General features: G+C 36.7%; 1 long non-coding RNA gene across 1 annotated transcript; it reads left to right on the top strand.

Annotated features, from left to right (window-relative positions):
• Positions 1-69,712: 69,712 nt before the first annotated feature.
• Positions 69,713-143,678, top strand: LOC131421852 (uncharacterized). Its single transcript, XR_009223959.1, has 3 exons — positions 69,713-69,812; positions 140,132-140,197; positions 143,523-143,678. It is a non-coding gene; the product is annotated as an uncharacterized LOC131421852 (long non-coding RNA).
• The last annotated feature ends 501 nt before the right edge of the window (positions 143,679-144,179 follow it).

Genomic DNA, 144,179 nt, shown 5'->3' with positions numbered 1-144,179 from the left:
TGCCACAAACATATCCATCACCTCCAAAAGTGTCTTCTCACCCTCTTTTTAAATTATTATTATTATCATTATAAGAACACTTTGCATAAGATCTACCCTCTTAGCAAATTTTCAAGTATATAATACAGTATTGTTAACTACAGGTTCTCTGCTGTACAGAGAGATCTACTGTACAGTAGATCTCTAGGACTTATTCATATTGTATAACTGAAACTTTGTACTCTTTGACAAATATCTCCTCATTTCTACCTACCCCCAGCCCCTGGCAATGACCATTCTATTCTGCTTCTATGACTATTTTAGATTCCTCATAGGGGTATCATGTGGTTTTGGCCTTCTGGGTCTGGCTTATTTCACTTAGTATAGTGTATTTCTTCAGGTTCATCTGTGTTGTCACAAATGACAGGATTTCCTTCTTTTCTTTTAAGTCTGAATAATATTCCATTGTATATTAGTGCCACATTTTCTTTATCCATTTGTCTGTTGATGGACATTTAGATTGCTTCCTTGTCTTGGTTATTGTGAATAATGTTACAATAAACATGGGAGTACAGATATCTCTTTGATCTCCTGATTGCAATTCCTTTGGGTATATATCCTGAAGTGGAGTTGTGTTTTCATTTTCATTTGTTTTGCAATATTTTCTAATTTCCTTTTGGAAATTTGACCCAATGGTTGCTCAAAAATGTATTGTTTAATTTCCATGTATTTGTGAATTTTTTTTCATTTTCCTTTTGTGATTTCTAGTTTCATTCTTTTGTGGTCAGAAAAGATACTTAGAATAATTTCAATCTTAAATTTGTTTAGGCTTGTTTTTTGTGACCTAGCATGTGGTCTATCCTGGAGAATGTTCTGTGTGCATTTGAAAAGAATGTTGGGTGGAATGTTCTGTATGTATCTGTTAGGTCCAAATAATCTATAGTGTTGTTCAAGTCTGCTGTTTCCCTATTGATTTTCTGTCTGGATGATCTACCCATTATTAAAAGTGGGTTATTGGAGTCTTCTACTGTTATTGTATTGCTATCTATTTTTCCCTTCAGATCATCAATGTTTGCTTTATATATTTAGGTGCTCTGATGTTTGGTACATATATATTATAATTGTTATATCTTCCTGTTGAATTTCTCATTATGTAATGACCAACCTTTGTCTCTTGTTACAGTTTTTGACTTAAAAGTCTATTTTGTCTGATACAAGTATAGCCACACCTGCTGTCTTTTGGTTATTATTTGCATAGAATATCTTTCCATCCATTCACTTTCAGCCTATGAGTGTCCTTAAATCTAAAGTGAATCTTGCAGACTCAATGTATATAGTTGTACATAGTTCAATCCTGTTTTTTTTAAAATTACTTCAACCACTCTAAATCTTTTGATTGGTGAGTTTAATATATTTACATTTAACGTAGTTATTGATAGGTAAGCACTTACCATTGCCATTTTTTTAATTGCTTTCAGTTTTGTAGTTCTTTTGTTCTTTTTTTCCTCTTTTGCTCTCTTTCTTTGTGATTTGATGATTTTTTTGTGGTGACATATTTTCTTCTCTCTTTATCTTTTTTGTATCTATTATAGGTTTTTTTCTTTGTGATTACCATGAGGCTTGCATAAAACCTCTTCTAGTTATAACAGTCTATTTTAAGCTGATAACAACTTCAACTGCCTACAAAAACTTTACACTTTTACTGTCCCCTAACACTTTGTTATTTATGTCAGAATTTATTTCTTTCTATATTGTGTATCCATAAAAAATTTTTGTGGATATAGTTATTCTTAATACCTTTGTCTTTTAACTTTTATACTAGGGTTAAAAGTGATTTATACAATACTGTTACAGTATTGCATTTTTCTCTATATTTATCTTTATTAGTGAAATTTATCTTTCATACACTTTAATGTTGCTGTTTAGTGTCCTTTCATTTCAACTTGAAGAGCTACCTTTAGCTTAGTAAGTCAGGTCTCACAGTGAAAAACTCCCTCGGTTTTTGTTTGGGACAGTCTATCTCTCCTTCATTTTTAAAGGACAGTTTGGCTGGATCTTCATTGGCATTTTATTTTTATATTGGCACTTTGAATATATTATTCCACTCTTTTGTGGCCTGCAGGATTTCTGCTGAAAAATCTGCTTGTAATTATATTGGGGTTCCCTGTATGTGACGAGTTACTTTTTTCTTGCTACTTTCAAAATTCTCTCTTTGTCTTTGATTTTTACAATTTAATTATATTGTGTCTTGTTGTAGACTTATTTAGATTCAAGATTTTTTGGAATCCTTTGGGCCTCATGAATATGGATGTCTATTTCCCTCCCCAGATTTGGGAAGTTTTCAGCCATTATTTCTTTAAATAAGCTTTCTCCCCCTTTGTCTTTCTCTTCTCCTTCTGGAACCTACATAATGTATATAGTGGTTCTCTTGATAGTATTCCATAACTCTGGCAGGCTTTCTTCACTATTTTTTATTCTTTTTTCTTTTTGTCTCTCTGTTGGATAATTTCAAATGACTTATTTTTGAGTTTGCTGATTCTTTCTTCTAAGTGATCAAGTCTGCTGTTGAAGCTTTCTATTGAATATTTCAGTTTAGTCATTGTATTCTTCAGCTTAAGAATTTCTGTTTCCTTCTTTTTTATAGTTGCTATGTCCTTGTTGAAATTCTTATTTTGTTAATATATTGATTTCCTAATTTCATTTAGTTTCTATTTGTGTTTTCTCTGTTCATGGAGCTTCTTTAAGATGATTACTTTGAATTCTTTGTCAGGCAGTTCAATTTCCATTTTTTTTGGCATCATTTACTAGAGCTTTATCTTGTTCCTTTGGCAGTTTTATGTTTCCCTGATTTTCTGTGATCCTTGCATCTTTGCATTGGTGTTTGCACATTTGAGGAAACACTCATCTCTTCTAGTCTTTGCAGACTGGCTTTGGCAGGGAAAGTCCTTCACCAGTCAGCCCAGCCAGAAATTCTGGACAGGCTGACTGGCAGAGTCCATGAGTGTGCGGGCCTGGTACCAGGGTCCATGGGCAGGCAGGCTTGAGGTTTGTATAACATAAAATGCACTAAATTCTATTTCCTTTTATTTTACTCCACTACTTGGCTTGGGGTCCCTTCCTGAGAGTATGAAGTATCCACATTTCCCTATGTAAAGGTGCTGGAAATGGTTAATCATTTACTTATTCTTAAATTATTTTTATTATGTAATATTTGATACATACAAGGGAATATATGCTATAAAGAGATTATCTACTCATACATGGGAAGAATAAAATGTATTGGTCTATTTTGATTCTAACCTCACACATGTTACTTCATGGAATTTCCTTATGTGCACATACAAATCTGAGTTCTAAGAATCAGACACATTAAAAGATAGATTTCATGAATCTTGGCTACTTTGACGCTAAAAAATTATAAAACAAAGCAAATAGGAATTTTGTGTATTACTGAATTCATTTATTTTTTTGAATGCAACAATTCTAGCTATCAAACTGTATGAGCAACTCATGATTTTTCTTGGCATCCAGCAGGCTTTTTTGGAATTCCTGTTTCTAAAGTGTTCTGAAAAATAGTCAGTGATCTCGTGTGCCAGTGGCATAAAGTATGTATTGGAATAGGTTTTTCCTTGAACCTATTTTAATAAAGTCTTCAAGAGACAAGTCCCTTGTGTTCCAGAAGAACTCATGTTACCGGATACATATCGAGGTTCTTTACCCACCACACAAGAGGCGCCAAATAAAACTAGAACGCCAGGCTTATTGCAAGGAAAGAGTTATTATTTCGGGTGACATCAGCCGGGAGACGAGAGCTCTCAAATTTGTCCGGTCTCTTCGAAAGATGGGAGGCAAGGGGTTTTAAAGGTTGTGAGGAATGTGGCTGCTTGTAGGGAGGGGGAGCCTGTGGCCTTGCTGGTCAGTGCTTTGCCACCAGCCTGCGTTGGCCTGGTGAGGCTGCTGGCAGGGAGGAGGAGGGCGAGATAAGGGAATCGCAGGTGGGTGTCCTTCAACTGTCTCCATCTCCCTGGTGGATAGTGGATTCCAGCGCCAGGAAGCCAAGGAGTTGAGGTCTGAGAAGCTTTAGATTCTTGATATCAGTTTCCCTGTAACAAACCTCAAGAACTGGTAATTAGCCAAAACATCAGTGTGAGCCCTGCTTGAGGCCACCTTGGCTCTTAACAATTAGTAACTTCTATCTGCCTTGTGAAGTTCAGGGATACAAAAAAACCAGTAGTTACATCTGAATGCAACTTAGAGAAGCAGGGAAAGAGGATGAGTGCTTTTGTTTTTAACCCCATATATTCTGGGTTTAATGTAGGGGAACTGATATCAGGACCAGTACCACTCACAGGAATATTTTGTTTTTTTTGTGTGATGATAAAATGAAGCACTGTCCCCTGTATGCTATAGGGAACAATAATACTCTGGTCATAAAATGTAGTTTTCCTTCATAGATACATTTTTTTTTAACTTTTTGTTGATTTTATTATACTTGTGTGTTATTTGTTGGGGATTTCTTTCTATGCCTATTTTTATACAATTAAAGCCTTACAAGAAAATTAATTCCAATATAGGCGACTTTAAAATATATTTTTATATTCTGTAACATTAGCAATTCTTTTATTGCAGAGTTACTCAAATCCAATTCAGTAACATAAATATTTCATCCAGATAACTGAAAAATGTCTGTGTTAATAAGATTGCCAATCTCACACTCTGGGGAAAAATATTGGTAATGTCTTTAGTCCACTGTTAACCTTAGTTGTTACTCAGGTGGGGCAATTTGCCTTTGGGCAAATCCTATAGCCCCATTAAGCTAAAGAATACAGAAGAAAGGGAAAAAAACCCATAAAATTTCTGGCTTCCATTTTTCCTTCTCTAACACTTTTGAACACCTAACTCTAATTATTAAATCTTTGGAGAAAAGGCCAATCCAGACGCAACTTCCTCAATTTTACAGTGAGAATAAAAGGGCCCTGAATACTATTAGGAAGTTTATCCATCTTCCAACTAATTGTTTTGCTTTGCTTTGTTTTAAATAGTATGTATATATTGTAGATATTAGGTAAATAAATGTTGATTGAATTTTGTGGGAGTTGAACTAATTTATTATGTTCTCCAGTTATTCTTAAAATTTTATGAGAAAAGAATTAGATATTTTCTTCTGTTGCTTCCTGAAGCAGCTTATCTTCCTGTAAGCCTTGGGACAACCACTTGAAGCTCACTGCTTTTGCTTCTTTACCATTTGTCTACAGTTGAGTCAAAACCTGACATTTCATCACTGCTTGCTGACTGGGTAAATTTGGGGACAGTCTGACTATTCATGGTTTCCTTAATTTCAAAAGTGTAATCTCTCTTTCTAGTCCATTAGTATCATCATTTAAAAAAATCAATCAGGTAAAATTAAGGTGAAATTTAAACATCGAAATCCGTGGACCATGTATTCCAAGATTTGCTTCCAAGTTTAAAAACTATATGCTTCACTTGGATCTGCTGGGGTTAATTATTTCATATGAATGTTCTCTATACTTCAGACAAGACATAGAACAGCTTGTTTTTCTTAGTATAGAACTTCATAAAGTTTTTGTTTCTCCAACAAGAAGGAAAGAGGTCATTAAAATTTTCATACTAAATTGGTTCAATTTAATTGATTGATATTGTTTACACCTTAACGTCTATCCTTGTTGTATTAATCATAAAGCTCTTATTAAACTCCACAAGAGAACAATATAAATTTTAATATTTATGTGAATCATGAACTTAATAAACAAGATTTCAGATTTTCTGCACTCAAGTAATCATTTCTTAATGTAAATAAATGATAAGCACTTCTATAGATCTTTTTTTTTTATAATTTTATTTATTTATTTATTTATTTCCCCCAAAGCCCCAGTAGGGAGTTGTATGTCATAGATGCACATCCTTCTAGTTGCTGTACGTGGGACGCGGCCTCAGCATGGCCGGAGAAGCGGTGCGTCGGTGCGCGCCCGGATCCGAACCCGGGCAGCGGAGCGCGTGCGCTTAACCGCTAAGCCATGGCGCCGGCCCAGCACTTCTATAGATCTTAAAGAGAAAAAGTCATTACAGAATCATCCCTGATATGAAGTTTTCAAAGCTGCTTTCCTAAAATATTTCCCACAGAAGGATCTTTCTTTCACATCCTAGGCTCACGTCAAACCAACATATTTTCCTTTTGGAATAAAGACAGGATTTCTTGGGAATTTGGGAGATAGTTATTAAGGTAAAAATATTGTTGATGTAGAGGAAACTATAAGCAACTTTACATAATTATATGAAGAATTAATGTTGCATTGAACTTTAACATTATGCACAAATTAGTTTGACTTTAAAAAAATATATAAATAATGGGAAGCAGTTGAGTGAAAACAGTCAAATTGACTGTGTATAGGCAGCTCTAACCTGAGGGGAAATTAAATGAGACACGTGTACAAAGGTTTACATTTTATGTAAAAAGAAGGAGAAGATTCCTCCCTTTTCAACACATAAACATGTTTGGCCCAGGACAAGGCGAGAGGATTACACTCTTGGTCCTTTTCCTCATAAACAAAGGTCTTGCTGTTTCACCTCTATAGCAATTCTCTAGGCTATTTTTTTACGATTTTTGAAATGTAAAAGAAAGATTTCTGATGTATCCTTGAAAGCAGGAGAACTGTTTTCCATCACAAGCATAGTATATTATCAATTTGGTGTGAAGCTTGGAGAAACTGAAGTGAGCACTTCTTAGTGCAGAGGAGAGCAAGTTCTCCTAAGTCTGCACAAATAAACACTGTTTCAACATTTAAAGAGCTGATCAGTAACTCATAAATCTTCAGGAAGTGTTTGAATCAGGAATGGGTGTTTCATCTTTGTGTTGTTACTTTAGCTGAATATGTTCAGAATAGTTCATGTTATTATCTCTGTATTCATCAAATCATTGTCCTTATGAAGCTCTCCTCTAATAGAAATCTCATTTTGTTTTTCTATTCAGTCAGATGAAGGCTCATCGCAGCTAATCAGTAAGTGACTATTGGCTATCTCTTCTATACCGGATGAACTCTAGGTATGATTCCTAAACAATACAATTTTAATGTGTAAGGGAGACAATACAGAAGATCCTGAAGAAATTGGCAAACATGTAAGATAATCTATGCAGGTTATGCAAGTTCTATCTATTTTTAAGAGTTATATTGTATAAATGTAATCATATGGTCCAAAACCTATTTATGTTCCAATAAATTACTTTTGTTTCATTATTGGGTGTGAGAAACTGGGAAGGGTAGTTTAAGTGCTGCAATAATGGAATTTTCAGGACACTTTAATGGTTTATGGGGACAACAAACAGATATTTGGAATTAGATTTGTCCCCCCAAACCTGAGATATAAATGTACTTAGGAAATTCAAGTATAACAAAGAATAATGAAAACTGGAACCCTACTGCTCAGGCCTTTATGTTCATGGACCAACATAAAAGGTTTTTTCTCATTTGTCCCTTTGTTAGTGAAAATTTTATCATGGATAAACATTTGATAAATTGGTGTTTGAAGTAATCCAGTATGGCTTTATAGACACAATGAGCTGAATTTCTCAAGCAAATTGGATTTTGGTAAACAGAGAAAGGATCAGAAGACATTTCAGGTCAGGGGACTGAAATGTTTGAAGAAATAGAATCCAGGAAGAATCCAGCACATTTATAGAACTATGATGAAGGTGGAACCGTTTAAGTAAAAATATGTATTTTTGATTAGTGGACTTGAGGGATCCTCAGCAAAATGCAGCCAGGATTATGGAAGACTTGGAAAACCAGACAGAGTCTAGGTGTGATGGATTCTTTGGATTATTTACACACTCCTATTGCAGTAAGGCATAGAGTCAAACATAAGATCATTATGATGACTTTAAATCCTTTAAAAGTTTATATTAATGACAGATTGGTGTATTTCATGATGGCTGTACTTTGATACTGTTCTAAAATTGGAGCTTCTTTTTTTCTAATCATTTAAAACACATAGAAACATGTTCTCCTTCTCTTCCTCCTTCTCCTCTTTCACCTCCTCCTTCTTATCCTCCTCTCCTATCTCTCTGTGTCTCTCTGTTTCTTTCTCTCTATCTACACACACACACACACACGTGTGTGTATACATACACATATATGGTAATCAATTAAACTTGACTGAATATAAGAAAATCAGTTGATTGCTTTTGCAGTGTTTCTTTTATTTTTCCTATGATACTGCAATTTTCCCCCTCACTCTTAAGTCCTGAAAGTGTTTTTGAATAATAGAACAATAACAAATCCCACTCTACATATTGGAAGATAGTGGAAGGAACTAATATGTATTAAGCAAAAACTACTTGATAATCACTGATCTGGATGCCTTCCATGCACACATCCATTTAATCTTCTAAGCAACCACAGTAAGGAAAGATTATCTCCATATTACAGATGAGAAAATTGAAAATCAAAGAGGTTAATCAACTTGCCCAAGAGCACACAGTAGGTAAATGTCAGAGGCCGGATTTGAGCCCAGGTCTGTCTGGCTCCAAAACCTTTGTTCCCTCCTCTGTACAACTCTTTACTCAAACAAAATCCTGCCACCACAGAGTCAGTGGTCTAGAAGATTAAAACTAAATTGGTCTTTTCAAGACCACGTCTATTTGAGATAATTCAGTGAAAGGTATGTTTTTCTTGAAGGGTGTGCTCTGAATTATGGACCATGAGACAGTCACTTATCGATTGCTTTAATGGGAAAAAAACCCAAAACAACTGATTAGGGTCTTTATTTGTTCATAAGAAGTCATAAGATAAGTCAGGAATCATGGATCTCGTGACTACTGTTGGTAGTCAACAGAGAAAATAAACTACAGGCAGTTTTCCTGATAATAAAAAGTGAAAGCAATGAATCTGGCAGAAAAAAAGTTAACAAAATAGTGTTGGCCCTTTTTTCTTTATGATTCTCTGCTATCCACATTCTTACTGCTAATTCTGTCTTGTTACCTGAATAGTGGAAGGTACAAACAGAGAATCACAGTCTAATCACATGCTAATCTTATAACATGGTACCCTGATCAGTGAATTTCCTGAACAATAAATGCTTCCCTCATCCACTTTGTCCCTGTGTATGTATCAGCCACACCTAACTACCTGATGGTTTATTAAGGAAAAGCAAAAGCTAAGCTTTTCACAGCTCTTTGGTTCTGTGCAGTAATTATCATTCTTGCCTCATTCACTTATCCCAATTACTTCCATTGCTTTTGTTAGAGAAATAATAGTAGCTAGCATTTGTTCAGCCCATACTCCATGCAAGGCCCTGCGTGAAGCACATTACAAGTGATGGCTTTCTTATTCCTCATACTTAACCCCATGAGGCCAGTTCTCTTCTCATCCCTGCTTTACAGATGTAGAAGCTGAGGCATGAGCTGGTTATGGAGCAGGGACTTGAATCCGGGCACTCTGACTACAGAGGCCAAACACTTAAGCCCTACATTGTACCACTCAATGTCAACAAGGAACTCAAACTATTCTGCCCCATTGTCGCTATTGGTAATATGTGGATAATATAGCCTAAATTTCAGAATTGTCAAGATTAAATTAGATAATTTATTAAGATGATTACTATTGTGCCTGACACAAAGCATTTTTTCAATAAATAGTAGTTGCTATTAATTATTATATATTTTATTTATTTATATATTAAGCTTAGTTGTGTATTAAATTTAAGTAAAATATGAAGTATGTATTATCATTATCTTCATTTTCATTGTAACATGACTATCTGTTTTTATTATAGGTACAGGACAGGATTTGTTTTCTTTTATTTTTGTGCTCGAGATGTGTATCATAGTGCTAGAACTTAGTAGCTAGTTACCATATATTTGTTGAACCAATTAGAAATGAAAAAATTGCTTAAGTAGTGCCATGTATGTTGAAAGCTAGCTTTGAAGTTACTTTATACTTTCCATATTACAACTAAACCTTTAATGGAAAAAAGAATGGAATGGAAGAATTTGATGCCCCTTAAAATTTCTTAACATGGGATATACCATGTGTTCTACAATAAGGGATGAAGAATGGTAAATTCGGATCATTAAAATAGCTGAGAAATGCTAAAAATTGATGAGTGTATAAAAATGTTCCTGGTGACGTTGTCTACAATAGATCTACCTAACAGTGCAACCTTCAGAAACTCACAGATATAAAGCCTAGATATTTATTTCACAGTGGTTGCAAAGAAAGATCTGTTTTGTCCAATTATGGCTTATACAGCAGTAATGTGTTTCCTGAGAGTAATGTAATTCAAGGAAGGTAATGGCAGACGATGGAATATATTTAAAAAACTCTGATATACTGGTAGCTTAACATTTAGTATATATAAATACAAATGCCAAATAACTGCAATATCATAACTACCTGGTAATAACATATATTACTGATAATTGTTTAAAGAAGTGACAGCCTTATCAACCTGTAGGGCTAGAGTGAAATCGGTGAAGAAGGTCTGGAGCCTATGGAAATAGATTGGTATGTTGGCTCAATATTGACGCTAGTAAGTAAATTCAAAACACCTGATTACTTTTTTTTTCTTTTCTGTTTTTTGTTCCCACATTCATCATCTCATTCAAGTGTGGAATTTCTCTTTAATTCATCCCCCTCTTCCATCTCATCACTTATGCATTTTCTTAATTCTCTTACTCTCTCCAGTGTTCTATAAGTGGAAATGGCATTTATTCATTTGTACAGTCATTTAACAAATATTATTGAGTGCCCACTAAGTGGATGGATTTTGGAATGAGATGTTCATGGTTTCAAATCCTAACTTTACCACATAGCAGCTGTCTGATATTTCTTTTCTATTTATCTATCAATTTCCTAATCTATGTAATGGATATGGTGATACCAAACCCCCAAGGTAGTTGTGAGAAATAAAATATTGCCACATGTGAAGAAGCCCATTTGCAATCAATCTTGGAAATAGGCAGAAAACACACAAATAAATAGAAATATAAGAACACATTCTATAAACTGTACAGCACAATACAGATATTTGCAGGAAAAGAAGTGGAGGCATCTACCCATTTTCCAGAGATGTGTGACATTTCCTACTCCAAACCGCTGTTGACAGTCTGGGTCAGAGAGTGCTCTAAGTAAGGAAGTGTGAACTCTAGGAAATAAAATTAAAGAATAAATTTGCTTGGGGGAAATTAAGGTATTTACAATAATCAGAGTATGTAAATCAAGACTTAGGGAAAGAGACATTGTGGAATCTGGTAAGGACAAGTCTCCTGTACAAGGTGAATAAGTGAACACAGCATTATAGTCAGTATAAAAGGTGTTCCTATGTTTTTATTTCTTAATCTCGTGATTCCTCTTGATTTAATTCAGTTAATCCAATTCATATTAATGGGGATTAGTGTGAAAGGTGGACTCCAACAGGATTACCATGGGGACATAAGGAGAAGGGTGGCTTTGTTTGTAAAGTACATGAAAAGTTCTAAGAATGAAAGAACTCAACAAATGCAAGAGATGATTATTGAACGTGATTATTATTTACCTTACATTGTTAAATCATATTCAGCGTCCATTTTAAAATGGACCTCACAGACACTTCTTTTGGAAAAATAATCATTACAAACATGCCTGACTCTCTGTCTCCCCTCCTCACCTCTCTGCCCTCTCTCCCTCCCTCTCAAATATTTTGGCATGTATAACAATCAATAATTTTACAAAGGTTATTTGGACAATTGTAGTACTTTGAACAAAATAGCATGATGTATACTCACCTTTCTTAAAAGTGAACTTTAAAGAATTTACTGAAACCCAGGAAATACACGTAGAGACTCCATTTCACAGCTAATGAACACATATTTATAGTTAAGCACATCTTTTAACGTGAATCCCTCTATTTTCCTAAAGGCACCAGAACCTGTCAAGAAGGGCCTACTAATAAATCCTTGATGCCTTGAAAGAATCTTGTATTTTTATTTCGTTTTTTTCAAAGCAGTGTTCAGACTGATCAGGAATATATGATTCATGCATCCTTGGCCTGCCTTGTTAACCAACAGAGACAGGGTCTTTGGATATGTAGAGAAAATAAACTGTTTAAGAACACATCATGGAGTAGACACCACAAAAAATAGAGTCAGGGGACAGGGGAGAAGATCGTAATTCTGCAACATGACTTTGGTTTTTATAGCTTCTAAGTGCAAGGACTGGTTTTTCTGAATGGTTTAGGCTTTTCAAAGAATGAAGTATAACAATTCTAGATGACCCTTAGCGAAAAACACCACAGACTAGATGTCCTGATCTGAACATGAAAGATACTGTCTTCAGACAGATAACAAGAACAAATTTTATTTAGAAGGATCTGGAAATATCAAAAGTGTGGAGGAAGGAGTAGGTATAAATTGCCCGCCTGCATAAAAGTCTGCATAAAATGAGGAGGAAGAGATACCGGGTCCACGGAAGCAGCGGAAGGCTGTGGTGTGAATCCTGGCGATATAGTGTGCCTCTTACTCTCCCTGTCTTCTTTTGAGACGAGAAACACCAGTCCCCCATTTTACCATATGCCACCCACTGTTCAGTGCTCGCCTACTGAACAGCTGGCCCTCTTGTGGTCAGGACCAGCACAAACAAGATAGTCCACAATACAAGCTTGAGGGACAGCTAGAAAAGTTCCTCTGACTAAAAGAACTCAGCTTGAATTCTGTCTTCAGAGATTCAGTTCTTTGAGTTATTAAGCAAACTCCTTTAACATTAAAAGAAGAAAGAAAATGGGCTGGCCCGGTGGCGCAAGCGGTTAAGTGCGCGCGCTCCGCTGCGGAGGCCCGGGGTTCGCTGGTTTGGATCCCGGGCGCGCACCGAAGTACTGCTTGGTAAGCCATGCTGTGGCGGCGTCCCATATAAAGTGGAGGAAGATAGGCACCGATGTTAGCCCAGGGCCGTCTTCCTCAGCAAAAAAAAAGAGGAGGATTGGCGGATGTTAGCTCAGGGCTGATCTCCTCACAAAAAAAAAAAAAAGAAGAAAGAAAAAAGAAAGCAAGGAAGGAAGGAAAGGAGGAAAAGAAGGAAAGAAAAGGTGAGTTTGATCAATTGTTGGGAAGCAAAGAAGATTTAGAAAAGATAAAACTAGATTTCCAATGTAGTGGTTTTTGAAAAATGTCCAGCATCCTGCCTTTTCCTGCTGAAACCCCAGGTCACAGTGATAGAAATCCCAGAGAAGGTTAGGGAATTCACAGAACAAAACAGACTCTGTCTGGCTTCCCAGGGTATAACCCAGCAGACAACAAACCTTGTAGAGCAATACAAGATCCACCTGGGGCCTGAAAAATGGGGCTGTCCCGGCTGGTGGAAGAGGGGCATACTCCCAATCTCACCGTAGCATGGGAGTCTTTAAAAGTAGACCAAAAATAGCCTAGGATCCAGATGAGGATATTGTGACTACAGGCCATACTGAAACAGCACAGCAATAATAGGTGGTGTCTCCTAATAATATTGAGCAGAAGAGATGAGCTGTGCTTTAATGGAAACCAGGAAATACAAATGCCAGCTTTTGGACCAAATTTCTCCCCATCTGTGGCTCACACCAAGATAACAGAGTTGCCTTTATCTAGCACAATTAACTATCTGTAGGAGTATATAAATAGAGGATTCAGAGCTGTATTTACAAACGATAAATAAATTATATTTTGTTTTAGCTCAACTAATTGAACCACTATATTAAAATAGATAGAAAATATCAAACAGCGTATACTTAAAGTTGAAACACTAAAAACATTTTTTAGTACATTCAGCAACAAGGATATCTGCGATCACTAAAATTATTCAGTGTTTTTCTGGCAGTTCTATATAATGCCGTAAACGATGAAAGAGAAATGAGGCCACCCATTATCACTGCAGTTGAAATGATTGTCTTCGTAGGAAACCAAAAAGAATAAACTGAAAAGCTGTTAGAAATAGTAAAACAGTCCCCAAACTGGCTGGCTACAAAGTATACGTAGAAAAATCAATATATGTTACACTATTCAAAAGAACATGATTGAAGACCAAGATATAAATAGCAAAGCTAAAAAAATTAGATAAAAATATTGGAGAAAATCTTTATGACTTTTAGTAGAGAGCTCGTGAAATAAAACTATATATATCTTTGAACATCTATTATGTTTTTATTTAATCATATATATCAATCTATCTAATTATATGTCTATTTCAGACCAACATATAATTAAATTAAAAGACAAATATAATTAGTAGATATATATGACTAAAATATATGATTAAGTAAAAACATAGACGGTCTTCAAAGACTAAATATACTGGGAGAAAATGTGATTTACATAACAAGGTATTAATATGCATAATATATAAAGAACTTTGCATATAATATAGTAGATGAGCAAACTCATCAGTAGATGAACAGACTCTGGAGCACCCTGCTGGAGTTTGAATCCCCATTCGGCTACTTACCAGCTGTGTGAGCTTGGGAAAGTGCTTCAACGTCTCTAGGCTCAGCCAGTGCTCCCAGTGATACCAATATATTCATATATGAATAACTCCCAAATATTCAAACAGATTTTTGAAACTCTTCTATTTATTATATATAGAAACCAAGTTTCACTAGAATGAAGTTGGTGGTGGCAAAAGACCTATTTATAGGGGCCAGCCTGGTGGCGTAGTGGTTAAGTTCACGTGCTCTGTTTCAGCAGCCCAGGGTTCGCGGTTTCAGATCCTTGGCGCAGACCTACACACTTCTCATCAAGCCATGCTGTGGTGGTGTCCCACATACAAAATAGAGGAAAATTGGCACAGATGTTAACTCAGGGCCAACCTTCCTTACCAAAAAAAAAAAAAAAAAGACCTATTTATAGTTCACTAAGATGCTCAGGACTTAAGATCATATGAAATATAAAATTAACTGTCAGGGAAAATGATATCTTGTCTCCTATGAGTTTCATTTTATTTTTTCTTTTATGTTTACAAAAAAAACACCAAACAATAGTTGTTCATCTGTTTCATGGCTGATTTTTAATGGCAAAGTCAATATATTGCTATTTTGTGATATAAATAATAGCTTCTGATTTTTTTGATTAGTGAAAAGTTAGTTTAGAGGGAGTTCATTGGCTTTGGTAACAAGATCAATCTCTGGGTCATGCTTTTGGTTTTGAAATATAGGTGACACATTTCAATCTCTCATTCAGTCAATTGCAGAAAAATTCTGCTACACTTGAATACTCTTTAAATAGCTTTTTGTTTGTTTGTTTTTTAGACAAAAGGGTATTGAACTGTGGCACAAAACATTCCTAAAACCAATAGATTTGTATAATGGACTATATTTCTCCTTTTGATGATATATTTCTTGGAATATATAGTTTTTATTAAAAATGTCCTATGATGTAAGAATATTTTTTAAATAACATCTTCAATAATATCTTAAAGTTTCAGTGGAAATGTACCGTAGTACATGGTTTTATTGATATTAGTTACATTTGCAAACACAACTTTATAAATTTTTCTCATGAAAGTCAAATTTTGACTGTCACAAATTGATGCAGTTTGATTAGTCTCTTTGGGACCAAAGGCGTACATTATGGGGCTTAGGTCATGCTGGGACAGGAACTCTCTCTGGGGAGAAAATTAGTTTGACTTACACAGGAAATTTCATAAAGAAGAACTTGTTATTCAGATGAAGATTTTGCTTAGAAGCAATGCTTCATGAAACCAGCAAGAGAGTTGTTTAACAAGAAATGAAATTTTAGGAGCTAGTTTATGATGTTTATGAAGTAAACAAAGATATGTACTTTCTCTCTCTCATTCTTTCACTCTTCTTTACTTCTTTTTCATGTTAACTGATTTACTATTTATGTTAATAAAAGAATCAAGTCCAACAATGCAAATCAAATTACCAGGTACAAAAATGTGTTTTTAAATTAAATTTAAACTTTCCATCAATTTTATTCTCTTAGGATTTGAATAACCGACCTTCCTTTTTTGTCACAATTGTCTTTTGCCATGACAGGTGACATGTCTAAAACAGGCCAGTAGTTTTCTCCAAGTCTTTTGAGAGTTTTCAAGTCCAGTAAGAGATTATTTTTCCCATCATCAGTAAGAGGCAAGGAAGGTCCTAATGGCAATTTTCCATTAGTCCTATCTTTACCATGTCAGTGCAGTGCAGTTCAAACAACAGCAGCTTTAAAGTCAGTTTTTTCTTAAGTGTCCCATTTACTAGCTGCATGGACTTAGACAATTCTCAAAGACTCAGTTTTCTTAATTGGCAATAATAATTATCTCTTAAAACTCTGATGAAGATGATGTATGATGACATATGTAAAAGGGCATATATAAAGTACCTAGAACAATTTCTGACCCATAGTGACATTCAATAAATGTATTTATATCTTCCTCTTTTTCCATTTCCTCTTCTTTCCCTTTCTCAAACTTATGAAGTCCTTACTAAAATAAATTATATTAATTGTCAATATTCTGTACTTGGCAGAAAACTTTGTGGATGTCTTCTCCAACTCCTTGGAATGTACTTTCCATTCTGTATTGAAAGAGAAAAGAAACCTGATCCAATTGTGAATCACGTTAAAAGAAACTTATTTTGTGTTCATGTGAGTGAGGAGAAATTCATAAACTTCCTCAAAATGCATTTGTTTTGTTTCTGAACATAATTTTTAAATATTTAATAGCTTTCCACTTTCAATGAGTAAATGCTTCCTAGTTGTTTTGATGCCAACTGACTTCAAATTTTTTCTTGCCACTTATTTTTATATAAAAGTGGATTTGTCTGAATAATGTGTTTATTGGAAATACTTGATAATGCTATTTTAATGATAATAAGACATTTTTACATAGACCATTGGTAAGTAGGCGTAAGGACATTAAGGAGAACATCTGTATAATACCAAAGTATTGTAGTAGATGAAAAGCAGGCTAATGATATGGATTTTCCTCTAACTAAGGCAAATTAGTGGGAAAGAGAGGAATCTCCTTCATTTACATTTAAGATTCATTTGATCTAAGTTCCTGGGCTCACCTAAAGGCCAAGAAATCCGAGAAAAAAAGGAGGAAACAAGTTCTAGCATACTTCTATTTAAAATGTCATCAGGACTCATCTCTCCATAGATCCTCTAGAAGTGCAATTGATGTATTCTTTGTTATTTCATTTCCTCAGAAATATTTACTGAGTCCCAACTATGTGCCTGACACTTTTAGGATACATCAATGTCCCAAACAGGCTGCAATCCCCGGTCCTATGGAGCTTACATTGTACAGGAAGATTTGCTTAGATAGGTATAAATATTAAACATAATAAATAAAGTACATACTTTGCTTAAAGGTGACAAATGCTTTGGAAAAGAGAGACAAGCAGGTAAGAGAATGCTCAAATACTGTGAAAGAAGATGGGTTGCATTTGACCCGTGGATAATGACTTTAAGATTACACTACACAGTGGACTAGGAGGTCAGAAATGAGACCAGAACTAGGAGAACACTGTATTCGGATACAATGAGAAAACGGTTGCTTAGTGTTATCAGTCAATGTTCTCAGGTGAAAAGGAGGTAGAAATTTATTAAAGTTCATTAGGAGAGCCAAAGACTAGCCAGGAAAAGTCCCCAATGGTGCCATCTGAACTGTTATAGAAAAGAAATCACTGTCATCTCCAACCTTCACAAATAGCATAGTTCTGAGTCAGCATGGTTTGTACTAACGATGATAATAATGGCCAGACCACAAAATTCCACCACTGCTGCTCTCAAAGGATCTTACTCCTTCATCACATTATTCATGAATTCTACACATGCCTACTTCTTGTTTTTCCTACTTGTCTCATAAAGATTCCTCATGTTCCTGCTAGCTGCCTCACACAGGTGTGTCTAATTGGCAGAATATAACTCACCTGCTATGCCCTAGCAGCGAGGGAAGCTGGCACAATGAGTCCTGAGATCTACTTTAGAAGGCTAGGACTCACAGTGTTGGAAATTCTCCAAATACCCAAAAGGCATTCAATTGATTTGGGGCAAACCAAACATGACAAATACTCATTACAGCTAGGAATCATTGATTAGCTTCTGAGCCATATAAGCTCATTTTTATGTTTTACCTTACTCTTAATTATTGATTTTTTTCTCAAATTCATAAGAGCATAGCTCTGCGTCTTTCAATAGCAGGGTTTTGGAACATTTTAGTGTTTCAAGCAACATGAATTTTTCTTTCACATAGGACAAAGACAGAAAATCGATTGATATTGATGATGATAAAGGTGTTCATGGTGATTATATTTGAATATCTAGTAAAGGTGAGAAAAGTTTTCTTGAAGATTACAAACCAGTTGTAAACATAAAACTCTAGATTTTGATATGCTATGGGAATTAGGTACTCTAATTTTGCAATCTCTCTTTTAGTGTGTTTATTCCTTCCTAGAAACAGATTTAAAAAATACATTCCTTTCTCCTTTACAACTGGTAAGATTAGGTGATGACTGAGTGAGATATTATCTTAAAAAGTATATCCAACTATTATGAAAGTCACAGTTGTAGAATTATATATTATGAAATCAATGTAGACATTTTAGTTATGATTTATGAACTATATATTTTCATTTATAGATGATAATATTTTCTGTTTAACTTTTTTCCTTCCTTCCTCAACTTAAATCTAATTTTAATAGTTCTCATTTATAAAGTATTTACCAAGAATTCTTAAATATATGCATTATTCATTTAAATACTTTACATATATTTATAAAGAAGTCAAGTGCACGTAAATAATGGGTTATTTCATAATGCTTTTTTTACCTCATGTAAGTAAAATGGAACTGAGTCAAAAACTGTAGTGAAATATCTTTCCTGAAGAAGGATATTTCAGAACAGAACTTTCATTATGTAGGTCATCGTTAAAGAAAGGCAGGAAGTGAGGCTACAATCCTGAGTCAGAATCAGAGTGGGATGTGTGACTATGTTGAAGAACTGCAGGTAAATTTTGGTGGAGGGAGGAAGATCATTAAAGAAGAAGCTGTTTGCCGTAGAGTGAACACATGGAAGGAAGGAGTGCACTTCAATTTCATTTCCAGACCCAAGCCGTTTAGGAGCTGCTGATGTTCCCTGCAGAGTCATCCCTTTGCTGTCTGGGTGATTCAGTCCATACACCTGACTGTGCAGGAAGGAAGAATTCTAATTGTGGCCTTTGTGAGATTGTAAAGCATATGGTACTTACTTCCATGGGGTTATTACTGGGTGTTTCTATCCAAGGCTGGTGGAAAATTGGGCCACGCGTGAGTTCCTTTTGAATTAGTCAGCTAGACTACAACTAACCACAATTGAAAAGACTCTGTAACAGCTGCCAAGGATGTTTGGACAAGCCAGATTTCCACAGCTTCCCGTAGGGGAATCCTGACACATTTGTCACTTCCAAAAGCAATCAGTGGCCTTGTTGTTTTGCTAACTTTACTAATGGCAGGTCCGCTCTCCCCAGAGATACTGAGCCTGGCCGAGGGGGCTGGGCAGTCTGCAGAAACATGTACCACAGCCAGAATTGTCAAGCCCCACGAGTTCTCCCTAGAGCTAAGAAACTTCAAACACTATTATGATGCAGTGTCTTGGACCATAAGCAAAGGAATTTTGAGAATAAAGCATCCTTGTATGCTTGACAGTGTAAAAGATGCAACACACAGAGAGATTAATCTGATCATTATCCGAAGAATAGAACAGAAGGGAGAGCCTGGCCTGGCACACCTTTAACTATGTCAAACATAACAACAAAATACAACAACAATCTATTTGGAACACCCTTTATCCTTTTCAGTGCTTTCTTACATGTTTTAGCTCATTTGACTGTAACAACCTTGCGAGACTTGAGCAATGTGGTCTGTGGCTTAGCACAAGATTGGGAATCCTAAAATGTGGATCCAAGCCACAATTAAATCTGTGTGTCATTAGCATTTGAGTAGCACTGTGTGCAAGTGAGGATAAATGAGATGATGTGTGAGCAAGTGCTTTGTAAAGGCTCTGCAGACAGAAAGCAATGATATGATCACTGAAGTGGATAATACGCTAGTAAGCACGGTTGTATGCTATTATCTATGTGACCTGGGACGTCTGTAAAGATTCCCAGAAATATATGAAGAAGGAAACTCAGTGAAAAATCAGACCCCTGTGGACAAGCAGGGTGAGCATTTGGACTATTCTTATTTGGACTTGAAAGTAAAAGATGACCCTTGAAACCTGGAGAAATCTGGGGCATCTGCGGTTACATAAGCAACTCTTTGAAATGTAGCAATTATTTTTGATCAGATAACACTGGAGGAGAGTTTTTATAATTCTGTTGTGTGTGTGGAACAAACAGGACCTGTTCAGGTGCTGGAAACTGAATGATGTTGCTATTTGTAGAAGCAGCAGCTCTGAGGTGGCAGTTTGGACATGACTATGAAGCTATGGACATAAGTAGAAAGAGAGAGATAGATTATTATCAGACAGAAAATAATGTTATTTTCAGACTCTAGAGCAGTTTAGTCTCAATTTCCCATGAAAATATTAAACGTGTGTACATGGCATCTGCACACACATCACAAATGCAAAAAAAAAAAAAGCAAGGCTTGGGAATTTGGATGAAATCGTGAACAGCACTGTTGAAGATGCTCTAATTTTAAATCCCCTCTTGCAGCTGCAGCATTCTGTCCTATTCTCTATGAATACAACACATTGATTTACATAAAAATAGTTATCTGCATCATGCTTCCCTTTACCAGCTGCAGAACTATCATAAGCCTTTAATTTGCTCTCTATTAGCGGTATAGAAATAAAGTCATTTAAGATTAAAATAGTAGTGTCTCCTCTTCTAGTCCCTAGATCCTGTCAAGTTTAACCTAATGTCAATTAATGTGACTGGTTTTATATTTAACAAAGGAATAAATCTGGTTCTTTCTGTGAAGTAGAGAGGAAACCTTTTTGAACAGGGGCCTTTTTGTCTGTTCTTCACCAGGTTTGTCCTAGAGTCAGTCGTATAGTTGACATGCTTTATAGTAGTTCCTGAACACCCCATGGTCTTTCTTTTTGTCCTTGTAAAGCTTCTCCCTCTTTCTCCTATTCATCTCTGGAATATCTGTCTTGACAATACATTTTATCTCTTACCTGCCCCCTTACATAGACAGTACACAGAGACAGAAATCACCTTAGGTGGCCCTCCTTTGCGCTCCCAAAGCACCATAAGTCTCTCCCTGTAGTAACACGCGTTTCCTTAGAGCTCATTGTGAGCAGAGGCCGAATCACTGTTTCCCCCGTCGTTGCATCCCCAGCACAGACTGCACAGTAGATGCTTAATAAAAAAATAATTGAGCAAATGGAAGACAAGAATGAGTACATTGCCTGTTTTCTTGCTTGTCTCTTCTAGTACCTAATACTTCTGCCTAGCACAGACTAGGTACTTAATAAGAAATATGTGTTGAAGAGCAAATCCAGTGTACTGTAGTGGTTTTACCTGTCTGTGTTGACCATAATAGGAAGAGAACTGTGAGGGCAGGAGAGAAGATATTCCCTTAATTGTTCTAATTGTTGCTAGAATAAACTTAACACAGTACCCATGGTGGTTAAAGCCCATCCTGGGTCAAACCTTCACCTATCTTGCTTCCGCTCTTGTCTCTCAGCAGCCTTCTGCTCTCTGCCCCACACCAATGCCCGCTGTGTAACTGCACACCTAAGGAATCCAGCTCTCTTTGCCAGGCCACTGCATGTTTTTCTTTCTATCAGAAAGACCCTTTATAACTTCTTCACCTTGCTTCCTGAGTCTTCAGTTCTTGGGACCAACATTACTTTCTCAGAAGACCCTTTCCTGACACACCAGGTTGACATTAGGTGAGTTTTTATGTGTTCTTTTTGCATACTTACCCTGCTTTAATAGCCATATTTTGTTGTAAATTATGAGATTTCTGATCTTTTAAATCTCTGTCCACTGTACGATTCTGAGTCATTTCATCTACTATAAAGCCTAAGATTCTTAAATATGGAATGCAAGCTCCTAGGGATCAAACTACTATTTGCCATTCCAGCCTCATCTCAGCCTTGGGATTATTGGCCGTAATACGTCTTCTAGTTGAAAAATTCTTCTACCTTCCCTGAAAATTCCTTCTCATCTTTCAGTCCTCTCTCAGAGCACAGAGTCTTTTCTGTTAACCCAGTAACTAGTTAATTCCTTGTTCAAAATATTTGTTGCACAAATGAATGAACTATCACCGTGCAGCTAACTATAATGACCAACACAAATAAGATGTAAGCATATCATATTTTAGTTAAATCTGTAAAATGCTTTTACAAAATATTCAGTAAATATAAGCTTTAAAAAAAAAGTCTAATACTCTGAAATGCGTCATAGATTTATATGCACGGTATAACACTTCTCTCTTCCTTCTCATTAGGCTATAATGGTTAAGACCCAGAGATGTGTTGTATTGTTCTTGTCTCCTTATATCAATTAAATCCTTCAACAAGGATATCAAGGTATTTAAAATGGAAAATGTTGCTTAGCCCACTACAGCTGAGAGCGCATGAGTTTAATGCCCACATCAATAAATAATCACTGCAAGCTTATATTATTCAGTTGGACAAACTGTATAAACTAGTACTCATTGTTTTAATTAAGCTCCAGAGCTATTCCAATTAAGACAGCTGCAGAAAGATGTGAAGGGAGAGAAAAACAGAAGTAGGGCATTTGAGTGTCTGAGCAAGAAAAAAATGATGAGGAAACTGAACAATCAATCCTATATTATATAATGAAGTCAAATTGAGAAGTCAGATTGCAGGAACTGGTTTTCTCAATTTTCTATTCAGCATCTAGCATCCTATATGCCTGAACGAACTGAGTCCTCCTTGTGCCCAGGGAACCCGTATAGGAAGGACTAAGAGCTGCTTAGTAAGCCTGCTGTGCAGATACATGAAATGTTAGGAATAGAAGTTAAAATGTTACACAGAAGGCACTGCAAGTCAGTGAAGGGATTTAAAAGAAGAGATGAATAATGTGTGATTATTTCATTGGAAGTTTAAGCTGATTGAAGTCAGGAGTAATTAATAATGCCACACACACACACGAAAAGATTTAGAAATATCAAGCACTCTGTCTCCTACACATGTGAAAAATTGTTAGTATTACATATTCAGATCAACTACATATTAAGCTCTTGCTGTATGTCAGTTGTTCAACCACAAGCTTCTATATTTTATTTCTAAGTTTCCTATAACCTTATGAGATTTAGGTTGGTGTTATTATTACCATTTTGAAGAGAGGAAATTAGTAACTGCCCCCATGTCACATACACATTCTATGTCAGAGCTAGAATTTGAACCCAGGACAATTGCATCCCAAAGACCAGGCAGTTTCTGAGCCACTTAGCATATATTATTTAATTTATTTATTCCTGATAATAATCTTGTTGAGACAGTATCATTATCCTCATTTTGTAAATAAGAAAATTGAAGCCCAGAAGTGTTCAATAAGTAACATAAAGCCATACCCCAGTCAATGGTACAGCTGGGATTTGAACCTTGGTCTTTTTTCAGTCCTGTGCATAGTCTTTTTTTCTACAAGAGTAGCTTTGATGTAGTAATCCTATGCCAAACTCTAGTGAATCTGTGGGTGAGGAGGTAAAGAATCATTTCATTTTTACACAATTAAGAGAGTTATTTTCAAATGGGTGAGTAAACAAGGTACATGGAAATTGTGGCTACATATAATTGGGATTTCTTAAAATCAAGCTCGCTCACACAGGCTTACATTTCAATGTAATTATGCCGTTTGCAAATTATTTCCATTTGCAAATTATTTCCATTTAATATCTATGTATTTGAAATAAGTTGGTACCAAGGACTATTGGATCAAGTTGCTGAAATTCTGAATCAATTTATTGATTGATTAATTTATTGTAGCAAAATCTAGCCCATTCTAACAAAAAAAATCTGCCTTCTTCTCAGCGCTACCACTTTCTAGCTAGCTAACATTGGGCAAGTTCTTTAATCTTTCCGTCCTTCAACATCCTTGTCTGCAAACTGGGGGTAATAATAATGCTGACCTTTTAGGGGAATTGTGGAATTAAACTAGTTAATATATTTATGGTTCTTAGACCAGTGTCAGTACAAAGTTAAAAACTGTTCTTTAGCTTCAATCCCCCATTATCTCAGATGCTTATAGATAAAAAAGATGAAACACTTTGTATGGTCTCAGAAGCTATCCAAGTTCTTCAAAGTAGTCATTTCAAAGCTTCTGGTAAGTTTTTGGACATGTAAAGGGAAGCCCTGACCTGAGTTGACAGCAGGGCAATAGAGAGCTAAATTGCTCTGCATTAGGAAATGGGAAGGATATTGTTAGCATCATTACTGAGTTTACGTCTGTATGTTTTTGCTTTTGTCATGTCATGAAAGAGATGAGAAAGAAGAATTAAGTTCCATGGAATCGCTAAATCTCATAGTGGCTCAAGGACAAGAAACAATAATAATAATCAATTTAAAGATGTTTTTGTCGCTCTGATGTAAAACCATATTCATCTCCTCCAAACTTTCAGTCACAAAGAAACCTTAGTAAATATTTTTTTCTTTGTTTTGGTGTTTGCCTTTGATTTTTACTTTACGGTTGTAGTTGTTTTTTGGAAGTCAAAGAGTGGAGTTGAGGACAACGCCATAGCAGAGGTAAAAGAATATAAATGGTAGAGTCAGAAATAGAAGCCAGAGAAAAATGCTGTAGAATATCACCTATGGCCTAACTATAATATATTCATAGTCAACTCCAGTGTTAGCTGCTTACATCCCATGATATTAATTAGTATTTGGGTGGTGAACATGAGAACATGATGTAATCCATGCAGAAATAGAAGTATAATGATGTACACCTGAAATTTATACAATGTTATAAACCACAATACTACAATAAAAATAAAAAATAAATTAATCAATTTAAAAAATTTAAAAAAAGAAACTACTAAAAAGTTTGTTTATTGGGCAAGAGATCAAAAAAGGAAATGATACCAATGTCATCAAACATCTAGACTCTTCATTCTTCCATTTTTTCCCTAAGGGTAGAAGACTTTCATGAGTCTGTCATGCTTCCCCTAGGGATAGATGAAGCTTCTAGACCATGGCTCAGTCTTGGAAGTTTCCATCTTTCTCCTCTGGAGGTAGCAGACTCTCAGTGGATCATAAGCATGGAATGAATACATGGTCAACCCAAATAGCTCCTGTCTTGAAAAACTGTTCAAAATTTTTATTCACCCTCCCACCCACCTTCAACACAAACACCACTTCTCTTTCCTTCCATCAGAAGATAATGCATTTCTCTTATGCTGTTTCCTTTAAAACTAACAACTATTGTCTCCCACTGGTTTATGTCCTCCTCAGTTCCAACACAGAAGACAAGGTCTGACATCTATTGGTTCAACATTTTTATTTTTTACATAAGGAAATAAATTTATTGAAGTAAAATATTTCTCCAGTTGGATTGTGTTTCATCATAAATAGAGTTTTTTTTAATTCACAAACATTTGATCCAAATAATGGAGCATGTTAACATACCATTTATTTATTCTAAAGGAAGAAAAGTCACCTGCAAAAAAAAAAAAATTTACATGCTTGGGATAAAGCCTGCTTCATTTTTTTAGGAAAATATTAGATAATAAAAAGCATAATTTCAGTAAATGTCTTCTTTAGCGACATTAAAATATTACTCTCCTATCCTTTTTCCTCTCCTCCTTACCCACAATTTAGCACATGTATTGATGAAGGTATTGGATTTTTCACAGGACATAGCATGGGAATTCTAGCCAATTTCATCTAACTTTCAGGGCACAATTGATAAGTGTATGAAATATGCATTATTTCATATAATCCTCGTAAGGACCCTGTACAGATGATGGGATTGAGGCTTAAGGTGGGTTTAGGTATTTTTCTAAAATCACAAGGTAATGAGGACAGAACTAGGATATCAACCCACTCTACATCTGTATTACTCCTATAATGTCTCCTACAATAATAGCTTCCCATGAATTAAGCACCGACTATACAATGATTACGATACTAGATAATTGTTTGATCTTCAGAACAACCTTTGGAGTAGGAATCATTACTCTCACTTTAGGGTACCAGGTACTTACCTTATTCCATCCTTACAGCTAAGGAAACTTGGGGTCATACAGCCACAACCAGTAAGTGGTAGAACTGTGAATTGAATCTATATCTCTTGGTTTCCAGAGTTTTTCTTTAACTGCAATCTACATCTTTCCGCCCACCTCCCATTCTTATCCCTTAACTCCTAAAATCCTCCTTGGAAGCTATTGCTACACTCTCCTCTTTCTGCTCCTTTCTTCCTTTCTGTTCTTGACACCATCTTTGAGTTCCTCTTCCACTAATGCTGCTCAAGTATTGGGAAGGGTGATTCCACTCAGAAATTTCAGTTTTATCAGACTATCATAAAGTTTCTGGCCTTTATTTGATTACCCCTGTTTTAAGCCATGCAAAGCGGTATTTATAGTCTCTTGCAGAATAAATTAGATCACTGCACCGTAAGAATTTAAAGTCAACAATGCAAAGGTGAACACAGCAGATTACTCTGGACCTCCCAGAGCTGCTCAAGTCTCACTCTCTGAGATTCTGAGGTATTCTCCCCACAAAAGGTGGGGTGCTGATTATCTTCCAATTTATTTTTTCAAAAATCTTGATGCTACTAAGATCCTAAATTTGCTAATATTGATGTCATCTTGCTTCATGATTAGACTTCTGCTGCTTAAAGTGATATACTGCTTTAAATAGGAAGCAGGAGAAGAAAAGTCATTTTACCCTTACATCAATTCATATTTAATAAGGAAATACTTACTAAGTATCCAGTATTGTAAGGATAAATCAAGTGCCCTGTCTTAAAGAAGCTTTCATTATTGGAGGTGAGATAGGTGCACAAATAACTATAAGATAAGGTAAAAATGATGAGTGTAATTTAGAAATGAAAAATAAGCACTATTGGAATTCAGAGAAGAGATTTATGGGTTCTAAAGGGATGGAATGTGATGGAGAGTAGGAAAAACTGTTCTGAGGAGATAGTATTTCAACTGGTTACCTGGAATTTGGATTAACGGTGGATATGCAGGAAGGGCATTACTGGCACAAGACGTGAGCAGATCAATAGAAACAATAAATCAATAGAAGCAATAAAGGATATACATAGGAAGCAATATTTTGCTGTTACTGGGAACTGAGATGCATAAAAGGAAGTAATGGGGATAAAATTGGAAAAAATAAATCTTGGAAATACTGAATACCAGGCAAAGACATTTGGGTGTGTTCAGTATTCAGTGGAGAGCCACTGGAGATTTTGAACAAAAGAATTATATGGTCAGAATGGAGCTTCAATAATATTAATCTGACAATAAAGTCTAGAGTGGGTTGGAATGGGGAGAGTCCAAATGAGATGAGTTAGGAAACTAGGATAGTATTTTGGGAGAAAGGTAAAGAGAATCTGAATAAGTGCAGGATATGAGAAGGAAATGAAGGTCAGAATGAGATCCAGTAAGATTTAGTCACCAATTTGAACTTGAAAGTAAAGAGAGGAAGGAGTCAATGATGACTTAATCCTAGAATCAGTAATAGAATTAAGGAAGCCAAGAAAATGGACAGGATTAGGGAAAAAGAATTGAGCTTGATATATACTGAATCTGAGGTTTAATAGAGTATCCAAGTGGAGAAATTGAAGAAAAGTTGGAAAATACAATCTGGACTATGAATTTCTTTAGGGAAGAACACAGAGCATTTTCTCTTTTTAGAGTTTATTTATTTTTAGATAAGCATGTAGTTGCAATTCAGTGTATACTGGGAATAGGAATGTTTAGGAAGGTGAAGGAAAAAATTGTTTTAAAATTATGGTATTAGATAGCTGATAAATCTGATTGGAAAATACTTTAGAGATGCTTACAATGCATGTTTTCTATTCCTAAGTCAGAGACATCTACTCTCTTAAATATCTCTTGGGAGACAATTTCAATTCATGTTTAAAATTGGAATGGTCAAGAAATGACCATTGTAGCTTTTATAATCTAAATCTCATCTGTTGTAATTGAAGAGTATTTACACTCATTTTTAGAGACACTTTCTATTGTTAAATTGTATCTTTTGCTCAAATCTTATTAATTGCTTACTATCATCCCTAGGTCTGCTTTTGCATTAGTCATCTTCATATTTATATATATATATTTTTTTAATTTTTTGTTTATTGCAGTAACATTGGTTTATAACATTGTAAAAATTTCAGGTGTACATTATACTTCTATTTCTGCATAGATTAAATCATGTTCACCACCCAAATACTAATTACAACCCGTCACCACACACATGTACTGAATTATCCCTTTCACCTTCCTCCCTCCCTCCTTCCCCTCTGGTAACCACCAATCCAATCTCTGTCTCTATGTGTTTGTTTATTGTTGTTATTATCTACTACTTAATGAAGGAAATCATACGGTATTTGACCTTCTCCCTCTGACTTATTTCACTTTGCATAATACCCTCAATGTCCATCCATGTTGTCACAAATGGCTGGATTTCATCGTATCTTATGGCTGAGTAGTATTCCATTGTGTACATATACCAAATCTTTTTTATCCATTCGTCCCTTGATGGGTGCTTAGGTTGCTTCCAAGTCTTGGCTATTGTGAATAATGCTGCAATGAACACAGGGGTTCATGTATCTTTACACATTGGTGTTTTCAAGTTCTTTGGATAAATACCCAGCAGTGGAATAGCTGGATCATATGGTAGTTCTATCCTTAATTTTTTGAGGAATCTCCATACTGTTTTCCATAGTGGCTGCACCAGTTTGCACTTCCACCAGCAGTGTATGAGAGTTCCCTTCTCTCCACATCCTCTCCAACACATGTTGTTTCCTGTCTTGTTAATTATAGCCATTCTGACGGGCATGAGGTGATATCTCATTGTAGTTTTGATTTACATTTCCCTGATAGTTAGTGATTTTGAACATCTTTTCATGTGTCTGTTGGCCATCTATATATCTTCTTTGGAGAAATGTCTGTTCAGGTCTTTTGCCCATTTTTTAATTGGGTTGTTAGTTTTGTTGTTGTTGAGATGCATGAGTTCTTTATATATTTTGGAGATTAACTCCTTATCAGATGTATGGTTTGCAAATATCTTCTCCCAATTGTTAGGTTGTCTTTTCGTTTTGTTGATGGTTTCCTTTGCTGTGCAGAAGGTTTTTAGTTTGATGTAGTCCCATTTGTTTATTTTTTCTATTGTTTCTCTTCCCCGGTCAGACATGGTGTTTGAAAAGATGTTGCTAAGACCGATGTCGAAGAGCGTACTGCCTATGTTTTCTTCTAGAAGTTTCACAGTTTCAGGTGTTACATTCAAGTCTTTAATCCATTTTGCGTTAATTTTTGTGTATGGTGTAAGGTAAGGGTCTACTTTCATTTTTTCGCATGTGGCTATCCAGTTTTCCCAACACCATTTGTTGAAGAGACTTTCTTTTCCCCATTGTGTGTTCTTGGCTCCTTCATCAAAGATTAGCTGTCCATAGATGTGTGGGTTTATTTCTGGGCTTTTGATTCTATTCCGTTGATCTGTGTGTCTGTTTTTGTGCCAGTACCATGCTATTTTGGTTACTATAGCTTTGTAGTATATTTTGAAATCAGGGAGTGTGATACCTCCAGCTTTGTTCTTTTTTCTCAGGATTCCTTTAGCTATTCGGGGTCTTTTGTTGTTCCATATAAATTTTAGGATTCTTTGTTCTATTTCTGTGAAAAATGTTGTTGGAGCTTTGATAGGGATTGTATTGAATCTATAGATGGCTTTAGGAAGTATGGACATCTTAACTGTGTTAATTCTTCCAATCCAAGAGCATGGGATATCTTTCCATTTCTTTGTGTCTTCTTCAATTTCTTTCAGAAATGTTTTATAGTTTTCGATGTACAGATCTTTCACCTCTTTGGTTAAGTTTATTCCTAGGTATTTTATTCTTTTTGTTGCAATTGTAAATGGGATGGTATTCTTAATTTCTCTTTCTGCTACTTCGTTGTTAGTGTACAGAAATGCAACTGATTTTTGTATGTTGATTTTGTATCCTGCAACTTTACCATATTCGTTTATTACTTCTAAAAGTTTTCTGGTGGATTCTTTAGAGTTTTCTATATATAAAATCATGTCATCTGAAAATAGCGACAGTTTCACTTCTTCCTTTCCAATTTGGGTCCCTTTTATTTCTTTTTCTTGCCTGATTGCTCTGGCTAGGACTTCTAGTACTATGTTAAATAGGAGTGGTGACAGTGGGCATCCTTGTCTGGTTCCTGTTCTTAGAGGGATAGCTTTCAGTTTTTCACCATTGAGGATGATATTAGCTGTGGGTTTGTCATATATGGCCTTTATTATGTTGAGGTACTTTCCTTCTATAGCCATTTTATTCAGCGTTTTTATCATAAATCGATGCTGTATCTTGTCAAATGCTTTCTCTGCATCTATTGAGATGATCGTGTGATTTTTGTTCTTCATTTTATTAATATGGTGTATTACATTGATTGATTTGTGAATGTTGAACCATCCCTGCATACCTGGAATACATCCCACTTAATCATGATGTATAATCTTTTTAACGTATTGTTGTATGCGATTTGCTAGTATTTTGTTGAGGATTTTTGCATCGATGTTCATCAGTGATATTGGCCTGAAATTTTCTTTTTTTTGTGTTGTCCTTGTCTGGTTTTGGTATCAGGATAATGTTGGCTTCGTAGAATGAGTTAGGGAGCTTCCCCTCGTCCTCAATTTTTTGGAAGAGTTTGAGAAGCATAGGTATTAAGTCTTCTTTGAATGTTTGGTAGAATTCAGCAGGGAAGCCGTCTGGTCCTGGACTTTCATTTTTGGGGAGGTTTGTGATTACTGTTTCGATCTCCTTACTGGTGATTGGTTTATTCAAATTCTCTACTTCTTCTTGATCCAGTTTTGGAAGGTTGTATGATTCTAAGAATTTATCCATTTCTTCCAGATTGTCAAATTGGTTGGCATATAGCTTTTCATAGTATTCTCTTATAATCTTTTGTATTTCTGAGGTGTCTGTTGTAACCTCTCCTCTTTCATTTCTGATTTTACTTATTTGTGCCTTCTCTCTTTTTTTCTTTGTGAGTCTAGCTAAAGGTTTGTCAATTTTGTTTATCTTTTCACAGAACGAGCTCTTGGTTTTATTAATTTTTTCTATTGTTTTTTTGGTCTCTATTTCATTTATTTCTGTTCTGATTTTTATGATTTCCCTTCTTCTACTGATTTTGGGCTTTGTGTGTTCTTCTTTGTCCAGTTCCTTTAGGTGCATTGTTAGATTGTTTATTTGAGATTTTTCTTGTTTGTTGAGATAGGCCTGTATCGCTATAAACTTCCCTCTTAGAACTGCCTTTGCTGTATCCCATAAATTCTGGCATGTTGTATTTTCATTTTCATTTGTCTCCAGGTATTTTTTGATTTCTTTTTTGTTGTCTTTGTTAACCCAGTGGTTGTTCAGTAGCATTTTGTTTAATCTCCAAGTATTTGTGGCTTTTCTGGTTTTCTTCCTATAGTTGATTTCTAGTTTCATACCGTTGTGGTCAGAAAAGATGCTTGGTATTATTTCAATCTTCTTAAATTTATGAAGACTTGTTTTTTGGCCTAATATGTGATCAATCCTGGAGAATGTTCCATGTGCATTTGAAAAGAATGCATATTCTTCGGTTTTTGGATGGAATGCTCTGTATATATCTACTAGGTCCATCTGTCTAGTGTGTCATTTAAGGCCAAAGTTTCCTTATTGATCTTCTGTTTGGATGATCTATCCATTGGTATAAGTGGAGTGTTAAAGTCCCCTACTATTATTCTGTTACGGTCTATTTCTGTTTTTATGTCTGTTAATAATCGCTTTATATATTTATGTGCACCGACATTGGGTGCGTAGATATTTACAAGTGTTATATCCTCTTGTTGGATTGTTCCCTTAATCATTATGTAATGCCCTTCTTTGTCTCTTTTTACAGTTTTTGTTTTAAAATCTATTTTGTCGGATATGAGTACTGCTACCCCAGCTTTCTTTTCATTGCCATTTGCGTGGAGTATCTTTTTCCATCCCTTCACTTTCAGTTTGTGAGTGTCTTTAGGTCTGAAGTGTGTCTCTTGTATGCAGCATATATATGGGTCTTGTTTTTTTATCCAGTTAGCCACCCTATGCCTTTTAATTGGAGCATTTAGTCCATTGACGTTTAAAGTAGCTATTGATAAGTATGTACTTACTGCCATTTTTTGACATTTTTTTTTTCCTCAGTGTTTTAGTAGTCCTTCTCTGTTCCTTCCTTCTTCTATACAGAATTGATGGTCACTTTAGTTTGACCTCTGTCTGAAAGCTGTACTCTTTAACTCCCCTCCTCCCTCCTTTTACGTTTTTGATGTCATATCTAACCTCTTTTTTGTGCATTTGTATCCATTACGTTCTTATCATGGAAATAGATAATTTTTCCTATTTGTGGTCTTCTCTTTTCCCCTTAAATCAGTCCCTTTAACATTTCTTGTAGCACTGGTTTCTTGGTGACAAACTCCTTTAATTTTTGCTCGTCTGGGAAATTTTTGATCTCTCCTTCCATTTTGAATGACCTTGCTGTGTAGAGAATTCTTGGCTGTAAGTTTTTTCCTTTTAGCACTTTAAATATATCGTGCCATTCTCTTCTAGCCTGTAAGGTTTCTGCTGAGAAGTCAGCTGATAGCCTTATGGGGTTTCCTTTGTATGTAACTTGATATTCTCTTGCGGCTTTTAGGATTCTCTCTTTGTCTTTAATTCTGTACATTTTGATTATGATGTGTCTTGGTGTGGGCCTCTTTGGGTTTATCTTGTTTGGGGCTCTCTGTGCTTCCTGTACCTGGATGTCTGTTTCCTTCCTTAGGTTAGGGAAGTTTTCATCTATTATTTCTTGAAATAGATTCTCTGCCCCCTTGTCTCGCTCTTCTCCTTCTGGGACACCTATTACACGGATGTTAGTGCACTTGATGTTGTCCCAGAGGTCCCTTAGACTGTCCTCACTCTTTTTAATTCTTTTCTTTTACCTGTTCAGCTTGGGTAATTTCTTCTAGTCTTTCGTCCAGCTCACAGATCCGTTCTTCTGTATCCTCTACTCTGCTTTTGAGTCCCTCTAATGAATTTTTCATTTCCAGTATTGTATTCTTCATTTCTGATTGGTTCTTTTTTATATCTTCCATTTCTTGTTGACATTCTCACTGAATTCATCTATTCTTCTCCCCAGATCAGTGAGCATCCTTAACACTCTTAATTTGAACTCTCTGTTGGGTAGGTTGCTCATTTCTGTTTCACTTAGTTTCTTTTCTGGGGTTTTGTCCTGTTCCCTTACTTGGAATGTATTCTTTTGCCTCCTCATTTTGCCTCTTTCCCAGTGCTTGTGTCTACGTATTAGGTAGGTCAGCTACGTCTCTTGCTCTTGGATAGGTGACCTTATGTAAGTGATGGCTTAGGAGGCATGCCGTGTGCTTCCCTCAGTTCTCAATGTTCCAGGGGTGACCCCTATGTGGGCTACATGTGTCCTTCTGTTGTGGCCTGTTTGCTCTCCCTGTAGGCGCCCAGGGAGGCCGAGTTCTGCTCTTCGCCAGCTGTTGTAATGCTCAGCTGCTTGTAGTTGTTGTGGGCCCTTCAGTCTCTTTATCAGGTGTGGGGAGCCCCAGCACAGTTGGCTGCAAGTTCTAATACCACATTTGTGTTGCAGTATTTCTTTTAAGTGAGTAGGCTCCAGCGTGGCAGGTTGTTAGGCTCAAGGCCTTACAATTGCTGTAAGCCTCTAGCCTATTAGGTCTCTTGTCAGCTCTCTGAGGATTGCAGCTGGGTGGGGCTGGCCTCAGGCACAGGAGCACCCAATTGTTTCAGGCTTTGGAAGGTGGGGCAAACCCCCTATGTGGGTCTTTGAGAAGCACAAGTCTTCTGCAGCTGACAAGCCCTGCTGCCCACAGGTCCACACACACAGTCAACACAGTCCTGCCCTGTGTGTGGGCCCCGACTCCCCAAAGCAGACCAAGTCTCTCCACAGCGGGAGCCCCACACACTCCACCACAGCCCCACACTCTCCACCCACTCCTTGTGCACACCCTGCCCAGCTAAAGTTGGCTCAGTTGCCAGGCTGCAGAGATTCCAGTCACCAATCTATGCAGGCCCACAAGTTGCCTGAGGGCTTGTTGTTGGGTGGGGCCGATCTCTAGGGTGGGCTGCCTGCCCTGGCTGAGCTAGATTAAATCGGTGCTCTAGGTGGTGGGGCAGACCCAGGGCTAGCAGGCCTCAGGGAGAACTCCAATGGAGTCTGTGTCAACACGACCACACCAGGCCACAACAATGGCCGCCGCCAATGTTGCAGTCCCTGGAGAGGTCTCACCTCTCACCGAGATGCACCCAGGGCCTATTAGGTGAGTCTCTTTTCACCACAGCACTGTGCACCTTTCTTTCTGGTGATTTTAGGTTGCTTTCTGAAACAGGTGAGTTTGCGCGCAGTCCCTTTAAGAGCCGGTTTTAGTTTCTTTGTGAACCGGGTTTTCTGGGGGTCCTCCCCAATGTTTTAGTAGCAGGCAAAGTCAGATATTATGCCGCTGGTCTCGATTGTGCTGGGTCCACAAAATGCCCACAGCGGGGGCGCTCCCCGGTTCAGGGCCCCGTGCCTCCAGGGAGGCTGCGGACCTGTGGGCGGCTCCCGGGCAGCTGTGAGGCGCTGCGGCTTGTGAAGGCGGCGTTTTCTCTCCAGAAGGGAGTCTCTGCCTCTTCCTCCTCAGTTAGGATTGTCTGTTGTTGCAGGAGTTCCTCTTACCCAGTTTTCAGTTCTGTCTCAGGGGTAATTTTTCCACGAGTAGTTGTAAATTGGCTGTGTCCACGGGAGGAGGTGAGTTCCAAGTCTGCTTACGCCGCCATCTTGACTTCCCCCCTCCATATTTATATTTTACCCTTGAATTCAAACTCACTGAGATTTGTTCTCAGGAATTTCATATTATTCCATGACATATTTAAAAGATGTTTATTTCTTTTCTGTTCCATTGTATTTATAGTGTACTTTGGTATAGCATTACCTTGATAGCTGTTGAAATAACTTGATGGTTCAGAAATTTGATGAATATATTAATGACAGAACACAGAAAATTTCTTTTAACTTTTTTGGTCTCGAAGGTTTGGAGGCAGAAAGTTAGGATTACTTAGGAACAATTCAAGAGGCATTTGGGGAATGTTTTTCTTCTTATTTAGATCTCGCCTTCAGCATAGATAGTAAACTGTTGGAATGATTTAAGTCTTCAGTGTACCAGGCTCTTCCTACTCTGTGTGTAGTTTTATGGTATAAATTTTTTTCTGCGTTAGACAAAAAAATCTGGCAATTTTATCGGGAAATTAACTGTCAAAATATGTCTACGTATAAAGGAAATCTAGTCTCTTCCAAAATCTACTAATAATTTGCTTTCCCTTGGACATAATTCTACTTTATCATACGTCATAGTTGTTCTCTTGACATCATTTGAAACAATGCTGTCCTATTTTTGGACTTTCTTTTCACTTAACCTCAGTGACATTGAATACTGATGGTTTTGCTCCTATCACTCTGAACTACCTGGCGAACATCTGGTTGGCCTCCTCTTTTCACTCTATATACCACTTAAAGTATGTTATCAATTCCCATGGCTTCATCCACTCTTTGCTAGTGATTCCCCAATTTTCTACCTTGGGTAGAGATTACCTAGCCATCTTTGACTCTTTTATATTTAAGTTGTAACCATATCCTGCCCAATCGATGTCATAAAGACTCTCTGTGTACTCCTCACTGTACTCCTCACATAAGACTCTCTGTGTACTCCTCACTGTGCTCCTCACATAAGACTCTCTGTGTACTCCTCACTGCCCCCATTGCTGCTACTATAGGCTGTACTGTTATCATCACTCTCTGGATTGTTGAAATCAACTTCTAATTGACCCTCTTACACTGTCTCTCATTTTCTATCTTGCTATGCCAAAGAGTCTAAAACCATAGCATGCACCCAATTCCTTCAGAGCTTTCTTAACATTCCAGACAAGGCTCTGAACATGCTTGTTGTAAATTCCTTTTCAGAGCAAACTCAAATCCTCTCCTCCTAGCAATATGTACTCTCTCACTTTTTTGTGTGTGTGTGAGGAAGATCAGCTCTGTGCTAACATCTGCCAATCCTCCTCTTTTTTTTTTGCTGAGGAAGAGTGGCCCTGGGCTAACATCCATGCCCATCTTCCTTCCCTTTATATGGGATGCTGCCACAGCATGGCTTGCCAAGCGGTGTGTCGGTGTGTGCCGGGGATCCAAACTGGCGAACCCCGGGCCGCCGCAGCAGAGTGTACGCACTTAACCGCTTGCACCACCGGCCTGGCCCCACAGTATGTACTCTTTATTGATGAGAGTGTACTTTGGGCCTCTTGTCTCTATTCTTTTCTCAGGATCTTCCGTATTTCCAGGACACAATTTCACTCCTTTCTCCGGTTTATAAGTTCTTACCCATTTTTGAGGGTATAGCACAAACATCACTTCCTGTAATTTTGCTTTATTCCTCTGTCAAAATCACTTTTTATCTTCATCTGAGTTTTCATAGACCTGTGTATTATAAAGCTCATCACATTGTACTGTAGGGATTTGTTTTTGTACTTGGCTTCTTATAAAAGACTGAGAGCTTCTCACAGGTAGATGTGCCTTATTTCGCTATGCCCCCAGTGCCAAGTGTAGTAACAGAAATTGGCATGCTCTCAATAATTGTTTGAATCACTATTTCATAATATTGAAAGACATAGAAAAACCAACTCTCTCAAAGGGAGGATGGAGAACCAGATCCAAGAGGATTAAAAGCTATTGAACTTTAATTTTTCTCACAGAAATATTACTAAATCAAGACAGATGTCATTAACAGGGTGTGGAGGGTGAAGCAGCAGGCCTCCTGGAGTGCAGGCTGCCCTTGGCGAGGGGGTCCTGTTGCAATGTGGAGGGGGAAACAGGCTTGGTGAACAGCTAGCCAGACTGGACAAATGAGGGTAGGAATGAGAGCAGCATATGAGTATTAGCACCAGAGGATGGCCTCTAAATTAAGAGTCTAGTAATAAAACTAAGCTTTTATAAAACACATTTCCCTTCCCTGTAATGGGTCTACTCATATTTCTTCTTTGTTCTTTCTTTCTTGTTCACATTCTTCTTCCATATTTAAAAAAAAAAAAAAGTATATGGGGCGGGGAGGGAGTAAGAGACGACAACTAATAAAGAATTTGGTGGCAGAGTGGTTAAGTTTGCCCATTCTGCATTGGTGGCCTGGGGTTTGCAGGTTTGGATCCCAGGAGTGGACATAACACACTGCTCATCAAGCCATGCTGTGGTGGTGTCCCAGATACAAAATAGAGAAAGATGGGCACAGATGTTAGCTCAGGGCCAATCTTCCTCGCCACACAAAAAAAAAATAATGGAAGAATTTCTTGAGACTTATACATGCTTGTTCTCAGATGCATGCTTATTCTATATTAGAAAAAGTAGTGCTAGCCATACTACCAAGTAAACTCCAAAATCTCAGTGGCTGAACACAACGGAGGTCTACTTCTTGCCCACATAAATTCCAACTGGCAGTTTATACGTCGGGGGTGAGGTGGGATGAGCGTGTGGTGGGTGTGTGGGAGGGTGAATGCGTGTAGTATGTGCAGTAGAGGGGATTTCTGCTCTGCACAGTCATTCAGGAATTCAAGCTGTTGGAGACTCTACTTTCTTCAGCATAGAACTCATTCAAATGGACAATTCTAACTCCAATGCACTCTATGAAATGAACTCTAGCCATGTGCCCATGAGAAAAGGGAATTGGGTTACTGAACATGTAGCCACACTAAGTACAAATGATGCTACCTAGAGGTTGCAAGAAGAAAGTTTTAGCTATTATATTTATATTCATATGCATATATACATACATATGTATGTGTGTGTGCACATATAAAGCAACAAGAGAAATTCTGATAGAATATTCTTTAAAAGCATAACAGTAACTAATCACATACTTTTCAGATGTCTCCATATGACATCAACAGGCTATGCTTCAGTAAATTTATTTTATAGTTTGGAGGCAATGACTATAATATTACATATATATTGTTTTTGCTCATTTTTCTAAAAAAAGAGCACTGAGAACTTTAAATCACACTTGCCTAAGGATTCAAAAGTAAAGAGATTTATGAGTGAAAGCAATTTACGTGTCATATAAATAATCTTATTTCTGTTTTGAGGCAGCTGGAAGCAGCAGAAAAAAGCAATACAGACGTTCTATTGAGTGAATATAGGAAACCTTATTGTGAGTACAGGCATTGCTGGAGAAGTGAAGAGTAAATAACATAGATTTGCTTGATGTTGGCACAGTTTGGGCTGTAATTTTCACAATAATGAGATTTATTTTACAGAAAAATTAAGTTAAATTTCAAAATAAAATAGATAGTTTGGTCTAAGTCTAATGAATAACATGATGTCAGGTTAACCCATTTCTGTCTGTCTGCAAGGCATTTGCGCATACACTATCTTCACACCGTCCTCATAATTGCCAAACCTCAACCCTGGGCACTTAACAAACTCTAGTAGGAAGGCCAAACATCCAAGTTTGCAGTTGATGAAACATAGGCCCAAAATTTCTTTTTCCTAGTGGCAAATAAGTCCTTAGGTTTTTTTTTTTAGCATAGTCCCAGGACTAATTCCATTGTAAACTACTTTTTCACACATCACACATACTTAAACATAGTATTATAGGATTTCATGTTTCTTTATTCCATCTCTGCAACAGACCAGCAGTATGATTCAGGCCTCCTGTCAGTGGGCCAGTGTCCTGTGTGCTCCAGACTGAAGGAAGTTCTCCCTCTAAGTGAACTTCGTGCCTTCACTGGTGGTGACTCTCTCTGCATTCAATACGTCAACTTCAAGTTAAAATATACCCCAAGTAGTACAGTAATTCCATCTGATGCCTGGAGGGGTGAACATCAATTAGTTACAAGTGTTCGAAAGGCTCCTGACTGGCAGGTTACATTATTCTTGTGTGAGGATTTCAAATTGCTTTGAAGGCATTTTCAAAAATGTCAACAGGTGACAAAACTTTAAGGTGATTTTGCCACTTATCTTTGCCATCATTCCATTAGAACCCTCAATTTATCTACAGTGTCTAACAAAGCCTGATACTGGCCTCTCTGGATTCAAAATTTTAATTCTTTCTTTTTCCCATGTTTTTATTTTCACTGAAATTAATAATATAACTATGGAGAGGAAAGAACTTTAATCACTTACAAGGAAGGGCTTAAAAAGTCAAAGTGATTTACAGCAGCTTCTCAAATTTTCATGTATCTACAAATCACCTGGGGATTTTGTGAAAATGCACATTATGATTCACTAGGTCTGGGGATTACCCTAGATTCGACATTTCTAACAAAATCCCGGCTAATGCTGATGTTGCAGGTCTGTGCATCAAAATTTGTGTGGCAAGGAATAATATTTCAGTGGTCTGCAAGGCTAAAGGTTACCCACAAGACTTCTATCCATAGATTTAGGTCTCTCGTTTTCTGATTAGTAAAGTTTAATATGTTGTTTAAAAATGTATATGTTGTTAGATATCTTTGTGTCCAGTAGTAGTTACTCATAACTGCTGAACCTTAACCATTGGCAATGAACAAATTCTAATGGGAAGAGCCAGCAGTCCCAGGAATCTGGCCTGAGGAGACTTGCTCCTAAATTCTGGAGAACACATGCAGCAAAATAAGAAATTTGGCACAATAATTTGCTTCATAGTTGCCTTGTTATTGCAGAGCCACAAAGAAATGTGGATCTATCTGAACATCCCTAGTATTTAGCAGCGTGTTTGGCATTTATTTATTTCTCAGTAAATGTTGAATGAATAAAAGAATGCAATAATCTCTCATTGTTAACAGCTATTGATAACCAATGGCTTACACAGACTTGAATAAGTTAATCTTCCTGCTAGGCATATTTTTCCGTATATCAGCGTATTAAATAAAAGATGTGTTCTCCCCCCAGAATATATGAATGAGTTTGTTGAAAGACTATCACTATATAAACTTATTGGAAAGGATCTGTTCAGAAATAATCCAAGAGAGAAATCAGCAAATGAAAGATAGAGAGGATAACTCAATTAGTGATAAGAAGTTAGCGAAGGGAAGAAGGTAATCTAGAGAAGAGGCAATAAGAAGAAATTCCAGCTAATTAAAAAATAGATAAAAGGCATTGTGTGGCATCAGCTACACAGGGAATGCCCTGAAGACTGAATGAATGAACTGTTATTATCCTTCTCCAAAAGAGTTGAATCCATGTTTTTAGAGAAGAAACTCATTTGTTCTACAACAGAGAAAGCCAAATAATTTAACCCTAGGAATAATTTATGTGGTGTAGTGTTTGTTTTCTCGGTGCTGAAAATTAGACATTCAGCCACAGATAGTATAAAAGGGAAATTTTCCACTCACAATAGCATTTGTCTAGGGCTGTCAGAACTCAGTGTTATGTTTCACCAGAACAGGTTCAAATCAGCTGAAGCTGATAAAGGACAATGAGCTTTGAGAAACTCTGAGACACCGGACCCTTACTCTACATCAACTAAATAAAGATTTCCTGAACAATGAACCATGGAACCTGTTTTAATTAACTGTGTTCAAACATATAAACTCATTTGAGTCATATCTGGAGTGCAAATTTCCAATTCTCAATTGGCATAACCACCATGAACTCACTCCTTGTAGCACTTAAAACCTCCTGAATTTTCCCCTTGTCCAGGAAGTTAATAAACTGTTGCTACAGACTGAATGTTTGCTACCCCTAAATTCGTGTGTTGAAATCCTAATCCCTTATGTGATGGTATTAGGAGGTGGTGGGGCCTTTGGTAGGTCATTAGGCTCCGCCCTCATGAATGGGATTAGTGGCCTTATAAAAGAGATCACTGGAGAGCTTCCTCATGCTGTCCACTGTATGAGGACACAGACACGTCAGCGTGTGCAGCCAGAAGAGGGCTCTCACCAGAACCTGACCATGCTGGCGCTCTGACCTGGGACTTCCTAGTCTCCAAAACTGAGAGGAACAAATTTCTGTGGTATGTATGCCACACAGTCTATGGTATTCTGTTATAGCAGCCCAAACAGATTAAGACACTAGCTACTTTTAAAGCTCTTGTGGTCTTTGTTTTATATTTATTAGTTGCCGAACTGACCAATTTCCAGGAGGTTGTATATTTATTAAGAAGGAAAGTGTGTTTAAAGTATCAGTTAAGTTGACAGCAGTCAGATAGTCCCCTTCCACCTCTGACACAAGGTGAATGATGCCATTAGGACAAATCTAGGAGATGCTTTAAGGGTTGTAAAGATGTGAATGACAGGAATGCACGGCAGATGCTTCTCTTTCCTCTTCCAGTTCAACTAGGGTACTCTGGTAGAAAAAGAACATGGGAAATAAACAGCAGACGATGTGCATGATGCCAGATAACATGACTGCATATTCTGAACATGAAAAGTTCTGTTTTGACTGTGCCATATATATGAAAATGTTCCCTTATAAAACTGAGACATCATACACTGTGGGAGATGTTAGACAAGATATATTCATTCATTCAGCCATTCGTTCATTCAACAAACATTTGTTGAATGCCTACTGTGTATTAGGCAGTATTTTGTGTTCTCAGGAAATAACAGTGAACAAAAGTGAAAACCTCCGCACTCTCAATGTACGTGTGTGTGTGTATAAATAGACATTTATAAAAATAAGTAAATTATATTGTATTATACAGTATGATATAGTAAATATAGTCTATGGAGAAAATTTTTTCAGAAAAAGGGGATGAGAAAGTGCTGGGAATCTGGGTTGAGGAGAGTCGCAATTGCCAGTCAGGTAATCAAAGGAGGTGTGCTTGAGAGGGTAACATTTGAAAAAAGACTGAAGAAGGTGAGGGAGTGAGCCATATGCAACCAAAATCAGAGGTCCAAGTAGATGAAAGTGTGAGGATTTATGAGGTGTGAACGTGTGGGTGCCTGGGGTGTTGAGAAAAGGGCAATGTGGCTGTAGCATCATGAGCTAAGGAAAAACTAATAGGAGATGAGGTCAGAGAGGTAGGGTGGGAGGGTGAGGAGCAGATTCTGAAGAAAAATGAATTGGAGAAGATCAGAGAAGGGGAGTGGGGAGTGCTCTGTGTGTGTGTGTGTGTGTGTGTGTGTGTGTGTGTGTGTGTGGTGTATGCAGGTGCAATTGTAAATCAGGTGGTGATTATACATAATTCAAAAAACTTGGGCTTTAAATTTTAGTGAAATGAGAAGTTTTGGAAGGGTTTCGCGCAGAGGAAAGACATGATCTCCTGTTACCAGAGAATCAGTCTGGCTGTTGTGTTAGGAATAAATTGAAATGGAGTGAGTGTGGAAGCAGAGACCAATTAGGGTACTATTAAAAAAATCCAGGTGAGAGAAGACTAAGGAAATAGCAGTGGAGACAGTGAGAAGCAATTGAATTCTGGGTACGTTTTGAAGGTAGAGATGGAAATATTGGCTGATGGATCTAACATAGGATATGAAAAAGTGAGAGAAATTAATATAATTCCAAGATTTGGGGGCTTAGCAAATGGAAGGTCCAGGACGGAGATATAAATTTGGAGGTTACCAGCTTATACACAGTGTTTAAAGCCAGGAGACTAGATAAGATAATCTTAATATAAAAGAGAAGAGGCGCAAATACTGAGTCCTGCGATGCTTCAACATCAAGAGGTTGGGGAAATGAGCAGGAACAAACAAAGGAACTTGGAGGGAACAGCTAGTAAGGTAAGAAAGGATAATTATAGTAATTCTCAGGGATAAATTACTCCCAGTCACACACAGGAGAAACCTCCAGTAATTCAAAAGTGAAAATAAGTGAGAAGATGGAAAGAAATATTTTGATAACTCTATGTATCAGCATACAGAATACAGAGAGGGATACTTTGAAATGTGATGAGATATCATCATCATCATTATTAACAATGAAAATGACAAAACAAGTACTATTTAAGTTATACGCATTTAATCTTTACAAAAATGGTAAAATTATTATTCATGTTTTTTTACTAAAAAGAAGATGAGAAAGGTAAGTGACGTTATCAAGGTCATTTAGTACAAAAAACTGAAAAGGAGACGGAAGTTATCTTGGAATTTAGACATCAAGTGGCGTAGAAGAATTTAACTTTGAATTTAGAACATACATTTTAATTAATTTAAAATTGTTAGGATAGCATACATTCAGCAGAGTGGGTTAAATATAAGTACAGTTTAAAGAATGATTATAAAGCAAATATTAGTATAGCCTCCATCAGGGGCATGAAATTGAATATTGTCAGAACTCTAGAAACTTTTCAAGTGCCCCTTCCAGGTCAAAACATTCCTACTCATCCCAGAGGTAACCACTACCCTGTTTTCTTTATTGTTCTAACTAATTCTTTATTGTTCTAAGTAATTCTGCCACCTGTGTATGAACCCTTAAACTATAGAATTATTTTGCTTACTTTTGAACATTATATGAACAGTGTCACACTCTTTTTAGTATTTGGGATGAGAACTACAACTAACTGCATCAAACATAGCTATTAGGACTAAGGACTAAGACTAAGTGTTGTCAACATGACTTAGTTGTTTGTTCCAGGAAATCTTTGCTCAGGAAAGATAGAACTATAAACCAAATGAATAGCAGCACAACTTGCTTCAGAAAATTTATGCAAAAAAATTTATGAGACAACTGCTCAAGACAATTCAAGATCGTCACTTCACTATGTTTACTAATCTGGAAGTGTGATGTCACAGACTTTTCACAATCCAATCAATTCCCTGACTCTAAAGCTTCACCTTGTACTACTTGTGCCAAGACACCAAGATCCTATACATATCCCTCTTCTGACTCCCGCCTTCTGAATCATTGTTAAGACATTGCTAAGGTGGTGTTTTCCGTTACTGTGGTCACTCTAATAAATTTAGCTTTTCTTTATTAACACGTTGTCTGATGATGCTATGGGGAGTTTACCAAACTTGGGGAACTTTTGGGGAGTCCCGCTGAGAGCCATTCAAGACTTCCTCACTGCTGTGCTCCAAAGGCTTGACTCAAAAGTAGTGTGCTCCACAGATGTCCTGGGAGCCTGTCACTCAGGGCTCTGTGGAGTTAGTCTCACAGTGGGTCTCAGCACTGATTTCTTTTCTTTGAGCTCCGAATGTTAATTGTATTTTGTATCCCTGAAAGTAGGATCGGTTAGAGGCGTCTTTTGGTTTTCTGATCAGATTTGAAATCACTTATTCTGGTGGAAACTTATCTTGTGACTGCAAACACTTCTGTTTATTTTGTCTGTCCTTTTCAATTTACATTGCAAATCCATAAGAAAGCTACAATAGGCAGAATATGGGCGTAAGCTCAGCAAGTCTGTCCTCAAAACAAGTTCTGAAAGTCTCTGCAGGAATCCTTTGGGCACACTTGGCCTTGTGTCACATTTTCAGAGCCTTATAGGGACCTTCCTCAGTTGTTTTTGTAACTGATCTGTTTAGTTCTATCTATCTGGATGGGAGAAACTTGTTGGGCTCTTGATTGATGATAGACAATCTGTTGGCTAATTTCTTCAGGCACATTTTTGTGTGGGCACCACACTTAATGACTATTGCAATTCTCATGGGCCATTCACATTTAGGTCTTTAATCCACATGGAACTGGTTATTATGTAAAGTGTGAAGTAAATATTTAATTATATTCTTCCATATGTATGCATAATTCCCCAGAACATTTATGGAAAAGTCTGTCTTTTCCCACTGATCTGTAATGCCATGTCTGTGATATGTTGTGTCTCTATGTGTGGGTCAGTTTCTTGGCTTCCTGTTGTGTTCCTTTTGTCTATGTGTCTACCCCAGGACCATCGGCACTCTGGTCCAGTGATTATGTGTTTACAGTAAGCCTTGATATATGTTAGTGCAATTCATCCCACTTTGTTCTTTTTTATGAATTCCTTGGCTATTTAGACCTCTTTCACTATTTATACAGTAAAGAATAAGCTTGTCAAGTTTGCCAAGAAAAAAGTAAGTATTTTATTTGGGATGCCATTGAATCCATAAAATAATATGGGGAGAAGTGACATTTTTTCAATATTGGGTATGCCTGTCGTGAACACAGTATATCTCTCTCTTTATTTAGGTGTTTTTTAATGTCTCTCAGTTAAATTTTATAATTTTTTTTTGTGTGTGTGAGGAAGATTGGCCCTGAGCTAACATCTGCCAATCCTCCTCTTTTTGCTGAGGAAGACTGGCCCGGGGCTAACATCCATGCCCATCTTCCTCCACTTTATATGGGACGCCTGCCACATCATGGCCTGACAAGCGGTGCGTCGGTGCATACCCTGGATCTGAACCCGTGAACCCCGGGCCGCCGCAGCGGAGCGCACACACTTAACTGCTTGTGCCATGGGGCCGGCACCTAAATTTTATAATTTTATTTACAGAAGTATTATATACATTTGTAGATCTAGTCACAAGTATTGTGCATTTCTGATTAGAGTATAAGTGGTATCTTTAAAAATTTTCATATTCTAACTAGTTGTTGATGGTTTAAGGAAAAGCAATAGGTATTTATATTTTTATTTTCCTCTAGTCAATCTACTGATCTCTCTTATTAATTCTAATAACTTACTTGTACATTCTTTTAATAATACCGATCACAATCACGAAATACAGATACCATCACTCGACAATGAGAGTTTTGTTTTTTCCATCCAATCTTTAATCTATTTATTTATCATTTTTCACTACTGTTTAGTGAGGACCTCCAAGGTAAGTGCTGAATGGAAATGTTGCTAACATAGAAAAGGAAAGCTCTCAATATTTCACTGTTAAATATGATATTTGCTCTAATTATAATGGAGGTACCATTTAGCAAGTTAAGGGAGATTCTTTCTGTTCAAGTTTGCTAAGAGTATTATTTTAAAAATCATGAATGTAAACCTTTATTAACAACTTTTCTGTTCCTAATTCCACAAAAAACCTTGGTATCATCCTCCCTGCTCTTTTTCTCAGTTTCCTACAACCAGTCTATCTGTTGGTCTCTACCTTCAAAATATCCAGAATTTGACTACTTCTTACCATCCCCACAGCCGCTACCCTCGTTGAAGCCATCATCATCTATCACCTGGTTATTTTAAAAAGTCTCCATCCTAATTGGTCTCTCTGCTTCCACTCTAGTGCAGTCAGGGCAAAATTTTTAATATATAAATTAATCAGACTACATTACTTTTCAACTCAAAACCCTCTAAATGCTATCCGCCTCACTCAGGATAAAGCCCGAGTCCTGGCTAGGACCATCAAGACACTTCAGGATCTCCTTCTCCCACCTCTGTCCCACGTGTAACCTCTCTTACTTCATTCTCTTATATTCTTCCCTTATTTCTGTTGGTTCTCGAAGATAGTGTCGTTTCCTCGTGTGCTTAGTTTTGACTGTGAGGGCATTTGCATTTTCTTCTGACAAGCGCCTAAAACACTAATTCTCTAGACTTCATTAAACTCAATGTATGACGTGAGGGGTGTTTTGGAGTACATGCGTGATATGATTTTGTTATAGAGATCCATGGAGCACCACCTGAGGAACTCTTTTTTCCCTGCTCTGCTTGGAGCCAAGGTGATTTTTCATGCAGTCTCTTGGGGTGTAGGTGGGAGAAAGTTTACTCATGGTTTGCTCTTTCACTAAAGTGTGTGTAGACATTTGGAGTTTCAACTTTCTGTTCCATTGGACTCTCAAGCTTGGCCAGTGATTGTGTTTGATTCTGGTCCCCACTCTCCAACAGGCCATCGTAAGCAAAACTCAATTTTGCTAGTTTGGCGAATGCTCTCAAGGCAAATGTGGTTTCATTGATGTGCTTACCTCACTTGGTTCCTAACTTCCCTTTGATTTACTATCTCATCACATATTTAATAACTTTAAAAATGGTTTTTAAAACAATGATTAAAGCATTTTAGTTGTTTTCAACAGAAGAGATAGTCCAATTAGCTTGCCTCATCATATTAATAAAAATAGGATTTAAGCATTTCTTTTCAATTATTATAAAATAGAATAAAAATGTTATGAAAGATTTAGAAATTTAAGGAAAGGTGTAAAGTCACCCAACAATGTACCATACTAATACAAATCCTATTGCATTACAATTTGTGCTATGTAATTTTAATTCATATTTTAAAATATGGTTGTCAAACTTTATGCCTGATTTTGCATTGTTTTTATCATTTAATGTCTTATCAGAAGTAGTGAACCTTATTACAGCCTCAATAAATAGTTTTTATATTACACTATTCATTAAGAACTCAAGGCTTGGAGTCAGATTGCTTATTTCTACTTTTCTCTTTTACTGTGTAACCTAGAGTAAGCCATTTAAACTCTGTTTCTCAGTTTTCTCATCTCCAAAATTCGATTATTCTCTCCGAGTTGCTGTGAGGAAATTAAATGAAATGAGTGATGCATGTAAATAACTTAGAACAATATTTGTCACAAAATAGGGCCTTAGTAAATGTTTATTTTTATAATTGTTTCTTTTATATATACGTATATATATATTATTTTTTTTGGTGAGGAAGATTGGCCCTGAGCTAACATCTGTGCCCATCGTCTTCCATTTTGTATGTGGGATGCTGCTGCAGCATGGCTTGATGAGTGGTGCATAGGTCTGTGCCCAGGATTTGAGCCCTGTGAACCTGGGGCTGCCAAAGCAGAGCGCACCAACGTAACCACTATGCCACTGGGCCAGCCCTCGTTCCTTATAGTTTAATAGTTATATTTTAACTACTATGCATCACGATAACAACTGACTCACTTATAATTATTTTTAATGCTGGTTTATTTTAGATTATTTTAAATTGCTTTAACTAGTATAAGTAATACTATGGTGGGCACCATCGGATATCACTTTTCTCCGTATTTAGATTATTTCCTTAGGAAAATCTCAAAAGAGAAGTATTATCCCACGACATGCATATATTTATTGTTTTGGTACATAATGCCAAATACAAACTGAAAAGGATTACATTGATGTACAACAAGGGCTCTGCCCAGCTTAAGTTTTATAATGTTTAATTATTGCTAATAGAAAAATATGGTTTTATATTGTTATTTTGATTTGTGTCTGATTACTTGTAAGAATGAACATTTTCCCTTATGTTTGTTTATTATTTGTATTTCTGCTGTTGAAAAATATGTTTATTTGCCCATTTGTCTTTTGAGACAAGTTTTTTCCTGTTGATTTTATGAGTTTTTTGTATAGTAAAGAGATTAATTTTAGGTCTATCATATTTGCTGCCGCTATTTTTCCTACTCTGTTTGGCTTTTAACTCTTTTTTTTTTTTGCGTGCAGAAATTTGTACTTTTTATCTCTTTGACTCTGTAGACACTTTCCTTTGGGATTTCTCCTCTCACTTCTGGATTAAGAAATTTCTTACCTTGAAGATATTTAATAGGCAGTATTTTCTTCTTGTTTGGACAAAGTTTAGTGTTTATATTTACCTATTTAGTTCAAACTTGATTTATTTGGTATATGATGCTATGTAAAGAACCAAACTGAATCTTTTCTAGATTGCTAACTGTATGTTCCAAATCCATTCATTAAATAACTGTCCCTCCATTGATCTGAGAAGCCTCTTTTATATTTATTAATTTATTAACTGTGTAAAGATTTTAAATGTGATTTTTATTTTTTCTTCACTGTAAACCAATATGTTTATAATTCCTGAACTTTCTTTATAATAAGCTATATTATATTTTGAGATAGGGAAGGAGTTCCTATTAAATAACAAATTCACAATAAACAGATTTTGAGGTTATCAAATATGTACCTTTGTGCTGAAGGATAGGTATCCTCATTCACTAATAGCTGCCAACTAGAAAAGGGATCAAATTACTTAGTTTGTCTCTAAAATTACAGTAAGTTGGATTGGAACATAAAGAACCCTCTCCCAGTTAGAGCTTTTCAAATGGAATTGATCATCTCAGGAAGCAATGAGTTCCCCTTCACCAACTGTAGTTAAAGAAAATAGTTAAATAAGAGCTCCTTACCAACTGGAGGATTTTCATAGAGTCCTTGTTGTTTTACACTAGCGAACTCCAAGGCCATTTCAGCTTTAAGATTCCATGTTTCTTTAATCTACCTGTGCATAAGCTTTTTTCACACTGTAAGGCTTAGAGGCTAGGAGTATTTTGGTTAACTTTTGAGTAGCCCCTAAACCATAGAGCAAATCAATTGTTTCATTTAATTCTATTTGAATGACCAAATATGCTTAAGCTCTCATCAAGTTTAGTGTGTACACTAACTCTGCTCTTTCTCATCAGTACACAACAAAGTTCTAGGGAATAGGTTCGTACCTAAGAGAAACACAAGGCTTATTTAGAAGTTCCCCAGGTAGTTTTAGAAGTTGAATGAAACAGTTAACTGGACTTACCTAACAGGGGCTTCACGCCATTACTGAAAGAGTATGTAGATATTACCTAACTTTAAGGAGAAAATGAGGATGAATCTATAAAACCATACATAAATTGCATTGGAAGCAAAGTTATATCTCATCTATTTAGATAATTGAGAAAAAAATCTAATATTGAATTATAGGATATTTTAAATAAAAATTTATAAGGCAATAAATCGAAAATTTAATAAAATATGACCCTGCCAGAAGAAAAAGTACATTTATTCTGTAAAACAAATTGTTTCAACAAGTAGATGAGCATAAATTATAATTTATATAGGTATTACTTTTCAGTAGATGCATTTATGATTAAAAAGTTTGTTTTCCCTCATAGTTTGAAAAATATTGATGGAATTGCAACCTACTATTATGCCTATTAGTGTCTTTTTTGTGATAATCTAAACATTAGTTTGAACCCTAAATAATCAAAAAATTTAAGTAAGTTGTTCTCATTGATGAAATTATAATACACTGATAGAGTACACCATAGAAATACAAGAGGTAAGAAACTATGGGTTTTAAGATGACTCTCAGGAGAGGCTCAACCCTGAAATTTCTGCATCCCTGACTCCAAGAAACTTTGTAAACAGGTCACAACAAATTGCACATTCTGTTACCTCCTGTTCTGCTGCATGTCTGCAGACACAACCTGAACTGTTTACATGGTACAGATGGTTCACAGTTCCTAGAACAGACACAGAGGAATTCGTAATGTATGATCATCATTTCAAAAATTTTGCATTTATTTCCTTCTTTGGAGGAATCATTTAGTATAATGTGTCTACTAAAGATCATTTTCATTGTAAAACTTACAAACACTTACACATACACAAAAGCAAAGTGGATTCACACATTTGAAAAAGAGCATCCTTGTTTTCAAATAAATTGGTATCAGAGTATAAGTTTAAAAATGAAAATAATAAACAGTGTTTTAACATGATTAAGTATTTTACAAGGAACAAGGTGAAGATTTTGCTGTGTCTCGGTTTACTCAACTATTCAATGAGGTTGATAATAATACCTACTTCATTGAATATTGAAAAGATTAATTAATAATTATAAAGCATAAGTGCTTTGTTAAATGGCAATACATATGTTTATTATTGTTCCTTAGAGTTTAATTGCATGAGAGACACTTATGTTGAATTTGGTGTATGTTTAGAAACCTATGCTAGGCACGGGAGAGAGGACAGGGAGGGTGAGATAGTATACATGGAAGAGACAGACATGAGGTTAACCAGTGACAATATAAAATCGACTGTGATGCTAAAATGCATTGACAGGGGAGATGTTCCAGGCGGGGAGATGTTCCAGGCTGGAGGTAGGGACATGGTTGAGGAAGACGAGCTGCGGGGACAGGGTTAAGCAGTTACTCATGTTGCAGTTTCCCCTAGCCCAAAAATATTCCTTATACACATAAATCCAAACTTCCCCATTGCACTCTTTCAAGTAGCCTGATAGTCTACCACTAGAGACAGCCTTAGTTGAGTTCAGAAACTTAAAACATAATTCATTTTCCAACTACCTTCTAATTATGTGGTGCCCTTTCATATTTCTAGGCCTTTGAAAATGCAATTCTCTCTGCCTGGAATGCACATTTTCTCTTCCTTCCTGCCCACTACAGACTTTATCTGACAAGCTTGTACTCACTGTCCAAAACCCAGCTGAAAATCACTTCCTCTGTGGAGCCTTCCTCGAATCCTCCAGTATAATGAGCTGCCCTTTTCTTGGAGTTCTCACAATGCTTTGCTTTGTAACGCGCTTATCAGACCATGTATCAGAATTTGTCTGTGTTACCTAAAACAAGCTTTGAGCTACCTAAAACAGTGTTGAGCTACCTAAAAACACGGACTATATTTTACCCATATTGGATTTCCTAAAATCTAGCATGTGCTGTGTTTCTAACAGATGTTTTTGCTTGAGTTGATGGATATAATAGTTTTCGTATCATAATTTGCTAAAAATAGTGTGGAGACTGAAACATGCTGAGGGAGTAACGTGGGCAGTCGGACAGAATGAGAAATCTTTAAGAACACCAGTTCTAGTTGGACACCAGGAAGCAAGACTCCAGCAACCTCCAAATGAGGGGAAGACTTTCCGGGTGGTGAATGTGGCTGCAGACTTTTAGGTGAAATTAAAAAACAAACTGCCTGCTTCTCTACTCTGCCCAAGGCAGCCTCTGAGAAGAGGGTCCTCAAATTCAAATTCCTTTGAATTATACGCCTTCCAAAAAAGCCATCAAAAGCACATTGTAGTAGACCTTACTGAATTTTATAATTTCCTTCCTCTTACTCTTTTTATTCTCTAGCAGTTTAATTAATGTGCTAAGTTCAGTGTTTAAGTTTCCATGCTTCTTACAGTGTGTTTCCCTTTCCGGGGAAATTTTATTAAAACTTCTATAAAGGGGGAAAAATCTTACAAAGATGTCAAAACATGGTGTCTGCTCCCAAGGAGCTCTCAGGGTCATGGGATAGTAATATATTTATGGCATTTTATAGGTAAGAAAATACTTCCATATACTGAGTCTCATTTCACCTTCTTTCTACAATTTATTTCTTATCATTATCATTTACTTTTTTTTTTTCTCTCCAAAGCCCCAGTACATAGTTGTATATTGTAGTTGTAAGTCCTTCTACTTCTTCTATGTGAGCTGCCGCCACAGCACGGCTGCTGACGGATGAGTGGTGTGGTTCTGCAGCTGGGAACCAAACCCGGGTCGCCGAAGCAGACAGTGCTGGACTTTAACCACTAGGCCATCAGGGCGGGCTTTATCATATTCTTTTTAACAGATGAGGAAACTAAGGATAAGAAATTACATGACAGTTGAGGTCACAGCTACTCAGTGGAGGAGCATGGACTTCAAAATGGGTTTTCTGACTACAAATCACATATCCTTTCAACAGCATCCTTCTTTGTTCTTCTATAAGACTCACAATCAAATTGATTAAGCTTGACCTCAGGAAGCTGGGTTTAACATTGGAGACAGGCACATTTGCAGTGTTCTTATAAAACTCGCAGTATACGTATGCACAAAGCAAAATAAGATCCAAAAGGGATGAGCTATAATATTAGGAAGTGAGATGAGAGGGAAACTTCCTGAAAGAGTTGATTCTTAAGCTGGATTTTGAAGAACAAGTAAATGCTAGCTTGAGAAAGATTGGAGAGATTGCCTTCATGCAGAAAGGACCAAGTGTGTATGTGTCCAGAGGTAAGAAGAGACAGGACACATTTGGGAAATGAGAAGTACTGCAGTGAGACTGAAATCGTGAATGAAGGAGTGGAAGGAGCTGAGCTAGAGAGGCAGGTAGATGTTAGCTCCTAAAGAGGTTGATGGACTCTGAAAATAAATCTGATCTCTTTTTTTAGGAAGTGGGGACCCCACAGAAGTGTGATGGGACCAAATTTGCATTTTGAGAGCTTCATTCAGGCAGCACAGTAGATAATTGTTTGGAGGGAGGACAAGGATTCTTTGGAGGTACAGACACAAGGAAGCCATCGCAATCACCCAGGGGAGAAGGAAAGCAAGGTGAACATACAAGAATGGCGCTACAAATGGAAAGGAAGGGACATGGAAGATTAGGCCAGTAACTATCAGTAGAACTTGAGAAGTGATTTCATGGTTGAGGTGAGAAAGAGAGCAGAATCTATGACAATTCTCAGGCTTATGGCTTGGAAAACCACAACAGATGATATTGCTATTTATTGAGAGAGAAATGTTGGGCATGTCTGAAGAAGAGATACAGTGAGTTTAGGCTGGCCTGTGTTGGATGTGATGTATCCTTGGGGTGCTCAAGGGGAGATGTCTAGCAATCATTTGTTATCGAGGAAGCAGCAGAACCCACTATTTAGGACTGCAGTCTGTGAAGCTAAGCTGATTTACCTTTTAAGCCCTGCTCACCACCTACCAGCTACATGACCTTAGGCAAATGATTTATGTAACATCTTACAATCTTATGCTCATACCTAGTAAAAATGGCTTTAAAATAACTATCTTAAAATTCGTTTTGAAGATTAAGTATGCCCATACATAATTATTTATGGTCTATCTTCCCAAATGAATTATCTGCTCTTTGAGAATAAGAACTATGCCTCTTTTGTTTAATTCTGTATCTTGGTACCTAGAACTGTGCCTGGAACATGGCAGGCACTCATAAATATTGAGTCAAGTGAATCACTAAAAACACAGAGACGCTTGCATAGTAGATGCTAAGAAAATAGTAGGTACAAGTATCATATATGAGATTGGAGCTTAGCAAAGAGGGTTGGGAAAGAGAATGTATGTGTGTAATTGCTTCTATGAATGGGTTCAGGGTGGGCCGTTCTGTGCAGTATGTACACAAAATATGTCCCTAAGGAATGGAAATTTTAAGGAGTAACTGAAGAAAAAGGAATCTGTGCTGCCATGACTCTTATCTTTGCCCAGCTCTTCTTCTTTTAAGCTCATCAAAAATTGCACTGTTAATATCAAGGCTGGTTCCTGGAGACACTCCATCTGCTAACACCAGATTCAGCATGGTGAATTCTTCCATGACGTGCATTGGTCAATCAAGGGGTGGTCCCACTTGCAACTGGAGGTCCTGCTTCAGGCGGCCTGCTGCCCATCTGTCTTCTGAGTTGCAGAGTTCCACCAGCAACATTCAAGAATGCCGTTGGCTTTAATGGGGACATTCAGAGCACAGACATGAGCAACTGCTCCTTCCATGCATTCCTGCATATAGCAAGCTGTAGGTGTTCCCTCTATCTGGATACATCTCACAACTAACTTCTGTGCTGCTGCTGTTATAACACAAGACAACCGTGACATCTTTAGATGGGAAAATCTAATTTGTTTTATGCTATTCTGGATTTAAGTTTCTAATTAGACTCAGAGAGGTGACAACATTGTGGGTGTGTGAAGTTGCCTTCCTGCCAGCTGAGTGTTTCTCCTTTTTGCTTGTGTGGCAGAGAAGGTTGTGCTTTGCTTTGTTAACATCACACGACAGATGCTTTCTCAGGCTTTCTGTCAACAGCTGGCCATTTGGTGTACACTCAACTGTTCTTCAATCAGATGATAGACATGGCTTAGGGTGATTCTCCAATCACAACCAAAATAGTTTTTCTATATATCTAAATAATATCAATGATAACAATCATTTTCCAAGCTTCTATTACATTACAAAACATGAAAAGGCAAGGAGGGTAGGAAAGGATGCCTGCTGAGGAGTTGCTTGTCGTGATCTAAATAAAGGGTGATGGTGACCTGAACTAAGATGGGGGCAGTGGGATTGGAGGGAAATGAGGGGATTTAAATACATAAGGAGCTGTGAATTATATGACTTGGTGCTAGATTAGAGGGTAAGCAAGAGGGAGAATCATTGATGACCCACTCCCACCTCCAATAATATTAAGCACTCCATTTACATAACAATCCTAATATTTGTTATTTCTTGTTAAATTTTATTCTTCACCATTGGATTAAACCTGAAAGAAGGCAGGGACCACATCTGTCTTGCGTACCACAGTGTCTTTAGCAGCTGGTGGAGTGAATAAACACCATTCGCCCAGATGTAGACCACAGAAGAAGGATCAGGTTGGAGTTGGGTGAAGAAAATGATAGCTATGGGCATATGTGAAACATGCAGGTGGAGCTTTGTCGTAACAAGTCTGAGACAGCAGTCTGGACTCAGGAGAGAGTTCTCTGCTGGCCATTTAGATCAAGGTGCCATCAATGTTTACATAGTAATCGAAACTATTAGAGGCTTTGCAGTCTATGGAGAATTTTAGGGTGAGAGAAGACAGGTCAGAACCTGAGAACACTAGGACTTAAGGATACAGAAATATCCACTTCTCTTTAAAGAAGTTAAACATATTTTTAAAGACATTAAGTAAACTGATGAATTAAAAGCAACCTTTGGGTTTAATACCAAAGATTTCATTGATTACCTTGCTAAGGGCAGATTCCATGGGGTTTTGGCAATGGAAACGAGTTTGTAATAGGTAATCTGGCTTCTGCCACTGTCTATTTTGGAATGGCTATTTTCTTTTATGCCAATTAAGAATGCTTGTCTTTCTCTCTCCACAATTGCTCAGAGGTTATACTTCCAGTACAGAGCTTTCATCAGTTTTATTCCTAAGGAGGTATACTTTACTCCAGGAGGGATCTTTTAAAAAGCCAGCTGTGTCTGTTTTTCTCCTGCTCAGTGCATTCCCTCTCCATCAGTTCTGTTAGAGTTGTGTAAGGCAATGTAATGGTGAGAAAGGGTTTTCTATAAGTTTCTAATAAGTTTGGTGGAAAGAGAGAAGTGTCCCAGCTGATCTACAAATGATTTGTGTAGCTGTTATGAAACTTTGGGTTGCACTATTGTAGAGAGTCTTGACTCTAGAAGCTCGATGTTTTTCTATCTAAATTTTCATGTTCCCATAGGTGAGGGCCATATAAATCCACCCCAAATTGTTTAGGCTGGAGGCAGAGGAATGGACAGAAATAATAATCTGCCACCATGTCAGTCACTTCCTCGGTAATCTTGACCTTTAAAGCATCCATCATCTACACAACCATGTTCAAGACAAACTCATCACCAAATGTCCTGTGTGTGCAGCTGGAGAAACTGATGCAGGGAATAATGAAGCCCCTATCAAAGAGCTAACAAAGCACAGCAAAACAGTCAAGGCAAGGATTTGTTGGCAAAGATCTCCGAAGAGCAATCGTCTTTGCCTGGATATGTAGCAGGTGTGCACACTGGGCAGGAATTAAGTCATCTTCTGATGCCAGCAAATAGCCTGGTCCCTACACTGCTATAGGGGAGCTCTGACTTCTCTTAGTTCCCTGGAATATTGCTAATTGAATCCTAGCTGCCATTGTAGCAGATAGATCCTGAATTATTTGTAGGACTTCAATTATCATGGGCATACCATGGGGCTTGAGAAAGAGATTATTTGACCCCTAAAGTTGTAAATTTAATTTTCTTTCTGAACACCTGCTAAAGGACTCACTAAATCATTTGCCAGTGTGAAATACATCACACTGAATGTTGATAGTGGCTATATTTATTCTCACGGAGCCATATTTCCTAAGAAGTTTGCCTTAGTCTGTAGAGCCAGAAATGAATTTCTTAAGGAAAGTTTTACAACAGTTGAATCTTTCCAGGCTAAAGAGAATGGTTGAGTATTTGCAGGTTACACATACTAGTCAGAGTATTGATTAAAATGTAGGAAGACTTTAGATTGTTTTTTTTTGTTTGTTTGTTTGTTTTTTTTTTGTGAGGAGATCAGCCCTGAGCTAACATCCGCCAATCCTCCTCTTTTTTTGCTGAGGAAGACGGCCCTGGGCTAACACCGGTGCCTATCTTCCTCCACTTTATATGGGACGCCGCCACAGCATGGCTTACCAAGCAGTACTTCGGTGCGCGCCCGGGATCCGAACCAGCGAACCCCGGGCCACCTCAGCGGAGCGCGCGCACTTAACCGCTTGCGCCACCGGGCCGGCCCCTAGATTGTTTTTTATGGTACATTTGTCTCACGTTTTAAGTCTCACAGTTGTGAGACTATCATGAGAAATCATCACACTTTTACCCAAAGAAGCTCTGATTGCATTCTCACTTGCAGGCTCCCTGACAGTCTCCACAAACAGGTCTAGTAATTAGTAGATAGGAAGACCAAACTGTCCTCCTACTGCAAAAAGCAGGACAGAATTAGGGCAGATATAGTTTTGGGAGAAAACTTAGAAACTTTATCTTGCTTTTTGAAAGAAAAATAAAGTTTCTACTTTGCATCTTCTTGATATTTGTGTAAAGTAAAAAAATGAGCTACTGAGGCTAAAATTAGAGAAATAAATTATTAATATGTACATTAATTAATATTTGCCTTAATTCTGCAAATCTCTTTGAGCAGTACAAAAGAAAAAAAATCTGATTTCATACCTCTGATATCCTCAACAATAAAAATGAACTTGCGAAGAAAATATATTTTAAATGTATAGTAGAACATCTCGTGATATGTAAAAATTTCAAAAAACTCTGAAGATAATCAATATAAATCTAATTTAGTATTGTGGCTAGAGTTTAGCTTACTTATTTACATTGGGATATATATGACAATAAAGTCATATGTTTTGGGAAGAAAATAAAATATATTTCTAAATTTAAAATGATCTTTAAAGTAATCATTTTGGGAATATAAATAGTTTGGTGAATTTCTCTTTGGGAATGTCTTCAGAATCAGACTCTCACATGAAATTTAGATTTTATATTAAAGCAATATATTTGAGACCATAAACTGTATTACCAAGATCTGTCACATATATTATTCATAGGATTTGTCAAAATACTTTAGTGGTTTAAACAAGTCTGTTATACTCCCAAAGTACCATATCCGTTATGGCCTAACTGCATAATACAGAAAATCCATCCCCCACTTCCACCCCAGCCATCCCCTAAAAAAAAGTCCAAACTCCAAATTTCAAGGGCCAAGAAGTCAAACCTAATTCTAGGCAGATCTTGGTCCTTGTCAATTTTTGAGTAGTCTAACATAAAGCAGTGGGACACAGGAGCAAGACTTCTGGATGGCAGGCTTTCTCGAAGTCCAGCAGTGTACCAGTAATAACTCTGAGAGTTCTCCCTACCGTGATGCCAGCGAAGCTGGAAGCAGGAAAGCATTGGCAAGAACATAATTCCAATTGTTAGGGAGATGTAAGGGAGCTCCGATATGCTTCTAGCTGGGTTCTCAATATTCACAAACCAAGAAGAGATATGATTATTGTTGCCTGTGGGCAGATGAGACTGGTGCAGATAGGGACAGACACAGAGGATGGAACTTGGCCACATCAAAACATTTCAAAATAAAGTACAATAGAACCTAAAGATAATTTTGAAAGACATGTTTAAGGATATAATTTCAATGAAATTATTTGAATTGGAATCAGTCTTCAGACTTTGCTACTTGGAAGTGCCTCATCACTCATCTGGGTGTATAACTTCCAGTATGTTATTTAAATAATACTACCCTTATCTTTTAAGGTCATAATGCTTATGTTTTCTGCTTATGTTGACTGGATTCTAAATTTTCTGCATATTCAGGTTTGAAATTTGCGATAAGGAATGATAGGTATATTATGACCCCCAGAACCAAATTGGAGTTGTAGCATTTGTTATGCTGTTGGGTTAAAATATAAGAGCATCCTCAGCGTCTGGTCTGCTCTGTTTCCTTCATAGTAAAGATTTCTAATGTTTAAGATACCAAGATTTTATGTATTATATTAAATATATACTCCCCCCTCACAATACACCAGTAGGCTGACTGAGATGAATTAGTTTTACATTCCATAATTTCTCCCTTATGACCTTTATTTGTTCCTATTAATTGTGTGCATATCTGTCTTTACAACTAGATTTTAAACTCCTTTAAGGGTATGGACCATGTTTCATTGAAATTTATATCCTCCATATAATCCAGGAGAGTGTGTTTTTTTTTTTTTTTTTAGCCATCATTTCTTTCTTCTAATTGTAGTAAAAAAAAAAAAAAACCCTCATGATATAAAATTCACCATCTTAACCATTTTTAAGGGTACATTTCAGTTGTGTTAAGTAAATTCACACTGTTATACAATGAATCTTCAGAATTTTTTCATCCTGCAAAACTGAAACTTTATACCCACTACACAATTGTCCATTTCACCCTCCCCCAGCCCCTGACAACTACTGTTCTATTTTCCGTCTCTATGAATTTGGCTACGCTGGGTACCGCACATAACTGGAATCATACAGTGTTTGTCTTTTTGTGACCGGCTTATTTTACTTAGCATAATGTCCTCAAGGTTCATTCATTAGCCATCATTTCTTGAACACAGTTTAGTGCTAAGCACATGATCTCATTTCGTTTTCACAACTGTCTGTGGCTTTTGTGCTGTTTTCCATTTTACAGATTAGGAATAAAGGACAGTCTCTGAGACTGGGCTCAGATGCAGACTCTGAAGCAGTTGGAGAGTGGCTTGCAGAAGGGTTATTGTGGTCCTGTGGAGTGCTCTCAGGATTTGCACCTCTAAGGAAGTGAGGCGGACAGGATTAGGCAGAGGGGAAAGCAGATCCACAGTGCAGTTGCGGTTAAGGCTGCAGTGGGAGCCTGTGCGCAGCCCTGGAGTTGGTTTGGCCTTTCAGAGTTGTCTCAAGTGAGTCAAATGAGCGGAGACTTTGTATGCCTGCCTCAGCTAGTCATTGGCATAGGCCTCCGGCAACAGGGAGGGGATGTAACGTTGTGTGAGGGCAATTTCTTGAGGGCAGCAGCTGGAGCATGAATGCAAAGGCGCTGACGAGGGAGTTCATTGTGGAGCACCACAGTAACTACTACAGAGGCTGAGAGAATAAATATATTTCTTAAGGTCATATAAATGACATAAGGAGCAGAGCAGTGTTCATTTGACTTCAAAACCCCTGGTCTTTCTACTACACTGGGCTTTCTCTCCAAAAGAGACCCAATATCCACACTAAAGTTAAACTTGGAATGTATTCATGATTAAAATGGAATGAAAGCCCAGAAACTATATCCTTCAAAGCATCTTTCATTTACCTATTCCTTAAATTCTGCCACCACCAACCTTTTTTCCCGGTTCTTGTTACAAGGAGTGAAACTGTATCGTTGTCATAGCCTTCTCTTTTTTTTTTTTCTGGTGAGGAAGATTGGCCCTGAGCTAACGTCTGTTGCCAGTGTTCCTCATTTTGCTTAAGGAAGATTTGCCCTCAGCTAACATCTGTGCGAATCTTCCTCTATTTTGTATGTGGGTCGCTGCCACAGTGTGGCTGCCAATGAGTGATGTAGGGTCCACACCCCAGAACCAAACCCGGGCCACTGAAGTGTAGCACACCCAACTTAACCACTAGGCCACAGGGACAGCTTCTGTCATAGTCCTCTAATTGTGCCCCATGCCTAAGGTCTCCAGGAGAGTGTTTCTATGTGATCATTTTTATTTTTAAAATCTTTAGGGCATATAAGAATTCATGTGGATATAAGGACAAAGCATAAAAAGAAAGAGAGAAATGTGGAAAGGTTGGATCACCTGTTACAGTTCCACACAGGCTGTTTTCCCAGGCAACCCAAGTCAGCAACCATTGTTTTCCTGAAAGGCTATGCTACTTGTACTTGCTACTGTGAGTTTAACAAGGAGAGGGAACTCTTAGGAGATGCTCCACAATTATTGCAGTGAAGTAGCCGAAAGCTACCTTACAAAGTCTGTTTGCTATAGCTGAAGTTAAGACTGGTAGTAAATCGACCACAACCAAAATGAATTATTGTTAAAGTGAGGACCATTAATCAATAGGAGTTGATGTATGTGCCAGAGGGAGCTGCTGATGTATACATTATTGGACAAAATTAGGAGCTACCACAAGGATAGTACTGCTCCCCACCTTCGTCAGGTTACAGTTTCTCAAACCGTGAAGGCTGTGATCAGATGGAGGTGGGAGCGTGAATTCCACTCACATTTAAAAAGAATTCCACTGCCATTTTAAATGAAGGTTATAGTCAAATGGAGGTGGGAGCATGAATTGTTTATGTTGTAAGGACCTTTAGGCAGAAAGCAGAGGTTATTTTAAATGCCCATGCAGAGAAAGAAATAGAAACACTAGGAGGGTCGAGTAGCAGACATTGTAATATGACCAGGTCTTCAGTTTTCAGGTGGAGGAAGGAGAAGGGGTTGCTGCTTGAGGAAAACATTTGGAGTAATGAAGCGAAAACACAACAGCTCTCCTGTAGAAATGCTTAGAAATGAAGTGCAGGAGTTTTGTCTTTATAGTTTAACACTTAACTCTTTAATGAGACTAGAGTACTTAGTGGGTTTCAATATTTATTTTTTATTTTAATTGTATTTATTTTTATTTTTAATATTTCTTAATTTTCATTTCAATCTCTATTTTATTTTCAAAATCACTAAACTTTATTTCTTTTAAAAGAAAATAGAAACTAGTTGGACTTGTATTAGTTTTCTTAGCTTTATTAAAAGCAGATTGAAAATTGATTATGAAGTTGTTTATTCATGATCCACCAAACATCCCATTCTTGGCTGAAGTGACAGCCTTGGTTAATGAGTTGTGTTGCAGGCATTTGCACTCCTGTAGGCAGAACACCGTAGCACAAGTTGCTCACAGGAGCAGCTTCAAGAATATCCTACTCTTAATATTCACATATTATAAGCACTTAAGCTATTAAGAAATGTGTGTTTCTTTTCATTAATGATCACTTCCTCCCTCTTCCTTCTGCTTTCCTCTCTGGAATCTATGCTCATGTAAACCTAACTGACCAGTTTTCACCAGGAATATTGAATGAATAGTTCTCTCTGAAAATGTCGTTGTTTCCTAAGCTTTCAATTTCCAATGTATCCTTGAATTCTTCACCCTCTACCCTTGAGACAGTCTCTCGCTTTCAGTTTATGTGCACCACTCACCCTGCCGAATCAATCTCGCTTGTCACTTCCATTGCAGAAACTGCTATAGTAGGAGTGGAGGCTATAAAATTTTAGCTTTAATTTCCAATTCCATATGCTCCTTGACTGTGTCCTAAGAAAGCTGTGAGATTTCAGTATCCCTTTTTTAAGCATTTGTTGTAAATAAGTCTGGCAGATGGCCACAACACCTAGGACAATTAAGCCCCAGGGATGGATGAGTGATTTCTAAGGTGAGCGGAATTTTCCGTCTGCTCAAATGGCGCTTTAGGGGTTTAACCAAGCCTCTTGGCTGCCCAGGGTGTGTGCCTCACACAAGCCTACCTTTTGGCTCCTCAGATAATTCCTGGCTGTCACTCTAAAAAGTGGGGAAAGTAAGAAAATAAATATTTACTCTATTTTACAGCTCTCTGACTGCTATAAAGGGATAACTTAGCTCCTTTGAATTTATCTTTAAGAAACAAGATCAAACTGTTTTCATGAAATTCCACTCACATTTTAAATGCATGACTTATTTTGGTTTATTCTGTTATAGAATATTCCAAAGCCAGAATTATATGCTAAAAAATACATTAGTCCACTTAAAAGATATGGGTGTACCATGTAACAGATTATGGTCAACATTGAGTTAAGCCTTCGCCTCCAAATGCCCCATCATCCTCTACACCCATACAACCCACTAATTAATGTTGTATTATGGAATCATACCAAATCAGCATTAAGAATATATTATCTCATTTTGAAGGTTTGTTTCCTAGGATAAAGACACAGGAAATCTTTTGTGAATTGGGCAGGTTTTTTGTTTGTTTGTTTTCTGTTTGAGAATGTACAGTAAGTTGGCTAGTACAAGGAAGCTCTTACATCCCTGCAAACTTTAGTCACATTGCCATGTAAAGTCATTGCCAAGTTTTCAAAAATGAGTCTGGACTGCTATTCCAATTTACCACTGATCCGCCTCCGTGGCAGATGGTGTTCGCTTATGCAGGGGACACAGCTGAAAATGCGCGGTGGAGGTGTCATTCCACTGCTTAGATTTTGGATTTTGTTGCTCTGAAGAACTCATATGCCAGAGGAACAGCTTCTCGGTCTCCTTCACTCTCCATCAGCAGCTGGTGTCCACCTTTCTCCCCATTTCCTGTAGAGCATCCACTCCTCAGTATCATTTCTGGATCACAACTCTTCCCTGTCTGAACTTTTTCTTTTTTTTTGGTAAGCACATTGACTTATGTGGTTTGCTGATAATTCCTGAACATGCATTTCCAGCCCTGAACTCAGTGCCTTTCTGGCTTAAACATCTGGGCAATCTTATGGCACTACTTGGAGAATCCTCTAAATGCTGAGACCCAGCCTGTCAAAAAGTTGAAGTAGCATGGAGGATAACAGGGCACGGCTCTTGGATTCAGACAGATCAGATTTGAACTTGGCTGTGCCATTTGCTGTCAGCATAGCTTTAGGGCATATACTTGACCTATATAATTTATAAAATGGAAATAATGATTCTTTAGAAGCCTCACAGGTTTGGAAGGTTAAATGAAATTGAATCTTTGTATTTGATATACTAAATGAGAAACGATTTGTTCTTCTCACTGCCAATTTTCTAATAGTTGTGAGCTTCCAACATTGGAATTATCCTTAATTTTTCACTCCTTTACCTTCTAAATCATATCCATCACCATGTTCTATTAATTATGGTGCTCCACTTTTACTGTGTCCATGGCTACATTTTTTATTGGTCCAGACCATCACCACAAACCAGGCATACTGCTATATTTTATATCCAAATTTCTTTACCTTTTTCTATCCCATTTGATATAGTTCAATTTTCTTTCAATTAAGCAAACATGATTTTGAACCTACTATGTGCCATATGGCCTTCTTGCTAGGCCATATCATAAAGAGGGTTGCTAGTCTCCTTAGCAAAGCACTATTAGTTAAGGCTTGGGCTCTGGAGCCAGGTTGCTTGGGTTCAAATGCCAGCTCAACAATTTATTAGCTGTGTAACTTTGGACAAGTTACTTATTATCTCTTTATCTTAGCTTCCTCATCTCTAATAAGGATATGATAATAGTATCATAATGATTGTCATAATGTCGTAATGATTGTTGTAAGAAATAAAGGAGATAACACATACTCATATGCCTAACATGTAGAAAGCACTCATAATTGTTAATTCTTATTATTTTAATTGTCTTCAAATATTTCCTTCAGCATTGCTTCCCATTTTGAACACCTACAATGACCATCTCTTCATTTTATATAAAATTGCAACTTCTGCATTTGAGTTCTCCGTTAACTTTCTTTTAATCAGTTCACACTAAGTTCTTTGACGCCTGATAAGGACGCACATTCAGCCTGCATACACACTCACCTAGTTCCTCTCCTTTACGATCCTTAGGCCTCCAGCCACCCATGTGATTTCTCCAGCAAGTAGACTCTGTCTCAGTCAAACCATTATACTTATCTGTGTTTCTTCGTTTTGATCTGATACAGCTCCAGATACAGTGAATTTACCCAAGTCATTCCACTTTTCTACTTTTTATTTTTTGCTAATTTCAAATAGCCTGCTTAGAACTCTCTTTTCAAGAACCTTTCCCTTACCAAGTGCTCCTGAACTAACCACTCTTGTATTCCCTCTGCCTTTAGAACAATTATATTCTGTGTGTGTTATGTTGAATCTGTTACTCCGTAAACCTGCTTAAATCTTTCTGTTCCAGCCACATTGGTCTCTTACCGTTCCTGAAGCATGCCAAGCGTTCGTCCTTGTAAGAGCCGTTGTACTTGCTTTTCTCTTTAACCAAAGAACGTCTTTTTCTCTAGATATCTGCATGGCGTAAGCTCTCACGTCCTTCACGCCTCTGCTGGAATATCACCACCGCAGAGCATCACCCCCGTCATCCTCCATTGTTTCATTTGTCTTTGTAGCATTTGCTATAGCTCTGATGTTTGTTTGTTTGTTGCCTTTTTTCCTCTGCGAGGGGGCGGGGCCGTTGTCTGTTCACTGTTGTCTCCCCAGCTCCTAGCACAGTGCCCTTTGTATAGTAGAATCTCAATCAATATTTATTGGTTGCATAAATGAATAAATTGTAACCTGACATCCCTCACCAAAAGCAATTCTAAATACTTGAAATGTAGGGACTGTATCTTTCATTTTGTAACATGCTACCATGTATTGTGATATAGAGGAAAACATGCTGGCTTTTGGACAAAACTGGCCCAAATCCGCAAATTTTCAATTATTGTCTGAATGAATCTCAGTAAGCATCTCTCTGAGCCTCAGCATTCTATGTATAAAATAAAAATAGCAACACCCACTGTGATGATTAATTTTATGTGTCAACTTGGCTGGGATATGGTGCTTAGTTATTGGGTCAAACAACAGTCTAGATGCTGCTGTGAAGTTATTTTTTAGATGTGATTAATATTTAAATTCATATACTTTGAGTACAGCAGATTACCTTTCACAATGTGGGTGGGCCTTATCCAATCAGGGGAAAGCCTTAAGAGGAACAACTGAGGTTTCCTGAAAGAGAACCAATTCAGCCTTGAGACTAGAACATAGAAACCCTGCCTGAGTTTCCAGCCAGCAGGTTTCAGACTCAAGACTGCAACATCAACTCTGCCCTGGCTTTCCAGCCTGCTGGCCTGCTCTGAAGATTTCGGGCTTATCAGCCCTCCACAATTGTGTGAGCCAATTCCTTAAGATCGCTCCCACTTCTCTCTTTCTCTTTCACACACACACACACCTACCTCACATCCTTTTTCCGAGTGTGTGTACTTACATACGTACATACCATATCATATTGGTTCTTTTTTTTTTTTTTGTGAGAAATATTGGCCCTGGGCTAACATCCGTGCTCGTCTTCCTCTATTTTATATGGGGGATGCTGCCACAGCATGGCTTGACAAGCAGTGTGTAGGTCTGTGCCCGGAATCCAAACCGGCAAACCCCAGGCCACTGAAACGGAGCACACAAACTTAACCACTGTGCCACAGGGCCGGCCGCCCATTGGTTCTTTTTTTCTGAAGAATCCTGACTAATAAACCAATCTTACCTGATTAAAGTTAGGATTAAATGAAATAATGTGTTTAAAACTCTCGGTCAATAGTAGTGATTATAATTACATGATCAGTAAATTCTTTTAGCAGGTTATTGTGCTACCACATAGTAGATGCTCAACAAGGGTATGCTGAACAAGTGAATACAGAAATGGCGGAAATCGGATGCCTTCTGAACACATATTATTCCAGATGACTGTAAAAGCTCATATTATTCATTTCTGAATAGTCTTTGAGGCTGAATGTACAGCACATTGCGTTCCTTGTGAAGGTCTAAGGAAGCCTGTTCACATGCAACATCATTCACAGACAGTAAGTCAGTATTTCTGTTATGAAGGCAGAAGTACTGTCTGAGAATGAGAGGAAGTTGAATGCCAAGTCACTCCATGAATCTTCCAGCAGCTCTGAGATCAACCACATTTTCTACATCTGAAAACACTTCCTAAGAGTGTTTTGAACACTATTTAGCTAACTGGGGCAATGTTCTTTGAAAAATGTATATATATACATATTATACAAATGTTAAGTATTTAGTTCAGATGGAAATGGGGGTGGTAAAGAATTTTTAAAATATTTGAGCATCTGGAAATTAAGCACACAAATTTTAAGAATATATAAATTTAGATGGTGTTCTAGTGAGAACGCATTATGTCCCAAAGAACTGAGAAGATTGAAATAGTCAGTTTACATTTGCATGTATTGTAAAGGTATTTTGCAGTGTATGAACTTGGAGGCTTGTTTTCCTGAAGGTATCAACCAGAAGACCAAGAGGTGACCCATGTGGCAGGGATAGCAGAGCAGACACCAGGACAGCAGTAGAAGTCTTTAGTGCCAACCGAGCACATTTACCAAGGCCTGTGCTTTAGAGAGACAGTTAGGGAGTAGCTAGGAGGAGGGGGAATGATTGAAAGATCCAGAATGAGATGCTGGAATCCAAATTGCCTACCCTCAGTTTTGCCTAGCTTCCCAGCCAGAATCCTTCAAAAGAAAATGATATTTGTTAATTCCATCAACATTCTTACTATGGTGGAAATATCTTGAAATTCAGCAGCAATTCTAGTCATCTTCCAGCTTTAATTTAGGACAAGTGTCCGACCCTATTGCTTCTGTCTTTCCAATGCCCCCTGATTTGATCACTGGGAATAAATGTCCTAATGAGAATGTTTTTGTTAATTAGGATAGAAACCTGTCTAAAATAGGACAATATCTCTACCAATTTTAAATATGCTTATATTATAAGCCAGCTCACTGGAATAACCAGTTCCTCAAACATCATTCAGTACTTACATAAAATTCATTTTTAACATTCTTATATTATTTTGTTTATTTCAACAGATGCTAAAGTAAGCCTACAAGTTCCATAGGAATTTTAGCAACAATATAGGAGAAATGTCTAGATTTTAGTTCTTTCCTCAGTATTTGAATTCAGGCCAACTACAGGGTGTCAGCCTCTAGATGTGTTCAAGCTGTCAGATTTTTTTTTTTTTTTTAATGAAAGCTACACAGATTGGAGATATCTGAAGGATAGAAAGAACACAATGAAGGAATCAAAGCTAGTTCGTGGACTCTCCCCTAACATCGTAAGTTTCGTAAGTGACATAAAATGTCTTGTGGCTCTGTATGGCTAAGTAAAGTGACATTTTGGACATAAATTGAATTCCCTGTTTTACAAAAGAGAGATTTGTCCTAGAGCAATAGAGCTTGCAAAAATGAAGTACTGTAAGCTGAACTGTATTTAAAATTCACACCAAATATTTGTGCCTCGCGCCATAAGCTTTCAGGAGTTGTCCCCCATGGTGTCTCCTTGTGTCATCAGCTCATTTGACTTGTAGTGGGCACATTGTTGAGAAGCATCAGTAGCAGGGTAATAACAAGAGTGGCCCTGAAGGGGAAGGGCATTCCAGGGGCCTGAGACGGCCATCCACTGAAATTTGCTGGGTTATGAGGAAGAGGTCAGGGACTAGCAGAGTGACTTAGGAAGAGCCATTGAGAGATCTGTTCTAACCCAAGTGATCTGTAATTTGAGGGATCCAGTCTCTGAATACTTGCCCAACTATATCATCAATTTTCACTAAGCAAAATGGAATCTGTTACAAATGACTGTTCTGCTGATACGCACGGGTCTAAAGTGCCTTCAGTCTGATAGCACTGTTAAATAAGCTGGGAGACACCACTCAGCATATGTATGTATTTTTTAATATAAATTAAAATAGTTGCCACCAAAGCTTTCAACAGAGGGGAAGAACCTTTCCTTTAGTTTATATCTCCAAGTTACGTTGTTCTGTGCATAGCTGTCTCTTGGTCATTTTCAGAAAGCCTTGTCACCAAAGTTAAAAATATCTGCGAAATTGGATTTTAAGATGAACAATACATATCTTTACTGGTTTTTTGCTTGTTTGTTTTCAATTTTGCTAAATTGCAGATACATCATTCACTGAACAGCTGGACACTGTGCTCTTTCAAATATTTTTCCCTCTCAGAAATTAAAAATATATACACATATATTTGCCAAATTATCTTTCACCAAAACACACATACAAAATCATTGTATTAGTTCTTTTTATGCTTTAAGGTGACAGATCTAACTTCAGAAACCTGTCACTAAAGGGCTAGATAACCTGGCATTACTTCAGACAGGCAGCCAATATGTTGGCCACAGGTTTTATTGTCCAAATTTGCTCAGTGAAACCCCACACCAACAGAGGTCATTATGCAATAAGGCTACAGATATTGTCAGAGAATCTAGAGACCATAAAATCTGCATGCTGCGTGCATAAATTTGCATATAGAATTAAAGAGGTCTTAACTCCAAGCGGGAAAACTAAGCGACGTCCTGAACTTAATGCTTTCATGTTTCATCTCAGTGGTCATGTCTGGACATCTGAAAGGTACCACTGGTTGTGCCATGATGCTTGGGAAGAGTGGGGTAGGAGGGAGCACATTCCTAGTGACTAGCAGAGGGTCAAGCTTTGGATGATGCATACTGGCACAATGGACAGAAGGGGTCTCTGCTGTTCTGTTTGTCTCCTTTGGTGAGGTTACATTTAATTTTATATTTTAATTAATCTGGTAGCCACAGTTCGATGCTAGCTAGTGGTAGAGAAAGAATTGCACAGATCTTTCTGACTCCTACTATTTTGATACTTTTCTTCCATCATACTGTCTTAATATGATAAACCATAGCTACAGTAAAGTAAAGAATTTGGAGACAATCCACATCATTTTACAAGTATTTAGTAGCTCTCTCCCTCTCTAACCCCACAAGAGCTGCCTAAGAGATGTTCACGGAAGCTGAAAATAGCCAATGACTTGTTATTCATATGACTCTGCTTCTGAGAAAAGTACTTTAGGAGAAGACTTGCTCTGGCTTTTCCAGTATGCAACCTGATCATATCGGTTCAACATACAAAAACAATTTAGTAAAACTCTTAAAGACTCACTTTTTCTGGGCCCAAGGTCATATCTATGTAGAATTGATGAATTGAAGGTTTTTCAACAATACTATTGATTTTCAGTCATTTTTAACTTAGTCAAACCAAGTAATATACAGCACTTTATATTCCTTTTTATTTTATAATTATAAAATTTTCATGTTAATTTAATACATACTTATTGAAAATAAGCTATGCTCCAAGCATTGTGAAAAAGTTTTGAGAATATAAAAATAAATAGCAGAATCCCCTCCCCAAGTAGTTAAAAAATCTTAGTGCTTAAAAGGAATTGCAGAGAGTTTTTAATCTGGTTTGTCACAATTGTCCTCACAGCTGCTGGTGCATACGTCATGGAAAGGCTGGTGGCTAAAGCCCTGGTAGAGACTTGGAGGACCTGAATTTGAATCCTGGCTCTGTCATCCACTTGCTGAGTAGCCTTGGGTAAGTCAGTAAAGTGAAGCTCTTAAGGCTGTTTCCTAATTTATAAAATAGGGGTGTAATAATCCCTATCACTTGGGGTTATTGTGAGAATAAGATGAATTGATATCATGTCAAGTGCCTAATAGAGTGGTTTGGGTAGAGTCGGCGTTATAAATAGTAGCTATTTTCAAGGAATTAACAGCCAAGTAAGGCAGCTCATTCTGTTTTTCAACAGTTCTAATTGTCACAAAGTTCTGAAATCTGCCTGCCTGCAAACTCCAGCCGTTGGAACTCATTATGCTCACTGGAGCAGATCAGTTTAATTCTTTCTTCCACACGAACACGCTTAGGATATCGGAACAGAGTTTCTGCTCGTCTTCATTTTTTCCCAGTTCAGCATCTGCAGTGAACTTTTATTGTTACTTAACTATTTTTTGTTAAGTGTAATGACTATATTAGAGCCTTAAGAAACCCTTTACGCTAGAGTGGGAATCAGTACGGGATGGAACATTTTGTACCTAATTTAAATCTGTTTAGTAATTGAAATCAGAAAATAACCTCTCCTCCAAGTTTTGCTCATAAGATAATCCCCCTAAACTTTTACCAAGGCAGTAGTCTCCTAGCCCGTTTCCAGCCTGCTTACTGAGTCGTGTTCTAAATATAAATCTGTTTTTCTACTCATCACCATAAATAAAATTTCTCAACTTACTTAGTACAGTGGATTGCAAACTTTTTGGTCTCCTGACCCCTTTACATCCTTACAATTTATTGATGACCTCCAAAAGCTTTCATTTATGTAGGTTAAATCTATGAGTATTTACTGTGTTAGAAACTAGAACTGACATGAATATTTATTAATTCATTTAAAATAACAACAGCTCCGTTATATATTAATGCGAATAGCATATTTTTATGAAAAAATATATTTTCCAAAACAAAAAGAGATAGTGAGCAGAGTGGCATTGCTTAATATTTTTGTAAATAAATGTTTAATGTTTAGCTTAAAGGTCAGCTGAATTCTCATATCTCCTTCTGTTTAATGTTTAGCTTAATAAAAATCAACTGAATTCTCATATCTGCTTCTGCACTCAATCTGTTGTGATATCTTGTTTTGGTTGAAGTACGTGACAAAATTCATATCTGACAGAGATATTTAGTTGGAAAATGAAAGAATGTTTTAACAGTCTTTTTCAGGCAATTGTGGATATTGTTCTTTGATACTACTCCAAACCTCAACGAATGGTAGTTTCTTACAGGGCAGTTGAAATATGTGATCTCAAATGATATCAGCGAGCTTTTTTTACTCTAAGTTAAGATCTATTGGTCTAACTCGCACTTTAAGAGGAGCTTTTTCACCCATGTACGATTTTGTAATATCATGTTTTGGTTGTATGGAAAATATTGGTTCACTGAATTATACAGATATTCCAAAGGCTTACACATTTTATTTTGCAATATCAAAAAATCACATTCACTGACATCACCCCAAATCGCATCAAAAAATTTTAAATTCTGGGAAGCTGTCTGGTGGCACATACAAGTTTTCCAAAATTCTAAATTTCTCTAAAACTTTAATTTTGTCATTGGCAACAAATACAGTCAGTTGTTTACTTCACAGTGACAAGTTCACTTCATTCATTTTCAAGAAAATGTCTGCTAAACATGCCTTAGTATTAAAAACTCGTTTTGACATTATAGAATGCCCTGAAAGAGTCTTGGGGACCCCAGGGGTTCACAAGACCATAATTTGAGAACCGCTGTCTGGCCTTTAATAAGGCTTACTACAAGTTGCGGCCTGCCTTCCTCCCCTTTGGCCAAGATTCATGAAATCTTTCCTAAATTTTTTCATGTATTAAGATATTTTTAACTACTCTCTCCATGAGTCTTTACTGTATATACCTTGCTCTTACTTATATCATTGACCTTACATAATTTCATTTGTTTATATACCTATCTCTTCCTTCTAGACTGTTGCTCAAATACTGGGACTTTGTCTTATTAATCAGAAAGGAAATCCTAGCTCTACCAGTTATTAGCTTGAACAAGTCTCTTAACTCCTCTATGTCTCTGATTTTTCATCTGTAAAATGGAGTATGTTACTTACCCCAGAGAAATACTGTAAAAATTTAATGAGAAAATGCATAAATAGCCTCAAAATATTAAGTATAATCATTACTACTAAATGCTTTTGAGGGATTACCCCATTGATGAGAGAATTCATGTTTTAATGTCAAAATAATTAGTTAGAATTGAGGCTATAAAACTGTCTGAGTTTACAAGGGTTTCTTGTATTTTTCAATCTAGGGCCTAAATTCTAGACAATTTGGGTCATTTTTGATCTCTCATGAATTCTTTTTGGTAAGCGAACATTTTCAGTTAAGATACTTCTGTCACTGTGTTCATTCTATGAAGCTCCATATTTGAAGCACATACATGTGGTTCAGGCTCTCACGGGTGCAGTCAGTGTAGACTCTGTCCTCTATCTGACCAAGAAATCCCTTAACTACGTCCTGCTGTCTCTCACGTCATTCTTCAACTCTCATCCCTGCTGCTACCACTTTGGAATATAGATTCTTATCCCTTCTCACCTGGACTGTTCCAAATAGTTTCTAGTCTTTCTCACCTGCAATTTAACCTCCATTCTGATTCCAGAGAGATCTTTATAAAATGTAAATATGACTAAAAACCTTTATTAGCTACCTGTCACACACAAGGTGAAGTCAAAACTCTTTTGCATGGGTATTAAGGCTCTTTATGCTCTCAGCTCTATTTCTCACTAAACCGACTTCTCATTTCATTCCCTCTGCCCCACCCCGCCCCTCATGCACCTGCTGTGTTGAGCAACTTGCTGTTCCTAGAATGTGATACATCTATATTTTATGGCTTCAATTTTTTCTATTCCTGGGATATCTTTCTGAAAATTACCACTAAGCTTTCCGGACTCAGCTCTTTTCTGCTTTGATGTCATTCTGCTATGACTTTCTCCTCTCCTAAGTTTATTTAAGCTCTGTATCTTATAATGATTTATGTCATAGCCCACAGCACTTTGTTATCTCTATTTGTGTTTATATCTGTCTTCCTTCACACACTAAGACATATTTACAGAACCTGCCAGTCATAAACTCCTCCAAGGGAAACTGTTTTCCCTCACTCCCTGCTGTATAAAGACCCATGACTTGGATCACATAATTCTGTTCTACTGGCAAGGTCTTCTGACCAGGAATATTCAACCGACAGGAAAGCAGCTAATCCAAAGGATGCTCAGTGACCTATGATTTGTGACCAATGGCAAACGAAGTATGAATATTTGAGCTCGGCTGATCAGATTCTCTTGGCAAACTGAGTTGGAAAGAAGTAAGTAATAACCTGAAGCTGAAAGAATTTCTAGGAGTACTTTTAGGAGTCCCTACCTCAATATCTACTCACCTGCCTCCCTCTGTGCCGATATTTTCTGCCTCCCACCTTCGCCACAGATATACTTACCGAGCATGCTTACTTAAGGCCAACCCCTCCACTGGTGCACTTGATCCTGGCCTCTCTCATTTATTCAAAAACACTAGTCTAGCAAGTCTCTCCTCTTTATCCTACTCTATCCTTTCCCTCCTCTAATCAATCATTCCCATCAACATACAAATATGCTGTAATTTCTTCTGTCTAAAAAAAACCAGTTTTTTCTTGACTCCACATCCCCCCTCCTAGCTACTGTTCTATAAAATTTCTGGAAAAAGTCATCTATAATAGATATAATAATGGAGTCCTCTAATTCCCTGAACCCTCTCTAATCAGCTTTTTCTCCAGCCTCCGCAGAGGTGAAATTTTTATCATCCCCTTCCTTGACAAATCAGAAGTTTTATGCTGGTGCTCAAGCCCACCCCTTGAAACACCTCCACTGTCCTGCAGGAGATCACACTCACTTGGGCTTACCTCTGCCTCCCCGACCCTCCTTTGGAGCTTCCCTAGCTGTTTTCTCTTTGTTTGCATGCATCAAAGCAATTTTTTTCCTGTCTATACTGGTCCCGTTGGTATATTTATCCAGTCAGGTGGTTTTATATAACACCTATAAACTGATGATTCACACATTTTAGTCCCCAGTTCACACCACTTCCCTCAACTCCAGATTTCAAATGCCCCCTAGACATATACACCTGTATGTCTCCCAGATTCTGCATTTACTCCTCCCAACAACACTTTTATTTATTCAGTAGCCAGAGTAACCTTTTTCTAAAGTTAGTCAAAGGATATTACCCTTTGTCTGTAGCTCTCTCATATAAAGTAACAGTCAACGTCTTTGCTGTGACCTAAATGTCCCTAAGTGATCTGGTCCGCCTCCTCCCTGCTGTCTCCAGGACTTCATCTTCTACTGCCCTTCTTCTTGGTCTCGGGACTCCCATCAATCACGCTTTTGATGGAAGAATTCTTGCTTGAATTGTTCTTGCTTCTGCCTGGAATTCTCTTCCCTTAAATATTTCCTTGGCTTACTGTTATTCCCTTCAGAACTTGGCTCAGAGATTACCTTATTAGTGACAATGCCCATGACCCCCTGTTTAAGACTGAACTACCCTCTCATCCACTGTGGTCCATGCCTTGTTCCCTGCTTTGCTTTCTCCAGTAGCACCTAATCGGTCAGATACACTCTTTTATTTATTTACTTAAACTTTATTTATCTTTTTATTAATATAGATTCCTTAAATCTAAGCTTCCCGAGGGCAAGGATTTTGTCTAATTTTTTTCCTGCTATATCTCTGATGGTTACAGGCTTAATGTTCACCTCAACTTGACTAAACTTTAGACAAGTTTATTCCTCACTATAGGCTCCTGACCTGCATTTTCTTAAAGCATTTACTTTAGAAAACTTGCTATTGTAAATTCTTTCTCTGTCCCTTTGAGATGTAAATTTTCTCCTAGCCTCTGGCCAGTTTTATAACCCAGGGATGTCTTTCTCACAGACGTAGGAGCCATCCCTTTGAAATGTAATCATCAAGAAAAATAGCACTCCTGTCTCCCGGTCTCTGTGGGAGGGTAGGAGCCTAACTTCAATAAGCATCAATTAGCAAACACAGATGGCCTCAGCACATCGACCAGCTTCCCCCTTCACTTCCTCTAGTACTTTCCACTAGCTTGCTCCAGTGCTTAAAACTCGCCTGTTTTTTGTTTCAATGGAGTTGAGTTCAGTTCTGTACTGAAGTTCTCTCCTCTACTGCGGTAACACCAGTAATATCTGTCTTGCCATTTTTAATGTGTCCAGTGCAATTTCTCTTTAACATCCCTGTAATTTCTCTTTAATATCCCATATACTGTGCCTGCACATAGTATATATTTAAGGAATGTTTGTTGAGTGAGTAAATGGATGCAAAGCCTCATAAAAGCTAAAGCTTTGAGAGGGTAGGAAAGAAGCATAGAAGATAAAGACTCGAGTAGGCAAAGGGGGAATGAAAGAGCATACACTTAGGGAGTAGAGAGAGGGAAGGAAGGAGAGGGGCAGAGAGCAAAGCAGAGGCCATCTCTGGGCTGCCTCTGTTAGTGTGTGTGTGTGTGTGTGTGTGTGTGTGTGTGTGTGTGTGTATACCGTAATACTGTAAGAAAGTATTAGAGTATAAACCTGCTTTTTCTTAAGTTTGGTTGAGTGCATTTCCTGAATCACTGATCCTAGCTACTACACGAGGCCAATTAGAACTCTCCAGTAGACTGTAATCTCTTATGTAAGACCCTGTCTTTCAATCTGGAGTGCTTGGTATTGCACCTACTACATATTAGGCATTCACTGGCCAATTTTTGAATAAAAATATAAATATATCAATATCTTACTGTTCCACCTTCCTCATAAGTAGATCTTCTAACAGTTTATGAAGAGATTATGGACAAAATGTATTCTTTGTGGTTGTAGGGCCTGGGCCTTGCTTGTTCAGCAAGAGACCACAAGCCCATTGCAACCATGTGCCTTTCTGGCTCTCTTCTGGGAGGACGCCCAGCTGCTGGGATCTGTAACAATCCACAGCTGGGCCAGCCGGGATCCTACCTTATCTCGCTTAAAGAACACCACGTCTTAAAGGGACACAGAGCCCCTCCACGTGAGCTACTGTTCCTGGGAACACTGGTCATACCAGGGGCAGCCCTTCTTGGCAAGCATATAGCCTTTGTGTCCCCTGCCTATACAGGCAACCCCCTCCCTGCCTGCAGTTGCGGGTGCACGTTGCTGTCCAGCCGGCCACCACCGGACCTCCCTGTAAGTAACTCCCAGTAAACCTCTATGTCTCGTTCACCATCTCCGGGTCTTTGGTCTCTCCACAACCCATCCTGCACTGCTCACCCAACTGGGCGTGTGGCCAGACAGTGGTGAAGATTGGAAAGAGAGTTATATGATTGTCTTACCTTGGCATAAAAATAATAACTTCAAATACCAGCAGAAACAAATCAAGTTCTTTTGGAGTTGAGAATTGTTAACTGAGGCCCTCACCAATTTCTGGTTGTTAGAAATCAAACTTGAGGCAACTTAATAAACCTCTAGACATACTAATAGGAGAAAAATATATTTAGATTTCAAGTTCCAATTTTATTATCACTTCTTTACATTTTTCCAACATAGGGTGCCTGGTTTTGCTGGAAAAAAGCAATGTCTCAGAGGAAACAGCCAATAGGTATGTAGTTTAGATATGCATTGTCCCTGTGTTTGAATGACCCCTCTGCCCTCTGGATTTTCCCAATTGTAGCCTTCCAACCAGACTCTTTCTTTCTTGGGTGAACTGCCTTACTTCACTACTATCTTCATAACGCAGTAGGTCTTGTTCCCTTCTCACACACATTTTTGGTCTAGGAGGCAGGAAGTTGTTCTGCACAGCTTCACAGTGCCATCTTTTTGCAATAACTTTGATGAACTCTGTGTCAATTCACCAGCAAGCAGGACATTCACCCCCTCAGAATATGAAAGTCTTTCATATACTTATACTTCTCCCTTGACCTTTAAAGAAAACAAAAATTGTCTAAAGGAGTCTTAAGTCCCCCAGCTAATTATTTTCGCAATTTGGTTGAATACAAAGATAGATCTTATGCTTCTGTTTATCGATCTATTTCAACTGAACAACCTTTAGTGTGAAACAATTCCTTTTTTAACCAGTCAAGCGAGATGTGAGGAGAGCATCTGTCTTTGACTTTAATTCAGGGCTTCTTTAGGACCAGGTCTAAAGGGAAGTGTATCGAATGATTCATGATAAGACTAAAGATATAGAATTTGCTTCTTTTTCTAAGGTCCAAATGTCAAAGCCGAATGAAGATTTTTAAGGCAGCCTTCAGCCATAGGGCTCTAAAAAACAATGCCTTCTATCGAATTCTCAGCACGTTAGACCTGCCCCAGCTAAATGCTAAATACAAGCCAAGCACAGACTACATGAGAGGAGCCTGAGGGGATATGTTGTTCTGTAAAGGGTCAAATACATAGTTCAAGTCAGTCTCACATCGTCCTGGTTTCTTAGAAGAGGGAGGTATCTGTATTGAGTGCTATCGATGGTCCAGTGGGAGGACAACGTGTTTTATTCTGCCTCTATTATGTAAAAGGATTCAGGGAAGGTTGGAAACAAAATACATATAAACTACCCACACGAGTGCATGCACACACATTCATTTAATCATCTAACGATCTGCTTTCATTTGACAAAAGCAAAACTATTCAGTGCTAAAGATTGAATGACCTCTCAGGAGACAAGATTTAGAACACCATTTATTAACGTTGCAGTGAGATGCTCAAGTATTTCGTGTTTTTCATGCTCTATGGGAAATGTGATCAGATGGAAGCAATAAAAAATGGGATTTTCCTGATCCTCACTCCAAGCTCATATTTTTCTGACTTGTTTTACTTTAGTTTTTAATTATATTTAACACTTAATATTACATATTCATAATTAGGTAGGTCCTGTAACCTGTTGAGACATCTTACATCTGCCCTTTCCTAGTAGGATTTCATCTGATGTTTCAAGTAAACTATTTAGATGTTTTACCACTTTTCAATATGGGGGAAAATTATGGGAAGGCTAATTCATTGTGGTTTGATTCAAAATTTGGATAAATAAAATATTTCCCAGAAAATATGGCTTATTTATTTATATGTATACTCTCTTTCCCCATTCTAAATTGCAAGCTTGATGAGAGCCACTATATTATATATTAGAATGAAAGTAGGTACAAAAATGCATTTATTACTCCCAGCGAGTCCTTGGTGATTAGTGCTTGAGAATTTGGCACGAAGAAAGGTCATCTCTCAGACTAGTAGTTCCTCAAACCAGACAAAGTAATTAATAAGTGTGCCAAATCACACTCTTTCCAGTTGTGGACCCCTGACCTGATAGGGCAGGAAGTTTCCACGTATAGATATTCCATGCCTGATGCTAATTGGAAACTTCAGTTTGGCACCATGCAGCAAAACATCTAGAATATTGATCTGAAAAATAATCTAGATATCTAGACATTATTTATTCTAAATCTCTATCTAGACTATACAGAAATAGTGTTTTGGAATATTTTTCTGGTGAAATAGATATTTATAAGGTCACAATATCTTTCCACTTTTAAAAGTTGTCTGGAATTTCAGAAACCATTAAAAATTGTGAAGTTTGCATATCCCGGTTAGACAGGGTATGCTTTTGGCATTTTTGTGTAAGTTTAGTTTGTTACTTCACTGTCCTTTATATTTTATTATATAAGCTTAAATTACAATTTCCTTATGCTTCTACTTTTTTTCTCTTTTATGGCAAATGGCTTCATAGTTCTTTGTAAAAATCCAATCATCTCACTTGTCCATATAAACCATTTTCTCAGAAGAGGCTATTTGCTTTGAGAGTTCACATCATTCTTGAAAAATTCTGTTTGTCTCTCCCTTGTAGTTAAAGATAAACTGTTGGATTTCTTGTAAAACAAAACTATTGAAATTCCAGCTTCTAAGTCAATAATATCCTACTCTCCAACCTGAATGATAATTTTTGCATGCCTGATTAGATAGGGTGTGTAGCATCTTGATAATTGAAATAAAATTCCAAATAACAAAGCAGGTGAATTTCAGAAAAATTTTTGGAGAAAATTGTATAAGTTGTCCTCTAAGGAACAAAACTAAATTCCATTTTTAAGTGATCTGTTTTTACATCAACATAGCATAAGAATAGAGTTAGCTAGTGGACCAAAAACCAAAAATGAGTCATAGTGCTTGTTTTAAAAATCAGCATGTTGTTGGAATATAAAAACAGTTGTATGATTTCTAGAAGCCATGAAATATTTGTTTCTAGAAATAAAAGGGACCCCTTGGCCACTGAACTGGCTTTTCTAGAAGTAAAAAATGGAATTACTTTCCTTATGTTTGTTTAAAAACATGATGCTATTTTATAAACAAATTTACAATTTTTCAAAAGAGGTTAAAAAATAAAAAGAAATAGATTCTGTCTGTTAGAGGAGCATGAGTTGGATTATACTGAAATTTTCAGGCCTGAAATGGAGGGGGGGGACGCACAATGCAGATTATCTATTGAAAATGAGAAACCTGGTATCAAGGATTTTGCTAAAAGTAGTTGGTTGCCATGGTAACAAGAAGTAAACGTAGATACTAATGGGGAAGAAAATACTATGTAGTGGTATCAGATAGGATCAGAGTGGCAGGAGAGAGTTTTATTTTCTTTCTAATTTGGAAGGAAAAAAAAACCAAAAGTGAAGAGTGAGGTTGGCTGCAACAGATCATAATCCAACTGAAACAAATCCAGAGTAGTCCGTGTAGTACTTCAGGCTCATGGGGAGAGCCAGGTCCAGGTAGAGAATCCTACCCCAAGCTACTGGAGTTGGGCTACTGCAAAGCCGCCTCTAGAGGGGGAGAAGGACAAGGGCTGAACAGCTGGATCTCAGGTTTGCTATACCTCTGGATTTGATACAGATGGTCTAATATATAAGTTTTGTATCTAATGGAAACAGTAATCAAATACGTGTGTGTGGGCCTTTTTAATTTTTTCAAAAAGAGTTATATTTTTTAATTCTGGGATACCAGTGGATGAAAGATGCATCAAAGTGATAACTTTTTGAAGAAAAAAGGTACATTTTTTGTATATCATGTACAGATCTTGTTTAAGAAAGAATAAAATGTGAAAATCCGGGATTTCTTTTACGTTAAGACAGAAGTTCTGTGTATATACATAATACCATCTAATGCAAAATTAATTTGTGATCTAGATTAGCATCAATAAGCTTCACATACTATGTTTAATTTTTATTTGCTTTTCAAATTTAGTGAACTGTAATCAAAACAGAAATCCTACCACTGCTCTCCCTCTCAGAGCCCTGCCCCCAGCACTGCTCCTGGGTACGAGGACAAGCCTCAGAACCCTTACCCCCCACTTCTTCCTCTTGTCCCTCCCCCCAGCCCTACTCCTTCATACAAGGACAAGCCTCAGGAATTGGTGCTTCCTCAGGAATCCCTGGCCTCCTCCACTGTCTGAAGTTAGAGAATGGTCTCCTCCTGGAGCAGTTTGCACTTTCCAAAACACCTTTCCCCACAAGAAACGTGTCCTTCTTTTGCCAAAAGCCCTGTGCTCAGATGAAAAAGGAAAATGATCCTTTTGGTTTTCGCATGAACATACAGCAAAAGAGAGGTGGTGACTGATACAAGGTTTTTGCATTGGGACCATTTTGTCTGCTGTGCCATGAGGGCCACCACCTAACCATCTGTATGTTTATGAAGTTCTTGCCTTGTACAAAGACACTAGGCCATACAAGCGAGCGTACAGGCAATCAATTCCAGCTTGTAGTTTGCTTGCCAAAACATGAACACTGTCTTAGGGGTTTGTCATCCAAGAGGGAGGACGTTTTTGAAATTTGTGCAAAGGTACCGTATAGGCTAGCTACAGGGACTCCGTGTACCGCTGGTCACAAGCGGGCTACCTCTCCCTAGATGCAGTTTGAAGCAAGAATAGACAGACCTGGGGATGGATGTTATCATATCCGGAGAGCCCATTTGAGCGTGAGCAGTTTTCAGCAGCAGCAGTAAAAACAATGATATGCTAACCATAACCACCGTTTATTCAGCATTTACTACATACCTTCCTCTGTGCTTTATCTGAATGATCTCATTATCTCATTTAATTCTCAAAGTAAACTTGTGAGACTTGACTCCGAATTTCAGATGAGGCTTAGGAAAATGAAGTACCTCCCTCATCCAAGGAGGGCCCTCTAGTGAGCGGAAGAAGCAGGACCCCGTCTCAGGGCTGACTGACGCCAACGCAGGGCTTTTAATGCTTTGCTGTTCTGATGCTGCCAAGTGACACAACGCCAGACTTCTAAGAAACTTGGCCTTCAAAACTGCCAGTGACTAAAGTTCTATGAGAACGTCATAGGCCCAGAAATAATACGGTAGCGGATGCCTGCCTGAGAGATGAGACATGATGAGAATGGAGTATGATCAGAAGTCCACTCACACATATGCATTTATGTATAAAGTTAATGGTAAAGGAAAACCATATGCTCATCTAGATAAATGCCCCCCAAAAATGTTAGCTAAATTCAACTCATTCTCTCAAACTGCCACACCTACTCCCATGCACAAACACAAAACAGAAAAACTGATACAAACATAAAAGATTGTTGAGCTAGAAATAAAATAAGGTAATATATGTATAGGGGAGTTTCTGAACTCTCTTTTGTCTTCTGACCAGTGTTCCTTTCTTTATCTCAATAATACATGGTCTTAATTATTGTATCTTTTAAGTGTTGAAATCAGTTAGTATAAGTCTTGCAATTTTGTTCTGCCTTTTAAAATTGTTTTCACACTTCTAGGTCCTTTACATTTCCAGATAAAATTTAGCATCATCTTGTCAATTTCTACAAAAATTGGATTTCTATCAGGATTGTTAAAAAAAATATATAAGACATAAATTTGAGGAGAAACAATATCTTAACAGTACTGAGTCTTCCTATCCATTACCATGATATGTATCTCCACTTATTTAATTTCTCTGACCAATCTTTTATAGATTTCAAAATACAACTGTTGCACACAGTTTATTAATTCATGCTAGGTATTTGATTTTTATTGGAATTTATTGCTTATTAAAAATTGTAAATGACATTTTGTATACTTTTTTGCTAGTAAATGGAAAATACAATTGATTTTTGTATATTGATCTTGTATCTTGTGTCCTTACTCACTTACTTATTGTCTCTAGTAACCGTTTGATGGATGTCCTAGGATTTTCTTCAAATTCAATAATATTATTAGCAAGTTAAGACAATTTTACTTCTTCCATACCAATCTATATACCTTTCGTTTCTTTCTCTCACTTTATTGCACTAGATAGAACCCTGGAACAATGTTGAATAGAAATGGTAAGAATAAAACTCCTTGCCTTTGTCGAGGGAAGAGGGAGAATCTCCCTCTGCCCTTTTCCTGAAGGTTCTTATGACTGGCCAAATAATTAACAAGACAGGTTAGCAGGAGAAAATAATACCAAGTTTAATAACATGTATACATGGGAGAAAGCAGGGACACCGCGTTTCTCAACACAATAGCAGAAATTCTCGTCTTAAATATCATGTTCAGCCAATGACAAAGGAGGATTTTGGGGGTGGGGGGAGTCAGTTACAGGAGATTACCACTAAAGCACAGTAAACAAGAGTAAGGTTTATTATGCAGCCCCAAGGCCTCACCTTCCACATTGATAAGTCTCTAGAAATGAGCTCATCCCCTCTCTTCTCAATACAGAGAGGGAGATACCTTTACAAATGGAGACTTCCCTTGTAAATGATTGTCTGGCAACTCTTCGCAGGGCCATCCAAAGAATGTGGCCAGAGAGACAGAACTCCCGATAAGATGGGCTTGTTGGTGCCTTTTCTATTGTAACCTCTATCCTACATTATCTTTATAGCAGTCATGATAGATCTGTTCTAGGAAGGAGCCACCATGTCAAATTCTTTAGGCGGTTAGTGGGGGAGGTCAAATGTCCTTCAGAGAAAACAACCAAGGTAAAGAGATAGATTTCAGGGTGGCCAAATTTTGATCTCCCACAGTCCCTCGTTTGAAACTACAAGTTTCACAGTCTTTTTGAAACTTAAAGAAGTTTCATAGTCCAGAAGCTGAGTTGGTAGATTGTTTCATCTCACTGAACACATTTCTTAGTCCTGATAATAGATCAGTTCAATTAAGTTCTTTTTGGAAGGTGGTGATACAGGTGGGCTCTCAAGGTTACCCCTATATTATGGAAGCAAGCAATCAAGTATTTAATGGAAGCATTTCTATGGAAACAAAAGAAAAACAAGGTTAATGGTTGGAGCAAATTGTAAAGCAGTTTTTGAGTTCAGAGGACAGCCACTGAAGAAGAATTTTAGATGTCAGCATCAAAGCATCTTTTGCAGTTTAAATGTCTCTGATGGTGTTGTCAGGTCATCTCTTAAGTTTATATCAAGTCCATCAGCTTCAGTTTGTAAGGCTTCAGGAAAAAGGGCAGGTTTAGTTTTCAGTGATTCCAAATGAAAATGATGGAAAAAATCAAAAACGTTAGTTTGGACGTCTGTAGCCAGATATTTCAGGAGGCTAGAAGAAATCAGGATCCAGTCCAGTCAACAGATATAAAACAAAAACCTTAAAAGACAATTAACAAAACTAGGATCTAATATCTGCAAATGTATACTATAGTTTTTACTGAAATATAATTTTATTCTCTAAAATCACCCTCATTTTTATCAAAAATAGCCAAATTAAAACTAACTAGTTTGCAAAATAAGTCTAGTTCTAATAGAATTGGCCTAATTATTTACATAACTACAGCAAGAATAGCAGTTGATCACGTAGGCTTTTTTAAATCTGTTTTGCTGGAACTTTTTATAAGGAATCTCAGATTTAACTTTAAGGGTCTCTCGAGGCCAGGAAAGCCAAGCCAAGGATTTTGTCATCAGACTTCGCCTGTAATACCTACAGATTTGGGTGAATTCCTTTCTTCCGAGGTTCCCCCAAAATATTTCAAGGTTCCTTGTACCTGCCAGATAAGTGACATTCTTTACTTATCCTGGTAAGTGCTGTTTGGAACATAAGGTACCAGGCCAATATTTCCACGTGGCTTTATTCCATAAAGTCCAATCTTCATTCCTCAAAAAAGCTATATGGTTATATCGCAAATATGATGTTCCAGTCACAGCCTTGGTAATATAACCAGTGTTTCCAATTGTGTCCTGTTATAAGGAGAACAGATTCTTATTGAACTTATGCAAATAACTATATTGCCATGAAAACAACAATACTCACTCACTAAGAGTTTCCAAATTCAAGGGATCAGGTAGAGAGAAAAAGATAAATATTTCAATTTTACTTACAAAAGTATCATTTACCAAATTGCTATAAGTCATAGCTAGCTCAGGAGAAAAGAGAAAAAGTTTTCCTTAAATCTGAAAAAACAAAACATTAAAAATTCAACAATACTTCAAACGAAAAATCATAAAAATTATAATCATCCTTATCAGTTGGTTCAGTCCTGTGTAATCCATTCTTGATCCCAATCTTTTTGTTAGCAGCTTCATGAAGTTATCAGTCTCTCCATCAGATTTCTATAATTTTTTACCCAGTTCAGTTTTATGATCAGAAAGTTTGTCAGAAACCTGTACTCCAGTGTAAATGTCAGAGTCCTTTCCAGGAATTTTTCTGAAGTTGAAACATTTTGCAAAAGCATTAGAGCAAAGAAATAAGTCTGTAAACAACAAGACCTCAAAATGGCAATTGACAAAGAAATTTGGTTAATTTTGTGACATACAACACTCTAAAATAATAATAACCAGAACTATGACTGATAATCAGGACAGATCAGCATTTCAGTAATGTTATACAATTTTAAAACGCCTATATCATTAACATTAACCCACAAAATACCACCTAAGCAGGCTCATCATCACTTGTCTCACAATGTTTTCTATGTAATTTAACATACTGAATAAGCCTAATAAGTTTAGTATCTTTCTCCTTATAGGAAGAGAGCAAATTTCTTTGAGAAGTTCCAGGGCCCTTTGAAAATTCTCAAAGAAAAAAAGTAAAAAAAAAGACTTTATTTAAGATATGAATTTTGGGGAGCTTGTCAAAAATATAAACAGTCAAGTCAATGCAAACAGAGCACTAACAGTCCGAAAAGCCTTAATAGAGAGACCTCAGTCTTTTGAACACAGGAAATTATTTTAACAGTTTTTTTTTTTTTTCTGTCTTTTAGGTAAACTTACCCAAAGGTAAAGAAAAATCTTTTATAACCTCTTTATCAAGTTTAAGCAAATTATCCTTTTAAGAGAAATAAGACCAAATTTTAATTTTGCACCAGCTTACTTCTGCTATTAAAACTCATTTACTTAATTAAATTCATTTCAATCTTAGCCAACTTGACCATGCATAAAACTCTTTTTCCAGAATTCCTCTTGCACAAACCTATAACTTTCTTTTTACATTCAGAATTTGTCCCATGTCTTTCTTTTCCCTCCTAGTACTTGAGGACAAATTTATCTTTCTTAACCAAACAAAATATTTCCATTCTTTGTAACTTCTTTATACATCTTACTTTCCTTGACCACAGACATATTTTTCTTAATTTTTAGTAGCTTCAATCACATATACTAATTAGAAATTTTAACCTTTAGAAACCTTAATTTCTAAGTAAAAACTAAGTAAACAATTATAAACTTTCTTTTACATTAGTATCTTGTGGCTTGGAAAATTTATGAACACTTCATCATTTCTGGAAACATGTTACTTTATAGTACAATCTTTTAATAAAATACATGTTTACGAATAGACCCAAAACACCTTTTAGTTTTCCTGTAATGAAAAGCCAAAAGTAGACAAACGTACATTTAGCAATCAATGTCTAAAATCTTATGTTCTTTGGAAATGATCTAGCTACTCAATTGAATTTTTATCATAAAATTTAGCAAAACTCTAAAGTTTTAAGTCACCAAAAAGAGTTTGGAAGCTGTAACCACCATAACACATAATTATTTTTTAAAGTTTATCCAACATTTATCTTTTTCACAACTATTTAGTTACTTATTCCCAATAATTATTTAGATTGCCTATAAGACTTCATAAGACATTAGATAAAATTAGCCATCATTTAAATTACTATTTTTGTTAACTAGTACTGTAATAGAAATAACATCAGTTTTTTCCTACAAAATTTCATGCAATTTTCATCACCTCTTATACCTTTAAACATAGTTATCATTAAGACTTTTATCAATAGGTCTTGGTCTTCTAATTTTGGACAAGGGAAGCATTCCCAGTCAGACATTTTAAAACATACTCAGGCAAAGTTGATGTAACCTCTATATAAAATTAGCTCAAACATTCCAACCTTTATAATCTTATCAACACTTACACTTTTACATGTTCTCAATTCAATTGTAACCTGAGTCAAGGTCTTAAGGTTAGTCAAATTTTTCCGTTCTTTTTTTCTGGCCTTTTCTTAGGTACCAATTAAACAATTATGTGAGAGCTCTCAAAACAATTTTTGTTCCCCCAATTTAGAAGTTTTTCCAATTCAAAGGATCCGTCGTCTGGCCATTGACGAGTAGGATCTTCATTTGTATATTTATTCCAATAGTGACTCGAACCAATAAGCCTGTTTAAGGAAAGACCCGGAGGTAACTTTCCACGCTTAGAATAAATCTACCATGGACGCAAGAGGCGTCCCTGGTGAGGGCGCAGATGATGTAGCCCCTGTGATCCACAGAATTCACTCCCAAAGATAGTCAGAGAAAGTAAAGAACTTCGTTGCACAGGCGGTAAGGATGGTGTCTCCGGTCTCCCACAATAGTGTGGGACGCCTCCAGTCACAGACCCGCTAATCTGTGACACCGGGCAGGCGATACTGGAATGGGATTTTTCCAGCACTAACAAGCAATGAAGGTTAAGACGACAAAAGCCCTTATGGACTGGGCCCTTTATGACAAACTCCCCTGAGAGCTTGGCACAACCGGACAAAGAGACAGTTCGGAACCCCAGTCTACTCGACTGGCCACCAAGGTGCACTCCGGTAAATGCATCTTCCGTATGGTGGAGACCAAGGAGAATATTCTCACTGGTCACAAAGCCAAGTTCTCAGGACACAGAACAAGACAGAGACTACTCTGGGAGGAAAAGGGATCAAGATCAAAACCAAGAGTACTCTACCAAATTTAAACCAAGAGTCACTAAAAGCACAAGAAACTAGTTTCCCAAATATTTTCTCCTGCCAATCTAAATTTAGAAAGAGAAAAAATTCTCACCATTTCCTTCTGCCGGACTCCGCGGATAGAGATTCCGGGAGGCTGACGTGGTAAGAAGTCTTACCTTTTGCCGGCTTTCGTCAGGCGTTCCCGTATCTTATCATCTGCAGTAGTCCAGGGAGAAGGCAGGTCTTCCAGCCAGAGAAGGCAACTTACCAGCCAGTGTGGCTCCTGGCAACTACGCCAAAACTGTCGGGGGAAGAGGGAGAATCTCCCTCTGCCCTCTTCCTTAAGGTTCTTATGGCTGGCCAAATAATCAACAAGACAGGTTAGCAGGAGAAAATAATACCAAGTTTAATAACATGTATACATGGGAGAAAGCAGGGACACTGCGTTTCTCAACACAATAGCAGAAATTCTCGTCTTAAATATCATGTTCAGCCAATGACAAAGGAGGATTTTGGGGGTGGGGGGAGTCAGTTACAGGAGATTACCACTAAAGCACAGTAAACAAGAGTAAGGTTTATTATGCAGCCCCAAGGCCTCACCTTCCACATTGATAAGTCTCTAGAAATGAGCTCATCCCCTCTCTTCTCAATACAGAGAGGGAGATACCTTTACAAATGGAGACTTCCCTTGTAAATGATTGTCTGGCAACTCTTCGCAGGGCCATCCAAAGAATGTGGCCAGAGAGACAGAACTCCCGATAAGATGGGCTTGTTGGTGCCTTTTCTATTGTAACCTCTATCCTACATTATCTTTATAGCAGTCATGATAGATCTGTTCTAGGAAGGAGCCACCATGTCAAATTCTTTAGGCGGTTAGTGGTGGAGGTCAAATGTCCTTCAGAGAAAACAACCAAGGTAAAGAGATAAATTTCAAGGTGGCCAAATTTTGATCTCCTACACGTTGTTCTTGATCTTAGGGGAAAAGCATTCAGTATTTGATGTTTAAATATGACGTTAGCTCTAGGCTTTCGTAGATATCCTGTATCAGGTTGAAGAAGTTTCTTAATATTCCTGATTTACTGAGTTTATCATAAATGGGTATTGAATTTTCTCAAATGATTTTTTAATATATGATCTTCTTTATAAGGTCATAAGGTTTTTATTTTTTAGAGTGTTTATATAGTAAGTTATTTTGATTGGTTTTTGAATGTTAAACAACCTTGCGTTCCAGTAATAAGCCTATTTGGACATAATGTATTATCCTTTTCATATTTTGCTGAATTTAACTTGCCAATAGTTTGTTGAGTTGTGCATCCAAGTTCAGGAGGGATATATTGGTCTCTTATTTTTTTTTCTTGTAATGTCTTTGTCAGACTTGGGCATCAGGGTAATGCTGACCTCCTAAAATGAATTGGAAGATATTACCTCCTCTTCTGTTTTCTGGAAGAATTTGTGTAGAATTGGTATTATTTCTTCCTTAAACGCTTAGTGGAAATCACCAGTGAAGGCATCTAGGCCTGGAGTTTTTCATGGTGGGAAGGCTTTTAACTATGAATCTAGTTTATTTAAGAGATACAAGGCCATATATGTTAACTATTTCTTCTTGAATAATGTTGGGAGTTTGTGTCTTTCAAAGATTTTGTTCTTTTCACCTAAATTGTCGAACTTATTGGCATAAAGTTGATGATAATATTTTCCTATAATCTTTTTAAAATATCTTTAGGATTTGTAGAGATAGCCTCCCTTTCATTTCTGCTGTTGTAATTTTATCTTTTCTCCTTTTTTTTTTTTTTTTGATTAATCTGGCTAGAGGTATGTTAATTTTATCGCTCTTTTGAAGAAACAACTTTTGTTTTCATTTATTTTTTGTTGTTTTCTGTTTTCTATTTTATTGCTTCTTCTTGCTTTAAGTTTAATTTGCTCTTCCTTTTCTAGATTGTAAATGTAGAAAGTTGGATTATGAGTCTTAGACCTTTCATATTTTCTGATACAAGTGTTTATTGATATAAGTTTTTCTCTCAAATTGCTATTTTAACTGAATTAAATAAATTTTGATATCTGTGTTCCAATTCACTCAGTTCAAAATATTTTCTGATTTACCTTGTGATTTTTTCTTTGACTCATGTTTTATTTATAAGTCTTCTGTTTGGTTTCCAAATACTTGGGGATTTTACAGAGATCTTTCAGTGTTTGATTCCTAGTTTAATTCCCCGTGCTGAGAGAACTGCTTCTAAGGTGCTAACTATCTGAGGAGTCTACCTGCATGTGAGGACATGTCCTGTGTGTGAGGACAGCACCTCCTCACCCCCTGAGCATTTGGCTTCTCAAATGTGTCTCTACCTTGGCTGGTGGAAACACAAGCTATTCCCAATCCCGTAGGAGTTGTGGAGAGTTTTCAGCTTACTGCTCTTCGATTGCTCTTCCCTGATCGTAGGTAGTTTCCTTCCAGTCATGTGCCAGTCAGGACTCACACAAGACTTGAAAAGAATCTCTGCAGAAGTCCAGAGCCCTCTCTTGGTGGACCCTCACCACCACCACCACATACACAGTATTTGGCCTTTCAAATTTCTGACGGCCTTGTCTTCCTTTAACTCACGTCTCTAACTTCGGTTCAGCAAGACCACTGGGTTCTTTGCGAGTCCCTCTACGTATTAGTTTCATATTTCTTTTATAACATATTACCACAAATTTATTGACTTAAAACATCCAAAATATATTTTCTTACAGTTCTGGAGGTCAGAAGTCCAAAATGGATCTCACTGGGCTAAAATCAAGGTGTCAGCAGGCTTTATTCCTTTCTGGAGGTTCTAGAGTCCCACACCAAGAAATATTTTATGAAATGTTTTGCGATTTAAGGATTAAGAAATACAGTCAACTAGGTTTCAGAAAAGTCACATTGTCAAAGAGACATAAATTAGGTTCTCAAATTTCTTCTCTGTAATAACAAAGATCAAAGACATAAATGCCCAGAGGTGTGTGAGTGTGTGTGTGTGTGTGTGTGTGTGTGTGTGTGTGTGTGTGTGTGGTTGTGGGTGGGGAGTGCAATCTAAGAATCTTTTAGCTGTCCAAATGATTGCTCATTTTTGAAGGTCAAAAAGAAAGCAAACAAATATACCATGAATATACCATTGGTAAAGAGTTTTTTTAGACTTATTTCAGGAACCTGAGTGAAGAACCAAAAGTAAGAACTAAAGAATGGGAGTATTAAGGTAAAATAGGACTTGAGGGTCTTCCCTAACTTAGTTTTACCATTTAACTAAGGATGGTTAGCAAAGAGCAATAGAATTCTGAATGATTTTTGTTTATTCCTTCAACTTTTGGGGGATATGTTTTCCAAAGTTTAGACAATAAACATATATTACTTTTATAATATTACTATGGACTGAATGTTTATCTCTCCTCCCCCCACCCCATTCATGTGTTGACGCCCTCACCCCCAATGTGATGGTATTAGGAGGTAGGGCCTTTGGAAAGTAATTAGGTGTAGATGAGGTCATGTGGATAGAGACCCCATGATGGAATTAGTGCCCTTATAAGAAGAGAAAGAGACACCTGAGCTTCTTCTCTCTACCATGTGAGGATATAGTGAGAAGGCAGCCATTGGTAACCCTCACCAGGAACCAAATCTGCTGAAACTTTGATCTTTCTGCCTCCAGAACTGTGAGAAATAAATGTCTGTTGTTTAAGTCATCTAATCTGTGGTATTTTGTTATAGCAGCCTGAGCTAAGACAAATATCAAAATAGACATATAAAAATAAATACGTACAATTTTGCTATGAATGATCACACTTATTATTAAAATATGCACATAAAATAACTGAAAGGAAATTCACTAAAACATTATCTTTGGATAATGCAACTTTAGGTGGTTTTTTCTTTTCTTTTTTTCATTTCTCAAGTTTTCTCCCTTATTCAGGTTTTACTGTCATAAAAGAAAATGTTATTTAAAATTATAAACAAAATTCAAAGGCCATCAACCAATTTGGAAACATTTACAATAAACATTAAAAAATATTATTATCTACAGTACATAAAGCATATACTGTGATTGACAAAATAAAATTTATAAAATCTAGGAACAAAAAAAGAAGAAAATCAGGATATTTCATAAAGTCAATATAATGATAATGCTGTACAATCTCAGTATATAATAAGTTGACAGTAAATTTTGGCTATTATTTTTAAGGCCTAAAACGTTTGCACAACCATGGTGGAAAGTATAATTCAAAGTAAAAGCCTGTAGAACTATTACAATAATTAGTCTATAGATCTCAAATGATAAAACCTATGGAAATTAAGGAAGAAAAAGGACTAAAAAGTTGAGAGTTTTGTTGTATAAGGAACTAGAATGTAAGGTAACATTTGTAGATTGTTTGGAATTTTGGGGGATGGTTATTTGGAGGCTTATGGAAGAACTTTAAATGAGTTTTTTATAATTAAGAAGTTCCTGAGGAACAAATGAGATGATATATGTTAAATGTCTTTGAAAATCATGAATTAATACTTAGGATTAAGATTTATTGGTATCAGGTCTGACAAAACAGATTTTGGCTCTATATAGGAAAGAAATTTCTGTCAGTAAATAATGTCCAGAAATTGAATAGATGGTCGCCTTGGGAAGTCAATGGTCCTAGTCCCTAAAGTGTTTAAAAATAAACAACTTCAGTGGGTGGAAATGTTGTAGAAGAGATTTAGCTTTGATTGAAAAAGTAAGGCAGATAACCCTGATAACCCTGCCAGATTATGAAGTGTGAAATTTCATGAGTAGTATAGTCCCAGCACTGCTGTGCTGGAGTTGGCTTGCACCTGTTCATGGGAGCTGACCGTTAGTATCTATTCCTGACCCAGCTCTGTGTTCAATGGTGTCTTGTTGGCATCTTGAAATCAGCCATAGTGGAAGTAAAACTCAGCAACTACTTTCCAATCAGGGCTTTCCCTCTGAACGGGGAGCCAGTGGTTAAAAATTTAAACCAATGTTTTCAACAAAATTCAAGCTTGTAAAATATTTTCATTCATATATCGACCTAGCATTTGGAGATTAGAATAAAATGCAGTTTTTTTCTATAACATGAAATAAAGTCTTTTCCTAGGGCCAGATTAAGTCTTTTAGAATCTCTAAACCCTGAAAAGATTACAGCACCCAATAATAATAAATCATGAAAATATGTGTAAAGAAACTCAGCAAAGGTTTCTCATTTCCATGCATGAGCAAGTACTTAGATACTTTTTAGAAATAACCATATTTTTAAAAATATTTTGTGCCTTTGCTTTGTTAGTGACTGAAATGTCCGGTTAGTTTGCCTATTGAGTAATCTAGCATAGGCCTCTCCTTTATAGGTTCGTTTTGTTGCTGGCTGTCCTTTAGTGTACGCTAAGAATTAAAGACGTATTTGGAAAGAGAAGAATGACCCAGCATTTGTTTTCCATTATATGGCAGAGATAGATAGATACCATGCCTTTAATTTCACTCTTAAAATAACACTCTTAAGAAAGGTGTTATTCTCCCCATTTTTATGTTTGAAGAAAGAGACTCAAGGAGCTTAAGTAAATTATCCTTCTAGGTGTTTAGAGCTTTGATTTCGTTCTATCTGACTGACTGCGGCTCTTCTTCTGTATATTGCATAACACACACTACCTGGGGTGTAGCCCCTTATAATCCCTCACGCTACAGGAATATGGTGACTGACTAGTACACAGAATAAGTTCAAGCTGAACTGGCAAGTTGACGTGGCAACATGTTTAGTTTCCTATGACATTTTATATACACATGTGACACTTTATGAAGGGAGGCACTTTTCTTTATTCGTCGTCGTTTGGCCCACTCTCTTTTCTAGTTCTAGTCCCACTTATGGTATCCAGAAATATTTAGAAAATATTTGTTAAATGAATGAATGAAAGATTAATAGTTTTCTTATATCTTTTCTGAAATAATTACTTTGTGATAGCACTGTTCTTAATTCACTATTTGTAGACATATGAAGCAGATTGACATAGGTTACCTCATTTTACTCACACAGCTGAGTAAAGAGTTTATTTAACTTATGGATGGAAGACAAATACTTTGCTTAAATTTATTCAAATAGTTAATTGCAGGGACCGAATTATAGGCCAGACTTCTCTGTCATGTTCTACATGCACACTGTTAATTCTGTAAACCGTAAACAAATTCCTTTGAAATTTTATTAAAACTTGAATATATAATTTTACATCAAAATTAGCACTCTAGCAATTAATAAAATGATTAGAATCTTATTAACTCTTCACTTTAATGAACTTAGACATGCCTATATGCTCAATTTCCTCAAGTAATGTGATGGTGGTTTAAAAGTTAAGTGCAAATGATCACAGAATCTAAAATGGGGAAGAGAGGAATTACAAAAAGGACCTTCTGAAAAACTGATGGAGAGATTTCTAAAATCTAAATAGCTATTGGAATTTTTTGATATGGATTCTAGACTGATATTCTTTTATTTTTTCATTTTATATCAATCTTATTTTGAATTGGGTCATAAAATTTTTGAGATGAAATTTATTGCAGTCAACTCTAGTTTATCTGCAAAGGTTTTATTTACTTTTAGAATTACATACAGTTCCTTTCCTTTCACTCCCAGGCTGGGTGCAGGCCTGGTGACAGAAGGTCCTTCTTGGGAGATCAGGACAGGGCACAGAAGTGTTCAAACATGAGCACCTGGGCAAATGCTTTACTAGATAAGTATCTCCAAATCTTTTAAAAATTAGATTGCCATTACTGTTCTACAAAATTAGAACTATGTAAATTTGGTTGAATAAATAATGGTACATTTAAAACATAGAACATTATGTAGCCATGCAAAAGAATGAAGCTGACTCAGATTACCTGGAGTGTTTTGCAATTTTCCCATGCTATTGCTGAGTGAAAATATACACAGAGAGGTGGGATAATTATTTTGAGTATACTCTTGTAAATAATGTAAAATACCCCATGCAAGTTCATCTGTGTGTGTATGGCTCTAAGAGCATGGAAAATAGGGATTTTTACACTCAGATGATTTAGACACGTTACCTAGGGCTTCTGGTTATGATTATGCTGAAGGGGAGAGATGGGGGGATGGAATGAGGAGAAGTAATAAGGAAGAGGAGGCAACTACATAAAAGACAATGGCACCAAAATTGCGTATATGATCACATTTATGTAAAATTTTATGTGTGTGTTTATAAGTATATATGTGCATTAGAGATAATAGAGGTACAAAAGAAAGAGGTCTCTATTTACCAAGGTAAGAAAAAAGGTGTAAGAATATTAGCACATGAGAATATTTAACAATGTTGTCTCATTGTTCTATGGGAATGGAAATAAGGGATGTATATGTAAGGTAATATTCAGCTTTGCCTTTATATCGTTTCATGTGGATTGTTTAAATCAAGAGATTTAAATATATTCTTTTATTCATACATGCATCATTTATACAGTCAAAAGAGAAACTGGAAATAATTATTTTTCTAAGCCTTTTTTTCATGCATAGAGTACATAAACTTAGGACTGACAGCATTTTGATATAATGTGATTTTTGAAATCAAAGGAAATCTTATTTACATCATAAAGAATACCCATTATTACATGAACATTTTTCTATATCACCTATAATCTTTTTCAATTGTTTGATAGTTTCTTTTCAGTTGGATGTACTTTTCAAAGCAACTAATTGGTAACATTTCGTTTGCCAAGCTTTGAAATGATCATCAAATGGAAGAACATGAATATGAGTCATAAAATATTAGTTTTATATTATTGAATGCACTCTAATTATCTCTGTGTTCCCTTCTTTGCTGGAAGCATGTTTTTCTCCTTACACAGTCATTAATTTTCACAAGTATGAATTTAAACCATCTCAGAATTATTTTCTTTTGGTATTCCACACTCCTCACAAGCAGGCTAGCCTAATTCAATGATGTTGGAGGAAGAAACTGAATTAATTAATTTTAGCATGTATCCATATTAATTCCTAAAAAAAAATGACATTAAAATAAAATAAAAGATTTAAATAAAAGAATATTAAAAATAAAAATGTTCAGTTGTTTAAATATATTGATTCACCTTACAATGTATGATATTGCAAAACTACTTTCCATTTGGATTTGCTGATTCTGTTTTTATTGAGTAGCAAGCAATTGTTTCTATAAATTGATGTAATTTTTTAAATTTCAGGGTCATAAACTATCATGAACAATAAATATAAGCAATGTTTTGTGCATGGTACTGCATTAGGACAGAATCTTAAATATGGGTACACAAGTTAGTCATAGAAAATAAACATACACATCAATAATAATGTCAGTGGAGAACGCATGATTACATAAGTGTCCCTTATATACTGGCGGGTCGTGGCCTCTCATCACAGGGAGAAGAATCCCTTCCCCTCTTCTCTTCCAGTGCTTGTTCTTAGTGGGAAAGGCTCCCTGGTATACCAAAATGACTAGGGGCTTGGGAATCAATCCTTGTTAACACTAACTCAATGGCAGGCGTCTTGGGCAAGTCTGCAAAGCTGATCTTGTCATATGTTTTTTTGCTTGCCTGTAAAATGGGAGCAAATAATATCTACCTCACATGGTTGTTAGAATTATTAAACTATATAATGCATCTACACAGAAACGTGTTATTTTTCTCATCTTAACTAAGTTATCTGCTCCATTTCCACTTCTACAATTTCCCCATTTCTCTGCTCCCCTTTACAGCAACACCCCTTGAAAGAGATTTCTATAGTTAGAATTTTCAATTACTCTCATTTTCTCTTCAACTCCCTCCAATAAGGCTTGTACCCCCTCCAAAAAAAACTGCTCTTGTCATATCTGCTGTCATGGGCACATTGCTAGATCCAATAGTCAATGCTCAATCTTCACCTTGTCACAGCTGATGTCTCCTTCTCCTAGAAACACTTTTATTTGTGTACCTATCACGACACCAAGCTCTCATGGCTTCTTTCCTTCATTGCAGGCTCAGTATCTTTTGCTTGTTACTTCTCATCTCCCTAGTTTCTTCCCAGCTCAGTTCTTGGACTTCTTCTCTGTCCACCTACCCTCTTAGTGATCACACCCAGTGACATGGTTTTAAATACCGTTTATATGCTGATGATTCCCAAGTTTTTTCTTTCTAGTCTGTACTCCCTCCTGAACTCTCCAGACTTGAACATCCAACTGCCTTCTGGACATCTCTCCATCGGGTATTTAATACGTATCTTAAACAACCGGGGCAAAATTGAACTCCTGATCTTCCTTCTCACATCTTCGTTATCCAGAGTTTTTCCCATCTCTGTTAATGGCCACAGCATCCATCCAGCTGTTCAGGCCCAAAACCTTGAAGTCATTGTTGGTAATCCAAGCAATTGGAAATCCTTTCAGCTCCAAATTTAAAAATAGCCACAAGGGACATGTCATCACTTTAGTCCAAGCCACCATCTTTCTATTCTGGATTATTGTTATATCCTCCTAAGTGGTCTCTCTATTCCTACTTTTGTCTCCCTATGTTCTTCTCAATCCAGAAGTATAGTAATTTTTTAAAAACTATAAGTCAGATCATGTTTTTGATCTGCTCTGATCTCTCCAATGACTCCCATTACTCAAAGTTAAAAGTCAAGTCCTTAAAATGGTCTTCAAACCCTACATAATCTGGTCTGGCATTAATTTTCAGACTTCCTTTGCAACCACTCTTCCCCTTTCTCATTTGTCTCCAGCTATACTGGCTTCCTTGCTGTTTAGCAAATATCTCTAGCATGTTGCTCCCTAAGCCCTTGATACCTTTGTTTCCATCCCCTAGAATGCTTTCCCTCCAGATCAGCGCAGATTGCTGCTTTGTCTCCTTCACATCTTTGTTCCCTGACCTGCCTTTTAAAAATTGCAAATTCTCAGCACTTCTTACCTCCTTCCCCTGCTGGATTTATCTTGGTTACACTCATCACCTTGTTATACATGCATCATTGACTCCTCTGACTGGAAGGCGAATGAAGCTCCATCAGGGTGAGGATCCTGGTCTATTTGGTTCACTGCTATATTCCCAGAACAGTATCTATTGTATAATAAATAATCAATAAATATTTATTCATGGAATGGATGAATGAATAAGAAAGCACTTTGTGAAAAATAAAGCGCTATAAAAACAGCAGAGATTATTATGTTTTTTCCTGATATTACAGGAAATACTATTAAAATAACTAAGCATCCGTCTAACAAAGCAGAGCAATCAGCTCTGGAACTCCTGTACACTGCTCTGGAGGGTATACAGGTAGCAGGGACGTAACTACCCTTGTCTACTATATTTGCACTCAATTATTAACAGCCTCCCCTGCTATTAGAATACAACCATTTTGAGAGCAAAGACCATAAAAAAAGAGGCCAGGTCAATGTCATGTAACAATGGGGTTAGGTGTTGATTTTAGCCATTGTGCCCCATTGAGTAGGAATATATTAACAAAAACTACTGTGAAATTAAAACAATGCTTAGAAGAATCACACAAACTTACAGCAGATTTAGAGAAGAGATATGGATGAGTTTCCTTGAAAGTCTGTCTTATATTGCTATTTCATGAAAACTAAACTTCCTTGACAAGAAACAGCAGTGGTTATGACAGAGAATTTGTATAGTGATTGTGCTCTATGAGTGAGAATAGCAGAAACCACATTCCTGTTTTTGTTGACTTTTTTTGCCCACTGTTACATGGCTCTAAACTCATCTTATCAGTTATTACGTACAGAATCTTAAATACCTTGGATGACTGCAAGGGATATAGTTTGAGGGACAGGCTTCCTGTTCTATCTTATATTTACTTTGAAAGCTAGAATAGAAAACTTCCCCGGCAGAAGATTACCTATAGCACAATATTCTGAAATACAGTGTGATAAAATTACTGTTTTAAGAATGGGGCAGGAAGGAAAGATCCACAATATTTTCTTCTTTCCTGCTGTAACCACAGCAACCTCAATTGTGACTTTGTACTTGAAGCCTTCCGTACAGCACTTAAGCTTTCCATAAGGAAAGAGGGAAGGGGCAAAGTAAACATGGTAGCATCCTCTCTGCATTTCAACCCTTGGCATCTTAGTTCTGCACTCATATTTCAAGGGCTATGGTCACTGTCTTCTCACTGCTCTCTCTGATTCTAGGCTCAATTCTTCCTTCATGATGCTGTCTGAGTGATTTTCCTAAAACGTGGGTCTGAGTTTGTTTTTCTCTGCTTTAAGTCTTTAAATGTCTCCTCCCTATACAGTCAGTGCGGAACACAAGGCCTTCCGGGAGCCTGCTTCTCCAATCTGAAGATGAGGAGGAGGAGGAGGAGAAGGAGGATGATAACAGCTGTCGTTTATCGAGCATCTTCTTTACATGGACACTATGAAGATATTTTAGATGGCTGTTTCCTTTTAATCTTCACAGAAATCCTGCAAGGTAGTTATTATTCTCTCTTCCTAACAGATGGGACTCAGATAAGTTAATTAACATGTTCAAATTACCCAGCTGCTTAGTGGTGGGGCAGTGCTATGAGCTTGTCTAACTTCAAAGTTCAGGTTCTTTCTTCTGTGGTCATACCTTACAGCTTAGCCAGATGAAGCTACTTGGAGTTCCCTAGACGCTTCTCGCTTCTCGAGGTTTATATGCTGCTATGCCTTTGTGCACTTTGCTCTCACCATCTGAAATACTCTCTCCCCTTGACCACTTGGAAACTCATTATTCATCCATCAAACAACTAACGGACTCCTTTTTTCTCCAAAGCCCTCCCTGCTGTACTTTTTGCCTAGAGGCGTTTAGGTAATCAACGCTCCCTACTGCCTTCAGTGAATCCTGTATATAACTCTATTACAACACCTAAATTATCACATTAATGATCAAGGTTTGCATATCTGACTTAATTTTTGGAATATATTTTCCCTTAGGATGAGTATCATGAGTTATTCTTTACACATTTTGTGCATTTTATGAAAGTAATTTTAAGTAATTCCAAAACTTCATAATCAAAGTATAAGAAAAATACTTTGGAAACAATTGCATTTTGCATGTTTTGTGCATTGCACCACCTGCTGTTGAGAGATATTTATCTCTATTTAGTCATGGAAACTCCTATTTATTTTTTTAATCAACTCACTTGGCATCTCTGAATTGAATTCTTTGAGGCTGCATTTCCCTGCTGTTCTGTGCTAACCAAGGTGTTTTCCTTGTGTTGATATATGTACCCACTTGTGCTCATGTGGCTAATGACGGGCTGAGGTCTGTTGGTTTTCCTGTGGTGCTGAGGTTCACTGGTAAGTCTGGGTTCACTGGGGAAGAAAAGGATAGTACCATTCCAGTTAGCACAGAAATTTCCATAAAAACTGGGAGAATGAGTAACCATTACTGGAGGTAGCATGTTGCTCACGTGAATGATATCGTTCAGATGTCAAGACAAAAGTAAAATGTTGAACACCTCTGCTCAGTTATATTCTGTTGTCTGCTGCTTGGCTAAAAGAGTAGTGATTTTAGAAAGCATGTCCTGGTTCTGTTTTTTCTGACCTCCTTGGCCTCCCTTGGTGTAGCTTACCCTAAATTGTGTATTGCCATTGTCTCTTTTTTTGTCAAAAGGAATCTTCAAGTTTCTAATATCTAGGCATAAGAAATGAACAAATTCTTCTGCCCCTGTGATTTGGAGCAGGAAGGAATATAGTGTTACTAGGAAGACCAGCACCTATGATCAGCAAACTTAGACTATAATCTCTCTTTTTTTGCACCCCAAGTTTAAGAACTCACTCTACAGCTGCTGAGCAAAAGATAAAATATTTAATGCAGAAAATGAGACTTGCGTTCTAACTCTTACCATACAAAAGGAAAAAAAGTAAAAAGAAAAGTAGAATTTTAACCTTAGCATCTTATAAAACTATTTAAGGATTTCATAGACAGATATTTGTAGTTTGGGATATGAAGCATGCATTCAGGAAGTAATTTATGATAGCTTATGCACCCTTACAATGAGCCTGACGTCACGGTAGGTACTTTAATTACTAAAATAATGATTAATTTCTTTTCTCAACAATCTTTGAATTCTAGTCAATGAAACAGACATAAATATATAGATAATTACAACACGATGTAGAGACAATTGAAATACACTGTCTTATTATAATGCAGATCAATGCTTCCAGAATAATCTTAAAAAAAAAAAAACTAACCATATTACACTCCAGTTTCAAATCCTTAACTATTTTTCTGTTGAAATGGATAAAAGTTGACTCCTTGTGAGTTGTCTGTGATCTAGACCTTGAATACTTGTCTAAACTTGTTCTTAAAGATCCACTTAACGCTTCATGCTTCAGGCATAACAAAGACTGCACTTGCAATAATCATCTCTTCCTCTGAATATAATTATGTACAAAATTATTTGATATGATCAGGATATAGATATTATATGTGTGTAGGTGTATTGGTATATGTTTATGATTTTTGACTCCCAGAATAGATTCTTAAATGCTCAGAAAAACAAAACCTACAACTCAGATTTATTCTTGTCCTGTCCCGATGGATAACAGTGTTAAACACATATGAAATTGTGCTATACAATTTTTAGAGACTGAAGAACAAAAGAAAGCAAGAAAGACAAAGGAAGGAAACGTGAGTAGAGAACAAGGGTGAGAGGGAGAGAGAGAACAGTGCTTGGCTCCAGAGACTGAGAATTTCTGTGACTGTGTGTACTGTTCATCACAGTTGCCACTAGTCACGTGTGGCTACTTAAATATAAATTTAATTACATAATTTAATAAAATTCAGTTCCTCAGCCCAACTAGCCACATTCTCTCTTCTTGTTATCCGTATGTGACTAGTGGCTACAGTACTGGAAAATGTAGAACATTTCCATCATTGGAAAAATTTCTATGGGACAGTGCTGATACATATTATATAATCAACGCTGCTCTTAGGTGCCGATAGATCCCAAAGTTTTAGTAACCTTCAGATATTTGAAAAGGAAATAATATTAGAGTTTCAAGTAGCGTTATAAAGGAACTGTGGACAGAAGAGAAGCCTAGTATGTGTTGAATTGACCCTACAATTTTGCTAACTTTATTAAACCTCTTTTTTCACTATGGAAAACCACATTTTAATAACACAGACCTGCTATCTAGTCACATACATGCCTCTTCATGCACACACCTGCTTTGTTTGGCAAAAGAAGACCTGATGGCCAGAGGAAGGTTGATACTCAATGTTAATCATTTATAACCAATTATTGTTTAAGAGTCTCTGGCTGTAGAAAATTTAATACCCCTTAAACATGAAGTTAATGTTAGGGTGACAGATTTCTGACATAAATACCAAGTTTCACATTCATTCTATTGAAATGGATTAAAATGGATATTTAACCCATGAGAATAATCTGTAAACAAATGAAAGGTAAAAATTTGAAAGTCTGTTTAAGGTGCCAGGATGATTGTGATTGCAAGAAAAGAAGAGGTAAAATATTAAACCTTACGATAATCTTGAAAAAACATGTATATACACATTTAGGCAGATATTCACTAAACCAGTATTTTTATTTCTTGATGTACTCAAAGCTAATACCATGTCTAAGAGTGGGCATGCTTTATAGAAATCAAAACAGTTAATGTCAAATCTGGCATCATAGCAAATGTCCAAACATTCCCAAGGGGTTCTCATCTTACTGAGAAAATAAGAAGATTTGAATATATGTTAATAAAGTGTTCATATTCAGGCCATTAGGTGTTTGAAGCACTCATTCTTCTTTGCAGGGAGTTGTTGTAGATCAAGTTAAAGCAATATTTGTCCGAAGTTATTTAGATGAATATCATTTCAAGGATCGCTAGTAGAGAAGTGATGACAGAGCTGAATGTTCTTTTGCTGCAAAAGAAAGTAAATTAAAGTCGAGTATTTCTTGCTGCGAAAGAAAGTAAATTAAAGTTGAGTATTTCAAAGCATTGAAACTGAATTTTAAGAATATAGTCCTGCTTGCTCGGATAGTTCTGAGATCTGAAGTAGCTGTTAATAAGGTCACCTTAAATCAGATACAGTTTTTAATGTTGACTGCAGCTCATGTAATTTGCATGTACTATATTACACATTAGAAAAACTAAAGGGATAAACTTGTATATATTTTGTGTCCAGGTTGACTATCTAGAATTTTTTAAAGTGACTTTTATTTTGTATTAAAGTTCTATGAACCTTTTGGTTTTTATTCAAAGAGAATGTATTCCAAGGAACACTTAAGAAAATCATGACGGGTATTTTTTGGGCTATTGTACAATTTTTATTCTATTTTTTAAAGTATTCGCAATAATCTAGTCTCCTGTACTTATTCCCTGTCTCTGAATTAGGACCAATGGTAGACCTATTTTTTTTCCTTCCTACCTCTCTTTTTTTTTACTTTCTTTTTATGAAGATTTAGCGAACACCTACTCTGTGCCACAAACTGTGGTAGGTGTAGGGTCATTGGCAGTAAACCAAAGAGGGGTGTTCTTTACCTTTTTGGAACATACAGCATGGAAGAGACAAATTAAAAATTTATGATGCAGTGCAGGTATAATTCTCACATCATATTGTATTATAGAGGCAAGTTACTATCACAATTAATACAAGTTACAGCTGCCAGAGTAATCCACTAACACTCTCTAAATTGGATTCTCCACTACCATAATGCATTGTGTAACAGCAGAGATACCTTCTGAGAAATGCATCGTTAGGCAATTTCATCCTTGTGCGTATATCAAAGAGTGTTCTTACACAAACGTAGATGGTATCGCCTACTACACACCTAGGCTATGTGATACTAATTTTATGAGACCACCATCATATACATGGTCCGTTGTTGACCAAAATGTTGCTGTGTGGTGCATGACTGTAGTGATATTATCCATTGATTAATAATACAGAGCTATAAATCTTGGTTAGCAAACATCATAAAATATGTTTTTCATAGATCAAAGATTATATATTATAAAAAGAAGAGTTGGTAAAAGTAGTTAACAAATAATTGCCTTAAATTTCACTCTTATCTGGGAACTATCTGTTTTCCTCAATCTGACTCAAAGTATTCACTTGGTAGCTCTGAATTACCAAGGTAGAGTGAAATTCAGGATATTTTAAATGCAAAATATTTCACTCAAGGAGCAGGAAAGTATTCCTTATCTACAGACCAGCAAGAGCAGCAGGAGGTCAGTGCTCAGTGATGGCGCGGGGCAAGGAGAATTATTCTAGTTGAGAAACTGTCCCTAGTTCAGATGCCATATGGGCCTACTGCCATTTGAAAATGTAGCTGGTCTCCGCCCACCCCCAACCCCGCCTCCCACACAACTTTTTCTTTTCTGGCATTGACGTGTTGCATTCGTTTCCCTAAAGAAGCCATAGGGAAATGAACTGCAACAAATACTGTTTATTTCTGGAATGAACCCCTTCAGGTCCTAGAGAACGGCCTGGGATTAGAGGAATCACTGATGTTCTTAAAAGATCTTGTCTCTCCACTGAACAAAGGAGCAGGAAACATGATGGCTGTTGTAAACAACAATTATGATTTTAACATAAATTGCCTTACTGAAGTGGATTGAGTTCTTTGCAGAGATAACACACAAATTTTGACTAAATAAATCCATAGAGATAATTGTAGTTCTAAAAATATTAAATGAAGGGCCTGAAAAAAGGCTAATTTCATGTTCCTCAGATAACAGCCTTAGATCAGGTGGTTAATGTTTTAATTGATCTTTGATGAGAACCCTGAAGCATAAATCCAATTAAGATTTACGTGGATATAGGCAAAGAAACCAAATAAATTTACTCTATATTTTGTCAGAATGAAAAACTCTTCTGGAATTTTAAAATTTGAATGTACAGAAATGAATATTTTTAGATTACCCAGTTATGAATTGCTTAAAATAATTTTGTAATAATACTATTGCTTGTCACATATGCAGAATGCTAGTACATCGGGTTGTAAATAGTTCAGTTATAATTAAAAGTATTCTACTTGGGCCGACCCCGTGGCTTAGCAGTTAAGTGCGCGTGCTCCACTGCTGGCAGCCCGGGTTTGGATCCCGGGCACGCACCGACGCACCGCTTCTCCGGCCATGCTGAGGCCGCGTCCCACATACAGCAACTAGAAGGATGTGCAGCTGTGACATACAACTATCTACTGGGGCTTTGGGGGAAAATAAATAAATAAATAACATTATAAAAAAAAAAGTATTCTACTAAAACTTCATCGTGAAGATGATATATCCAAATTAGTCTCCTTTTTGCTTACATGTTTTTTTTCTTGACTATTAAATAATTTTTCTTTTTTTCCTCTCAGATATAATACCATTAATTCATTGTTAAGGAAGTAACATCTTTAATAGAGACAGATGAAGGAACTTAAGGCTCCAAATTGAAGTACCTGGCCTAATTCAATAATAGTAAATATCATAACCAGGACCAGGTATTTAAGCTCTCAGTTTTCTGCTCTCTTCTCTACCACATGTTACCATGCATAAAATGAGCCTAGAGACAATTTAGGCCACGCTTCCACTCATATGAATTCAGATTACAGTAGCTCGAAAAAGAGACCATTCCTTCACTGATTAAACAGAGATCTGGCACACCATCACCCATTTCATTTTTAGATAGTTCTAAATTGTTAAATTATTTCTAATATTAAACTAACAGATGCCTTTGGACAACTTTCATTCATTGCTTCTGCATTTATGATCTAGTACAAAAAAAAATACATCTTCTTTCAAAAAGTAAAAGTTGGCTCTTATAACACCTCCACCCCCCTCAACTTGACATCTCCTTTTTCAAGTGAAAACAGTTCCATCAATCATTCTGTATGTGCTGAATGCAGTGGGACCTCAAAGATAACCTGTTGAAATGAATTTAAATGAGCTGAATTATTTATGGAGTTTTCACCATGATTTCTTAAATATAATTCTTTACTTGCTTGCCTGAAATTTTACACCTGGAACAACAACAACCACCACAACAAACAATTCCAATACAGTTTGACCAATAAAAGTATAGTTAGATTTTTAATTAACCTTTCTTGGTTTTGTAGTAAGGTGTATAAATGCTGTTCTTGCCTGATACCTTGTGACCATTAATGTACATTTGTCAGATGACTTGTGTTTTCAGAGATGGTCTTTTGCCATAGAACAAAAAGGATCCAGCTATGAAGTGACCACAGGATTATGTCTCCCTTAAATTCATCAGCTATATTACATCTGGCATCTCTTAATGTTTACTACATTAAAAATGCCCTGCAGTTGAAGACTATTATAAGAGGCATGTCCCACACAGTTATGCTTGTCTCTATTTTGCTTCTGTAAACCCAGTTTATCTTCTCTCACATAAACTAATATTAGAACCTAGCTAGCTTGCTTGCCTCAACTTTCTTTCCCAATTCATCCTCCATATGGACAATATGGTTATTTTTGAAACATATACCTTCTTTTGTTTTTGCTCTTGGTAGAACCTGAGTTAGACTTACTTAAAAAAATAAATAGAATTCAGAAAATTGGTCAGATAATGTAGGGCATTGAATGTCAGGTCAAAGGCTGGGAGAAATCACATAGGCAATGGAAAGTCATTAAAAGTTTTAGAACAGAAAACAAAAATGATAAAAATTTTGACGTAAGAGGATCATTCTAGTAGTGCCTGACAAAAAAACAATCACGAAAGGTAAACTGGAAGTAAATCAAATAGAAAATTTTCACTTTTCTCTTTGCTCTATCACTGATAGGATGGGGCAAATAATATAAAAAATTTAATCCTCTACTTGCCAGCCTATGAAACGGGAGATTCCACTATTTCACGGAAAACAAATATATGAATTTATGTGATATTTCAAAATAAATGTGTTATACCTTCAAAGAAAAGATAAAGTAACAAAAATTATGGTGAAAGCATAATGAACTTCTGAAATTCTTAATATACACAGGTAGCAGTTTTAACACTATAGCTTCTCAAATACTTTTCTAGAATTAAAAATAATGAAAATGTAAAAATGACATTCATTAGTACATTGATTAAGATATGTGATGTTTAACAGGCATAACCTATTGCTTTGTCAATGGTGATGGGCAGATGGGAAGTTATAGAGTCTGTATGTGAGTATAATAGATAGAAAATAACCAAGATAATGAAACATCAGCCGTACAGCTTTTATAATTGCCATTCAATTCTTAATCCCATCAGTTTAATTTAAAGCAATACACAACACAGTCACAAAACCAATTCATGGTTACCATGGTAAATTCAAACACATAGAGAAAGCTGGCTGCGAATCACTATGCCAAACATTCAATTATTAACTCAATCAGCTTCGGTTAAAGGACCAACTACTGTATTACACAGGCAATTAATAACTACCACAGAATAGCCAAGTGTTTTGCACACTTTCTCATTATTCTGTGTCAGGAAATATGTTGATAGTATTATCCACATAACATCATTCACCACAGGGTAACCAGAACTACGAGCAATTTCTTATTATAGGATAGTGAAATATTTGAATGTATAATGTAAATAAAAGTAAAAGTTACTTATTAAAAATACATAAAAAGAGGGACTGGCCCTGTGGCATAGTGGTTAAGTTCACGTGCTCTGCTTCGGCAGCCTGGGGTTCACAGGTTCAGCTCCCAGGTGCGGACCTACTCATCAAGCCATGCTACTCATCAAGCCATGCTGTGGCAGTGTCCCATATAAAGTAGAGGAAGATGGTCATGGATGTTAGCCCAGGGCCAATCTTCCTCAGCAACAAGAGGAGGATTGTCAACAGATGTTAGCTCAGGGCTAATCTTCCTCATACACACACAAAAAAAAACATAAAAAGTATTAACTTATTCTGTTTTAAATGTATTTTGTGTATAGGATTACGGCAATTAACAAAAAATGGTTGTTCTCTTACCTCTTAGTCACAGTGAGTACTATTATATAAACAAACCCATTGCTAAAGTTGAATAACAGCAGTAATTCAAATTTCATGACTAGATTAGTAAAAAAACCCATAAACTTTTATCAATCAATATAAATTTCTTGATTTGCCTTACTTAAATGAGCCAATATCAATATGACCCAGAGCTTTCTCCATACTCCATCCAGTGTTTGTGTGTACATGCACACATGAGTGTGTTTTGTCTGTGGACTCAGGGACCAGAAGAGATGAGGCCAATATTGACCATTGTTAGAAGATAAACACCTTGAAGGCAGGGGTTTCTGTCCATTTTGATCACTGTTTTATCTCCAGTGAGACACAGAGTAGATTCGTAGAAAATATCTGTTCAATGAATGAAAAGAGAATGGTATCTGATCAAAGAAATGTATTTCTGGAATAAGTAATAGTGCTGGTTCCTTTTGGGGTTTGAATTTCATCAGTGAAAATAATTTTAAAATAGAATTCCATAGATGTTTTAAGCAAAATAATCTAGTTGCATACTTTGACAGATCAATATCATTTGCATATGTAAGCTCTTATAAATGCATTCTGTAAAAATCAGGTCTCATTTATATTCACACATTTAGTTAGTCATAAAATCCATAGTGTAAAAGGAATTTTTTAAATCTCTTACAGAAGGTAAAAGAAGTGATCTGGCAACAAACAATAAATTACCTACTCAATTGTGCAGGTGTGCACAACTAATCCTTTTGGTTTCTTTGTACAGGAAACATTGAGTAAAAGACCCAATATATATTCTTAAAATCAGATGTCTGAATTGTAGTCAAGATTTTGGTGTTCAGGAAGGTAAATTCCTTTTCAGAATGCCTTTAGAGCCAGAATTTTTGGGTTAGTTTCTCAATTTGTTTTGTCAATATATGAACACTATTCAAATTTTTCTCATTTATAGTTGATTAACTATGGGTTTTGCTATCATTTCTAACAATTTTGGAAGTTGTCTATTCATTATTAATTTAATGAACAAGTATAGACCACTTCTTCTGTGCCATCACTCAGCTAGATGATACATATTCAAGATGAATAAGAAGCTCTCATGATCTATTTGGAGTATGTAGGCAATTAAATGGTGTGGGAGGTATAGTAGGATCCTGATCAGAGAGAGTTGTGGCCTAAGAATGAAGGGTGTGAAAGGTGGATGCTGAGAGCCTGTAAGAGTTGAAGTTGTAAAGCCAGCCAGGCATGGATCACTAAAAAAACCTGTAATTATTTAGATATTTTCAACAGGCCGTAGGGCGCAGAAAATGGCATGACAACTGGTTTGATGAGTGAAAAGTTTGCTCTGGCAATGCTGTGGATGATAAGTGCAAGAGAAAAGAGACTAGAGGCAATCTGACAAATTAGAAGCATATTTTAATAGATAAGCCAAAAAAATGATGAAAGCCTGACTTACATAGAAGCAGTGGAAATGCAGGAAAGCAGATAACAAAGAGAGATGATGAGCTGATAAAACCAACAGTACTTGGTCATCATTGGAGGTTGGTGACAAGGAAGAGTCTGGAAGGAATATAGAATAGCTTGGGAGACTGGATGAGTAACAATAGCATTCACTAAGAAGGGGATAACAGAAAACAGATTACGTTTTAGAAAAAAAAAAAATGATACCCACTTTTGGACACTAGATTTAAGCTGCTAAATCACAATAAAAATTTCCAGGAGGCAGACGAATGTATACCTTTGGAATTCAAAAAGTCTGGGCTAGAGATAACATTTGAAAATGATCAGCCTAAATAATAACCAAAGATATGAGAGAGAGGAGGTTATACTGGAAGAGTGAGGAAATGTCATTCTTTGTTTTTGAGGAAAAATCACGTAGAGATCACATTTTAAGAAAGTTATATGCCTCAAATATTAAGGCTGTTCAAGCAAAGGCCTTTAAGAAATTTGCATGAATAGTAAATGGTTATGGGATGCAAAGAATTGTTAGGGATATTTGTTCACAAAGTGGCATGCAATTGACTTGTCCCATCCTTCCGATTCCCTCTTTACAACAGTACAATTTTCAAGAGAAACTAAGGATATCCTTCCCTTAACAGGCTTCAAATTGGAAATGGATTTAAAAGGTCAAAATTTTTAAAAAGATCATTGAATTAATTTTTTTTATATTTGCTTAAAAATGAGATTCTCCATTCTCTACACGGAATATATGAGTTAAAACTCTTTTAGCTGCAATGAATAGAAAACCAAAATCAAAGTAATTTAAACAATAAAGAAATGTATTGACTCACGTCACCAAAAGACTAGTGGCAGGGAAGGCTTATTGATCTAGTGATGTAGTGATGTCACCAAGGACAAGTGTTTTCCATCTATACCCTCTGACCTTGGCTTCATCCTGAGGCCAGTTCCCCCAATGATTCCTCATGGTGGTAGGATGGCTGCCAGTAGATAACAAGATTACATACTTCCATGCCCACATCAGAGGGCATTCTCTTCTGAGGAGAGGTTAGTGTCATTGGGCAGCACTGGATAAATTGATGAGAATTACTCTTACACAAATCAGACCCACTTCTAGAGTTGAGGGGTGAAGTCAGGTTCTCTCGGCCATATGGATATTGTGAGAGAGGGTAGAAATGTATGCAAAGTTGAGGATCTTTTAGGAAAGCATAAAGTGGAGTGGTTGTTTAGGGGGGTCAATGTCAGCGATGTCCACTGCAAGGTGCTTAAGTTCTAAATTATAAATATTCATAGTTTAATAGTTTATAGAGTAATGTATCAAGAAAAGTGCTAGCCACTTTATGTGAATTATCACATTTAATCATCATAACACTCTTTTTTTAGGTGACCTGATTATATCCATTTTGCAATTGAAGAAATGGAAGTTTCTAGAGATTATGTAATTTATTTGTAATCTAACAAATGCAGGATTCGATTCCAGCTTTGTCTGCTTCCATGACATTTCATTCAATCTCAAGGAAAACTCTTTATCTTTCTGCCTCATTTCCCTTTTGTGGATAAAGATATTGCTTCTTTCCAAACAATTGACCAAAGCGTGCTTGGTGACCTCAAATCTTTAGGTGTCTGAGGAGTGTCACTCATATAAGAGATCTCCTCTTTTTTATTGTGACTTCCTTCCATCCTAGAGGTCCAGGAGAATATCATAAAGTCTCATGCTCAAAAAACAATGTAGATTCTTGGAGTCTGTTGTACAGAAACATGATTTATGCAGCAGTAATACTGAGAAGCAGGCAGGAAAGTAATGCTCTCACAGCTCCTGCTTTATAGAGGTGCTCAGAAAGGGGAACAAGCCTGAAGCTTTCTGCTGGCAATCTTTTGTTTTGCAAATTAGAACCAGCAAGGTGGATCAGAATTTAAACTCAGGCTGCTTCATGGAAGCAAGTCTTCTAGTTTAGCAAAGCTGCTTGGGGAGTCCAGCCGTTTAAAAGTGATGAGATAGCAGCAAAATTTTATTTTTCTTCACTGGCTATACATTAGGCAAAGTGAAGAAAATCTTTTTTATACCTGACCTGGAAAATGTGGGTGTAGAGTTTCTTTTGTGAATTGTGTCTCTTCATTAAAAATTTTTTATACTACATGAAAGAGACCTAAAAAATAAATGAAAATGCTATCGAAGCCTTCATCTGAAGATGCTTGTTATATTCTAGTTTAATAAATGGTTAATTTCATTCTTTATATTACTTGATCAAAAGTCCATATATCAGAAGTTTAGATTTAAAAAGTCTTGGTTTTGATTATAATTTTAATTGGGGCTATTGGATAACTTAGGAAGTGATGATAAGAAAATTTCAATCACTAAGCATGTACACAATTCCTAACTGGGAAGGACGTAAAATGCAAGATGAACTAATGTTAGAGAGGAAGAGGATTAATTATTTTCTCTTCCAAGAAGCTGTTTAAATATATAGTTTATTTTCTAATGGAAACTATATTTATCCATTTACTTTAAAAACATATTTAGTACATGCAAGGAGCTATCCATAGAATAAGATGTGAATCCTGCCATAAAGTGGCTAATGGTGCAATAGGGAAATAAGATTTGTATTTGAATAACTAAAATACAAGTAAAATTATAAGTACCACATAAAAGATGCCATCAAAAGTGATAGCATTGCCAAGGGAAAAAATATTACATTCAAAGAATATCAGGGAAGATTTGGTGGGCATGTAGCCTTTGAGCAAAATTGGAGGCTTTAGACTTGCAGATTAGGTGAGGGATCTTTGCAGGGAGCAGGAACAGCTAACCATCAAAATAGGAAAGCAGGGGGTATGAATGGCTGCAAGTTGGTAGATAATGTTGGCTGGGGAAGGTACCTGTGGGTCGGTGCCTAGGTCTCCATTCCTTTTTGGGGAGGGGCCTGACCTTATCTAAGATTAAAGTTTGCCCCTCTGGGCCTTAAGAGATGGCGAGTATGTTCCCACCCTTAAGTGTTCCCTTCCTCAGACACATGGACAAAACCAATCCAGACTTTTGGTCTGAAGTATGAAAGGAGCGTGCAGAGTGGAGGTGAGACTGAGGTGGGGCCAGTTGAAAGTGAGGCTGGGCCCAGTTGACTTTTGGTCGGGGGAGGTAGAAGTGAGAGAGTTTGGGGAGTGGGGGAAGGAGACCTGGCCATGGTGTTTCTGAAAGTATATTTATTTTTCTTGTAGTGAATTCTGTTTGTTCAATCTACCTAGTATTTTCAAATGTTGGATTGGATATAAAGATCATTTAAGAAAAAAAAAAACCCTGCATGAAGGGTATTTGAATATCATAAGAAAGAATTGGGACTGCTCATGGAGAAATCAGTACCTTTAATGTTTTGGGGAAAGGGAATGAACATGATCAGATTTCGGAAAAGGTAGAGTCTGTCACTCCTTTGCCTTTAAGTCTTCGGTACCTAAGTTTAGCCTGACAACAACCACATGCTTACTAAGAGTTTTTGCTTTTAATTGTTAGACATCTTATATCAATGGACAAGATGAAGTGAATGGGGAAAAACTAGTGACTGGAAAAGTGATTTAAAGGGGTTTCAATAGACCAGCGGTGAACCTAACTGGCCCTGACTAGGGCAGTGACATTGGCCATAGGAGAGGCTATGACTAGTAAATATTTCGAAGGTAGAACTGACAGGATTTGAAAATTAAGAGGATGTTACAGTCAAGGAAGAGATCAAAGATGACACTTTGTTTTGAACCTGGGGTCCATGAATTTGATGGTGTAAGGAACACACATATATAAGAAAGGCAAAGGAAATATATTGAAGAAAGATGAAAAGTTTAGTTTAGAACGTGTGTTTAAGGTGACACAGATATATTTTAGATGTTCCATAATAATTAGTTGGACAGGCAAGCCTAACTTTTGCATGAGGTAAGGGCTAGAAGCAAATACTATGGTGTCATTTGAATCATGGTGACTGAGAAAGGAGAGACTAAATGGAAGATAGGGAGCCCAGGGCACATTTTGAGGAAATTCTTATTTAGGAGGGTGTGAAGAAAACCTGGAGCAGTCTTTATAAACATGATTTCAATAAGCTATTTTGTTTAATGACAATATTAGAAATTAATGAGATAATAGTAAGCAGAGGTATCAGGACCATACTTGAATGCTTTCCAGGCCAAGGAAAGAGAAACTCAAACTCAAGCTTAAGCAGCAGGATGCAAGTCCACAAAAGAGCCGTATTTGGCTTGTTTCCCACTCTTTATTCAGTAACTTGAACTTAGTAGTTGCTCAATAAATATATAAAGATATTTGAACTAAATTAATTAAATAGGTTAAAAGTCAATTTATTGCAGAATAATTACTTTCTCTGTTCTATTGTTTGTTGGATTTTCTTTTTAAAATTACAGATATAATATATGTCTATTATAAAAAATTCAAACCAAAAGTATAAATAGGAAGTTACTATGAACATTTTATTTGTGTATTTTTAGACATATTTATATGCAGCATAAATATATATATGTTTATTCATATTGGAATTTGCTCTTAACCTTTTGTAATATACTATAGGAAATGTATCACATTAGTACGTGTACATCTATCTTATTATTTTTAATAGCTATGTATAATGTTCCATAATATAATGTACGATGATTATTTTTACCATACTGCTACTAATGGGCACTTAAGTAGCATGCAATTATTGTTTTCATATTTAGCGATAATGATACAATGCACATTTTTATAGAAAGATCTTTGTGCACAGGTCTGAATAATTTTGTACGATGGATTCCTTTTAGTTAAAGAGTATACCCATTTCAAATTTTGGTAGTTATTGCCAAATTGTCCTTCAAACAGGCAGTGTCAACATAAGTTCTTAACAAATATACAAGCAAATATGTAAAGCAACTCAACCACAATTTCTTTGCTCATTGCTATTTTGACAATAGGATTTAAGTATCCAAGCATAACTTTTATTTTAAATATTAAAAATAATATTTCCTGTGTGAAATCTGGAGCAATGAACAAGCATTTCCTGTAGTGAAAATATGCTAGACTATTTCTCTTCTTCAGTCCCTACCTTCTGATTCCACTAAAATATTCATGTCCATTGGAAGAGTTGGGCTGGTTGCAATTGATTTGTGTAGTACAGGTGTGGTAACTCTTAACAGGAACAACAAACCCACCTATGTCCGGGGACAATCAGATAATAAGAATATGTGAAGTTGGCCACAGTTGATACAATGAGGATTCTGAACAGGAAGGATCCTATAGTAGGTAACGTAGCAGGGGCATTACAATTTAATTTAATTTACTATTATAGTAACTTTCTTATTAATATTCCAAAATCAATGTTATTTAATATATGTTTTTAAATTGTGCACATCAAACAAAACACATCTATGAGCCAGATTTTACCAACATGATGCTGGTTTTCCCTCAGTTTTTGATGGTGACTCTTGGGGCCAAATTAGGTCTCAGTGGATGACTCACACCTTATTCCAGTACCTCTAATCTGAAAGGCCCTTGGCAACCAGAGAGGAGGAAAGTTCTAGAGAATTTCCTCCGTGTCTGCAAAAGGGCAATAGGATTTCCTCTGAAAACCTAGTACTCAGTCTATATATTATATTTATAGTACAGTTTTATTTAAATTTTTATTTATTTATTTATTTAGTGTGTGTGTGTGTGTGTGTGTGTGAGGAAGATCAGCCCTGAGCTAACATCCATGCCAACCCTCCTCTTTTTGCTGAAGAAGACTGGACCCTAGCCAACATCCGTGCCCATCTTCCTCCACTCCATATGGGACGCCGCCACAGCTTGGCCTGACAAGCGGTGCATGGGTGGCGCCCGGGATCCGAACCCCGGCTGCCAGAAGCGGAGCGCGCGCACTCAACTGCCATGACACGAGGTTGGCCCCATAAAACAGTTTTATTTAAAAATATGTAAATCTATTACTCTACTTAGATTTCATTTTCTCTCTGTAAGTTTTTATCAAAATTTTATAGATCAGAAATTGAGAAGGTCCAGATAAGCAACTTCTTCCAAGTAAATGGCAGAGTAAGCCTCCAACTTAAGTTTAACTGCAAATCTAGTGCTTTTTCTAAGATTCCACAGTCATTCCTGGGAGTACCTGAATCCCAGACCATATCGCAAGCTCCTCTGCAGTGCAAGTTTAGGCATCAAGAAATAGAAGGCTTAAGTGGTCCAGCACTGTCACTGTGGAGCACATGTGACTGACAAATAACCTTTCGGGGTAATTTGTTGCCTCAGTATGGGCACTGGAGTGTTATACAGTACTACCAACAGGCTACAAATAGTGAGGACTCAACATTTACAATGTGTATTCCTGTGGAAAGAGAAAGAACAGCCTAGTTACTAGGAATACAAAATTGACAATATGTATCTGAGAATGTCACAGTCCTTTGAAAGGGCCAAGAATTTTGTAAAAGTTACTTGACACTCATATTTTTTATCAGTAATAAAAATCAAATAAATTTGAACCAGCTCAATAAAGACAACCAAAACCTAAATTAAATTGTAGAAAATAAACATTTAAATAACTTTAAACATGTGTCTAATCTCTTATTTATATCATCTTAACAACTGTGCTACCTCTGTTTCTTCCAGCTTTACAAGTATTTTCAATTATTGATTCCCCAACATCTGTAAAATCAGCATTGTTTCTTATCAAATGTAGTCATATCACCCTTATCCTACTACCCATCCACGTGCATTTCCTATCTTTCAATATCGCGGAAATAAGAGGAAGCAGCAAATAACTGGAGTGAATTAGAAAACTAGAATCCAAATTCATCTCATTTGTCTTACACTTGCTATTTAATTCTCTTTAGGACCAAGCTCATTTGTTTTAAAACATGATTATATACTTGCTAAAATTTCATACACATGACAGAGGTATATTTAGTCACCATATGCCAGCTGCAATAACAAACCATTCCAAAATCTCCATGACTTAATACAATAAAGTTGTATTTTCTTTCTTACGTCATAGACTACTGTGGGGTTAGCTGGGAGAGGGAAAGCTGTGCTCCATACAGTCATCTAGGATCTTAGGCTCTTTGCACCTATGGCCACGTCATCTTCTGCGGCCTTTGAGTCTTCCAGTAGGTCCTTTATATCCGGGCAGCAAACCAGGAAAGAGAGCATGGAAGGATCATATTAGGAGATGTTTGTGGACCAGGCCTGAAGACGGCATACATCACTTTTGTTTGTGGCAATCCATTGGTCACAAAACCTAATCATGTGTCCTCGCCTAAAACTTTAAGAAGATTTAGATAGGGCATATGTGTATGGTGACAGATGGTAATTAGTCTTTGAGGGGTAAGCATGATGTTGTCTACAAAGAAAGCAAAATATAGTGATGTACACCTGGAACTTATACAATACTATAAACCTATGTCATCTCAATATAAATAAATAAATAAATAAAAAGAACATTTAGAAATATAGTTGTAAATTATGCCAAGAAGGAGACTAGAACATAGACCTAATTTCATGCTAGCAATCTCCACCACACATAACTACTTGACAAATATTTCTCAAATGTCTGTATCATTATGCTTTACTTTTAAGCAACACTAACAAAGATTTTAAAAACATTTATTGAGAAAAATGACCTCTAAACAAAAATATATAGCTATTTTTCTATATTTGTTGTAAAAAACTCTGCGAGATTCTCTAAATATAAAAAGCAATCTCTTTTGTATATTTGGTTGTTCATTATATTAATGAAAAATATTAAATAAAAATATTTTTAAATAGCCAGGAGAATGGTTATATAAATTATGGTATATCCATATGGTAATATATTATGCAGAATATTTGGAAAAATATTTAATGAGCTGAGGAAATTATCCTGATCATTTTTTCAAAAGCTTTATTGAGGTGTAACTGATAAAGTTTATACTGCATCTATTTAAAGTTTTCAAACTGATACATTTTGATAAACGTATGTATCCATGAAACCATCACTACAATCAAGACAATAGACAAATTCATCACCCTCAAAAGTTTTCTCTTACCCGTTTATAATACATGCCCATTGCTGCCCATCACCAAGCAACCATTTTTCTGCTTTCTGTCACTGTAATTCTCATTCTCTATGGTTTTATATAAATGGAATTTTATAGATATGTACTCTTTGCTTTTTTTCACTCAGTGTAATTATTCTGAGATTAATCCATGTCATAGTATGTATCATAACTCATTCTTTTTTATTGGTGAGTAGTATTCCATTATATGGATATACCACAGTTTATTTATCTATTCATCTATTGATGGACATCTGAGTTGTTTCCAGTTTGGGCCTATTACAAATAAAGCTGCTATGAACATTCACGTACAAATCCTTGCATGGATGTGTGCTTTTTTTCTCAATAAAAATTGCCAAATGTCTTTCCAAAGTTGTTGTGGCATTTTATATTCCCACTAGCAGTTTATCAATTTCCAGTGCATTCACACCCTCACCAACTTTTGGTATGGGCCATCTTTTTAGTTTCAGTCGTGCTAGAAACCTTGTAGTGAAGTCTCATTGTGGTTTTGATTAGCATTTTTTTAACAACTAATAATATTGAGTATCTTTCCATGTTTATATTTGCCATCTGAATGTCTTAGGTGATATCTCTATTCAAATATCATGCCTATTTTTCAATTGAGTTTTGAAGGTGGCCCTTTCTGCTGGGTCCTCAGCGGCAGCCCTACGCTCTCTAACAGAGCAGGCAGTCCAGCACCCTGGACATGCCCCATTTGGCGAATGTTGGCAGCAGCAGCCTGCTGGCCTCTGAGCCACCCTTAGAGTCATTCTTTCCTTTTCTTGAAGGATAACACATGTTCACAGCCGACTAGCTCTATTGGCCCATTTCCCACCTATAGAATCATAGAAGTCTGACAGCCTTCTTCATTTCTTCCCATATCTGTCCCCTTCAGTCCAAGCTGGCAGTATTTCTGCTTAAGTGGTTGATTGGATCCAGGAGTCACACACTTAAACTCTCCAGAAAAAGTTTCTACAGCCATACCTTGCCCCTATTTCAGATCACACTATCTGGATAGACTGAGAATTTTCCAAATCATCAAGTTCTGTTTCCTTTCTGCTTAACAGTTCCTTTTTAAACTTGTCTCTTTTCTCTCACATTTACTGTAAGCAACAAGGCGAAACCAAGCTGCATCTCCAACCCTTTGCTAGGAAATCTCCTCAGCTCATCATCCAAGTTCTTTGCTTGAAGTTCTGCTTTCCACCCAACAGCAGGAGAGAGTTCAGCCAAGAATTTTGCTACTTTACAAAAGAATGTTTATCTTTCTATGTATTTAAATATATGTATTTGGTACATAAATATCATCGTACTGTATATAAATTTCTCTTATTTCTTTTTTCCTTCAACGCATTTCAAATATTATTCTATTTTGATATACATATACATGCATAAACACACACATATATAATTCTTTTTAATATGTATGTTTTATTTTTGTAATATTTAGTTTCACAGACTTCTCCATTCCTTAATAGTCATATGATCTTAGGATAAGTTACTTAATTTCTCTGTACCTCAGTTTCTTTATCTAAAAAAACTGATGCTAATAAAATATCTACCTCTTAAGTTGGTTATAAGAATTGAAGTATAACCCATGTGAAGCAATTAGAACAATATCTGGCAGCTAGTAAGCAATAAATAATTGTTACCTATTATTATTACTTCCAAGATTCCATGCCAGTTCTTACGCCTGTGGCCCGAACTCCTGGACATGAACAATTCGTTCTGGCATTGTTAAGAATGAGGTCTTCCTTCTACATATAGTCTCTCTGCTCTTGTTAAGTCTTCATTTATCCAGGACTTTAGCCAGTCACTCAGGCGATCATAAAATTTACCACTGAGAATGTGGAAAAGCAATCACATCCTGGATTACACGGCTGTCACTTTTCACTGTCTTAGCTGCTTCCTTCTTCATCTGCTGCCCGCCAGGCTCCAATCCACATCACACCTTCTTAAAATGACAGCCTCTGACACATTGCCCAGAAACATCTTGCTGTGAAGTGGCTATACCACTTCTCAGTGGCTCTGATATCCAACACTGTAATATGACATCCTGAAAGGTCTCCAGCCTCAAAGCAGCAAAAGTTTTTTTTAAGTTCAAAATAATGTTACTTTTAATTCAATTCAATTTTTTTTTTTGGTAGAGAAGAAGAAAAAATTGACATGAGATTAAAGAGTATTAGATTGGTACAATTCCAGGAGGTGGTAAACCACTGTTTTGGAGAGCAATGTAGGATGCAATATATTCCCATTTAAAATTTATTAGTAAAAATTTGATTCATCATTAAATTAATCAATTTGATTCATTCAAATTTGATTCAGTTTCAGCCAAATAAATTGTCAGTGAAGCAGAACAATATAGTTTGTATCATAATCTGATAACTTAATCCACAACCAAGGTGCGAGTTTCTTAAAACATCTCCAGTTCAAATTCTCTAGTAAGATTCATTTGGGCAGGTATGGAAAACAATTTAGCACTGGTTAATTTTTAGTCTCCATTTATAAAATCACAATAGTGTTTAAGTCTATCAGATAAATTTTGAGAAAACTGAAGTCACAGAGTCTTCACTGTATTTGGTTTGTTTATATTACTGGCACTTGTTTTTAAGAAATAAGCTGTGATTTTGCTCTATTTTGGAAACTAAGTACAAGCCAATATAAGGTTAAAAATGTAGTGTGCTCCATGGGTTTTGGGACAATTTTTTTTAGAGAAATTTGCTTTTGAGAAGGTGGCTGCATGAACGTGTCTCCCTTCGCCCCAAGCAGCCGTTAAAAATCCATTCAGAGGTCTTAAGCAAAGTTCACTTGATTGTAGGTCAGTACCCGGTGGATAAATCACAAAATTGCTTCAAATAAGGTACGTGATTTGTTTTCTCCCTGCTGAGGAGAAGCTCTGAACTGAGAGAGCATGAAGTAAGAATTGTTTCCTCACCCCTAAGGTTAATGCCCCTGTCACAGCTGAAGTCACCGTCAAGGAAACACAGAGCAGTAGCTTAAAATGCAACTGTTTTCATCCATCTGCCACAGGCCGCAGAAAACAAATGACTGTGGTTTCTATCTTTGCCAGTGGCAGGGCATTTGTTAAAGTACAAAGATAAGAGAAAAGAAAGGGGCAAGAAATCCCTCGGCAAAGAGCCTGAATGAAATACGCCACCAAAAGTGCAGGGCCTGTCAAAGTAGTCTCTTGTAATCACTGAGGCCTGTTAGGGTGGCCAAGTGGAATGTTTTGGTGAATGTGTTAGGTGTAAATGTTCCCTTTTATAGTATTAAGCTATTGACCCCCTGCTGCACGAATAATCTTTCTCAAGCACCATTTTCATCATGTCATTCCTACTCAAGGACCCTTAGGGAAGAGCACCCTGGTGTCTACCACATAAAATCCAAACCCTTCAGCCTGGCATCCCCAGTGGTCCTCTCCAACTGATCCTTGCCTCTATTGCACCAGCAAACAGGCCGTTTTCAATCCATTCGAATAGATTGGCTTGCTTTTCTCTGAATAATTTTTTTCTAGAAACTGGTTTTAAGCTTTTATTCCTCATTCTCCTCCAGCCTTGAGTGTTCTCCTTATTCCCAAAGCTACACAATCCCACATACACTTCCATGTCATGCTTGTTGAATTCTCTTAGACCAGCTTTGCAATTGGCTTGCCTCAGGAAGCCTTCCCTGACTAACCATAGTCCTATTAATTTTGATTCTGAATACTTCTGTTCAATTCATACTTTGTACTATTTTTAAATATATGTTCTGCAGTGGGAATTTTACTTCTCTAAGTTCGATGCCTCAAACTAGAGTCAAAATATAACAGTGGTAGCATTTTTTAATATTTGTTTTCCTATGACTTGACCAGCATTCATTCTTTTGTTTATTCAATAAATGTTTCTTCCTTAATTACTATATGTCAGGAACATTGCTAAATTCTGAGTCCAAAAATGGAAAATAAACTCTTCCAATTTGGGGGAATACTTAAATTCTGGAGTTAAGACCAAAGTGTTATGTGAGTGTAGAAGAAAGTCAGGTAAAGCCTTCTGAAAGAAGCAGCCTCATCTTAACCTGTATGTAACCACACGAAAGACACACTAGGAATTTCTGGGAAGGATGAAACAAGATTAAGAATCTCATTAATATAAAGAAATAAAAAAATTTTGTGGAATGTCAGAATATAAATGTGGTTCTTAAAAACCTCGACCTTAACTCCATGTTAGCACAATCATTTTTCTCTGTCGTGGGCAGGTTTGCTGAATGTAAGGTTATTTCAGAAATTTGATTCCTCTAAATAGATGTCATGCTAAGCATTGCATGTTATAGAATTACTTAGAATTTACCTGATGGTCTCAGAAACTAAATAAATATTACGAACCTCCATGGGTCATAATATTTAGACATACAATCACCCACTCAATGCCCTTTTCTCATTATCCTCAGTCTTCCAGTAACATTCCTGACTATTCATCATTTCTTCTTCATTAAACTCTCTTTTGTCCAAGGCACAATATTTCTGGTTCATCCCTTACGTCCATGACAACTGAATGGCTTTTTTCCCTCATCATTCCTTGTGATTATGCGGAATTTCCATGTTTTAGTACTTGCTCATTGTTTTCCTCTCTCTGCATTTTCATCCATGTATGTTCTGTAGAAGAGAGTATTTTCCTTTTTCCAGCTCATCCCCAGGAGAGGAGAAACTGTTTAATGTAGTTGATGAGAATTTGAGACACTGATTGCGTCACACTTATACTGGAGTGAGGTCACCCCATGTGCAGCTTTCCCATTTGCACTGTCCACTGGCAGCTTTCATGGGATGGAGCACTGAGTAAAGTCCAGATCTTTAGGGCAGACGTGCTCCTTGTGCATTTCTGCCCCTGCCTCCTCTGAGAATGCAGATGGAGGGAGAAGTTAGTCCAACATTCACTCTTCAGACCAAGCTACCTTGCTTCCCAGTGTATTTGTGGTCTTTTATCTTGTTCATTACCTGGATCCCTGCTGATGTTGTAGTTGGAGGGCCAGGGCTAATTCATCTTCAGTTGGAGGAGGCCTTCTCCTCTCTCTTTTCTCACGTTCTGCGTAGCAGACTCTCTAGGCCAGCTTAGGACCAGATTCCTACACCAGGTAATATATAATATAACACAAAAGTACAGCTGCTATGATTATTATATTATTGAGTAAATTATTTTAAGACAAGTAAAAGCTTACATTGAAAAGTCAGAGTTTTAGGATATAGACTCTTTAGTCTATATGGATGGACAGACTTATTTTTATTAACAGTTTGATTCTTTTATTTTTTTCCCCTTAATTTGTTTTGTCATCTGCAGGCCAACTTCAAGAGTGGTTAAGTCTCATATGAACTGCAAAGCATAAATATATGAGTTTTTGGCTTAAATGTTAGTTTTAAGTATTTAAGTTGATAGCCTCATTTTGGAAGTTATATTGGTCAGGGATCTCCAGAGAAACAGAATGAATAGGTGTGTGTGTATATACATATATACATATATAAATAGAGAGAGAGAGAAAGGGAGAGAGATTTTAAGCTATTGGCTCATACAGTTATGGAGGTTGGCAAATCCAAAATCTACAGGGTGGTCTAGTAGGTGGAGACCCAGAGAAAGGCCAATGTGGAGTTCAAGTCCAGAGGCAGTCTGCTGGCAGAATTCCTTCTTTTTTTTCTTTGTTCTATTACAGTCTTCAACTGATTGAATTAGGCCCATCTACATTATGGCGGGCAATCTGCTTTATTCAAAGTCTACCAATTTAAATGTTAATCTCAACCAAAAAACATCCTCACAGAAACAGCCAGAATAATGTTTGAGCAAATATCTGGGCACTACGGCTCAGCCAAGTTGACACGTAAAATTAACCATCATAGTAGTGAAAAGCTTCCTTCTTTGCCTTACTTTAGACCTCATTAAAAGTTAAGAAGGGAACTGTGTCCAAGGTTCATCTTTTGAATTCACGTGACTTGAGTACCAACTCATGAGTCACAATACCCACTACTGCCACCCCATCACAAACACCACATACTCTGATGTTGGCTCTGTATTATTCACTGAAGTGTTCCTAATGCTGGTTAATCAACAAATAGAACAACCTAAGTGTCTATCAACAGATGAATGGATAAAGAAAATGTAGTGGATATATACAATGAATATAATTCAGCCATAAAAAAGGAAATCCTGCCATTTGTAACAACATGGATGGAGCTCAAGGGTATTATGCCAAGTGAAATAAATCAGACAGAGAAAGACATGTAATTTATAATCTCACTTACATGTGGAATCTAAAAAAAACCCTGAACTCATAGATACAGAAAACAGATTGGTGTTGCCAGAAGTGAGGGGTGGGGGATGAGGGAAATGGGTGAAGATGGTCAAAAGGTACAAATTTCCAGTTATAAGGTAAATAAGTCCTAGGAATGTAATGTACAGCATGGTGACGATAGTTAATAATACTACATTGTGTATTTGAACGTTGCTAAGAGAGTAAATCTTAAAAGTTCTCATCACAAGAAAAAAAATTGTGACTATGTGTGGTGATAGATGTAAACTAACCTTATTGTGGTGATCATTTTATAGTATATACATGTATCAAATCATTGTGTTGTACACCTAAAACTAATATGTTATATGTTAATTATTTCAATAAACAACAACAACAAATACATATGGAGTGCTTGTTAGGTTCCATGTGCTTTTCCAGCTACTGGCCATAGCAGCCTGTTTTTGTGGAGCTTACATACTATTGAGGACCATAGTCAACAATAAATAAATAAATTCACATAATGTAAGATAAAATAGTAATAACTACCATGAAGAAAAATAAAGCAGGGTATTAGAACAGAGATTAGTAGGGAGAACTATTTTAGACAGTGTCATCAGGGAAGCCTGTCTGTGAAGGTGACGCTTCTGTTTCAGCATGAACCTAAAGAAGTGTTGAGACCAACTAGGCAGATATCTGAGAGAAGTGTTTTCTATTCAGAGAGACTAGCAGTTGAGAAGTTCTGAAATCGTTCTGACTTTCTATGTTCAAGGAATAGCAGGGGCCAATGTGGCCGGAGCAGAGAGAAAGATAGAGAAGAGGCAAGGAATGAGGCCAGAGGTAGCTAGGAACAGGTTGTGGTTGGGGATTCAGGGAACCATGCTATATATTCATGTACATTGCTATGGTGATTCTATTAGTGAACAGAGAGAAAAGGAATTTTGGATCTTATTTTATAGGACAAAGTTTTTGAATGTAAATGCATATCTGGACTGGCCAAAATGTGTAAGGCGTATTTGTGGAAACTCTAGTGACCTGAGAGGAAAGGCCTTGTCAAAAGGGGGTTTCTGGTACCAAGCTCTAGCTAGTTATCATCACACAGGGAATTCAGCTGACAAATTGTAAATTTGAGGCTTTTGATAAAATTGTTTGGTATATTAATCATTTTGTGCATTAGGGAAAGGAATATGCATTTATTAAATCTCTTCTCCATGCCAGGCATTGTAGAAGTAGTTTTTATACATGTTATCTCTTTAAATCCTCACGATTATATTACATCATAGGTACTTTTCAAAGAACACAGCCACATCAGAAGGCAGTTCCTAACTTACAACATCATCAGCAACCATGGCAATAAGTTGGAGGTCTGGATTGACATGAGCTCTGCACCCAGAATGGTGTGTGTAAATGAGACTCATCCAGTTTTGTCGGAGCCACCATGGTTTGACAGCTATCAGATAGCAGAGATAGATCATTATACATAAATTTTAAAATTATTTTCCAAGAACTAGTTAAATACTGTTAACTCCTCACATATACCGAGGTTATAAAATAATTGAGAATGAAAGGGTTATTTTGGGAAGAAGGATTTCTTTCTTGCAAGCTATGCTCTGAGGCCCACTCCCAGAAGGTAAAGGGGTATAGCTATTGACCCATCGCCAAAAGCCTAGAAAGAAAGAATGGCTTCTATAGGATTAACTCAGGAAACTTTTGTCTCCTGAGTCCCATTTGGAGAATCTCAATAGCCAGAGATGGCGGATTTGATCACAGAAGGTAAGTAAAAGTTGCTGCTGCATTATGATCAGGTTGTGGAAAATAATGCATAGACCAATTGTTGCTATATAAGTGAGCACAGCAGCATGGGTTATATTTGATCCTGTACAAAGAAGAAGAAACCTAACTAACGTTGCAAGATGTCTACTGACTGTAGAAACACTAAAAAATGAGCTGATATACATCACTTCTGTCAAGGGAAATGCAGAAAAGATGGCCCCAGCAAAGGGGGATTTCTGAAGAACATACAAAAATGCTCCAGATGAGAGAGTCAGTTTAAACACTGGCCAGGGTCGTACAACTTGAAACCAGGTTATGACATTAGCAGTCAAATAAGAACTGCACTGCCCCCTTATAGTTCCTTCCTTTTTCTTCCCCAGCCAGGGAAAGTGGAAGCTTTCCCATAACAGTGATGTTGAGGTATAGAACACATAACTGAGTGTTTATTATCAACAATAAATTCAAGAAATGTTAATGGTTATCTAATTGTCTCTGGATCAAACCAGTGCAATTTAGCTCTTTCACACATAACTTGTCTTTGCCTGAAAGTAAAAATCCTCCCAAAGTCTTCCACAGGCATTCCTTAAGCTAAGAGTTGGCAAACTTTTTCTGTAAAGGGCTAAATAGTAACTATTTTACACTTTGCAAGCCAGATGGTCTCTGTCACAACTTTTCACCTCTGCCATTTTTAGTACGAATGCCTCAATAGACAATACCTAAGTGAATGAGAGTGGCTGTGTTCCAATATACCTTTATTTACAAAGACAGGCCACAGGCCAGATTTGTCACATGGACCATGGTTTGCCAATGCTTGCCCTAAGAGATGGAAACAACCATATTCCTCAGTTTTATATGAGTATTCTCATTATGATATCCTTGAAATAGTGACTAGTTCAATTGCTGAGACAACCAAAAGGCATAGCTACTTTCTTTAGCAGTAGCTAAAACCTTAACTCTTCTTGGCTAAACTGTGCTTTTTGCCCCATTATTTCAACTGCAAGAATTCGAACTTTCTATAATTACTTTATTTATTTTACCTTTTCCCTACAATACTTTGGTGACCTGTGCTGCTTTCTATAATTTCATTTCCTTGACTTTTTTCTACTAACTAAATCTGATGCTGTTCCCTCCTCTAATAAAATAAATTTCCATTCAAATTTCTTATACATTCCCAGTGGATCAGTGGCTAGTCAAATATAGCATCTCTATGCATCTTTATGATCTAGTAAGTAGGTAGAGGCTGGAAAAGATCACTGTGTCCAATAAAATCTTTTCATGCCTGAGGATGGGAAATTTCACTTCAAGCACTTTGTCACATTGGCTAGATTGTCTAAAATCAAAGAAGTAAACAATAGTTGCAACAGTGGTCTTTGAAAATAAGCATAAGAAATAAATTTAATCCTTGTCATTTGTAACATTGCTTGTTTTGGTTTTATTAGTTTATTAGACATTAGGTATAAGAATCTAGTCAGGAAATTGATCAATTGATTTTCAGGATATGACTCAAAGTAGAACTATGTATTACATATCTTGGTGGATGTAAGAGTAAAATTATTTCAAAAGTGCCTCAAGAAGACAAAGGCAACTAGGTAATCAATCATTGCCTGAATATCAAGCAGATTATTGGAGAAGAAGAATATTTTCTCGGAAGTAAATTTACAATATGATAATAGTAACATCTTTGATTCCAGAGAAATAAAAATAGATAATAAAACAAATATAATGAATTGATGAGTTATTTATATGTTTGTTTGTTTAAAGAGGGAGGAACCTTTGAAGTTTGAGGTTTTGTGGGTTTTATTGTTATTGTTATTATTTTGTTATCACTAATGTTTGAGTTAGAGTGAAAATGCCTTTATTTTATTCTCATAAGCGGATGTTAGGTCTAAAGCCCATATTCTGAGAACTTCAAAAGACAGGTTTTTTTTAATCCTCGGTAGTATGGCAGGCTGAAAAAAAATTATTCTCTCTATAAAACATTTAGAAATACTCTATAAAATATAACAAACAATCTTTCATATGCACAGCTGAGTTTACATGAAAGTAAAGGAAAATACCTAGCGTTCAAAATCAGAGTCAGGAAACCAGTTGTCAATTGAAACTGAGGCTATATCTGCCCCAAGGGCCTTTACAGATCTCAAAAACCTAGAACCTAGGATGGTAAAGGCCACTCAGACTCAAAACAAAAGTCTTGGGCTGTGCGAGGATAAAGAACCAAGGTCCCCACACAAACCTGGGACCCTTGAAAGACTACAGCCGCAGTGAAAAGGAAAACTGAAGAAAACCTATTTATTGCCCTAAGGAAGTGACAAGGAAACAAGTCTGTGTTGATCTGCAATGTGGAAAAAAGGAAGTTCCTGAGAATTAAAATCTGCAGTACTGTTCTTATGCAAGCTTGAGGTTTGCATTTATATTACCTACAAGGTACAGAAAATGAGAAAAAATGAATAAATTGCAGTGGTCACAAGTTTGTAGCCCCCAGACTTATGTGGCAGAAGCAAAAGTGAATTCCTGCTTGAAGGACACATCCAGGTCTTAAAGAATTTGCACAGTCAAAGCCCCATGAAACATGGATTCATAAACCAAAATTACAGAGCACATAAAGAAATAACCCATCATGAATAGGAGTCATCGAAGCAACAGACAGTATAGTCAAACTTGCAAGAATATCATATAATTGGAAATATCAGGAAAAGAGTATAAAACATTTATTAAAACTATACAGAGAAAAGAAATCACAAATGTAAGCAAGATGTATCTGAAAAGAACAAAAAAGAATTTGTAGCAATGAAAACTATAATTTTTCAAATTAAAACTTAGTGGATAAATTAAAACGCATGCGACTTAGCTGAAAATAGAATTAGTGAACTGGAAAAATTAATCTGAAAAAATTACACAGGATATAACAAAATAAACAAAAAGAAAAATATATCCAACAACTAAAAAATATATTCTTCTCCAGTACATAGGAAACAGTGCAATACAATTACTTTTCCTCTGAACAGAATGCAACAAATGAGACACCAATAACAAAATAAAAAGAGCAACTGGAAATTTAAAAACACATTACAAAGAAGCAGTATTATAAAAATTAGAAAATAATTTGAATTCTACAACACTATATATCAAACCTATGAAAAAAGCTGAAGTGGTACATGAAGAAACCACACACCAACCACTTGCATTGGGTAAGATTATTAGAGTAAGTATCCAACCGAAGAACTTAGAAACAAAGCAACAAAATAAATCCAAATAAAGTGAAGGAACTGGAAAAATAAAGATAAAAACAAATATTAGAGAAGATCAGTAAAGCCATAAGTTTATTTAAAAATAAAAAAGACTGATATAATAGACAAATTTTTGACAGGAATGGTCAAGGGAAAAGAGAAAAGATATGAACAAATATTACTAAAAATGAAAAGGGAAAAATGATTACAGATAGAATAGAGAGTAAAAGTATTACAGCAAAGGGAACCATCAACAAAATGAAAAGACAACCTCACAACTGGGAGAAGATATTTGCAAATCAGATATCTGATAAGGGGTTAATATCCAAAATATATAAAGCACTCATACAACTCAACAACAACAGCAAAAAACAACCCAATTAAAAAATGGGCAGAGGATATGAACAGACATTTTTCCAAAGAAGATGTACAGATGGCCAACAGGCACACGAAAAGATGTTCAACATCACTAATTACTAGGAAAATGCAAATCAAAACTACAATGAGATATCACCTCATGCCCATCAGAATGGCTATAATTAACAAGACAAGAAATAACAAGTGTTGGAGAGGATGTGGAGAAAACGGAACTCTCATATACTGCTGGTGGGAGCGCAAATTGTTGCAGCCACTTTGGAAAACAATATGGAGATTCCTCAAAAAATTAAGAATAGAACTACCATATGACCCAGCTATTCCACTTCTGGGTATTTATCCAAAGAACATGAACCCATGAATGTGTGAAGATACATGCACCCCTATGTTCACTGCAGCATTATTCACAACAGCCAAGACTTGGAAACAAACTAAATGCCCATCAACAGATGAATGGATAAACAGGATGTGGTACACATACACAATGAAATACTACTCAGCCACAAAAAATGAAATCTTGCCATTTGCAAAAACAAGGATGGACCTTGAGGGTATTATGCTAATCGAAATAAATCAGGCAGAGAAGGTCAAATACTGTTATGATTTCACTCACAAGTAGAAGATACAAACAACAAAGACAACAACAAACAAACACATAGATACAGAGATTAGATTGGTGGTTACTAGAGGGGAAGGACAGAGGGGAGAAAGAAAGGGATGATAGGGCACATGTGTATGGTGATGGATGGTAATTAGTCTTTGGGTAGTGAACACATTGTATTCTACACAGAAATCAAAATATAATGATGTACACCTGAAATTTACATAATGTTATAAACCAATGCTACCTCAATTAAAAAAATACATATATTAAAGCCAACATCAGGAATAACTGTAGGCCCTTAAATTTGAAAACATATGAAATAGTCAATTTCCTTTAAAAAAAGTAACATTTAATAATGACTAGAAAAGAAATAGAAAATCTGGATTTGTTTTGGATCATTAAGGAAATTTAATCAGATAAATCTAACTATAAATCTACCCATCAAATACTCTAAAATATTAAATTCCTAGGCCTAATTGTTTTACAAATGAATTCTAACAAATGTCCAGATTACAGAGAGACCTAATAGTATAGATTAGATAAAGAGAAATAATATTCTCAAATTCTTTATGAGATTAGTGTGATCTTGATGACTTTACCAGCCGAAGACATGAGAAGAAAATTATAGGTAAAACTAATTTGTAAAGACATACAAAAATATGAAATGAGTATTACTAAATTTATTCTAACAATGTATATAAGAAATTAATATGTCAAACAAATATAGGTTTATCCCAGCAATGTAAAAATGGTCTAACATGACAAAATCTGTCATTGTAATTCTCCACATTGATATTGAAGCAAACAGCAATATGGCCATCCCACTAGACTGATGAAAAGCATTTGATAAAATTAAATATTCATTAATACTAACCATTAATGATAAAAATAATAATAATACATTTCTATTAACCTGGGAAGAGATTATAAATCTAGCACTCTGATAAAGGAAAACTACTTAAAATTAAAGAGTGTCAGTGGCAAAATTTATAAGCATTTCTTTTAAAGTCAAGAGTAAGACAACCAGGTCTATTGTCACCACCTTAATTCTACCTGGGATTGAAGGCTCTGTGAGCATAAAAGAAAGGGGAGTAGAGGAGAGTAAAGATTACAAATGAAGAAGAATTATGATCATCCACAGATTGTTATCCACATAAAAGGCTCAAAAGAATCTAGAAAGAATATTAGAAAAGTAAGAATCCAGCCAGGTGGCTGGATATAAGGTTGGTAAAGAAGACTCAACAGCTTTTTCACACGATTTTTAGAAAATATAATTTTTAAGTTTACTTACAGTAGAAACAAAAATAAAAATATGTGGATATAAAGGCAAATGATGCTCGACATCTGTATAGAAAAGATAATACTTTATTTAAAGTCATTAAAAATACCTAAAAAAAATGTAGAGATATATCATATTAATGGGTAGCAGCACTCATTATCTTAGATGTGACAATTATTTCTCAGTGCAATACAAATCAAAATTCTGAGCAGGTTTTTCATGAGCTTGATAGGTTAAATTAAAAAAAAAATTTATTTGGAAGAGGAGATGGCCAAGAATAGACAACTCAATCTTGAAAAAGAATAAAACGTGATGAGAGTTTCCAGTTACCAAGACACTAAAATTTATTATGAGCAAATCATAACCATGCATCTATGAAAATTTGATTTATGACAGCAGAAGCATTACAGATTAAGAAGAGAGCATGAACTATTTAGCAAAAAGTGGGGGTTAGTCAATTGGTTAATCAGATAGAAAAGAAAATACAATTAGCTTTCTACCTTGCAACACACACACACACCACACACCCACACACCCACACACACACACACAAATTGCAGGTTGATTAAAAATATAAACATGAAAACCAAAATTTGTAGAAAAATATTACAATAGCTTTTGTTAAGAAAGGATTTCTTAGGACGCAAGAAAGTAAGCAGTAACCATGAAAGAAAAAACAGTTCTTTTTTCAATGCAATTTTGTTGCATTAAGATTAAAAACTTCTGGGGGCCAGCCCTGTGGCTTAGCGGTTAAGTGCGCATGCTCCGCTACTGGCGGCCCAGGTTAGTATCCCAGGCACTCACGACACACTGCTTGTCCAGCCATGCTGAGGCCGTGTCCCACCTACAGCAACTAGAAGGATGTGCAACTATGACATACAAATATCTACTGGGGCTATGGGGATAAAAAGGGAAAAAAAGGAGGAGGATTGGCAATAGATGTTAGCTCAGGACTGATCTTCCTCACACACACAAGAAAACTTCTATTTATGAAATGTGATAAATACAAGGCGGACAAAGGGAAAAGATGTTGCAATGCATGTAATTGACAAAGGATGAGTGCATAGACTGTAGGAAAACCATCTTCAAATTAATAACAAAAAGACAAAATCTAGGGAAACATGGGCAAAAGATACATTTTGATGGAAGAGATAACCCAAAAATATTATGAAAAGATTATCAGTTGCACTAATAATAAAGGAAATCCAAACTGAAACCACAATCATATATAATTTAACACCAAATTGGTCAAACAAATGATTCAAAAAATGGGTAAGTGACAACTACACTGCTGACGAGAATATATTTGGTACAGCCTCCTTTGAGAGAAAGTTGACTATGCACTAGTTGGTAAATCAAAAATGAACGTAGCCTATGAAATTCCACTTCTAGGTATATGGTTTAGAGAAACTTTGCACAAGGAGGCGAGCATAGTAGCAATGGTATAAGAGCCATCAGTAAGTGTAGCACATTTATATAATATAATACTACATAGCAGTGCAAATAAATGATCTAGAGCCACATATATTGACACTGATGAATTTCCCAAACTATATTGAATGAAAACATTATTTCTTACGGATAGTAAAAGAATAAAATGTGCTTGGGAAATACAGATAAAAATTTAGGCTGGTGTTTCCTTCTGAAGGATAAGGAGAATATGAAATAAGAGAGGATTATACTCTATACTTAAACTGGCTGGTGTGTTCACTATATTGTTTATATATTCTCTTGTCTGAAAATTTTCAGAGTAAAATGTGTAAACGAAGGAGAAAACAACTGCTTCAGTATTTCAGTCTCCTTTCCTATATTACTGTGTGACTTACCAGCTTATGCCACCATTTTTTAATTAAAGATTTCATTTATTCATTTTTTTCCCCCCAAAGCCCCAGTAGATAGTTGTATGTCATAGGTTCACATCCTTCTAGTTGCTGTACGTGGGACTCGGCCTCGGGTTGGTCGGAGAAGTGGTGCCCTGGGGCGCGCCCGGGATCCGAACCCGGGCCGCCAGCATCAGAGCGCATGCACTTAACCGCTAAGCCACGGAGCCAGCCCTATGCCACCATTTTTTGATTTTCATCCCCAGAAATCTTGGCTGAGTTTCTTCTGGAGAAACTGAGTGGAGTAACTATTCCACTACATGGATGTTTAGTCTATATATCTCTATTCTTACACTCTAGTTCTTATATTGTTCCAGATTCACAATGCCGGTTGAGCAAATGGTGTGAAAGAGAAAGTGGAATATTTGCTATACAGGAAAAACTGAAGAGCACTATAAAGATCTCTCAATTATATCCATAAGTTTCAAAGATTGGTATCAAGAATAGGTCTGAGCTCCTAGCTCTGGAAGCAGTTTGGCTCTTTAGAGAAATACTCTAAAGCCCAAAAGCTATTCCATGAAAACAGAATTAGTGGAGCCCTGTTCAATCATTCTCTGTCATTAAGTGAATTAAAGTGTGTATATACAGCACATCCTGCACTATTTAATTGAGAGTAGTAAATATATCCAGTGATGTAAGCAAGTAATGAAACTTGCTTGGTGCAGTGATTGAGGAGATGTGACATGATTTCTTTTTAAAATATGTCTGTAAAAATACAAGCAACCACAAACCATGAAAGTAAGAATAAGACATATATAGGCTCAACAGAGGAATCTAGCATTCATAATTTTACTAGTAATCTAAAGGCACTAAATGTTGCTATATGGGAGAATTGATTTATTGTTACAAAAAACTAGAAAGAACAAACCTTAAACAAGCATCTTTGACAGAGCAGGGACACCAAACTAAAGATGTAATGGGGAGGAGATGATCCATAATGTGTGACTCAGAAGATGTTGATTAAACTTCTCCTTTGAAATACAACATTCAGAGAGTTATAAGACTTGTGTACAATAAAATGGCAATAGAGGGCCCAATATGGGATTAAAGAATACTAGGGCAGTGTGTAATCACTACCCTAGTACTTGGTACAACTCAACTGTGCAGTGTGTGTGCAGGGGCTAGATTGTTAAAAAACCGTCAAACAGCTGTGACATATGAGGAAGTGATACATTTTCCTGCTTGTGGAGCAGAAGCAAAAAAGACTAAAGCATGCTGTGGCACAAGGTGGCATGATGTGGCTTAGCTGTAGGGTAACGAAAAAGCGCAAACCAATCAGTTTGTGTCTAGCAATACAAAATGAAGTAGATCACACCATGGGGCACAGAGGCAAAGATACAAGTCATGGTGGATCCTATAAACCAGATGCAGCTGTGACCCAAAGGGCTCTCTTAATGGTAGGACTTTACAGAGGAGTATTCCTTAGACATTTTAACTTGGGGAACAGAAATCATTTTTAATTTCCTATATGTGCATCTAAATGAGGTCCTATAAATGTGTGTGTATATATTTAAAAAAAAACCAAATTAATAACCATAACAAAAGAAAATTAACAATTAAATTGCAATTGAATTTAAGAAGTAGTTAAAGATAAGCACCCCTTATTGTGGTAGATTCCTTGCAGAGAATAAGAGAAGTATTTTCCTTATAATTCCCAAAGATTGATTCCCTTGAGATGTTCTTAAATTTGCTGTAAAGAAAAAACATTTGTAGAGTTATCCTAAAACATATTAACAGAAAACGTTAAAAAATATATTTAACTCAAGGATGAAGACAAAACGTATAATAGGTCAGAGAAGATTTCAGGGAGGATAAGTCACGTGAGATGGCCTATGAATGCTTCACAGGATTTTGATGAATGGATTTGAATGGAAAGTGTCTTCTGTATGTTAGGAACAGTCCATGTAAAAGCCCAAAGACAAGAATAATCCCAGAGTTCCCAAGAAAGTAGCCTGACTGAGAAGAGCAGGTATTTTGTAGTCTTCAGAAATGACGTTGGGTGGCTGAAGTAGAGTGGGATTCCTGAGAGCTTTGAATTCCTGGATGAGGAATTCCACGTTTGTCTCACAGAAGAGGAGGAGCTGTATTTCACTAAGATTCGTTTCTCTTTAGTGTGTAAAGGCCATTTGAAATGGGGGTTGGAAACTCCAGAGAAACAGGAGCTACTTGCATTAAACTATCTAAGAAGTGATTAGAACCTAGGCTCCTGGTGGTGTCAGTGGTAATGGGAAACGGTTAATTCTACTCACATACATAGTTATTTTTAAATTTATTCCCTCATGTATTCATTCAGCTAATGTGTATTGAGTGCTTACTATGGGCCAAGTTCTATAGTAAGCACCAGAGATTCGGCAATGACCAAGTAAAGCAAGGTCCCCATTCTCAAAGAATTTACATCCAAAGATCATAGAAAAGCAAAAAATAAATAACATTGTATAGTGTTAAGAACTGTGAAAAAATAAAGTAGAACACTGGGATAGAAAGTAATGGGGAGAGTGGCTAGTTGAGAAAGGGTATGTGGTTAGGGGCGGCTTCAGAGGAAGTTACATCTGAGCTGGGTCCTGAATGAAGTGAGGGGATGATCCTTAGCAAAGAACATCCCAGGTAACGGAAGTAATGCAAAGATGCTGAGCCAGCGGCAGTCCTGCTGTGGAGACTCGCAACACACAACAGCATATTGAAAGCTCTAACAAGTCCTGCTTTAAAGTATGGACTAATACTTTTTCATTTTCCCCTCATATCCCACACGTCTTTTTAAAAATTTGCTAGCATTTCTCCAATTTGTTTGAGTCCAGACTGTTTGTTATTGTTGGGACTGTTTTTCCTTAAACACCTATTGATGTGTTATGCTAGACAATTTACGTCAACGTCCCAATCATTTTGCAAGTTTCTTTTTCTTTTTTTTTTGTAAGATAAAATGTGAATGCAAGTAAAAATGTCACTGCTTAGCTTATTTCCTGGCTCATAATAGTAAATTTGCATCAAGGAAATGAAATGCCAGGTGTTATTATGATAAGTCCTTCAGACTAGCTCAGTGATATGTATTTTTAGTTCCATTGGCATTGCCTCCACACTATTTCAATCATCCTCAACTCATCTTGGAACCACCTTCCCACTCAGTCTCACTGTCTTCTGCCACCTTCTGGGTTGATCACGTTTTACAACCCCAGTTGGAGTAATCACCGTGAAAAGCAGTTTCATCTAATTGCTTTTCTGATCAATAACTGGGTCTACGTTGGTTACAGAATAAAGTCAAAACTTTCTTATCCGATATTCAAGGTTCTTTTTCCAACTGCAAACCTACTGTTTAAAATTCTTATCTCCCACGTTAGCCCAGCTTGGAATTTCTTGCCCGTTACCTGTGCTCAGTGTTCTGCACCACCTAAAATAATATTTCCCTCCTCCTAACGTAAATCTAATCCATGTTACTCATATTTCAAAGCCTATGTTTTGTAAGGGCCTTTCATTACCTCTGCACAGTTCATAATTCTCTCTCTTCCTTTCCAATTTCAATAACATTTGTTGTCTGTACTGATAATGTGATAGATACATACATATATATTTATACAGTCATGTGCCACATAATAATTTTGGTCAACGATGGATGGCATATACGATGGTGGTCCCATAAGATTAGTACAATATAGCCTTGGTGTATAGTAGAATATACCATCTAGGTTTGTGTAAGTGCACTACAATGTTCACACAATGATGAAATCGCCTAACAATGCATTTCTCTGAACGTATCCCTATTGTTAATTGATGCGTGCATTTATATATATAACATAACGTGATATATAACATTATACATATGTATTTGTTTATATTATAATTTTTCTAGCTATGAGAATATATGCATGTGTGTAAATATATTGTGAGCTTCTGAAAGGCAAGAATGATTTACTTCTTTTATTTCCATTAACACCAGAAGAGTTGTCAGCTAATAATATATACTCATATTTATATTGATTGATTAAAAACCTACATATAAATTATAAACAAACACAATTCATGAATTTGCTAATATAGTTGTTCTTAGTCCATCGTTAGTCAAGATTTGGCTTGTCCCATAATACTTTTCCATTTTCCTCTCTTATTCCACACATGATTTATAAAATGTGTTCTGTACATATTCTCTCTTTCTCTCTCTCTCTGTATATATGTATATACACATATACATATGTATTTGCATATACATATATACATACCATATGCAGATTCTGTCTATACATAACATATATCAGATACAAAATACATATGACAGTGTTGGTTTGACAACATAAGGTCACATTTACTACTACTACATAGCTTATCAATGATTCTCATTTCTGAGAATTAAATAAACCAAAGGTTGGCAAATCTGACCCATTACCTGTTTTTGTAAATAAAGTTTTATTGGGATGCAGTCACATGCATTTGTTTACATATTGTCTATAGTTGTTCCTCCTAAAAGGAAAATTTGAGTAGTTGCATCATTGAGTATATTTAAGCCTAAAATATTTACTATGGCCTTTTACAGAAAAAGTTTGCTGATACCCGATACAAAATAAGAAAAAGTGTAATGCTTTTGGTTTGTATCATTCTTGAGACCCAGGTGTCCTAGATCAATTGATATTCTTCTTTTTGACTTCTCCCTTTATTCACTTGTAATAGGAGTCTGACACTGGACACGTCACCCAAAGGGACATTATTTGCAAATCATCCTTTTGTTTTTCAAGGCATTCAGTTTGAGATATACTGATCTTGAAAATGTGGAATATGTTATAAGGAGATTGCAGAAAGTGTAGAAGTTGAGCTTAATCTGGAATTATTTTCTTCCAAAGTTCCTTCGATTATGCAAGGCCTAATTAGCAAGCTAAATCATAACACGAAGAATGTGTTTGCTTTGCAAAATCAAATCAATTGCACAATTTATGTTCCTTGCAGCAGCTACTTTCCGTTTTTATAGAAGCAGATACATTCCAGCTGTGGATATGAGCAGCTCTGCCTCGTACTCACTGACAGTGGAGATGTTGCACACTAAATACAGATGCCAACAATCAAAACTCATAAGCAAATTTCTTTTTTTTTTTTGAGAAAGACCGGCCCTGAGCTAACATCTATTGCCAACCCTCCTCCTTTTTTTCCCTTTTTCTCCCCAAAGCGCCAGTAGATAGTTGTATGTCATAATTGCACATCCTTCCAGTTGCTATATGTGGGACGCGGCCTCAGCATGGCTGGAGAAGCGGTGAGTCAGTGCGCGCCAGGCATCTCAACCTGGGTGCCAGTGGCAGAGCGCGTGCACTTAACTGCTAAGCCCTGGGCCGGCCCTCAAGCAAATTTCTGAAAAAAAAGGCCAGTATTTTTGAACTGAAAATGACTAAAATTTAATATATTATAGGTGTTTAGTAAGCCTGAGGAAATAGAGTAATATACACTATTACATACTAACATGTCAATTTCAAGGTTTATTCTATTAACTTGGGGTTTGAACTATATTAATATTTTTATGCATCCCAAACTGACACATTAAATTACTAATTTATGACAAATTCTAAAATTGTAACATTGAAGAATAATATTTTTATTCCTTTTTAACACAACTTGAAGCAACTAAAGAGAGGATATATCTTATTTTAAAGAGACCACCAGTCTCTTGTTAATGAGTTAACAGATGAACTCTTTTGACATTCTCAATAAATTTCATTGACCTTATCACATTCAAGCATATATCTGTGTAATATCTAAGGCATGGGTTTTGGCTCAATCTTTCCTTATCAATATCTGTTTTGCTTAATAAATCTAACAATTAGTCGTGTTCTTATTTTCCTAGTTCTATCAACCATTTTATTGTATTAGTACACCATTAATTCTAGAATATAGCACAGTGATATTAAATAATTCCAGAATTTTAAGAACATGCATTCTTGCCAAGCAAAAGCAATACATAAGAACTGCATGTAATGAAATGTAAGTGGAATCACACAGTATCTTGGATAATAATTGTAAGGTATCCCTGTTCACAGAGCTAGATTCTGAAATCACTCATCAACTTTTCCTGTGTGCTGAGAAGTTAGATGAAAGCTAGGATTTTAGCTAAAATTATTTTTCACACGTTAGCACAAGCCCATTCTGCATTTTTTATCGCTGTACCTTTGCTAATTTGCACCTCACATTTCTAAATTTCTACTTTTACTATGTGATAAGGATATACTTAAGGATATTGCAAATTGATTCTGAAAAGGACAAAGGAATAAAAGGAGAACATACAATCACTATAAAAACATATAATATTATTTGAAAGTCTAATAGATTTGGAATTTGTACATTAGCATAACTTTTTTATTTGTGCATGCAGCAATTGCTTTTGAGTTGACATATTCATTTAAAACTTAATTTAAGAAAGAATATTCATGTGCCATGTCTTATAATGCCATTAGCGCCAATTGAGGAAATATTCCTGAGCTTCTCTCAGGATCTGAGTCATGCAGGGAGAGTTGCATATATGAATATGAGAAACATTTGATGAGGGTACCTAAGAGTAAGGAAAATTCAATGGTATTGATTCATATTTCATAAAGTGTATTCCTACAGTTGTGTCATGAAAGTTAAAAATAATAAGGTTCCATGGTTCAATAAATTTTGGAAGACATTACATATTATCTCCCTTGAAAATTCAGTGTTCATTTGTATATTTCAGGCTCTGAAAAATCCTAATTTGAGAATACTAAATTTTTTTGTTTTGTTTGCTTTGCTTTGTTTTAATTTACCCTTCATTCTTCAAATTTATTTAATCATGAAATGCTTTCTTTAAGTAACAACTATTGACATCCTCTGAAACAAATGTTCCAGAAAACACCTTGGGAAAGATGGAAATAGGTCTTTGAACAAACAGATGGAAACATATGGAGGTAGAAAAGCTCACAGGGTACTGGCCAGTCTCTTGCCAGATTCATTCATAGCAGATGCCAAGTCTAGCTTCGCTCGGGTCTTCTCTGGTTAAGAGGTAATCTGTGCAACAGCAGATGCTCAGAAGGGGACTGAGAGCATAACAGTGACTCTCAAGCGTCTTAGACTCTATGACTGACAGGCACCTTTCAAGAAAGGCCCAATTGTACTCTCCGGGAATTTCTATCTGCTGAGAGCCATGTGCTTCCTTAAGGCCACATCCCCTTGTTAACCCATAGGCAAGGACCCACAATCATACTGTTTAACAGAAAAAAGGTTATAAAACACACTTCTTCCCAAACCATGAGGTCTTTGGTCCTTTTGTAATTAAATTAGACAAACACTTATGGAGACCAACACATGTGTCCAACCCTGTGTTAAGGCTGGAGATTATAAAATGATAAAGTAAAAAGCCTCAAAGGAGTAGCAAGTTAGTGTAAGATACAGCCATATAATCAAATAACCACAATAAAGTATGATAAACGCTGACTAGTGTCATAGGAACACACGGTGAGGGGAGAATACATGCCACTTGTGGAAGACAGAAGTAAAAGGCAGCCAAAATTTCACAGAGTAAGTGACATTTAATCTGAAATAATTTGATAACAAATAAAATAATTTAACCAAAATGATTCACTCCATAAAAAAAAAAATGGACTGAGAAAGCTGCTGCCTAGTAGAGAGCCAAATATTTAAGTGGGTCAGAAACCACCAGGAACAAGGCTATCACATCACTAGGCCATCTATGTCTAGCTATGGCCTGGAGTAGTAATGCCTGCTGAGATGGTCATTCAACAACATTTCTGAGCATTTACTATGTGCAAGGTGTACTTATTAAGTACGAGGCACTTGTGAACAAGTCACGAATCTCAGGCTTAAGATTCTAATAGTATAATGCAAAACAAAAATGTAAATAGGCAATTAAAATAAGAAGTTTTTAGTAAATGTATGCAAAATGCTGCCTGATATGGCAAGTCAGTTCCTTGCGTTTACGAAGAGTTTACTATCCTGAGATAGAGTGGTGAACAAAACATTCTGGTCATTGCCCTCAGAAATTGAGTCACAGATAGACTTTGATAAGGCCCTGATTCTAGTCCTGTGTATGTGTATACATGTATATGTATGTGTGTGTGTTTACAAAATTATATATATATAAAATTTTTAAAATTTTAAATTATCTCCTTTATAAAATAATACAATGGTGAGTCTCAATTGCTATTTAGGCAATAGTACAGCTTCAAGACTTCAAAATGGATCCTTGTTAATACTCAATGCATATTATGCACATGAATCCACACACAACGCATTTCAAGTAAAGCTCTCTGGTTGATACCTCTAGTTTGCTCACTATTGGAGAGTTTTTCTCAATGTGCAATTTATGTTTTGGATATTTTCTGGTATTACTAGATCTCTTTATTAAGAGATAAGGATGGGATAGGTAGATGGAGAGAATTTCTGTTATTGTCTCATTTTCTTTAAAATTTTGCACATAGGTCTTGAGATGTCATTTTTAATAACACATTCCTTTCTCTAATTCTTTCATAGGTAAAATCTAGATTATATATGTCATGAGGTAAAGGCAGCCTATGCTGGTAAGCTCTACATATTTAGGTAAGGTGATATTTTAAATTGAGCATTTATCTTTAAAGTTGGTAATATATATTTGTGGATAAATTTGGAAAAAAATTAAATACACACACGTACACATAAAAACAAAACATTTCTTCAGATGAACATTTTATCTCCCCTAGGATCACAAACAGTTCAAAATGACTCTGTTAAGGTTGAGTTCATCTCTGTAAAAATTCAACTCATAGACAAAGACTCACTTATTCCTTGATTCTTAACATGATAAAACTTCCTTGAGAGTTTTATTGTTGCTGCATAATTAAGACTTGGTATCTGTGTTGTTGGGGGTCTTACTCTTAAATGTTACAGAAATATCATGCGGTATGGCATGATGCATGCTATCAGGTAGCAGAAGCATCCCAGGTAGATGTTAGCAAGTGTGGAAGATCAGATGTCATCCCACGCAGTAAATGTGGCTGCCTTCCAGTCTAGCCCATCTGCCCTCCTTCTGCCCCCACCACCCCACACACTTCTATTCAACCAGAAATCAGAGATGAATTTTTCTTACCTTTTTGTATTTCTTTAAAGAAAAAAATGACAATTTCTTAGTAATCATCTACTAATTAATAAAGGAGCTTGATACCACAGTGGCATTCAAAAACTACTATTCCACTAACAGGAGAGTATCTGGTAAATCTTCATTTATTTTGCTTATACTTTAAATTTTCAAAAGACAGTGGAAACAATGAAGGCAACTTCTACACTGGATTCAAGTGGGAAAACTGGGATGAAATGATAATTTATCACCAGATAGAATCATTGAAAATGTAGGAAGGGAATTTCTTAAAAATTTGCATGACACAACATTTATAGGTCTCAGAACTCTATATGTTCCACATTATACACATTTGCTCAAATGTTCCTGTTAATGTCTGAAATGTAAAAGTGGTCATGCCTGACAAGTTGAAGACAGCTTTGCCAGCACTGGAAACTTCATCTTTTCAGAAAGTCTGCTTCCTTATCTTTGTGATTTTTTTACGTTAATTTACTTTTGTTGTTTGATTTCCAAAGTTATAACCATTCTTTCCAGCTCCTTTTATCACATTCTTTCAGACAGTATTCTTATAAGTTGCAAGGATTTATCCTGAACACCTGAGACATAGCTCCTGAGCAGCTGTTGCTTATTAAATCTCCTCTTGTTTTCTGATTATTAAATTTCAAAGTTAAAAGTAGCCTGTTGCATCTCTAAGCAACATTCTAGTAACGCATTCACAAGCACATACACAGAATTATAGACTTCTATTTCCATCAGAATTCTCACTGATCTATTTTGGTGCTCACTGTGGTCTCAATCAGGATCACTAAAGAGCGGTCCATAGCACTTACCTGTGTAGTCCTGGGTCCCTTGGCAGAAAATGACTACATCATTGTGAAATTCATAATAGCAAAGAAGACAGTTAGAAATGTGCCTAAGACTTTAGTAATAAAATATTTTGACAAAAATTTTCATAATCCTTCTACCTGGATAATCTTAAAAGAAATATAGTTGAAGAAGTATCAGATGATCAAAAAATGAAATTTTGACCCTACAATTACAAATACTCTCAATGAGGAAGAACTGGAGTGTTATTCAAACATACTAAAATTAAATTTACAGATAAATTAAGGTTTTCAAATAGATATGTACAAACAAGTTAGTATATACAGTACAGTGGTTAAGACTCGAAGTGATTAAATCTTTGGAGTTTGGGTTTGAAATTCTCCTTTCTCATCAGCCCCGTGACTTTGAGCAAGTTACTTAAGCAATCTGAGCTTCTGTTTCCTCATCTGTAAACAAGAATAATAAAATTACCTATCTCAAAGGGTTTTTAATGATTAAATTAGATAATACTGATAAAGCAATTATCTTAATGCCCAGTTAATAATAAGCATTGAATACTGTTGGTCATAAAGAAGTAGGAGGGTCACCTAAAGAAGATAAATATAAAAGTTAACATGAATAAAATCAGAAAAATTGAAGTATCAAACATGGTGAAACTTTGAAAATGTTCTAAAGAAAATACAAGGCTCGCAAACAACCTCATATCCCAGACGTCATCGTTCAAGTCTCACCTTCCTAGCAAGGTCTCCACAGAATTTAAGATTTCGACCTCCCACCCCCACCCTCACACCCCTTATTTCACTTCTTTTCTTATTTTTTTCCATCAAGCTCCTAGATCAGTACCTGCACCATAGTAGGTGCTAATATTTGTTGAATGAATGAATAAATTATAGATCAAGTAGAACAAAGATGGAATAAATTCATTGCTTAGGGAAAGTGATATAAAGTTAACTGATAACAGAAAGAAAGCACAACTGTTTATCTTTACATTTATCTTCTTCCATAATGAGAATGTTTTCAAAATGGAATGGAAAGAGCACATATTAAAAAGGAAATTAATCTTTGCACAAGTCAGGATAGACCCGTCTATACTGGAGTACAAATAAAGCCCACAATTTTATAGTCCAGTGTGGGTCTGGGACTCTCCTTCACAGGAGACAGCTTTATAGGCTGTCTTATGTTACTGATATCTTAACCACATGGTGTCCAAGTTCACTATGGAAAGGAAGGCTAAAACAAGAGTTTTACGGCCAGAATTGTAAGATTAGATAGATAGATAGATAGATAGATAGATAGATAGATAGATCGATCATGTCTCTCCACATCTTACTGGCCAAAATTCAGTCACGTGGTTCAAACATAACTGCAAAGGAAGCTGGGAAATGTAGTCCTCCAGTATGCCCAGGAAGAGGAAATGGTGTGGTGAGCACTTTAGACAGTCTTTGATACAATGGTTAAAGTAGAGAGCCATTTTAAGTGAATTCAAATCCCCAGCCTAAGTTAATCAAACATCATATTATGTAAGGAATTTACAAGGGTAATTATGGAGTCATTAAGAGTAATCATATTTAAGTTTTGAAAAAATAGAAATGATGGCAAAAGAATTGAGGTGGGAAATGTTTCCTTAAAATCTGTTTGAACGCGATAAAAAGACAAATTCTAAAAAAATCAAACCAGGAAACCTACAACTTCTCTGTAAAACTCTAGAAGAGATGACTAAACAGATGGTTTATAAACCCCCCAAAAGTAAGTGGTGATATCTAGGAGCCAACATGCACTCACTAAGAAGTCAGCATGGTTGGCATAATTATCAAATAAGTTTATGATCAAAGAAGGTTGAGATGGACAGGAATAGAGGGGATAAAATGATTAAGCTTAAAGAATCTTTTAATGAGAAGTGACATCAGCAACACAGTGGAGTGAACTGTTCCCTTTGTCTCTCCCCTTCTGAATTACAACTAAATGGGCATTCATTGACCAATGGAGGATACCCACACAGCACAACAGGATTCCTGAGAGACCCATGCAGCTATACATCTGAAGGTGGACGGACTGAATCCCCAGGAAGCAGTGGAGATAGGTGAGTGTTCCCCTACCCCTCCCTGGCAGCAGTAAGCCAGGTCGTGGGTCCTTGCACAGCAGCTGGTGCTACACTAAGAGGAGGTGGGGACAGCCCAGACTGCACGTGAACACTATCCCAGCCTACAGGAGTGCACACGGTGCTGCAGCAGCCCTGCCAGCAGGAATGCACCCTGATGCAACTGTAGGAGGAGGTGGCGGCAGGACTGCGTGTCCATGCACATGCCATCCCAGCCTGTGGGAGTGCCCACCGTACCTGCACAGCTTCCAGGAGAGGGGCTAGTATCCGAAACACAGCTCCTGCTTCCCCGCAGGGGTAGCAGATGGAATCTGTGACCTGATACAACCACAAATGTGCTGGCAAAGGATCATTTCATCAAACACCACGAAAAACTACAGTAACACTTCAGAGCAGAAGGAAAATGAGAAGTCTCCAGAAACCAACCCTAAAGTCACAAGAATTTACAATCTAAATGACACAGAATTCAAAATAACTGTCATAAAGAAACTCAATGAGTTACAAGAAAACTCAGAAAGACAGTTCAATGAGCTCACGAATCAAAT

This window comes from Diceros bicornis, chromosome 25, assembly GCF_020826845.1.
Source record: "Diceros bicornis minor isolate mBicDic1 chromosome 25, mDicBic1.mat.cur, whole genome shotgun sequence".
Taxonomy (NCBI): Eukaryota; Metazoa; Chordata; class Mammalia; order Perissodactyla; family Rhinocerotidae; genus Diceros; species Diceros bicornis.
This window is presented reverse-complemented; position numbering and strand designations above follow the sequence as displayed.